The 110,926-nt window shown below is 35.6% G+C and overlaps 3 protein-coding genes and 1 long non-coding RNA gene across 5 annotated transcripts; 3 read left to right on the forward strand and 1 right to left on the reverse strand.

The window, feature by feature from the left end:
* The first annotated feature begins 3,903 nt into the window (after positions 1–3,903).
* Positions 3,904–13,570, forward strand: LOC109340884 (acetyl-coenzyme A synthetase, chloroplastic/glyoxysomal-like). 2 transcript variants are annotated; one of them, XM_019578648.1, is made up of 19 exons: positions 3,904–4,206; positions 4,237–4,399; positions 4,956–5,099; positions 5,222–5,377; positions 5,486–5,608; positions 5,738–5,906; positions 6,417–6,499; positions 6,824–6,925; positions 7,013–7,101; positions 7,263–7,353; positions 10,193–10,306; positions 10,662–10,738; positions 10,823–10,901; positions 11,166–11,234; positions 11,345–11,520; positions 12,116–12,172; positions 12,326–12,416; positions 12,553–12,651; positions 13,157–13,570. In XM_019578648.1, the coding sequence occupies exons 1-19, from the start codon at positions 4,085–4,087 to the stop codon at positions 13,340–13,342; spliced, it is 2,190 nt and encodes a 729-aa protein (XP_019434193.1). In that variant the 5' UTR covers positions 3,904–4,084; the 3' UTR covers positions 13,343–13,570. The 2 variants fall into 2 exon arrangements, with proteins under 2 accessions (XP_019434193.1, XP_019434192.1); XM_019578647.1 differs by having other exon boundaries at positions 3,904–4,399.
* A 2,708-nt stretch (positions 13,571–16,278) lies between these two features.
* Positions 16,279–19,686, forward strand: LOC109340881 (acetyl-coenzyme A synthetase, chloroplastic/glyoxysomal-like). Its single transcript, XM_019578644.1, has 9 exons — positions 16,279–16,422; positions 16,778–16,854; positions 16,939–17,017; positions 17,282–17,350; positions 17,461–17,636; positions 18,232–18,288; positions 18,442–18,532; positions 18,669–18,767; positions 19,273–19,686. Exons 1-9 carry the CDS (start codon positions 16,303–16,305, stop codon positions 19,456–19,458), a joined length of 954 nt encoding a protein of 317 aa, XP_019434189.1. The 5' UTR covers positions 16,279–16,302; the 3' UTR covers positions 19,459–19,686.
* A 7,014-nt stretch (positions 19,687–26,700) lies between these two features.
* LOC109340882 (transportin MOS14) lies at positions 26,701–59,708 on the reverse strand. Its single transcript, XM_019578646.1, has 24 exons — positions 59,283–59,708; positions 58,288–58,386; positions 57,943–58,167; positions 57,721–57,840; positions 57,265–57,348; positions 57,094–57,153; positions 55,102–55,230; positions 53,048–53,109; positions 52,396–52,452; positions 50,036–50,159; positions 48,545–48,679; positions 40,355–40,435; positions 39,153–39,266; positions 38,962–39,041; positions 38,592–38,727; positions 38,152–38,301; positions 36,561–36,646; positions 35,714–35,901; positions 35,539–35,631; positions 31,640–31,827; positions 31,419–31,530; positions 30,992–31,149; positions 27,652–27,768; positions 26,701–27,348 (listed from the first exon to the last, which is right to left on the reverse strand). The coding sequence occupies exons 1-24, from the start codon at positions 59,499–59,501 to the stop codon at positions 27,124–27,126; spliced, it is 3,042 nt and encodes a 1,013-aa protein (XP_019434191.1). The 5' UTR covers positions 59,502–59,708; the 3' UTR covers positions 26,701–27,123.
* On the forward strand, positions 27,965–29,774 carry LOC109340883. The gene is made up of 2 exons (XR_002106856.1): positions 27,965–29,034; positions 29,290–29,774. It is a non-coding gene; the product is annotated as an uncharacterized LOC109340883 (long non-coding RNA).
* Positions 59,709–110,926: the final 51,218 nt, after the last annotated feature.

Genomic DNA, 110,926 nt, shown 5'->3' on the forward strand with positions numbered 1-110,926 from the left:
TTGGATCTTGCTTCCTCATAGTGAGGAAAAATTCCATCTTATGTTGCCAATGTTTGAAATTTGTTCCGTCAAACCGAAATGGCTTGTTTAGGTCATATCTGTTCGGTCCAGTAATATTATCTACGAATGTTATTGCAGTCGAAACGTCTTAAAATTGTTGTTACTGTAGCTTGCACCAATTCTAAATGGCACGAAATAATACTTACTGGCTGAGTCACTACCAGGTCGCTCTCTTTAAGACGTTTCGTGGCACTACCCAAAATTTGCAAGCAGACTATCAACCACGCCGTCCCCAGGATAAAACAGCCCAAATCTTTGTTATCGAATTCTTACTGCACTGTAAGAACCTATCTCGAATACACCCACCACAATATGGCTACCCATACCAATTCTCTTCCCACAATACTGACTACTAGTGTCAGTTCTTGAAATCCCATAATATGGCTACTAGTAGGGGTGTTAAAACGGGCCGCCTGACCCGTTTAGCCCCTGCCCGCAAATGCCCGCAATAATTTAAGCGGGTCGGGCATGCCCGCAATTGTTTAACGGACAAAAAGTCATGCCCTGCCCGTTTTAAAACGGGCTAACGGGCGGCCCGCGGGCATTAGGCAGTACATTAGGCAATGGTGAATGCTAAGTTATCAAGTACATTAGGCAGTAAATCAATAGATTTTACATAACCACATTACATAATAATTAAAAGTCTCTATAATAATATTTCAAAACATGTCTCTCTAACCATATTAGATAATAATTCTCTCTAACAAGTCTACAATATTAATTACAAAATAACCAGGCAGTAATAAAGTCTTGGATTAAAATTTTAAAGTGTAGAATGTAATGCCCACGGGCAGCCCGTTTAAAATGCCCGCTAATAAAGCAGGCAAACGGGCCGGGCAATATGGGCTAACAGGCAAAAATATCATGCCCTGCCCGTATTTTTTTGCGGGCAATGCCCATATTGACATACCTACCCATAGGGGATAATGAGAACCCTATAAGTTAACGCATAAGGAAGGTTATGGTCCCCAACACACCAATTTCATTGTTTCTATGATGTTTCATTATTTCTATTCACTCTTTGAATCTTATAAATTCTTTAAGTAGATTTTGTCCTTATAGATTTAATGAATTTGAAAACTGGGTAGAGTATATATAGTATGGAAAAATATATTGTATTTTGCTTGTATTGTTGTTACATTTTAAGCCTAATTTTGGAAAGCAATATGGTGATGATACATTTGTGATAGAGTTTCACACTTTGTAATAAGAAACAAAATTTCTCAGATCATGTTGAAAATCCTAATAGTTCTCATAATGTTGCTTCAAAGAATTCTCGAATCTCTTTGAATGAAAACCACACATTGGAATTGCAATATCTAAGCAATTTGAACAAGTTCGTGATTTATACCAAAGGCGTTTAAGAGAATTGCTTAATTGCATTCATTTTCTATTGAAGCAAGGTCTACCTTTTTGTGGTAATGATGAATCAATTGATTATGATAATCTAGGTAGTTTACTTGAAATTCTTAAGTTTTTTGTGAACATAATGAAGAAATAAATTATGTTATCTTGGAAAATAATCCTCAAAATCATCAATTGTTTCTCCAATTATCCAAAAGGATATTGTTAATGTTGTTGCAATGGAAACCATTAGGGTTATTATAACTGATCTTAGAGATGAGACATTTTCTATTATGCTTGATGAAGTGCATGATATATCAATTAAGGAATAAATGGTTGTTGCTTTGCATTATGTTAACAAAAAATGAAGTAAGGTTGATCACTTTTTTGGTATTTCTTATTGTATCATGAATTTGTGGGTAGGGTTATGTGGTGCTAGCAACATGTAAGGGGGATTTTGTAGTCTCTAAAGTTTAATTTTAAGGAGAATCCATCTATTATTAATGTACATTGTTTCGCTCATCAATTATAGTTGACATTAGTTGATGTTGTTAAAAATTACATTAATGTTGCCTCTTTTTCTAGTTTATTATCCGCTTTATTAAATTTTGTCAGGGGATCTTGAAAATGACATGACATCTTTCGTGATAAAAAAGTCAATGTTAGCTGCATCGAAAAGAGGAGAAAATCTAAGTGGGCGAAGTTTGAATATATTCGATATTGTTGAAATTATTAAAGAAGATGGATTAACTATGAAAAAAGAGTCGAAACCAAATGTATTTTACACGTGCCATGAAATTTTTAATTTGTATTCGTTGCATTTGATGAAAAATATCTTGAGTGTTTTGAATGAATTGTCACAAGAATTGATAAAGAAAGATCAAGACATCAATAATGTTATGAACTTGGTTAAAATCACAAAGCAAATTAGAGAGTATGATGGATAATGGATTCAATTATGTATTTCTAAGATGTAATTTTATTTTGCAATATGCACGACATTGACATTCCTGATATGGATGCTGACCTTTTTCTAATGGTAAATGTCAACGTGGAGGCAGAGCACAAGCTATCACAATAGAACATCATTATCGTGTTGAATTATTTTGTACTATTGTGGATATGCAACGTAAGAAGCTTTATGATTTTTTCTCTGAGACAAATACTCAGTTGATTCTTTATATATCTTGTTTGAGTCCAACCAATTTGTTATATAGTTTTGATAAGACAAAATTGATTGAATTTACAAAGTTCTATCTATGTGATTTTTGTGTAAACTGATTTGATAATACTTGATAATCAATTTAAGACTTATATCATTGATATGTGTAACAATGTATAATTTTTTTTGATTACTTATATTTAAATTTTATGATTTTGATATTAATATTTTCACTTTTATATATGATTATATTTATTATTTTAATTTTTAACATATATTACAAGTTTTGCTCACAAGTCTTAGATCTACCACACTTGAAGATGTATTAAATACTTGTAAGATGGGGGAAATAATGAAAAAATATTATGAAAACGAAACTACAAGTAACTCTGATTGAATAAGATTGATTGGCTATAAAAAACTGATTTTTATTTATGATCTTTTACTTTTTTTCATTTAAAGTGAGGTTTTAAACTTGTTACGCCTTAATCTTACCGGTTAATCTTTGAAAATTAATTTTAAAAGCATGTTTAATTTATTATTCATTCTTGAAAAAATTATTAAAATATTAATTTTCGAAAATTTTAAGAACACAACTTTATCCGAATTATCTCCTTTTAAAGTTCCCGTGGCTTTGAAAATAAAAATTGACCCCTGTTAGATATATTTCTCCTTTTTTGTATTTCTTTTCCACCACTAACTAAACCACCGACTCTTATTTTCTCCGCCTGATTATATATCCACCATCATAAATTGATGATCACAGCTACCGTAAAATATGTCACTTTATATATGATTTTGTTTGATCAATTAGAAAAAATATATTTAAGTTAATAATATAATAATAAAATATATTTTTTTATCAATTAAAATAAGTAATATATGAAAATATATTTTGTGATAGAAGAGTGGTGCCCATAAATTCAGTACAGCTTCTCCTACTATTTGCTATTCTGATGCATACATAAATTGGAATTATAATTACTATTCTGATGCATACATAAATTGGAATTATAATTTTTTACCACCTTACTTATTGGGAGCACATCTTTTCCAATAAAATATGTAACTCTATGTGTCAATTTATGTAATTTGATTAATCAAAAAATATTTAATTAATCAAAAAATATTTAATCAAAATTTTTTTTAGCTTAAATATTATATATTTGTTCAATCAATTAGGTATGATAGAGCTAAATAAATAAGGTGGAGAATAAATAAGGTGCAGAATAAATAAGGTGCAGAATAAATAAGGTGCAGAAGTTTATTAGTTGGTTTCTGCATAAATTTGACTCAGCAACTAATCTTTATCCAAATAGGAAAATATTTGAAGTTTGCATTCTTAAAATTTGATATACATTTTCATTATAAGGTTGAGTCACACTCTCTATTAATTCAGTTTCAGCCTAACCCAACACTTCATAGTTCCAACATTGGATGAGATAAAGTTAATTCACTTTCTCTGTCTTTGTCTCTGTTCTTGTCTCTCTCCTCATTTATTTACACAATTCTATCAGAATGGTTATTTCTCATTATAACCCTGTCCCTATTCATCTGAGTCATAGTGGTGCGGGTGTTGCTGCTTCTGAATCTCTTTTCTCATTTCATTTGAATTCAAACTCTGCTATGACACCATCACTTAACTGTAACAACATCATCATGAATGGGAATAGGAATAACAGAAAGATAAGAAATCGGTCTAATGCTGCAAGTCACATTTCACACATAAATGCTGTCAAAGTTGATCAATCTCTTGTCTCTGAAGATGATGAAGATTTTGTTCTCCCAAGCAAGGAGTTTGTTGCACAAGCAAATATTCAATCCCAACAACAGGTTTATCACATTTGTTATTTATTTATCTCTTTTTATGTGAAAATTTGACATGCAGCTTCTTTATATTTTCTGGGTTTCCTTTGATTTTTGGAAAAAAATGTAATCTTTATGTTTGGGTTGCACTCTTTATTGATTATTTATAATTGAGAAGTGGTTGGATCGTGGGTTATGTGTATGAAAGTGTTTTAAATTGCAGTCGCAATAACGACCATTGCTATGTCGATTGCGGTCGTTATGGTATGAATTATTTTGTGAGTAAAAAAATATTTTTGATATCGATGTGGCCCGATGCGATTGCGTTGTGGCCTGATGCGGTACAAATGCGATCCAATACGATTGCGTTGTGGTCACATCATTGTGAGTCGGTGTTACACTGCAATTCGGCGGTCACCGCAACTGCAATATTGTGGCTACATCATGTGATGCGGTCCATAATTTGAAACACTGTGTGTATGGAAAAGGCTTCGTTGGTAGTGTCTCCATCTTAAAGCTGGGATTCACTTGTTGCATGCAAAAACTAAGAAGTTTTGTTTTTGCTTGATTTGTGATGTATCAGTATTTGGAGATGTATAAGAGATCCATTGAGGACCCTTCTGGATTCTGGTCTGATATTGCATCAGAGTTCTATTGGAAACAGAAATGGGGTGATAAAGTATATGATGAAAATTTAGATATCAGGAAAGGAAAGATAAAGATTGAGGTAATTCATTTGTTTACATTATCTCATTTGGATCTTGCTTCCATTTTTCTTCTGGTTGTGTTTGTTCATAGGCTAAGTGGTTTTATCCTCTGTTTCTTTGTTCATTTGTTCCATTGCTTCAGTGGTTCAAGGGTGGGATCACCAACATGTCTTATAATTGCTTGGATAGAAATATTGAAGCTGGACTTGGTGACAAAGTTGCCATCTATTGGGAAGGCAATGAGCCTGGTTTAGATGGCTCTTTAACATACTCTCAGCTTCGCGATAAAGTTTGCCAGGTAATTCCGACTTTCCACTCTGTCTGTCTTTGAAATTTCTCAAGTTCAGGGGCTTGCATATTGTTAAATTGGAATTTGGAAGAATGATCAAACATTTCTTTGTTCCAGGTTGCAAATTACCTGAAAGATAATGGTGTAAAGAAGGGAGACACTGTTATTATTTATATGCCTATGCTCATGGAGCTTCCCATCACGATGCTAGCCTGTGCCCGCATTGGTGCTATTCATTCAGTATATCCCTCTGAAACTTTTCTTTAGTCCTTGTCCACCATTTTCTTATTCACTCATTTTTTGAAAATTATCGGATTGCTTGATGTTTAACTTGCGTTGAGTTAATACTTTAGTTTTTTCTTTGTTTAGGTTGTATTTGCAGGTTTTTCTGCAGAAGCTCTTGCCCAGAGAATTGTTGATTGTAAACCAAAAGTTGTAATTTCTTGCAATGCTGTTAAAAGGGGATCTAAATCTATCAATCTGAAAAACATAGTTGATGCTGCTATCAATGATTCAGCCCAGAATGGGGTCTCTGTAGGTGGGGATATCATCAATTTGTTTATACTTTCAGGACTATTATCTCTTCAGTAAATATTATGTAGTTCTACTATGCTACTTGTTTTATAAACATAGTAGGATTCAAACATGTGTGCGCGTGCATATGCAAATATATCGGCTGGTTGAGACATAGAAGGGGCTGCTTTTAGGTGTGGGGTTTTCGTCTGCATTAATAAGTTTAATTGATAGTTTGCAACTTGTTTTACTATCACCATTCTAAACTGACCTATCTTAATGATTAGAGTGAGATGTTATAAACTTTCTTCCTTGGGTGGTTGTTGAATAACCCATTTGACTTGTTTTCGAATGTAAAAGCTATTGATAACTTCCATGTATCCCAGCTCAACTGAATAGTAGAATTACCTAAAATGTTTGTGAAAATTTACATGCTAAATGGCTACAACCAATTTCATCCCTAATAAATCAATTTTCCTTTACTATTTTCTTTAATTAATTTATTTCTTTATTATTTTTCCCTCCGTCTAAGCAGGTGTATCCTTAGTTTATGAAAACCCAGTGGCATTGAAGAGGGAAGATACCAAATGGAAGGAAGGGCAAGATATATGGTGGCAGGTTAGTATATGAATGTTTATTTTTCTTGTTTATAAACTCTCACTTGGTAACCTTGCATGCCTAAACCCTAGTGAATAGTGAGTCACACAATAGTTTCATTCTTTTTAAGTCTGTGCGGCTGTCCACCCTGTTGTCCACCAAACAATAATTGTAGTCTGGATTCTGTTAGTTGTTTCAAACAGATAAATTTGTTTCGGATGATAACGATAGCAATGAATCCATTATAAAGTTCTTTTTGGGTGCTAAATATATTCTGGATGGTCATGCTTAATGCTTCTTTAATTATGATTAAATTTCATTCCTTGATCCCTTTTCGGATTGTAGGATGTCATTCCTAGTTATTCAACTAATTGTCCGGTGGAGTGGGTTGATGCAGAGGATCCGCTTTTTATACTCTATACAAGTGGGAGTACAGGAAAACCTAAGGTATTTATGTTCAGTGTTGCTTCTGTTCTTAAGGAATTTTATATTTCCTTTACTTGAGTTGCTGTTTTCTGACACTTGTTCTTAAAGGGTGTCGTCCATACAACTGGTGGTTACATGGTTTACACGGCAACAACTTTCAAGTATGCATTTGACTACAAGCCGTCCGACATCTACTGGTATCCTAAAGAAAATTCTATCCTTTTTATCTTTATCATGCTCTCGCCGACCCCACCCAGTGGGATAAAAGCTTGGCCGTTGTTGTTGTTGCTGTTGTTGCATGCTTTAGATGAAAAATGGATCAGTACTCTTATTTAACATCTTCGTCCCTTGACGACAGGTGTACAGCTGATTGTGGTTGGATTACTGGGCACAGCTATATCACTTATGGACCCATGCTCAATGGTGCATCCGTTCTTGTGTATGAAGGGGTAATAAATTTCATCTCGAAATATAATGTAATAATTTGTGCATGCTGCAGCTAGAGAAAATGAATCCAAGAGACATGTTATCAATGCAACCAAAAAGAAAAAAAAGTAAACCCGATCGGGTAGGCATAGGATAGTAGAAAAGAGGTTTGTTGTTAGGAGTTGTTTGAATTAAATAAAGAGGGAATTCCTAGAAAACCCTTACTAGTTAGTTAGACTACTGTATTAGTTGTATAAATAGAGAAAGGAAAGCTGGTAAGAGGTAGTTTTTGGAGAAGTTGTAATTGGGAACTGATTTAGGAAATCAGTTAGGGAAGTTATTCTCTTGCCAAAGGAGTTCTTCATCATTGTATACACACTTTTTGCAATAATACAATTTACTGGTCAAGATATCTTATATCAATTCTTTCTTCTATTCTCTACCTACTGTTTCTGTTTGATACCAGTCTTATCACTGGTATCAGAGCACCGTTTCTGGTGCCCTGAGACTTTCAATTCCGCCGCTATTGATGAAGACGAGAAGCATGTTGAGATCGGCTGAAGATTGGGAACGAGAAAGAGAGGAAATGCGAACCAGGTTGGTATTTGTCGAAGCTCAAGCCAAGAAGCATAAAGAGCAAATCGCAGATTTGATGGCCAAGATAGGCCAGAATTGCAACTGCGAGAGTTCCTTCCGCGAATGCGAGGCAACCAGTGACGTTCGCGGCAGAGAGGAGTCAAATCGAAGGGAGAAATGGCGGAAATTGGAGATACCGATATTCGCCGGTGATGACGCTTTTGGTTGGACTCACCGATTGGAGAGGTACTTCCAATTGAAGGAATTAAATGAAGAGGAGAAGATGCAAGCGGCTATCATGGCTCTTGAGGGAAGGGCTTTGAGTTGGTATCATTGGTGAGAGAAATGCAACCTGATACCAAATTGGGAAGGATTCAAGATAGCAGTGGTAAGAAGGCTCCAACCATCCATGATTCAGAATCCTTTTGAGCAACTGTTGTGCCTCAAGCAAACAGGATTGGTGGAGGACTATGTGGAAGACTTTGAGAAATATGTAGGGGCTTTAAAAAGTATAGACCAAGAATTTGTCAAGGGAATAATTTTGAATGGCCTGCAGGAGGAGCTTCAAGCAGAGGTAAAGTTGTATGAATTACACACCTTGACTGAAATTATTCAAAAGGTCTTGTTAATTGAACATAAGAATTTACAGCTTACTAAGAGGAGTAGTAGTAACTTTCCAGCAAGGACTAATGTGAATGCAAGAAGCAATCCTTACACTAAAACCATAACAGTAGATTCAAAACCTGTGATAGATAGAAGGAATGAATACTCCAGTAGTAGTAATTCCTTGAGAAGCACTGAACATAGTCATAATGCAGAGGGAATAAGGAATAAGGAATAAGGAAGGGGAGTTTAAACACCTCAGTAATGCTGAATTGAGGGAAAAAAGAGGGAATGGATTGTGCTTTAGATGTGATGAGCCATACAATATAGAACATATATGCAAGAACAAACAGTTTAAGATGATTATCATGGATGATGATGATGAGGAATTGGAAGAAAATGAAGAGATGTTACACTCCTTTAAATCTTTGCATTTATCCCTCTGTTCCATGTCTGGTCTTACCACTACTAAGTCTTGGAAGGTTGAAGGCTTATTGAAGGGGAGGGCAGTAATCATTTTAATAGATTGTGGGGCTTCCCGCAATTTCATAGCCACTGACTTGGTGGAAAAATTGCAGCTAGAAATAACAGACACCCTTTCTTATTGGGTGGAGGTGGGTGATGGCCATAAGGTGAGGTGCAAAGGAAAGTGTGCTCAGCTCAAGTTCCAAATGCAACAACTTGAAGTGATACATGATTTTTATCTGTTTACTATCAAGGGGATTGATATGGTGTTGGGTTTGCACTGGTTGGCAGCTGATTTTGGGAAATTGGAACTCACTGTGAGACATGGCATGAAGTTGATTAGAATTCTGGGAAACCCAACACTGGCTAAAACAGAACTATCTTATGGGGCTTTGATGCAAGTGTTGCTAAAAGAAGGGGAACCGGCAACTGCTATACAGAATAAGCTCCTAGAATTTCCACTTGAGGACAAGTTAATGCTTTTAGGAGGGGGTATTGATACGGTAGGCATAGGGTAGTAGAAAAGAGGTTTGTTGTTAGGAGTTGTTTGAATTAAATAAAGAGGGAATTCCTAGAATACCCTTACTAGTTAGTTAGACTACTGTATTAGTTGTATAAATAGAGAAAGGAAAGCTGGTAAGAGGTAGTTTTTTTCTCTCAAATACCCTTTTAATTGGAGGTCTATCAGAAATGAATCTAATGACAAGGTTTTTAGCTCACACAATAGTTACTGAACATACAAAAGGAAAAAAAATAGTTACTGAATATTCATTGACTAGACAGAGACTTATCTCTAGTTGTAGGGTAGGGTGGGATTTTGGTAATGTCATAGGTTAAATCCTTTGTAATTTCCATAAAGAAAAAGGGAGTTCCAATGAGTAAATAAACTATTTTCCAGTGTAATTGAACCACTAAATGCCCTTTAAAGTGTTTTACTTTGTAATAATATCTTAGCAAGCAATTAACAATTTATGCCTGATAATTTGTTAACGAGGCTTTGATCACATAATATTATATCAGTTCCCACAAGCTGAGCTTATACACAATAATTGTTTTGGAAACATACATTAGAAATAAATATACTTACATGATTCATAAATAAAAGCCCAGTGCGTCTTTGTAATAATTTGGCATTGTTAGTTCACAGATTGAGAATTATTATAGTCAAGGAATTGCAAAGCATAACACACTTCTAATCTGGTAACAACTTGAATGCAGACTCCCAATTATCCTGATGCTGGGCGCTGTTGGGACATTGTTGACAAATATAAAGTGACAATATTTTACACTGCCCCTACATTGGTGCGGTCGCTCATGCGTGATGGTGATGAGGTAAGATAAGTCTATGTTTACAGGTGTACAGCATAACCATGTGACAAGTTATTTTTGACTACATGCTTCTGGACACACACACACACCAGCACATATCGTCTCTTTTAGCCTACCTCTGCCCATCTCACAAATTAGTGTCAACCTCCGATTGAAGGTCGGAGAAACTTACTATTGTCCGTTGTGAATAAAATGAATTCCTATAATATTTTCCATATATATTTGCAATCTTCTCTACTCAATTATCCTGATAAAAAATTCAAGGTCTTGTTGTAATGAAGCTCAGAAGCTTCCTCAACTAAAATCGATATATTTTTCTCTCTTATGGGAATACAACCTGTGCTTTATATTGATGCAGTATGTTACTCGCTACTCAAGGAAATCTTTACGAGTCCTGGGAAGTGTAGGGGAGCCCATAAATCCAAGTGCATGGAGGTTATTATCAATATTTTCCTAGCTAACTACAACTTAATTTCCTATATCAAAGAATATTCTAATGCATTTTTTTGTCTCTTCCAGGTGGTTTTACGACGTTGTGGGAGATTCAAAGTGCCCTATCTCTGATACTTGGTGGCAAACAGAATCTGGAGGCTTTATGGTATTTTAATTTCCAATGAATATGTAAAACTTGATTCTAGCAGTAGGCACTGATCATGTAACATAGGTTCATTCCATAAGTAGCAATAATTCAATTGGTTGCATACCACATGTGCACAGATCAAGTGGCAATCAATAGTTGGGTTGTTATGGACCATAGTCTTAGGTTCAATCTCAACACGAAAAAACTATACAGATAAATAGAAACTTATCATATGTGTACATTTCTCTCCCGGAGACTTAAATTAATCATGGTTGTTTGCAGATAACCCCACTACCAGGTTCTTGGCCCCAGAAGCCCGGTTCTGCGACTTTTCCTTTCTTTGGAGTTCAGGTATTTTATGCAGGTCCTATGTGTTAATTTTATAATATAATGAAATTGTTTAATCTCTTTTATTTTCTTATACTTTGCCTTTATCACTGAAAAATTTGTTGCAACTGTAGACTGCCATAGTGGATGAGAAAGGTGTTGAATTAGAAGGTGAGTGCAATGGTTATTTGTGTGTAAAGAGCTCATGGCCTGGGGCGTTCAGAACTCTGTATGGTGATCACGAAAGATACGAAACAACATATTTCAAGCCATTTGCCAACTACTATTTTAGTGGTGATGGCTGCAAAAGGTCAGTGATTTACTATCATTAGATGCTCATAAGCTCTGTTGCATGGATATGATACACAAATACATTGGTTTTTTTCAAATTTAAGATTTGGGCACGACAGTATATATTAAATAAATATTTAAAAGGGTTGTCTAGGTCACGAGGCTCCCACCTAGTAGGGTCCGGAAATGGTATAAAAACAAGCATAAATTGTTTCCAAGATTGACTTTTGACTGTCCAAATCACCGGGCAAGAAACCTTATGTTGTGTTGAGGTTCACCCGGCTCGCCCTCTATATTATAAGATATTTGTGTATGAAAATTAAATTAAAGTTATCTACCTGTGATCACCTCAGAATTAGATCTATTTATCTACCTGTGGTCATGTCAGAATTAGTTACCTCAGAATTAAAGTTATCTTCTATTTATTTAAACATCAAAACTCATATGTGAGTGTGAATTAAAATGTTCCAATTTCAAGGATATTTGCATACTTCAATTTGAGTCCACTAACTGTTATATTACTTCAAATACGAGGAGCATGCCAACATAGTTTTATTTTGTTCGATACATTACACTGTGTTTCAGGGATAATTTGATACATTGCACTGTTTCAGGGATAAAGATGGGTACCATTGGCTCACCGGAAGAGTTGATGATGTCATCAATGTCAGGTATTCTTTGACTTCCAAAAGCTCTTCAATGTTTCCTCAGTCTTGAAATTTCTTCTCGTATAGTTATAAGCACGTAAACATGAATATTGAATAGACAGAATTGAAGCATCCATGCAGTTCCATATAAGTGTTATATAATCATGTTATATGCAGTGGACATCGGATCGGCACAGCTGAAGTGGAATCAGCTTTAGTTTCACATCCTAAATGTGCAGAGGCTGCCGTGGTTGGTGTGGAGCATGAGGTATGGTTATGAATATAACAATATTGTGTGAGTCGTCAAGTTTGTGCTTGTATGCACGAATGAAAGTTTAGTTTCTGAATAGCTTTAACATGTGACTACTGCCTGTATCTAAATGAACCATATGTTATTACTGTAGGTCAAAGGACAAGGTATCTATGCATTTGTTACTCTTGTGGATGGTGTTCCTTACAGTCAAGAACTACGGAAGGAGCTCATACTCACCGTTCGGCAACAGGTCTGTACCTATACTTGATCCATTATATCTTCTCATGTAATAACAGTCTTGTTTTCACTGTTTCCTTCACAAAATCCTTGTAAACAGGAAACAAATTGAAAACATGTCATCTTGGTAATTAAAAATGAAAAGATATCCACCTCAAAGAAATGATATCAAATGAGAATGAAAACATTAAACGAGCCAAACATCGCCTTAATTTCTATTGTCGTTTCCTTCGTGAAAAATGTCTATCCTATGGTGCCATAGGCATTGTCTCAACTCTCAAGTGAAATAACATGTTTTTTCTTTACACTTTGACACTACCAATCATATGATTATTACAGATCCATATATGGAAAGACATTTTCCTTTACATCTAGTACAAATCCAATGAAACGGATGCTCCACATTCAATATGGAAGACTTGGAATGATCGATTGATCGATCGTATCATGTATTGAAGATCCATTTTTATGACTTCATTTATATCTTAAATTTCCCATTCTTTTGTTTAACATTTCAGATAGGAGCCTTTGCAGCACCTGATAAAATTCATTGGGCACCTAGCCTCCCAAAAACAAGGAGTGGAAAGATAATCAGAAGAGTTCTTAGAAAAATTGCTTCCAAGCAGGTAGATGAACTTGGAGATACAAGTACCCTTGCAGATCCAACTGTGATCAATCAACTTATAGAACTTGCTGATTCTTAAGGACCTACACTTTTTTGTAATAATAGTGGTGTGGTATATTACCATAGCTGAAAGCCAATAAGAGTAAGATTTTTTACCAAATTAGTCAAAGTGGGTAGTGATAGGACAATTCTTTTGCCTTATTCCTAGATTCATTGCAGATTGATCTAGCACTCACTAGATTCAAAAAAGGAACTGCCACTTTGTGTACCTTTACATCTCAACAATATGTTGTTCTAATGAACTTCACGCTATTTTTTACACAATAAATGTTATATTTTATGATTGTGGCTCATATGAATGGAAGGATAACTTACTAGTTTCTAGGAATTGGAACTCTGCATTCTTTATTATTTTTTTCATTTTCCATAAACACGTATTAGAAACTAAATAAGCCATTTTCAACTATTATTAGACTAGTGTTGGTAAATTAACTTTTTCAGGTGTGGAATTCAATTATGGTATTGTTCAATTTATATAGTCGATCTCATTTAATGGAATTAAGGATTGATTGTCCGTTAGGGTTGTAGGTGCAGAATTGAATTAGGAAATTAAGACACTTGCATCAACTGTGCTTGGGTCTGTCCTAACCCATTTGCTTAACAATTTATATTCGGTAGCAAGCGACATTGCCTTAGAAAAGCAATTAGGCAAGCAGCTTCAAAAATTGAAATATTTTCAGAGACAACATAGAAGGGTTGGCCTTTAGTCAGTACGCAATATCTATTTTCACTAAAAATCAACAGGGTGGAGTTATATTAATTTACGTGGGGGTAAAGGAGAGAGAATAATTACCATTAAAGGAGTGAAATATGACTTTCTTTTTTAAAACACAACAAATAAACTTAAAAATATAGTTGTACGAATATAAAATTTCTTGGAGAGTTACTATCTCTTTATATTTCTTTTGATAAGACTGAGTATATTACTTTAAAGTTCAAACATATTTAAGCAGTTAATTTTGACAATGATAATTTCCATCTATTATTCTTATTTGGTCAAGGAAAGAAAGTAAGAATAAAAAATGTATGAGAGATAATAAAAGGAAAGAAAAGGTGAGATAAAAAATAGTTACAGAGCATAATTGACACTGAGTAACCGATTAATTACTTGTATTAATCGATTACCATTTTCGACAACAAATTTTGACAATTGATTACACCCGTGGTAATCGATTACACATAGATGTTGCAACCAATTTTTCAAATGAAGAGTTTTCATTGAAAGTGAAAGGGTTTCAACTCTAATCATGTGCTAACTTTTGGAAGGGTACCATGACTAATTGGAATCTTATTTATAGACCTTGGAACATTCACACAACATACAACTTTCATATCATTAACACACTTGCTTCTTAAAACTCTTTTAAACAAATTTCTGCAGTCTGTCTTGCAACTTTGTTTCCAAACTTTTAGATTTTATGAAGCTGTTTCAAGTGCAAAGTTCTAAAGTTTTTCAAACATTTTAGAGCATTGTTTTAGTAAGTGTATTGAGATAAAAAAGGATTGCAAGTTATAACATTGTCAAACTTGTAAAGACTATCCTGGCATTGATATATTCATCATCTTGTTGTTAAATTTTCATCACAAGGGTGTGGTGAGAAGGGGAAAACGTTCACTTGGAAATGTTATTTTCCAATGGTAGATATTTGTGAGTGTGTAAGGTACAAGGGTCTCGGAGAGAGAATTTTTAATTGCAACTCAAAGTATCTAGTGGAAAATTCCTTGTGTGACAAGAGTACTGGATGTAACATTCGATGAACAAGAAGATGAACCAGTATAAAAATTCTCTGCGTACTCTTCTTCTATTCTATTCTTGTGGTTTCATTTTTGCTTTAATTTGGTTGAATTATGCATCAACATTCAGCTGTACAAACACTTTGATATAACAACATAAAAATCGACCATTTCTCCCAACAACTAATTCACCATACTCTTAGTTGTCATCTCATACTCTTAGCTCAAGTGATCAATGACTTGCAGAAACTTGATGTAAAGGTTGATGATGAGGACAAAGCAATAATATTACTGTGTTCTTTGCCAAATTCCTATGAACATTTGGTGACAATATTGACGTACAGGAAAGACTCAATCAAACTGGATGAGATCACATATGCACTTCTGTCCCATACTCAAAGAAGACAGAATGTAGGTGAAAGATCTCAGGGTGATGATCTGTATGTGAAAGGGAGTCAAGCGCGTGGGAGGAGACAAGGCAAAGGAGGTCCCGCAAAAGGGAAAAGACCAAATTCCAGGGGTAGAACAACAGTAGAGTGCTATAAGTACAAACAGACTGGGCATTACAAAAAGGATTGTCCCAATGAATGGAGTCCTAGCAAGCCGGTCGGAAAAGACGAAGTATCTACATCTACAAATGTTGCACATAAAGATGACTCTGGTTACAACAGTGAAGTTGATGTACTATCTGTATCATCAAATCATAGTACAGATGAGTGGATACTTGACACTGGTTGTTCCCACCACATGACGCCAAACAGAGAATGGTTCATCACATAGAGGGTATACAATTTTGGTTTCGTGTATCTCATAAATAATAAAGCATGTGAAATTAGTGGTATGGGAGAACTCAGAGTTGTGATGGATGATGGTGTACTGAAGACGTTATGCGAGGTTAGGCACATACCAGATTTGAAAAAGAATTTGGTTTCTTTGTGTATAGAGCTGATGGGGAGAGTGATATTCTTTGAGTATGCAAAGGTGCTCGAAGAACAGTTGATTGTGAGAACAATGATATTCTTTGATTGTGATGAAGTGTAAAATGACTGCAGGGAACACTTACAAGTTGTTAGGTAGAACAGTTGTAGGTGGAGTTGTTGGAGTGGTTGAAGAGATCTCAGTAGATTCAGACCATGGTGCTACAAAGTCTTTGTAATAATTTGGCATTGTTAGTTCACAGATTGAGAATTATTATAGTCAAGGAATTGCAAAGCATAACACACTTCTAATCTGGTAACAACTTGAATGCAGACTCCCAATTATCCTGATGCTGGGCGCTGTTGGGACATTGTTGACAAATATAAAGTGACAATATTTTACACTGCCCCTACATTGGTGCGGTCGCTCATGCGTGATGGTGATGAGGTAAGATAAGTCTATGTTTACAGGTGTACAGCATAACCATGTGACAAGTTATTTTTGACTACATGCTTCTGGACACACACACACACCAGCACATATCGTCTCTTTTAGCCTACCTCTGCCCATCTCACAAATTAGTGTCAACCTCCGATTGAAGGTCGGAGAAACTTACTATTGTCCGTTGTGAATAAAATGAATTCCTATAATATTTTCCATATATATTTGCAATCTTCTCTACTCAATTATCCTGATAAAAAATTCAAGGTCTTGTTGTAATGAAGCTCAGAAGCTTCCTCAACTAAAATCGATATATTTTTCTCTCTTATGGGAATACAACCTGTGCTTTATATTGATGCAGTATGTTACTCGCTACTCAAGGAAATCTTTACGAGTCCTGGGAAGTGTAGGGGAGCCCATAAATCCAAGTGCATGGAGGTTATTATCAATATTTTCCTAGCTAACTACAACTTAATTTCCTATATCAAAGAATATTCTAATGCATTTTTTTGTCTCTTCCAGGTGGTTTTACGACGTTGTGGGAGATTCAAAGTGCCCTATCTCTGATACTTGGTGGCAAACAGAATCTGGAGGCTTTATGGTATTTTAATTTCCAATGAATATGTAAAACTTGATTCTAGCAGTAGGCACTGATCATGTAACATAGGTTCATTCCATAAGTAGCAATAATTCAATTGGTTGCATACCACATGTGCACAGATCAAGTGGCAATCAATAGTTGGGTTGTTATGGACCATAGTCTTAGGTTCAATCTCAACACGAAAAAACTATACAGATAAATAGAAACTTATCATATGTGTACATTTCTCTCCCGGAGACTTAAATTAATCATGGTTGTTTGCAGATAACCCCACTACCAGGTTCTTGGCCCCAGAAGCCCGGTTCTGCGACTTTTCCTTTCTTTGGAGTTCAGGTATTTTATGCAGGTCCTATGTGTTAATTTTATAATATAATGAAATTGTTTAATCTCTTTTATTTTCTTATACTTTGCCTTTATCACTGAAAAATTTGTTGCAACTGTAGACTGCCATAGTGGATGAGAAAGGTGTTGAATTAGAAGGTGAGTGCAATGGTTATTTGTGTGTAAAGAGCTCATGGCCTGGGGCGTTCAGAACTCTGTATGGTGATCACGAAAGATACGAAACAACATATTTCAAGCCATTTGCCAACTACTATTTTAGTGGTGATGGCTGCAAAAGGTCAGTGATTTACTATCATTAGATGCTCATAAGCTCTGTTGCATGGATATGATACACAAATACATTGGTTTTTTTCAAATTTAAGATTTGGGCACGACAGTATATATTAAATAAATATTTAAAAGGGTTGTCTAGGTCACGAGGCTCCCACCTAGTAGGGTCCGGAAATGGTATAAAAACAAGCATAAATTGTTTCCAAGATTGACTTTTGACTGTCCAAATCACCGGGCAAGAAACCTTATGTTGTGTTGAGGTTCACCCGGCTCGCCCTCTATATTATAAGATATTTGTGTATGAAAATTAAATTAAAGTTATCTACCTGTGATCACCTCAGAATTAGATCTATTTATCTACCTGTGGTCATGTCAGAATTAGTTACCTCAGAATTAAAGTTATCTTCTATTTATTTAAACATCAAAACTCATATGTGAGTGTGAATTAAAATGTTCCAATTTCAAGGATATTTGCATACTTCAATTTGAGTCCACTAACTGTTATATTACTTCAAATACGAGGAGCATGCCAACATAGTTTTATTTTGTTCGATACATTACACTGTGTTTCAGGGATAATTTGATACATTGCACTGTTTCAGGGATAAAGATGGGTACCATTGGCTCACCGGAAGAGTTGATGATGTCATCAATGTCAGGTATTCTTTGACTTCCAAAAGCTCTTCAATGTTTCCTCAGTCTTGAAATTTCTTCTCGTATAGTTATAAGCACGTAAACATGAATATTGAATAGACAGAATTGAAGCATCCATGCAGTTCCATATAAGTGTTATATAATCATGTTATATGCAGTGGACATCGGATCGGCACAGCTGAAGTGGAATCAGCTTTAGTTTCACATCCTAAATGTGCAGAGGCTGCCGTGGTTGGTGTGGAGCATGAGGTATGGTTATGAATATAACAATATTGTGTGAGTCGTCAAGTTTGTGCTTGTATGCACGAATGAAAGTTTAGTTTCTGAATAGCTTTAACATGTGACTACTGCCTGTATCTAAATGAACCATATGTTATTACTGTAGGTCAAAGGACAAGGTATCTATGCATTTGTTACTCTTGTGGATGGTGTTCCTTACAGTCAAGAACTACGGAAGGAGCTCATACTCACCGTTCGGCAACAGGTCTGTACCTATACTTGATCCATTATATCTTCTCATGTAATAACAGTCTTGTTTTCACTGTTTCCTTCACAAAATCCTTGTAAACAGGAAACAAATTGAAAACATGTCATCTTGGTAATTAAAAATGAAAAGATATCCACCTCAAAGAAATGATATCAAATGAGAATGAAAACATTAAACGAGCCAAACATCGCCTTAATTTCTATTGTCGTTTCCTTCGTGAAAAATGTCTATCCTATGGTGCCATAGGCATTGTCTCAACTCTCAAGTGAAATAACATGTTTTTTCTTTACACTTTGACACTACCAATCATATGATTATTACAGATCCATATATGGAAAGACATTTTCCTTTACATCTAGTACAAATCCAATGAAACGGATGCTCCACATTCAATATGGAAGACTTGGAATGATCGATTGATCGATCGTATCATGTATTGAAGATCCATTTTTATGACTTCATTTATATCTTAAATTTCCCATTCTTTTGTTTAACATTTCAGATAGGAGCCTTTGCAGCACCTGATAAAATTCATTGGGCACCTAGCCTCCCAAAAACAAGGAGTGGAAAGATAATCAGAAGAGTTCTTAGAAAAATTGCTTCCAAGCAGGTAGATGAACTTGGAGATACAAGTACCCTTGCAGATCCAACTGTGATCAATCAACTTATAGAACTTGCTGATTCTTAAGGACCTACACTTTTTTGTAATAATAGTGGTGTGGTATATTACCATAGCTGAAAGCCAATAAGAGTAAGATTTTTTACCAAATTAGTCAAAGTGGGTAGTGATAGGACAATTCTTTTGCCTTATTCCTAGATTCATTGCAGATTGATCTAGCACTCACTAGATTCAAAAAAGGAACTGCCACTTTGTGTACCTTTACATCTCAACAATATGTTGTTCTAATGAACTTCACGCTATTTTTTACACAATAAATGTTATATTTTATGATTGTGGCTCATATGAATGGAAGGATAACTTACTAGTTTCTAGGAATTGGAACTCTGCATTCTTTATTATTTTTTTCATTTTCCATAAACACGTATTAGAAACTAAATAAGCCATTTTCAACTATTATTAGACTAGTGTTGGTAAATTAACTTTTTCAGGTGTGGAATTCAATTATGGTATTGTTCAATTTATATAGTCGATCTCATTTAATGGAATTAAGGATTGATTGTCCGTTAGGGTTGTAGGTGCAGAATTGAATTAGGAAATTAAGACACTTGCATCAACTGTGCTTGGGTCTGTCCTAACCCATTTGCTTAACAATTTATATTCGGTAGCAAGCGACATTGCCTTAGAAAAGCAATTAGGCAAGCAGCTTCAAAAATTGAAATATTTTCAGAGACAACATAGAAGGGTTGGCCTTTAGTCAGTACGCAATATCTATTTTCACTAAAAATCAACAGGGTGGAGTTATATTAATTTACGTGGGGGTAAAGGAGAGAGAATAATTACCATTAAAGGAGTGAAATATGACTTTCTTTTTTAAAACACAACAAATAAACTTAAAAATATAGTTGTACGAATATAAAATTTCTTGGAGAGTTACTATCTCTTTATATTTCTTTTGATAAGACTGAGTATATTACTTTAAAGTTCAAACATATTTAAGCAGTTAATTTTGACAATGATAATTTCCATCTATTATTCTTATTTGGTCAAGGAAAGAAAGTAAGAATAAAAAATGTATGAGAGATAATAAAAGGAAAGAAAAGGTGAGATAAAAAATAGTTACAGAGCATAATTGACACTGAGTAACCGATTAATTACTTGTATTAATCGATTACCATTTTCGACAACAAATTTTGACAATTGATTACACCCGTGGTAATCGATTACACATAGATGTTGCAACCAATTTTTCAAATGAAGAGTTTTCATTGAAAGTGAAAGGGTTTCAACTCTAATCATGTGCTAACTTTTGGAAGGGTACCATGACTAATTGGAATCTTATTTATAGACCTTGGAACATTCACACAACATACAACTTTCATATCATTAACACACTTGCTTCTTAAAACTCTTTTAAACAAATTTCTGCAGTCTGTCTTGCAACTTTGTTTCCAAACTTTTAGATTTTATGAAGCTGTTTCAAGTGCAAAGTTCTAAAGTTTTTCAAACATTTTAGAGCATTGTTTTAGTAAGTGTATTGAGATAAAAAAGGATTGCAAGTTATAACATTGTCAAACTTGTAAAGACTATCCTGGCATTGATATATTCATCATCTTGTTGTTAAATTTTCATCACAAGGGTGTGGTGAGAAGGGGAAAACGTTCACTTGGAAATGTTATTTTCCAATGGTAGATATTTGTGAGTGTGTAAGGTACAAGGGTCTCGGAGAGAGAATTTTTAATTGCAACTCAAAGTATCTAGTGGAAAATTCCTTGTGTGACAAGAGTACTGGATGTAACATTCGATGAACAAGAAGATGAACCAGTATAAAAATTCTCTGCGTACTCTTCTTCTATTCTATTCTTGTGGTTTCATTTTTGCTTTAATTTGGTTGAATTATGCATCAACATTCAGCTGTACAAACACTTTGATATAACAACATAAAAATCGACCATTTCTCCCAACAACTAATTCACCATACTCTTAGTTGTCATCTCATACTCTTAGCTCAAGTGATCAATGACTTGCAGAAACTTGATGTAAAGGTTGATGATGAGGACAAAGCAATAATATTACTGTGTTCTTTGCCAAATTCCTATGAACATTTGGTGACAATATTGACGTACAGGAAAGACTCAATCAAACTGGATGAGATCACATATGCACTTCTGTCCCATACTCAAAGAAGACAGAATGTAGGTGAAAGATCTCAGGGTGATGATCTGTATGTGAAAGGGAGTCAAGCGCGTGGGAGGAGACAAGGCAAAGGAGGTCCCGCAAAAGGGAAAAGACCAAATTCCAGGGGTAGAACAACAGTAGAGTGCTATAAGTACAAACAGACTGGGCATTACAAAAAGGATTGTCCCAATGAATGGAGTCCTAGCAAGCCGGTCGGAAAAGACGAAGTATCTACATCTACAAATGTTGCACATAAAGATGACTCTGGTTACAACAGTGAAGTTGATGTACTATCTGTATCATCAAATCATAGTACAGATGAGTGGATACTTGACACTAGTTGTCCAACCATATGACGCCAAACAGAGAACACATAGAGGGTATACAATTTTGGTTTCGTGTATCTCATAAATAATAAAGCATGTGAAATTAGTGGTATGGGAGAACTCAGAGTTGTGATGGATGATGGTGTACTGAAGACGTTATGCGAGGTTAGGCACATACCAGATTTGAAAAAGAATTTGGTTTCTTTGTGTATAGAGCTGATGGGGAGAGTGATATTCTTTGAGTATGCAAAGGTGCTCGAAGAACAGTTGATTGTGAGAACAATGATATTCTTTGATTGTGATGAAGTGTAAAATGACTGCAGGGAACACTTACAAGTTGTTAGGTAGAACAGTTGTAGGTGGAGTTGTTGGAGTGGTTGAAGAGATCTCAGTAGATTCAGACCATGGTGCTACAAATTATGGTACATGCGTTTGGGACATATGAGTGTGCGTGGCATGACAGAAATTTGCAAAAGATGACTGTTGAGGGAAGTCAGTAAATGCAAGCTAGATTTGTGCAAGTATTGTGTGCTTGGGAAACAGACATGAGTTAGTTTCAAGGCTGGCCAACACATGACTCAGGGTATTCTAGATTATGTCCATACTGATATATGGGGACCCACTCAGGAACCATCCCTAGGAGGTTCTAGGTATTTTGTTACATTCGTTGATGACTTTTCTCGCAAGGTCTGAGTATATTTTCTAAAGCATAAGTCAGAAGTCTTTGCCAAGTTCAAGGTTTGGAAGGCAGAGGTAGAGAACCAGACTAGTAGGAAAATCAAATACATGAGGTCAGATAATGGTACGGAGTACAAAAACTCACAGTTTAAGAAATTCTGCAAGGAATATGGCATTCATAGACACTTTTCAGTGAAGAAGACTCCTCAACAGAATGGTGTTGTAGAGAGGATGAATAGAACTTTTACGGAGAGGGCCAAATGTATGAGACTGAATGATGGACTTTTCAAATGATTTTGGACAGAGGCACTTAGTATGGCATGTTATGTCATTAATAGATCACCACAGGCTTCCTTGGATGGTAAAGTTGCAGAAGAAGTATGGACAAGTAACCCAGTCTATTATAATATGTTACGCATATTTGGTTGTCCTGCTGATGTACATGTACCCAGTGACGAATGATCTAAACTTGATCCTAAGTCAAAGGGGTGTATCTTCATTGGTTATACCAAAGGTGTGAAGGGGTTCAAGTTATGGGATCCAATTTCCAGAAAGTTGGTGTTGAGCAGAGATGTAGTGTTTGATGAAGATTTCATGATGAAACAATCAGTTTTGGCAGAGGTGCCCATGCCAAATGGAGAAATTTTGGGATCAAATATGATTCCAGTGAGCAATGAAATGGTTCAGGTGAATAAAGGCAAAGAACCATGCACTAGTTAAAGTCAAGAACATGATGATTCTCAGGCAAAGAGTTCAGGTGTGCAGGAGTATCTACTTGCTAGAGACAGGGATAGACGTCCTATCAAACCTCTTGAGAGATATGGCTTTGAGGATATGGCTTCAATTTCTCTCCATATCAGTTCAGGAGATCCATGTAGCTTTCAAGAGGCTATAAACAGCCAGGAGAAAGAACAATGGATGGGTGCCATGATGGAGGAGATGGAGTCTTTACAGAAAACCAAACTTGGGAGCTTGTTACATTGTCCCTAGAAAAGCGTGCAGTTGGGTGCAAATGGGTATATAAGAGGAAGCCAACAGTATCAGAAAAAGAAGGGGAAAAGTTCAAGGCTCGTCGTGTAGCAAAAGGGGATTCACAGCAGAAGGGGATCGACTACAATGAGATTTTCACCCCAGTGGTGAGACACACTTCTATGATGGTAGTGTTTGCCTTGGTAGCCAACCAGGATATGCACTTAGAACAGATGGATGTGAAGACTGCCTTTCTCCATGGTGAATTAGAGGAGAAAATTTACATGACACAATCAGAGGGGTTTAGTGCAGTTGGACAGAGTCACTTGGTTTGCAAGTTGAAGAAGTCTCTATATGGGTTGAAGCAGTCTCCCAAAAGCGATTTGACACTTATATGTTGAAGCTTGGTTATAAGCGTTGAGTGTATGATTGATGTGTTTATGTTAGAAGCCTTGACGATGGTTCGTTTATTTTTCTGTTACTTTATGTTGATGATATGTTGATTGCTGCTAATCATTTGAGTGATATCAATGAGCTGAAAATCATGTTAGGTAAGGAGTTTGACATGAAAGATTTAGGGGCTTCTAGAAAGATTCTTGGGATGAAGATTCAGAGGGATAAGGGAGTTAGAAAACTATGGCTCTCCCAACAAAGCTATGTTGAAAAGATCTTAGCCATATTTGATATGAGCAATGCTAAAGTAGTGAGCACTCCATTGGAAAATCACTTCAAGCTTTCCCTAGATCAGTGTCCAAAGACAGATAAAGAGAAGAAATACATGTCATAGATTCCATATGCCAGTGCAGTGGGTTGCTTGATGTATGCTATGGTTTGTACTAGATCGGACTTGGCACAAGCAGTTAGTCAAGTTTGCAAGTACATGTCGAAACCATGGAAACAACATTGAGAAGCAGTCAAATGGATTTTCAGATATTTGAAGGGGACTACAGGTCTAAGTATCATGTTTGGCAGCTAACAGAGTAAGTCTTCAGTTATTGGTTATGTTGATTCGGACTATGCATAAGACTTGGATGATAGAAGGTCCATAACGGGGTTTATCTTCACCCTTGCAGGTGGACCAATTATGTGGAGATCATCAATTCAGTCTGTTGTTGCTATGTCCACAACTGAAGCAGAGTACATGGCAGATGGTGAAACTTCTAAGGAATCCATGTGGCTTATGGGGTTGGTAAATGAGTTAGGCATTGAGCAAGGTGGAGTTCCGCTGCATTGTGACAGTCAGAGTGCTATCTTCTTGGCAAAGAGCCAGGTGTATCATGCTAGGACCAAACATATTGATATGAGATTTCACAAGATCAGAGAGTTGGTAGTTTGTGGGCAAACACTATTGCAGAAAGTTCACACTTTAGAAAATGCAACAAATATGTTAATCAAACCGGTTACCGTAGACAAGTTTAGGCATTGTCTGAGCTTGCTGAACATTCACTGATGTTGGGCTATGGAGCACCCCCAACCCAATGGCGGAAGATGAATATTGATGATATTCGCTAAGGTGGAGATTGTTGTGCAATGACTCATATCTCTAGATAACATCAATACAAGTTATGGGCTTGGGTTGATGTAAATGGTTGGGGTAGAGGACTAGATATATTTATGTTATAATAATATACAGTGGTAGCCGCTCAATGCTCCCGCTGATGTAGGCACAATTGACCGAACCTCGTTACCAAATCTTTTGTGTTATTCTCTTGTATCTATACTTTTACTATTTGATTGTTTGCTTGTTCCCAACAAAATCTAAACCTCATCTTGAGCGAAATCGCAACAACTTGATTTTGATGCCTTGTGTGTTAACATAGCTTCAAAAACACTACCAAGTTCTCCAGCTTCAATCAGTCTCAAAGTCCAATGAGCATCACTTCATCATCGTCAATTTCACGTTGAGGGTTCGTCGTCTCGCATTAATGGAAGCGTTGGTTATCGTGGTGATATTTTTGGTAGCTTTCAAAGTGGTAGAGATCACAATAGGGGTGACCGTTTTGTGCCACGGGAAGTCAATTATTTTTGTGAATTGTGCAATCGATTTGTTATGATCACTTAGTGATAGCTTGTTGTTCAAACTATCCAACCTAATCTAAACATGTTCATTTAAGGGTTGCTTAGTTTGTAGACTACGTATTGAATTAAGTCTGGTTATAATGCAACATTTCTTTGAGTTTTTATTCCAAATTGTCTTTACATAAGATTTGACCATGTATGGTCCAAAGCTATTAGCACTTTACTTTCATTAGCTTTGTTTAAGTTGGTACCAAATCTTTTCAGCGAAAAGGAGGAAAATCCGTAATCACAAGTCTTTTCTTCTCTTGTTATTGATTGCAAATTGTACAATAGATCTTAGTGTTACTCCCAATACTATCTCTCTCATATAAGCTTATACAAAGTACGTTTAAGATGTGGTTGACAGAATGTATGTGCATGTGTACTTGATTCGTTAATTTTACCTCATTGTAAATTAAATTTGGTTTTTAGGTCGGATGAAAAATGAAGTATTAAGCTTAGTGGATCATCTAAAGTGAGAAATATTGCGTATTTATTATATGCTGGTGGCCATTGGCCTTTGCCATTCTGGTCGTAAATATAATGAATATATGCTATGAAATGGCTTATTTTTATTCTAAGAACTAAAATTTATGATTTCTTCAACATAAAAATTTATATGTGGTTTATGGAGAAAAGTGGAGGTGTGGGTGAGGCAGAAATTAACTTGCGTATAAGGCTAAATGGAAACTTGCACAGAACATTTAATAAAAAATTGGTGAGTATTTTGCGATTTGAGTTCCGAAAAAGGAGTTGGGGTATGAAAATTAATATTGGGGTTGTTTAAATCACCATCCAAGGTTGAACTAATAATTCCCCACAAATTCACACTTTACTGATCGTTCATATCACCTCTCTATTATAGTATTATGGACATCTTTAATTAAAAAAGGGCCACTTAATGCACAAGGTATTTATAAACATTTTTAATTAAAAAATGGCGAGTTAGTGTACATGATATTTATGGACATCTTCAATACACAAGTAACCAAGAGTAAAATAATAAAAATGGGTGACTAAAGAGCATTTATTTAACCAAATGAACCTATTAGTCAAGCCAAATGTTCAACATATACATGGACCAATGAATTAAACATGGCACATTCAATGGAAATTTATTTTAAACATATAATAGATAATGGAATTTTCAAGTTATTTCATGTGATGAAACGAGAATGACTATAGCTGTCATAAACTTCCCTTTCCATCTCTCACACAATCTCTAAATTCCATCCTATACAACTTGGAAAGGGAAGGGGAATCTTTCCTAACCTGAATTTTTAGGGCCAAAATTGTGGACATAAAATGTACAATGGGGAAAATGATGAAAAATAGTATTGTAAAATGAGGAGATACTTTAAATGGTAGGGCACTGGATTTTACTAAACATGCCACTATACAAACCTCATCAATTTTACAAAATGGCACAGGCACAGGTACCATCAGCAAGAGATAAGGTGCTCATCAACTCTTTTGACACTGCATGCTGGAATGCATCTGTTAGTGTAATATGTTCATACAGCAATCAAGTTAGAGTTGGAATGTTCCGGTGAGCATCTGCGAATTCTCGAACAAGACGCTTTAAAACCCTGCCACCTTTGCCTTGCATGTGCCCGAAATTACTCTTTAATCCATCAGACTTCTTGCTCTCGATATAATCGGAGGCTGCATCAGCAAGGGCCTTGGACCAAAGTGGCACTAGGCTCTCTGCTTCCCCATGGTTTAAGTATTCAGCAGGAAGAGCTTGAACCTGAAAAATTAAATGGTCAATCAAATTGAACACAAAGGGGACAACAGTTGAAATAAAAACCAAAAATCCGAAGATAACAATGACAAAACAAACAGCAAAGTCCATAATAATTGAGCTAGACACCAAAATATCTACAGAGTTCGTCAATTTTTATGAAACGGCAACTACTGCCAGAAAAGGATCAGCAAGCCCAACCACAGTTTCTGATTTCAATATTAGGCATGCCAAACATAACAATGACAAATCATAAAAGGCAACATCATAATTACATATATAGGTGAAAGGCATGAGAGAGAGAGAGACCGCTGACTGTAGCCATCGACACAAAGTTTGCCATCCAAGTATAGCCTTCAATGCTGTTCCTTCGGATAAAGTGCATATTGCTGCCAATTGTTGCAAAATTGTTGCACACTTGTGAACCTGTCATGTAAAGGATAATTCATTATGTTTCAATCAAAATGAAAACAATACATGCAGGAAGCTAAAAGGCCAATTAATACTAAGAGAATATGAATAAAGCTCGAGAGAGGACAAATAAAAAAAGAAATGTGTCAGATACATAATAGAAGCAATTCATGATATTGGAGCCTCTAACGATCACATAATCTAGATTTCAACCCTTATTGCCCCCATTTTCCTCTAATGTCGCAAAAACCTGTAGTTTTGTAACCCGACAATTGTTAGGAAGCACACCTTCATTGTAGGAAGCTACTTTATGTGTTGTAGTGCATGGATTAGGGATGTCCATGGGTTAAAGCTTGAAGGCCCAATAAATTCCATTTTGAAGGCCCTATAAATTCCATTTGCATCAAGACATTTAAAGAACCATCATAAGCATCATCTCTACGGGACGAGAATTAGTTTATTCATATCTTTGTATATTAGTTGAGAGACAACGGAGAGAAAATACTGAGGTATTTGGATGTATTTTGTATCTGGGATTCAGTGAAGTCTAACAACCTTTTGTGTTCTTTTATATGGCAGTCATCTTTGAATGAGAACTAAGGCTCTAAGCTGAACACATTTATTCTTATGCTTCCACTTCATTTGCATCAATTTTATAACAAACTGGATGTCGATATTACAAGAGCAAGAGGCATTGAAAAGCACATTGATCAAAGAAAACAATGACGCTAGTTCAAGTAATACAGCAAGTGAAGCTAAAGGTGCTTAAATCTCACAGTATCAACTAGTTTAGTTGATGATGCTTGCTAGTTGACACTAGTTGCTCTTACCATGTGTCCAAACCGGGATTGGTATATGATAAGAACCTTGGACGAACCACACTACAAAAGCTAGCTATTGTAGTTGGAGAGGCCAAGGCATTGAAGAATAAATTGGATTCAAGCTATGAATGAGGAGATGAGAGCTCTAGAATGGAATGGAACATGGGAAATAGTTAAGAGACCGAAGGAAAAGAGGCCAGTGGGATGTAGATGGAAATATACAGTAAATTACAGCCTGATATGAGATAGATTACAAAGAGACGTTCGCTCATGTGGCAAAGATGTATACAATCAGAGTTCTTCTTTCACTTGCTGCACAGTTCGTTGGGAACTTCCTTCCCTTTCCATCCCCTACCTCCTATGCCTTCACCTTCATCATCAGTTTTCTCCTTTTCTGCCGTCTCATTTTGAATCTGGCATCCTTGCTCAGTTTCTCATTGTTGAAGATCAAATGAACTTTGTCGATAGACCCACTCAACGGCCAATTTAGATGGCCAATGAACCGCATCGTCACTACTGTTCTGGGAAGGAAAATAACGTGAGGAGAAAGGGTGTTGGTGGTGACTGGTTTCCGAAAACTATTGTCTAAGTGAGGGTGGGCACAACGACTGTTTTGGTGGCAAGATATGTGGTGGCTTAGACAATGGCAGTGACGGATGGTGCTAGGATGATGGCTGAGTTTAGCTTGGTGGCGTCAAGGGTCAATAGTGACAAGGTACCACCTCTATGGCTCCGATTTAGTTTGGGTTCCCCATTCCTGACCCAACCACTATATCTGGATCATATTAAGGCTGGAACAGCTTAAGCACAGCCTTCAGGCATGTTTTCCAAGTGTACTGAGGGTTGCCTAATCTCCACCAGATGAGAGCACAAACTCTCAAACCCTTCACTGTTGTGGTTAGCATCTCTGACTCAGGTGTTTCTACTGCATTGAAGTACCTTTAGATGTAATGACACACAATACCCTTCAACTATCTTCTGATGACCCAGAAATTATATCTCATACTTCACAGAAACTTCTCAAATTGTTCAACCATGCCCTCCATTCTTTTCTTAACTGTCCAGTGCTCCCAGAATTGGAAGTTTTTTATATCAATTTGTCACGAACAGAAAAAAGTACTGATAGTCATAAGCTAGAAAAAAATGGTGATCAGCTCAATATAAAAGAAGTATTCGTCTGGTAATTTTGGAAAACAGCACGCTGAAACAAGATAAACAGAAAAGTCGCTTTTTTTTTTTTTAATTTCGGAATGAAAAGATATTGAACCACCCAAGTTCAAAGCAAAGAAGATGGAGGAATTGTTGCAAAGATAATGACTCGTAGGATCGGAACGAGTTGCCACTTCTGTTACTGCTCAAGGATGGGTAAAAAATGGGCCTGGGACCCGACTCATTTCGGTTTAAACAGAGTTAAAAACTCCTTAACTCTTTCCCTCTCGAACAGCACTAGAATAGAAGCCTCTCTCTCCCCTGTTCTACCACGACCAGAATAGAAGCAGAAGCCCCCACCCCTGTTCAACCATGACCAGAAGCAGAAGCCCCCACCCCCCTGTTCAACCACGACCAAAAGCAGAAGCCCCCACCCCCTGTTCAACCACGACCAGAAGCAGAAGCCCCCCAGTTCAACCACAACCAGAACAGAAGCGTTCAAGGCTTCATCTTCAAGACTTCATAAAGTAAGTTATTTTCCCTCTTCATCTTCTGGAATTGTATCACCTCCTTCCATCAACTAGTCAGCAACAACACAACACTTTCATTTTCTATGTAAAAAACTTGTCTTCTAATATGCATGCATTTTTTACAACTCTTTCCTAAAGTAATGTTATTTATTATTCTCATCTCTGGTGACTCTAAAACTGAAATTAAAGTAAATGGCCCAAGTCCCAACAACAGGGTACTACTGAGATTAAAAAGAATTCTCAGGCTTGCTAATTGGAATAATTGGTTATTTCAATTGCTCTTAAAGCCTAATTAATTAGATATGGACTACAACCGATGTTCTACAAATGAATATGAATTTTTTTTACGTGTAATTAGATGAATTTATATTGTGATGATAAGATTTCATTGATATTGATATATCAATCTATGCATTGGTTGTTAAATGTAGATTTTAAAAAATCAATATTTGGTAGGATGATACGATTCATGTTACGATGACATGTTTTATGTTTTCATCTGCCCCTCCCGATCTTACTTAAGATCTCGATCTTGTTAACTATGGAACCATGACAAATTAACTATGAGGTGCTGACAGCTGTGTCGACATATCAAAAAGCTTACAAGCTAATATAATGCTATATACCATAGTTTACCAATTCCAATTGTTAGCTGCTTGTATTTCATCATATTAACTTACATTGATTAGCTCTTCAGATATAAAGCAATTCCTTGACAATGACAGCTGACATACTTACCCGTGACATTGCAGATACACCAAGTAATGCATACACCACATTAGATACAAGCCCCTCACCACTGAGAGATATGACATGAATGGCTGTGGTGTTGAATGACCCATCAATGATACAATTCATACATTCTAACAAAGAGACAAGGCCCACGTCTAAGAAACCTGAAGAGCCAACAAAACGAGAGTCTGTCAGCATATCACCTAATGTAATGAGTAAAAAAATGAGAGCTCATGTAGACTATTTTCATAAACTGTTGATATACTACATTTTCCAAGAAGAGTTAACTTTCAAAACTTGCAAATTACAATTGTGCATCTTAAAGATATCCAAATAAAAGTATAAAATCATACTTCAATTGAAGATTACTATTTATGCAAGAAATATCAAGAAGACAACAATGACAACAAAAAACGATATATTCTTTTCTTACAAGACAAATATGACATTGCAGCTAGAGCTGCTCCACGATGCATGGCTGTGCAACATATAGCTGCTTTTTGAATAGAAACTTCAAGAAGAGAACCACAAGCTGATAAGGCATCCTGGGACAAATCAGGTAACTGGTAAAGATATGCAGACTTGATTTTTTTCCACAACTAGTAAATCTGGGCCCCAGTCTCAAAAAAACAAATTGAAAGAATGGAAAACAACCTTGCTACAGGAACGAACAAATGTAGATGTAAAATTTACGTAGGCCTCCACTAAGTCAGGTTCTTGGTCACATACGTAGGAAGAAGTTAGAGCCATTACAGAAGCTGCTTGAGTAAATCTTTCAAACGTTGTAACAAATAAAGGTCCATATTCATCCCGGTGACCAAATTCTTCAATCACAATGGAAGCTGAAAAGTATAATTTGAATAAGGATTAAGGAAGCAGTCATGATTCATGACAACAACTCAAACAGTTCAATAACAACATTGGAACTAATTTTGTAATTCTGAGAACACAAATTCCTGAGCTTATTTGCCTTCACAAAATGCCAAATATATGATGATACTCTTAATTAGCCAAAAGAAAAAAAAAACCCATAGGCCCCTTCTCGCCCTAAAAACTGCAAAAGGAAAGGGTAGGATTCATCTATCCACTATTGATTAAGAAAAAGGAAAAGGCAAGCAATTACAAAATGCACAAAGGAACCTCAGCTTATAGGAGTTAGAACTGTTAGCATATATAAAAGTATATCAAAATATATTACATTTTCTTATAGAGAATATCTAAAAATGCTTAGATATAGAGATAATTCTCATATTATGACGATTGTATCTTAGATTTGTTTATAAGATTAAAAGAATATCTTAAATTATCTTATAGAGAATATCTAGAGATGCTTAGATATATTTTAACATGAACATTTAGAAATATCTCATAATATTTTATCATATCTTGAAGTTGATTAGAATTGTTTGTCATTACAGGTAATCATGGAAGAATAGAGTCAATAGACTATGTCATTATGGAATATCAATAATTATGCCAGGATTCTATTTGTCTTTTGTTAATGGCCTATAAATAGGACTCTTAAGGTTATGTTTTGCATTAACCCAACCATATCAGATTAATATCAATTTTATATTATTTTCATTCTCTATTGAGTCTATTCTCTCTTTTCCTGTTCCCTTGCCTAAAATCCTCCAAAATCAACAGAGGGTAAACTATTTTCAGTTCTAATTTAGGCATGAGAATGATTGAATAAACCTAAAGAAAATTACAAATTGATCATAAATAACTTGATGCAAAGGGTGAGCCACACGAAACAGTAAAGTTGTTGCTTAGTGATCAGTAGATTACAAGTACAGATCCTGGAAACAACCTCTCCACTTGCAGGAGTAAGGCTGTGAACATCTACTCTCTCCAGACCCCACTAGATGAGAGCCTCATACATTGGGGCATCGTTTTTATTATAAATAACTTCATGCAGAGTTAACATCACTTTTTAAAATGGATAACATCATATATTTATTTCTTGCATGGACAAATATGACTTCACCTTTAGGATATGGATAATAAGTAAAATCATTCTGGAACATACAAAAAAATTATTGATGAACTTTGTACATTATACAGTGAGTTTTTCTTTTCTGTCTGCTAAACTTCAAAAATCTATACCTAGTAGAACTGAGGCTTGATTATTCCTTGTTGTAAACTTTAAAAAAATGAGCATATTTAAACCTTTTTAAAAAATTAAAAAAAATTGAAATTTTTGCTTACAATTTTTATTTACTAAAAAGGGTGGCATAGTGAGCAAGGATCCAGACAGGTGGGATCTTGGACAGGTAAATGTACACAAGCATAACCCTTTAAGCAAAAAGTTGTTTCCAGGATTTAAACATTACTGTTACACTGAGGTTCACCCATTTTTTTAGTTACATTTCAAAATTGGAAACTAATTATGTAGTTCAAATAACTCCTTTTAAGTGGGTTAAAAACTATGATTAAGTGGCCAAATAAGTGCAACATCAGCTTAGTTACTAGCCACATTTGTGTACTATCAATAACATCATCAGCATTTAGAAGGATTGATCATGAAAAGTAAGGGACCTAATTATAAGGACCTCATCAGAGTCATAAGGACTATGTGTAAACCTGTGTATAATAAATTTTGAGAAAGATATATGCAGAAAAAAAGGAACAGGCCAGGCCAATCTCTTTCTTATGTATGACAAAGTAAAGGGAGGGCTTAAGTAGAGGTTGTAAGTTGGTCTAGACCAACCCGTGAATCCAATCAACCACAACCAAACGGATCAAACTCTTCAATGATGTTAACTTCACAGCTTGTCTTTCTGTGTTAGACTTGGAAAAAAATTGATAATTTGTTATGTTGTTTTTGTGTGCTAATCCTCATCTGGAGTTGGGATTAATAAAATTAAAATTATTATATATAACTATTTTGTGTTATGTTTTAACTTTAATGTCAATGTTTACTTAGAAGTCAATGTAAACATGATGTGTTTTTAATTTATAATTGAAATTTGTTGTTTTTTCTTTACAGTTATTTTATATTAATTGTGGAATTTCTATCTTTTTCTTGAGTTGGTCAGAACTTGGAAGTTTTATTAACATAACTACAAAAACTAAAGATCAGTGGGCAACTCGGTGACCTACCCAAACCAGCCCATTAGTGTTTAGGTTGGTCTGGTTCGGATTTGACACCTTAAAATTGACTAACCAGAAGCAACCAGAACCAAATCATTTAGGACATGTGTGGAGGAGACAACTAGAAGCCCCAATATTGGGAATAGATCAAATAAAGGTTGATCCAATTCATAGAAGCAGAGGGAGGCCAAGAAAAACTATAACCGAAATGATTAGGAAAGGTTTAGATATCAATGTTTTGTCAATGAATAAGATTTATGATAGAGTATTATGAAGTCGCTTGATTCATGTAGTCGACACACCTATAGGGACTAAGGTTTGGTTGATGATATTGAATGTTTTTCCTTCCTTAAACTTGCCCAACCCAAACCGACTAAACCCCTAGGCTTAACATCAAGTGGCATCTATTGTCAAGGATAAGAGGCATGAAGTCATGTTGCCAACATCTAAGCAAGTATACACATCAGAGTGGCAATTAAAATTCATAATTCAAGTTGTAAAATGTACAACTAGAAAGAAACTAAGCAGAAAGAAGAGAAATTGTAATTGTTATTTTTGTGTTGAAATGAAAATTACAAATTGCTACAAGTGTGACTGCACAAATATACACTTCAGAGAGGTAATTAAAATTCGAACTTCAAGTTGTAAAATGTACAACTAGAAAGAAACTAAGCTAGAGAGAGAAGATTTGTTAGTATTGAAATGAAAATTATGAATGATTACAAGTGTAACTCATCTATTTTCATATCTAAGCTATCAGTTAGTTAGCCTAACTAACTTACTAAAATTGACTAAGACAGATTAGCTTAAAGCAATCTTTTTCTATTTTTAATTCTTAGCCAACTAACTTATTCTAATTCTCCTAGGCGTGGTTTAAACACTAGTTCGGCTACTGCTCTCATTGCCAATTCGCTTTTAAGATGGAAACTTGACATGGTATCAGAGTCAAAGTTCAACTTCGCTTCGATTGTTATGAACAAAACAATGCCCTTTCATCATTGGGACAAAGGTAACCCTTCGCTTGGTCGGACAGGCTTATAAGGAGGGGCATGTTCATAAGTAAGTCTCACACCACCTAACCTTATTCTTCTAGGCATGGTTTAAATACTTGTTGGGCTACTCCTCTCATTGCCATTTGGTTTTGAGATAAAACCTCAACACAAAGCTTGTATTAAAGATTAGGGATATAAGCTGGAATGTCTTATAGTTCTACCAAAACATAGTGACTGAAAGACATGTCCAAAAGCATGGAATAAATCATTCTGTTATCAAATCATGCTTTCTTGATTTAGAATCACATGGAGAAAGTCTTTATGTAAATAATAACTGAAGTAACTACTTCTATTTTCCCAAATTATGGTGCATCCGTGCATGCATGTACAAGGACAGTTACAAGCAACTCTGAATGAGTAATTGGGCATTAAAAGAATAGGATATATACCAGAAGCAGACCCTACCAGTTCTTATATAGCACTCATGGCTTTGGAAGAGAATAAAATTTGTTGAAAGCCAATCCAGCACTTTGGGCAGCAATGTCACAAAATGCTGACCTGGACATTCAAAAATAAAATAAAATACTTCTCGTGAGAGTAATCCGTTAACTGAAAAAAGGTGTCCAAAGAGTGGGCAAACCTGAAGATTGAATAGCTAGTGACAGAGCACGGCAAGCTGCCATCGATAAACTACCACTCTCCATATGCTCAGAGCTGAAAATTTTCTCCAAGATGGGCCAGAAAACCCGTAGCAGTGAAAGTATAGAATCATCTGCAACAGGATCAGTCGCGACGGATATGGAAAGATGACTGAATACAGTTCCCATTCTGAATTTAATGGATTATGAATTATAAATGAGAGAAGGTAAGAAAAGCCATGAAAATTTTATACAGTTGAAACTCAATCCTATATGGAACAATACATTCGCCAAATGGAGATGTAAAGAGATACACTAAACTACAGAGAAGAGAGAGAACAGAGAGAAGAATGGAAACTGGAAATTAAACTATCCATTATGATTTCATTAAGTGATACAATTGTTATGGATCCCTATTTATAGAGATATAAGTCAGTTGTAGACAGCTGGCTTAATAACAAACTAACTAACCATACAAGAGAACCTAAGACTGTGAGAGTTCTAGATTCTTCTAGTCTACTACCACAATAGCAGAGCATGGGGAAGAATAAAAAAGGGTGAAGTCTGCAAACAACTGAAATAAAGACAAAAGTTGAAAAGGCTATATGGAGACAGGGAGAGAACTAGACAACTAGATATTTCATGATCAAATGTCTTAAAATGTAACAATTTCATATCACTAACATGCAAGTCCAGCTTATAAAAAAAACTAACAGACAAGTCCAAATCAGGTTTATCAAGAAATAATGTAACCAATAAAAGATCCTGACAATATGTTCATTAGTATAATGAACTTACTTGGCTGAATAGTAATCTTAAGGCATCCAAAACAGTGAATTTATGGCATACCTGTGCAATCCTCTGGAAGCAACACTCAAAACATGTGTATAGTATTCAGGGTCCTCTTTAAGAGAACGGCTGTTCTCTGAATCAACCTGAAAATATACAGGATGAGATTCAAAAGTTGAAAGTCATTACACAGAAAATGCTCCTGAACAAGTGCATTTAGAAATCTGTAATAGAAAAAGAATTCGCAATAGAACATAAACATTTGTCATGGACAATCTGAATGTTCCACTGAATTAGAAATACAACAAGTCATTTTGCCTTCACATATAGCTTAAGCTTTAGGAAGAGATGTGTTAGATAATGGGAGTAACAGAATTAATAAAATAAGAAATAGCAGTTTGTAACTGGGATGATTAACTTAGTTGTTAGTTAGTTATGAGGTGTGGGTCAGAAATAGGTCATATGGAGAGAGTGAGAGGTACTGTGGGTATTGGAAAGGAAAGGGAAGGGAGAGTTCTAGGTCTCTCGATTCCCTATAGAATGCAGTGTAATTAAGAGTGATTTCTATTGATAACAGAACATTCTTATCTCTATTTTGGATCAGTTTACAAACTGTTATTTCTTATTTTATCATTTCAATTGCTTCCAGTATATAACAAGATGGTTCAAGACATTGTATTAGAGCATTTATGACGTAGTGGTCTATAGTTCAATCGTTCTCCCCATTTGGGTAATACAAATTTGATTTGACCAGCACAAGGAATGTGGGCCTGTGCATCATCCATGGATTCAATGCTTTTAAGACCAAAGGGGACTTGTGTGAGGGAACATGTTAAAAATATAATACAAATCATTATCTGCCTTCACCTAATAGCTTAGGATTTCACATGATGTTTGGCCATGCCATGTGATCAATAAAGCTTCTTCCTAAATAAAATAATAATAACAATTAATTTTGAGGTGTTTGAGTAAACTAAAATTTTATGTGGCAGAAGAAGCAGAGACTCTGCTGCCGAAGAGAAACAAGAAACTGATGGTTCTCCTAAGAGAAAAAGTAGAAGCATAAAACAAGGTGAATTTTATTTGTTTCTGTCTAATAATGCTTCTTATAGAAGCACTTTGCAAGCAAGTTCTCAAAAAAGCAGATTTTTCACAGGAAGGCCAAAGGGTTACTCAGAAAATATGTGAAGCAATAGATGCTACTAAAGATGAAATTATAATTATCTACTAGAAGTTTAGACAGCAAAGACAGTCCAGATATTGGAACATGAAATTGATGGACCCATAATCATCAACTAATATCAAATTAACCAAGAAAGCAAGTCATGAATCATTATTTTCAGTGACTTTAATTTTATTTGGTACCTTGATCATTCAATATTTCAACTGAGAACATAATAAAATTCAGAGAACAGTATGATTAATAGCCAGTGATTTTTATCAGAACCAAACACAATTTATGTTTTCATCTTCACATAAAAAATTGGCATACAACAAATTCCGATTTCATTTCCAGGATTTGAAAGCAACAGGTGAATCAGTTACGCTGATAGAGTACAGTAGAAACAACCAGTTCACTTAAGCCAGTCAAAGCAGAGACCACACAATCAAAATCTGAAGTAGTGTACAAGATCGGCAAAAGAAGGCTCACCAGTTTCCCAACAGCTTCATAACTAGATGAAAGCAACCTAGCCAATAAGTTGATCTTTAGTTCTCTGTTGGGAACAGAACCGAGGACCAGACTTATTGCATTCATAACTTCTTCCTCATCTTCCAAAGATAAATGCCACTTCTCTAATCCCTACAAGAACAAGCATGACTTAAATGGCTAAAGGAGAAAAGTTAATTGAATCATATACTTGAGAAAACATCATATGCTAAACTGCAAAGGTAGAGAAAAACGTCCATTAACATTAAGAAGCTGAGTATTTTTGGCAATGTCTACAAAGCACCAAAAAAAACTCAAATTTATAGGCATCAAACATGTAGAGAAAAACTATGACAAACAGAAATTCATGCATGCAACATTACACCATACATGATGTTTACATTGAGATATTTATTCCAGTTTAAGCATCGAGAATAACTCACCTCTCCTACCCACAATAAAATTTCCAAATTTGAAGGTTCATAAATTACTACGGAAGCATCTTCGCAGACTTTACGCAGGGCACACGCACAAGCATTTGAAGAGAGAGGCTCTGAAATCCCTATAGCAAGAAATAATCTGAAAGTAGAAAGATTGTTGCAAAACATGAATGTGAATACTGAGAATAGTAAATCAGCACAAGTCCAGAATAGTTAATTAATTTTAATAAAATAAATCTTAAACCCTGATCAGATATACGCAATTATCCATCAAACATAAATGACCATAAGATAATTTATATATTGAAAAATATGAGATAAATTATTCCATTAATCATGAGCACACCAGGAAAATGGAGTTTTGAGTACGCACAGTAAGGGCCTAAAATTTTCCTTAAAAGCAGATATCCACTTGGAATAGGAACCAATAACATCTGCTAGAGATCTGTAGACCTAAAAGTAAAACACACTTTTAGGTGGATAAGAACATAACATAGATAAAATAATGCTTAGAAACAAATGCCAATGTAGGAGGAAATGAGAGAAAGTTGATATATAACCCACAAGGCAAATGAAACCCTTCAAGCCATCAGAAGGCTCAGTGGATAAGATGATCACCAACTGCATGACTACAGAGAAATCAAAACTTTGGCCATCCTGTATGATTACATCAGCAGCCTGGAATAGAGCATCTGTTACCATAAATAACATGGGTATAGCAAAGTGCACAACTAGCACATATCTAAATTTAAAAGGTGTAAAAAGTGAATTAGCTTCACAGTAAGCAATATTCTACAGTCATAGTGGACTAGCTACTATTTCTAAATATGAGTACAACATCAGGTAGTCACAGAAGATACAGTAGCAGAAAGGGAACAGCATCTTAGGAAATCAGGAACTAATGTATAATTGCAAGCATGCATAATATATAGACAAACATTATACAAAGTTTCCCACTGAAAAAAATGCAAATAAAAACAACAAAACCATACTTTCAAACCAAAAACTTCAAGCTTTTGCCTCCATCAATATATACAATGATACAAAAGACAGAATCCAATATTAGAAGCATGTGCACATCATAGATGTGGGAAAAAAACAATAGTTTGGCAGAGTAGGAAGCAAAGGAAACACACCATGGCACTTGCAGTGTTTCCATCTATTTTAGTGCAAGACGGTTTGATAAATTGCATTTTTTTATAAATTTACATTTGTATGAAAACTACCTAAAAAGTGGGTGGGGATATGGTGTAGTTTTGGTAGTGGTTACCTACTAAACATTTACTTTTTTAATTTTAATTAGAGCAAGAGACAATGAGGGTACTCTTCATCACCACTCATGGATGTTCATTAAACATTAACGGAAAAGGCAAGAGATAAGACCAAAGAAGCATCCAAGGAGCCTTACCAAACAGAACTAAATTAAGTATACCATTGCCATAATGGAACAGTTAACAGTTAATGGTTCTAAATCCCTCCCTACATTCTTCACACTGAACTATCCATATAAAACCCAACAATTCCCATTTGCTACTGCCTCAAGTATTCTTCAGCCCATTGTCCTACTGATTTGCCTGATCACTTCCTGCCCTATTTATGTTAAATCCTGAACTTTAAGGTTAGGTAATACACATTTCAATAGTTTCTTCAGTATTAAAGAAACCCAGATTCATTTATCAATTTGTTGCCTGCCAAATCAACATCTTGGATACAATAATCAACAGGCTAATAAAGCATCCCAAGTGACAACAGCAAGTGGTACTCACAGCATTTAGAGCAAACAGCTTGCTTTCCACTTCCTTCCAAGGGATTGGTAGATTTGGAGATGCCCACCCACCAATAAAGAGCTGCAAATACATCGATATCCAAATTAAGACCTCACTGATAAAATAATCTTGACATGATGCAATGAAGATAATGAGATAATAACAGTTTGCAAAACAAGAACAAGAGTGGTTGAAATATATGTGAAAACATAATCTTGATATTTAATTAACCCAAAATTGCTGGACAAGTGAATACCTTTCATTCAAAAAACTAATGAACAAACAACTTCCCAGTAAAATAATTTACAAAATTTTCCAAAGCACTGGTAATAAGATATTCAATACAACTAATAATGCTGCACAGTTATTCAAAAACGGAAGTCTGGTTTTGCTATATTTAACAGGTGGTTACAAAAAAAGGAAGGGGGATATAAGAGAAGAAAGAAGAAATATCTCATGAAAGTCACAACTGTAATTTGGTCAATTCATGCATCCTCAGACTCCATGAATTCAATAAATGAGCTAAGCTTTCAATGCTGTTAGCATACCAAAGCATAGTGCTTGTGTTTCCTTTTGATCAATTGATTTTGTTTGGGATAGGGTGACTTTTTTGGCCTCCCTTTGGTGCTCTGCAACTGGGTTTTCTAGAGCTGTTTCTTTGGTAGACATGCAGAGGGATAGGCTTGCTTTGTCGTATGGCCCTTTTAATTTGTTTTAGGTGTTTCTTTTTGTATTCATGAGGATATCTGATCCTCTCTGTAATCTTTCTATCTTCGCATCTAATATACTTTCTTTTTTGATCAAACAAAAGTACAGTGCTTGAGATGAGCTAAATATTACAACTTACAAAATAGTCTAGTTATTAACTGCTATAACAAATAATGGAACAACAACATTCATATCATTCCCAAACAACACCTAATATTCAGATAGCAGATAGCAAGATGGATGCTATACCGAAGATAGCAGATACAGTAAATATAATGTTTCATATACATACCAGTCATTAATACTCAAATTTATAATTTACAAACACAATTGCCAATAATGTGCAGCATAACGAATAACAAAACTATAACCAAACCAAGGTGGGTTTCCCAAAGAAGGCTGCTATAGAGCAAGAAGCTGCATGAAATAAGTTGGGCAGCTGGGAACATGCTAAAACAGAGTGCAGAGAGTGGGAAACAGGTTACAGGTTTAACCTGCTAGGATCTTATTGAAATGGGGATGGGTGCTGCTGGGGTAAAGCTGAAACAAAGATGGGACATTGCAGTTGTGACGAGCGAGGACAGAAGTTTTTGATCTTATGTTTCAGAGAAAGGAAGGCTGTTGTAAGCCTGCAAGAGATGTGAACTAAATTAGAAAAGAAACTAGAGAGCCAGAGAATGGAGAATTTATGATCAACTAACTGAAAAGAAGAGTACATTGGTCCTTACATAGAACAGAAGGCCAACTGTCACTAGCTGGCTTCCAACTCTCATTGGCTGGCTCACTAACAGAAACTCGCATCAGCTAATTACCTAAAACTTACAAAGAACTGATACATTCACTACTTCAGTTTCTCTAATATTCCCCCAGAAACCAAAGGATAGAAACTAAGTAGTTAAAATAAAAAACATGTAGTTGCTGCCTCGGAGTAGTGAATTGTGTAGTGGACAAGGGCTTAGTAAGAATATCAGCCATTTGAAATTCAATTGGAATGTGTTTGACCTAGAAAGGGTTGTTCTCCACTCTATCTTTGACAAAGTAGAGGTCAAACTCAATATGTTTAGTTCTTGGATGAAGAACAGGATTCTGACTTGTAAGCCATGGCAATAGTGGTTGTCACGGAGAATTGAAGGGACAATATGAGTAAATTGAAGTTCTGTAAGAAGAGAGTAAAACCACATGAACTCTTGAGCTATTGAAGCTAGACTCCTATATTCAGCCTCAGTGTTGACCTGGATAATGTTGTTTGTTTCTTGGACCACCTTATAATTAAGTTAGGTCCAAGAAACAAAAGAAGTTGACTTTCTGTCATCACAATTGAAGGCACAATCAGCATCACAAAACTCTTTTAGAGATAATGGCTCAGTGAGAAAAGCTTGTTGCAAGAGGGTGCCATGAGAGCTAGTACCATTGGGATGCCTTAAAATTCTTTTTATTACTGACCAATGCTATTCAAGATGGCTAGATAAGTACTGACAAATGTTATTCACAAGATAAGAGATACCAGGCTTAGTGAAAGTGACATATTGTAAAGCACCAACAATTGATCTATATGGAGATGATTAGGTCCCTCTTTAGTTAACTTGTAATCATGAGCAATGGGAGAGTTTATAGGTTTTACTGAGCTCATGTGTGCTTTCTCAAGAAGATCCTTGATGTATTTGGACTAAGAGCTGAAAATAAAACCCTTCTTCAGATTTTTGACTTCTACTCCCATAAGATAATCTAGCTGTCCAAATTGTTAAGGGCAAAGGTGGAACTGAGATTAGCAATTAAGTTCTTGACTTGTGCAGTTGAGGACCTAGTGATAATGATGTCATCAACATAAACTAGGATATACAGTCTGTAAGTAGAAGAGGAGTGAATAAATAAGGAATTAGCACACTTACAAATCTTAAACCCCAATTCTTTCTTTCAAACCATTGTCTAGGAGCATGTTTTAGACTATAAATAGCCTTGTGAAACTTACAAACTAAAAACTTAGAGTAAATTACACTGATACCCCCTGAGTTTTAGTGAAATTACATAAACCACCCCTAGTTTTTATACTTTCATTACACTGACCACCCCTGCATAAGAAATAAGTGTAATCTTTTAAACAAAAATGTGATAAATGTAATTAAGTTAAACAAAACATGATAAATTGTGTAGACAAGTCTAAATAATATACAAATCAATGTATCTTTATCATTTTTGGTTATAAAATGCATCAACAATTCTAAAGAAATATTGTTTAAATCGCTCTTATAATATAGTGTAACGAACCAAAAATAATAAAGAAATATTGACTCATATATTATTTGGACTTGTCTCCACAATATATCATGTTTTGTTTAACTTAATTGCATTTATCACATTTTTTGTCAAATATTACACTTATTTCTTATGCAGGGGTGGTCAGTGTAACGAAAGTATAAAAGTTAGGGGAGGTTTGTATAGGTGTAAAAAAGTGAGGGGTAGTTTGTGTAATTTCACTAAAACTCAGGGGGTATCAGTGTAATTTACTCAAAAACTTATCAAAATGTTGGAAGCCTTGTGGTTGTTACATACAAGGTTGTTAAAGTGTAGAGTCAACCTTAGAGCGGGAAGGGGGGTAGGATCGTAGAAAGAGTGGGCTGACATGGCTTGTTAGAAAACAGAGGGAAAAGATAGAAAAGAGTGGGTTGGAAAGGAGTAATGTTTTTAGGGGAAAAACAAAAAAAATTTGGGTGAAAAAGCACAGCCCTATTGTTGTTGTTGTGTGATTTGAGAAGAAAAGATGAATGAATGAATGAAAAAATAGTGCACATGATTTTTATAGAAATGGGTAAATGAATTTTTTTGATAAAATGCAAAGTTTTTACCATGTGGTAGCAACTGTGTAGAGAGATGAAAGGTATGAAAGGTTTATGAAATTGGTGGCTGAAGATGAAAGGGTTAGGTTTTTTTTTAAAAACAAGTTGGGCTTAAAATTAGGTCAAAAATAGGTTAAAATTAGGTTTGGGCCAGAACCGGGTGAAAACAAACCTGAAACTGCAGAAGGCATTTGAAATGGTTGTCTTCTTCCTCAACTCGAAAAAGCGCAGCGATTCTGCGATTCTACACTCCAGCACATCGCTCCGCCACGCTCTGCCTTTGGTTCGCTTTTCTGTCCGTTTCAACACGGTTTCCACCATGAAAAACGTTGAATCGTACGATTCAACGCTTTGGAGCGCGCTTTTGATAACCATGGTTACATGTATACCTCCTCTTGAAAAACTTAATTCAAAAAGCCAATTATTTTCATCTCTAGTGGTCACTTGTGAGTAACAGCTAATGTAATAAGTATCATGATAGTTATAGGTATGACAATTGGTGAGAAGGTTTCATTAAAATTTATGCCTTGTTCTTTATGAAAGCCTTTAGCAGCTAACCTTACTTTATACCTACTGATAGAACCATCAGCACGTTGTTCGATTCGAAAAACTGACTTACATTCTATAGCTCTTTATGAGGAGGTAAAGAGACAAAGTATCAAGTCCCATTAGTGCATTGTATTCCTCTTTTATAGCCTGCCTCCATATAGGATCAGCAAGAGCAGCCTTGGAATTAGGAGGTTCAACTTAAGCTAACAACACTCTAGGATATATGGTTTTGAAAATAGCAAACTTGAACCTGATTTGCATTGGATGAGAAGAAACTTGTGAAGGTTGGATGGAAGTAGAAAGAACTAGATTAGCATAATGAACATCACATAACTACTCCTACATGAATCATAACATATTCCTAACGGTCACTTTCACCCTTTATAGAAAACTATTTAACAGCTTTTGGGTCATGCTAATCAACAAGTAACATGAGGAAAGATGTGTGGCCATGGCAACAAGAAGGCCATAACCGATCCAAGTCAGCCAAGCATACCAGCCAGGGAGCCCAAAGAGAGGGAAAGCGAGCATAGGCAGGTCATTATTTTAGATTGATGGGAGTTATAGCGTAGCTAGTGAGTGAACAATGAGGCTATGCTTTCTAAAAGGCACTATAAGCTCATGGTCAATCCATTCATCGAACAAGATCCCTTCATCGGAAGGAAAGAGGAGTTGAATTGGGACGGGTGTAATCTTCACTTTAGGACTATAGCTTTCAGGCAAAGATGATATAGAATGAATAGGAACAATAGGCAAATTAATGGGTGAAGAGATAGGAGAAATAGCAGAAGAAGGAAAATAAAAAACATAAGAACTAGAGACACTATTAAGAAAATCAATAGATAAGAGAGAATATTGGGATGTTGAAGGATTAGTAAGGAAAGGAGTAGTAATCAATTTAGTGATAGAAGGAAAGGCATTTTCATTGAAAATGACATATTTTGAAATGATTATTTTGCCCTCATTAGTAAGACATATATAACCTTTGTTAGAGTTAGAATAGTCAAGAAAAGTACACTCAGAGGATTTAAACTCTATCTTATTTATGGAAACAGTCTCATCCTTTGTGAAGGTAAGGCTACATACATCTACCTTCCCTAGACCCTACTAGGTGAGAGTCTCATGAGTTTAGCCAAAGATGAGAAAAGCAAGCCCATCCAAAAAAATTTAGAGAGTGATAATCTGGAATATTCCCTATTAGTAAAATGTAAGATGATCTACTAGAGCAGGTTACAGATCGTCACAACCTGCTAGGATAGGATAAGCTGTTAGTTATAATTGATTCAGTGATAGTTATAACTGAGAGTGATCTTTCCCTCTTGTATTAAGTCACTACCTATAAATGGTGACTTGGGATTCTGTGTTGAATAAGAAAAGTGAACGCCAAATTTAGTTTAGGGCAAACACATACCTGATGGCTTTCTTGTACTGTATTAGTCTAAATATGTTAGGGATCTAATAGAGGGGGCTCCAATGTCTAGTGCTTATCAGTTTACCAGGTATGGTGGTTTTGTTTTTCAAAATCCTACTCTCTATAGATGCCTTCCTGGTGCTCTACAGTATGTAACAGTTACTAGGCCTAATATTGCCTTCGGTGTGTCAGTTCTTATGCCAGCCTCTTAAAGAACATTGGATTGTAGTTAAGAGAAGTATCTACAAGGAATTGCAACCTGTGGGCTTCATCTCGAGTCTGCCTTTGCATCCATTTCTTTGCATGTTACAGCATTTTGTTATGCAGATTGGGCTGCTGATTCAAATTATTGGAAAATTGTTTCAGGGGGTTGTCTATTCCTTGGGGCTAATCTCATTACTTCTGGTCAAAAAAGAAAAACGATATATCTAGATCCAACACCATTTCTAGGGCTAATGCCATTTCTAGGTCCAACGCCATTTCTAGGTCCAACATTGAGGCAGAATACAGAAGGTTGCCTCTAACTTCCCAGAGATTGTCATGGATTGAATCACTCCTCGTTGAACTTAAGTTTACCTACTGAACTCCTCTTATCCTAAGTGATATCTAAGCACTGTTGCAGTGGCTCATAATCATGTTCTTCATAATTGAATCAAACATATAGAACTTGCTCTGATCTTTTTCAAAGGTAGGAATCAACCAAAAATTGTACAAGTTCAACACATCTCTTCAAAGTTTCAAGCAACTGATGTTTTAACAAAGCCTCTATCTACAACCAAGCTTCTCTTATTCACAGAACATTTAAAAGTGCAGGAAGCACCTCAACTTCATAGGGGTATATTAGAGAACTAGGCTTGCTCACTATGTAAGAGGTAGAGTTAATCATAGTTGGTTAGAAGTGTAAGCTTAATTGTACACAGGAAAGCGTAGGTAGTTTTCCATGGGCAAATTCAGTCACATTAAGTTTTCCATGGCCATATTCAGTGACATTCCAAAACCATCACCACCAGATTTCAGAGTTTGTTAATTAAATTATCTTCATTGTCATATTCAGAGAAGACTCTGGTGGAATTTCTTTGGTTTTGCTTGACTCTATTGTTTCAAATTATGGGCTGCATCACGTGATGCGGCCACAATATTGCGATTGCATTGATCATAGTTGACAAGATCGAGATCTTACGTAAGATCGGAAGGGGTAGATGAAAATGTAAAACGTGTGATCGTAATACGGATCATAAGATCCTACCAAATATTGATTTTTTTTAAACATACATATACACTATTAAAAACTTCAGCTTTAAAACTTAAACTTCCAACATCAAAATATATGCATACAAAAGTGTTAACTCTCACATAATTGCAAAACTAACATATCAACACAATCAACTAAAGTGTTTGATAGCAAAAATCACCAACAAGTATAAAGGCCTAATATTATATTACATACATATTATATATATATATATATATATAATAATATGTATGTAGAAATATCATGCAGCTATACAGTGTTTTATGTAAGCTACAAGTATATTATAATAGTATGTATGTCGAAAGTGGAACAAAAGTCAATTTGAGTGCTGACCATGACACGTACAAAGCAAAATTTAACAAAAGCGTAACACAACAAAAGCACATAAAAAGAAGAGAGAACATAACAAAAGCAACACAATGAGCACCATTTTGCTCCTATTACACATTACAACATAAAAGAGGGAAAAAATATCACTTTAGAGAGAATAAGGAAAACAAATATGTTGAAGATGAAGATGATAATAAGAAAACTTGAAAATGAAGTTTTAGGTACTTTTGGTTCTGGTAGCTTCTACTTCTATTTTGGTTATGATATGTTTGTTATTTTACAATTTAGGGTTTTGAAGAATTTCGGGCAGGTCAAACGATTTTGGGCCATGGGTTTCTCTTACTATACAGGGTTACAAGATGAGAATTTTGCAATTTAGGGTTTTTGCCATAAAAACAGAAAATCACAATGAGACAATGATTTTACGATCCTACGATCTTCCCCAGCGATCTCACCAGCAGTGGTGAAATCGTGTTCAGAGTGGGCATGATCCTACGAGTTAAATCGCGATCTTAACTACTATGGCGGTGACCACTGCAACCGCATCACAGTGCAATTATGGTGTGACACCAAGTCACAATGATGTGGTTGTACCGGACCGCGTTTGGGTCACATCGAGTTGAAAAACTTTTTTTATCACAAAAAAATTTACACCGCAATGGCCACAATCCACATTGCAATGACCGCAATCGCGACCACAATTTAAAACAATGCTTGACTCTATTGATGCTTCTTTAGCCTTGCATTATTTTTCCTTTTCTTTGTTTTTTTTTTTTTTTGCTATTTCAGGATATCTTCTCCTTCTGCCTTACATATCTTCTTTTCTTCTAATGATGTCCTTTTATCCAATAAATAATGGAAAATAATATTTTTCTTCTAGTCAACAGATAGATATTGGGTCAGTTCCTAATTATAATTTATAAGCTGCACAAAAGAATATAAATTAAGTTAATTGCCCAACATAATCAAACAGATTTGAAGTTAGTAATAGGATAACTGATGTGATACCAAAGTAACCATACCATGATGAAAGGTGTAAAACATAAAACAAATTCCAGAATATTAAGTCAAAAATAAAGAAAAGAAAAGAAATTTTCAGAAAGCACCTTTTGTATAAATATAGAAGATCCTAACAGGTGACCAATATCCACCAAAATTTCTATCAGGTTCATCCTGAAATGGACAAGGCCATCAGGCAAATCAATCACTCTTCTCTCATCATTGTAGGTAGAATCATCCACCTGTCAAGTACTCAAACAAAAAAAATATGAACTTTAGTCAAAAGATTAAATCATTTTAAATCTATAAGGAATCTCAACAAAAGATTCTATCTATTAGAGAATAGAAATAGATTAGCCTAAGAGACCTAATTAACTTGTAGTTAGCTCTAATAACTAATTCTGTTATTGATTAGTGAACTGGCAGCTAAGCTGATAGCTTGAGCTAGTATATAAACCCAGCTCACACTTGTAATCATTCAACAAATAAGAAATACAATTTACTGTTTCAAGCTTTCTTCTCTTCTTTCCTCTCATTACGTTTCTACTCTTACATTATCACAAAATGAAAACCAAAGAATCACCAGTGAAACTGCATAAATAAAAGCTACGCTGTGCAAACAAGCAAAAATGAAATATACAGTAAACATTGGCTGTTTTATGAGTAATAAGTTGATGTTTTCAAAAGGACAAATATTTTATCAACATTCCAATTAACTTTCTGCATAATTTTAACTGTTCCCTATAAACTTCCTTAAATTGAAAAAATAAATCAGTTAAAAGATTATTTTGAAAGAAGATTTTCCATTAACACCAATTCATGTACAATTCTCCCATAGTGAAATAAAGGTTTGGTTGTTGTTGTTGTACCAATTCATGTACAATGGGAATAACACAATAGGTAAAATGGAAGAGCTAAGGTCTTCATAGTCAATAGATGTCATATGTGAGACTCAGTGTAGTCAAAGGTACCAAAGGCTACACCTAAGGCGTCCAGACGCAATAAGAAAGGGGATAGCGGCTCTGCAGGTAGAAATACTGTCTGATCACTGAGACACCTGACTTAAGGATGCACACAAAATAGTCAAATATTTTACTGTTTTCTTATTTTTCTAATAAGATGCATTTCTTCAATAGGTGAGAACTTTTTGGCCCATCTGCCCCCAGGCATTAGAACCCCCTAACGCCTTAAGGATGCTTTTTGCCTTTTACTACAATGGCTACAGTTCTACTCTTCATGTTCTAACTGCTTCCTAGTTCCTGTAAATGGATTTCCTCTAAAATGTTTGAGTTGTGAATCAGCAAAAGGACATTATATTTGTACAAGATCCACAGATTACAAATTCTACTTGTCACTCTCAGTATTCAGTATCATAATGCAGATAATAATATAGACATGTTACGTACTATGATATGTCATAATTCAGCTAAAAGTTACATCCAATGTAGCTTTCATGCACTCATAGCCTTTTCGACTTATAATGTCACCACCCACCCATCAAGGGAATCCAAAATTCATAAATGCAATATTAACTCACCCCCTATATTACATTAGCCCTGTGGGTATAGTGGAAATAGGCAAAAAGACTATGAATAAACCTGGGAACGAAATAACAGTGAATCAAGTAATGCTAAGAACACAGGTGAAAATATGGTTTCCATGTGTTTTCTACTTTTTGCACCATCCTCATCAATGCCAAGTATATAGCTTGCAAGAGTGGACCTGAAACAAGATTTATAGAGCTCATGATGACTCTGTACTGAGACATAGTTTAAATGAGAAAAAACAAATTAAAAGATAAGAAACTCAGGAGTACTTCAAGGCTTCCCAACCTCTCTGCATATCAGCATTCGTAACAACATAACCAAAACCTTTTGTCATTTCCACACATACATGATGCAATATCCAAAGAGTCCAACCTAGATTATGATGGCCTTGAAGGCATAAGTGGTCCTATGACTAGGGCACGGGTAAAAAGGCTCAAAATGTTCTTGGACAACTCATAGGATTGATCCATGATGGTGAGCCAAAGTTAGCCCAAGGGGTGTAAAGATGTTCAATAGCATCTTGGTCCATGGTTCTGACCAAGCCAAGGATGGATCAGGCCATGCGCATGAGACAGGTCAAGGGTCTGGCCAAGGCGCTTAATCTGACCCTGGCACGGGGCCAGGTGCATCAGGCACCAAGTCTGACCGAGACAATTCTGACCATGGCACAAGGCCAAGTGCATCAGGCACCAAGCCTGACCGAGGCATGCCTGACCGAGACGAGTATCTTGGCGCACCAAGTGCTAAGCCAAGCGCTAGGCCAATCTAGCCTGGCCAGGAAATCTGACTGAGGCGTATGCGCCTAGCATGCCGCATTAGGCGTTGGGCTTAGCCTGACCGAGTCAGGCCTAGCCAACATATTTGGCATGGAACATTTTTAATTCCATAATAATTGTGTAAACCAATTTTTGACCAACACTTAGTTTCATTTATTTTGGTGTTTGTTTAATAAATATGCCCATAAATAATGCTTAGTTTGAAAAATGGCTCGTGGGACTTAAACCAAACCTAAAAGTGTAACCGACACTTTAATGCTTGGACCAAATTTTATTTTCATGAACCAACGGTACTCTAACTTTGTGTTTGGCAGGTAAATAAAGGCTATTATGGTCGTTAGAAGATAAATGCTCGTGGAAGTAAAGGTGATTGTGGAAGGCTTAAATGGGGTATTAATGGTGCCTTAACACCTTGTTTGGACCATTGGAGCATAATCCACCTGGGCACAAATCATCCAGGAGTATCCTAAGTCATTTTCAGAGCTGTTGGAGCAAAGTTTCCCGAGGGAATTTACCATGTGCTCGTTGGAGACTTTAAGTGTGTTTTAATGGTGCTTAATGGTCATGTTCTAGCCATTGGAAGCTTGGCTTGTTGGGCAAACTTATACCACCAACATCCTAGGCCATTTAACTCACCAGCATTCATCATTCTGCCGAGGGAATTCTTTCCTTGAATAAAGAGGATCCTATGCCAAGATTAAGTGCAACCGAGGACCATTATGGAGTCAACAACTCCAACATTCTACCATGTGCTAAATTATGAGCCAAGCCTTCAAAGAATGCAAGAATCCTATGAAGCTCATCAAGTCTTACCATGGAGTATTATGAAGGCGGCTCAACCGTGGCAACAATGGCATCCTAGGCCAATGTCTTAATGTTTTTCTTTCAATGTAATAAAGCACGCAAATAATATGTGCTATGCTAATTGCCAACCGAATATAGCCTAGTTTAGGAGTAGATTCATCAGCCAAAAGGTATCCAATGTTGGGCTATCTTTACTAAGGCTTTTAAGATATGTTTTACTCTTGGTTTTTACGTGGGAGCCAAGTTTGGCTCGGCACTATATATGTATGCGTTCCACAATGAAATAAACAAGTTAAGTTAAGCATAATTCTTTGTGAATTGAGGATTGAATCCTTGTGAGAGTATTCTCCAAACCTTCTTTGGCTGAACCAAGATTGGAAGTTCTTATCAAAAACCAAGTTCTTGTAGCGAGCATCACTTTGGCTTATCAACACCTTAAAGTGTTGTGGCGCCTATCACCTCAAGTCTATTTCATCTTCTTTTATCTTACTTATATCATTCCGCTACTTATTCATAACCAAAAACTCAATCCAACCGTGAGCTTGGCCAAACACCAACCAAGATAGATTGTGCAAAGAGCCTTTATCAAAAGGGTTCACATCAAAACGGCAGCATGATTTAGCATGTAAACAATACCAGAGAAGAGATAATGCTATATCATAGCCCACTGATCAATTAGCATCATGAAAAATAACCAAATATTCTACATGAGAATAGATGGCTGCAAGTAACTCTGCCAAAACGAGGTAAAAAAAGAGAGAGCACAAGAGGGGGCAACAGGGATATCACTCATGCTAAAAACTTTGTGAAGCCTTACTAAAATCACATTACCAAAACTGCAGTGTTGAGTCCGCAATCTCCCAGTCTTCACATGGAAATGCCACGCAGCTGCCACCACATTCAACAGTATAATAAGATTCTTTGTGCATGTAAGGTGATTAGAAATATGTAAAATAGAGACGACAAGAGAAAGTGCCTTTTCAAACATAAGTTACCAAATTGCATATCTTCATTCCTTTATGTAGTTTGATTTTATGTGAGAGCATGTTAGATTATTAGAATAGTGTTAATAGTGTTTCTCTTGTTGTGAATGTAAATAATTAACTAACTAATATTGTTAGTTAGTTATCATTTAGTTAGAAAGTAATCTAGTTAGTTATTCTTTTACTTAGACTACTTTCTTACCCTATATAAGTAGCTAAGGCTACTCTTATTCATTAATAAAGAAAATATCAAGAAACTGATGTTAGTTTCTCTCTCTACTTTTCTCTGCCTTCTCTCTAACTTTCTCTTCTCTTCATAACTGCTCCAACCCTCTTCATCTTCACTCTTCTTCTCTCTTTACATAGATGCAAAAACCATATCATGGAGTTCTCACATTCCATAATTATGCTTAATGGAATAAAATCCCTGATTGGGCAACCAAAAGGAGCAGAAAAGAATGCAGAAATGATTTTTTTTAAATAAATCATTGAGATATCACCTCAAGAGAGCATCTGCCAGTGCAAGGGCTTCTGCACTTGCTTCTACAATTAGAGAAGGAGCCTAGCATACATTCAACAAGTGAATTAAATGAGACAAGCCGGGTTGCACACAAAAGGGATGAAAAAATTAAATAAATGATAGTAATTGTAAATAATTGAAGAATCTCATATCACTAATAACATGTAAAATTAAATAAATGATAGTGGCCATGGCCATGAGTTTACGTTAACAAAGCTATACATGCAACAAATAAAAAAGGTATCCACCATGAGGCTTTGGAAATTCAATTTGTTCATATTATAGGTTTAGATATGAAAGGAGAAAAAGAAATGCTCAAAATAGTAAGTTGTATTGATACAATTGGGAATGATGATGTAATTATAATGTCATTGTGTGATACAAAAGACATAATACTAAATGACATACTAATACTAGACTCCTAATTAAATAAGGAAACAAATCATAATAGATAAAATAAAGTAATCTCAATCCTAACAGATCTTCTAAGATACTCTAAACAAATCTAAGATAATTGTCATAATATGATATATTCTCTTGAGTAATGATATATCATCCTGCAAAATCATCCAACACCACAAGAAAGTGACATATGTCACTTGTAAACCAATCATAAATAAACAAAGTACCATTTTGTGACAAATGTTATTTCTCCTACAGTGTAAGAGAATTCGTAGGAGGATATATCATTTTTTATATTCTCTATATCTGAGTTTACTCTACATATTCTCTATAAGATAATGTAAGATATTCTAATATACTTTTATATATTCTAACACTTATCCTCAAGCTAAAACTTATTAAGCTCTAAGCTTTTTACATAAAAATAAAAAATTGTTTTTTCTTTTTAGCAGCACCTAAAATCTTTGAAACTGAAGTTAAGGTTGACATTTGTTTCTAGGATAGAAACGAGCCCAGTGCATATGGCACAAAGCAAGGCCAGTGCATCTGGGACAAAGTAGGGCCAGTGCATCTGGGACAAAGTAGGGCTAGCAGATATGGGACAAAGTAGGGCTAGCAGATATGGGACAAAGTGGGGCTAGTAGAAATAGAACAAAATCAGGGCCAGTGCATCTGGGAAAGTCGGGGTCAATGCATCTGGGACAGAATCATGCATCAGCAAGAACAGATTCAACACACTACATCTTGGACTTCAGAATATGACTGAGATGATGAAGAGGAGCAATTAATCAGATTCCAAGTTTTTGGGAACTCAGTGGTGGAATAATAAACATTCAGTAACTGGTTGCAATGGTTGATTGGGTGTTAATGTTTAAAAATGTGGGTCTCCAGTTCTAAACCCATTGAGGGACACACTAGATAAGATAGGATTAGAAATGAATGCATTAGGGAAAGGTTAGAGTAGCTCCTATTTTATAAAAGATGGTAGAATCGCGCCTTAGGTGGTTTGGACATGTGTGAAAGATACCAGTAAATCCCTCATAAGGAGAGTAGATCAAATGGAGCTTAGTCCAATTTCTAGAGAAAGAGGGAGGTAAGAAAAATCATAGGTGAAACGGTTAAGAAAGGCTTAGAGATCAATATTTTGTCAACGAATATGATTTATGATAGAGGATTATGGCATCATTCGATCCATATAGTTTACCCTACCTAACGGAATTAAGGCTTTGTTGTTATTATTGGTAGCAGAATGGTGACGGGATAGGATGATACACTAATACCATGTAGGATGTGGAAGGAGAAAAGGAAATGTTCAAAATAATAAAACTGTATTGATACGGTTGTGAATGATAATGAATGATAATGTGATTATGTGATACAAAATACATATTATTAACCCCTATTTGTATTATCAGTAGACTCCTATTTATACACGAAAACAAATCATAAATGATAAAATAAATTAATTTCAACACTAAGTGATCTTCTAATATACTCTTAATAAATCCAGGATTTAATCATCATAATATGAGATATTCCCTCTAAATCTAAGTATCCTCTAGATATTCTCTATAAGATAATTTAAAATATTTAGATATACTTTTATATATTCTAACACAATTCAATACTTACAGCCTGCCCAATTTCTGACAACAAGCATGCAAGGCCACCTATTACTTTCATGTCTCCCCTAGTGAGAGCCGGAAGAAGAAGTACTTCCTTCAAATAGTGTACTCTGCATAACAAAACTTGGGGCACTCCCTAAAGAAAGTGCAGATCAAAATCAATATATCACCATCCTCATATACGCTTTACATAGAAATTTACATTAAACAAAGTTAAAAACAAGTTTTACTTAGAAAATGATAGGAATTGGTATTTTAATATGGAAAGCATAAAGAAAAACTCACACAAGTAAAATAACAGAAACATCAAGGTACAGATGTAGTAGAAGACAAAGAAGGATGATATCAGAAAAGCTAAATTTAACTATGCTTCTAGCCTAAGCCACCCCATAACCACTCTGAAACTCAGTTCTGATCTCTTCACTCTCCATCTTCTCTTTATTCTATCTTCTAAGAGTTACCCTTTGCTTCCACACTCTTGCTATGTAGGCCATGTTTGTTATAGCCAAAGTCTCTCTTCCACCCCTTACTCATAATTAACAAGTGGTCTAGCATATGAATGCCTAATAAACTTCCAAAACTTCAACCCAAACCCAAGCATGCACCTAACCTGATAAAAGTTCAATTCTTCGACTGTTGGATTCAGTGTCGTCACCATGGCGGATTGCGGTAGCGATTTTCAGCATAACGTCATCCGCCATGTAAAATATGGTGCTAAATGGCGGCATCCACCATTTGGGGTTTTGGGGCGCCATGCCATTAGCAGTTCACACCATCTACTATTTTTTATGGCAAAATTTTGGCAAATGCCATGGGCCGCCATCAGCCAACAACACTGGTTGGATTTGAATATCATAGGCCAACCACAGACCCTACCCACAGTATGTAGATAGAATGAGAGCAAAATTTCTATTTAGATATTATTATGATTTGATTTCACTATTCATGTATCTTTAACTCTCCTAACTTCCTTTGTTAGTTGATCCTAATCCCTAAAGTTTAGGTGATTGATTGTACATTGCTTATTATGTTGGGTACGAAATTATACTGATTATGCTCTAGCTTGATGGGTGATATTATCCAATATTATCTTGGACATATTATATTGATCTATCTTCATCTTGGGGATGTTATTTTGATCTGCTTGTATCTTTTCCTTTCCTGGATTCCTTAGCTAGTAGGTCCTAATCCCTGTTCAGGGATTAATTCTGTTGTAATGTATATAAATATCTGTACAAACCATTCATGTAAATCAAGTAATTAATTATTAATTTTCAACTGTATTAAACATCAAAGATGTTGGTTAGAGGTGGCGAAATTACAACAATTCATCCAAGTCCAAGATAAATCAAACTCGTCCATTTAAGTTAATGGATTTAAAAGGATACAATGCAATGTATATTCACTTGTTTATCCATTCGAATGGGTTGGATTTCACTAAAATGATTGGATAAAGAGGATTGAAGCAACCAAAGAGTGCAAGAAGAAGAAACTAAAACCTTTATCTTTAAAAGTGGTTATTAAAAAATGGTTTTTGAAACAAGTGATTTTTTAAAAAGTGAATTTAAAAAATGCATTGTTGAAAAAAACACTTTTTTAAACGTGATTTTGGTTTCAATTTTTCAAAAAATTATAAATCAAATGGACTGGATATTAATCCACCCATTAAGTTAGGATATGGAAGGATGGGATAATTTTAAGTATGATTTGATGGATCTTATATGAATTGGTGATTAGTTTTCATCCATCCATTAGGATCCAAATCCAGCTTATGTCTTATCCATCATTTGCCACCCCTGACACTAGTATAATCACATTTAAGAATTTTAGGACGACCAACTCTAATAGATAACTTCAAGACATAAACTCTAAGAATGAGAAATTATATCAAGCACATAGTACAATGACATCTTTGAACATTTGCAGACACATTTAATTAAGCTGAACAGATTAAGCCTCACGAATATGAATGGCTTTTCATCAAAATGGGCACTCGTACCTCATGTTTACTCACAAGTTCAACAAGAACTTCAATGGCAACATCAAATGATAAAGGAACCTACACAGAGAATGAGAATATAGTTTTGGTTTCTTTTTCAATAAGAAAACTGTAGATATAAATTAATCTCAGTAGTCAAACTACTCTAACCTGCAATGAGAACTAGATTACCTGCAATGAGTTGAATACAAAATTTAGAAGTGGGTGAGCTGGCAATGTTCCCTGAGAAATCTCTGAGAAGCAACCTACTCTAACCTGCACCCAAGTAGGTCATACAACAATAGTCAAACCTTAGCCCCTAAGAAATCACCCATCGTACTAATCTCACTCAAGCAAGATTAACTACGAAGTTCTGATGGGATCCGATGCATTAGTGTTGGTGTGTAATATGCCATTCACGATACCCATCCAAGTAAGCCAAACTAGAATAAACTCAAAAGACAACAGAAAACTTCTAATAAACTCAGGATAGATGAATATTCATGTTAAATTAAAACATAAGACAACCAGAGCACAAAATGCCTTGTACAGCAAACAAAGCCAGGGACAACCATGCTTAAAAATGGTACAATCCTAAAAGTATGTGTCAAAGCAAAAGTCGAATGAATAATCAGTATAATTCCATACCCAACTTAATAAACACCGCAAAATTTTCTTGTTCCTTTCATGCTGTTGTAGAGAACCATCGAAATTTATTTCCGATTGTTGCAGCAAGAACTCAAGAACCATAGGTGCATGAGAGAGAAGCTGCACAACAGACATTTATGAGTGTATGGAAGTCGACCTGAGAGAGAGGTTGCACATAAAAACAGGACATAGACGAATGTATCAAAGCAAAAGTTCCTCAACCTCTTGTGTATAGTGGCTTTTGTGTAATGAACTAATTTTAGACTCAAAACGTTGGTTGTCAAAAACTTCCTCTGGCAGCACAGTGAGCATCTCCAAGACAGCAATGTTGCCATTATCCTGGCTCTGCAGACTCTGGAGACTGTAAAAAAGCTGCTCTATAGGGTTTCCATGGGCGACAACTTGAAGTACGAGAGAAGAGAGTGCAAGACAGATCTGTGTTAAAAGCTGTCATAAAATAACAAAGCATTAAAACCAAATTATAAGACAACTGAAAGTTTACATACCTTACTTGAAAAAAGTGTCAACAGACTAAACATAGTAATTAAAGAACGAAAAACAATTCACCTGGGGAGGACCAGTACTGAATCTTCTGACTCCAACAAGAAGAGCGTTTAACAAAGCATCCTTAGCTCCTAATTGCAGTAGATAACCTTCATTTTGTATCTGCAATTTGAAACATGTAGCAATAAACATGGGCTTATGTTGAAGCATCAGTCATAAATTTTTCGAAGATTCTTTTTTCTTCGTTTAGAGGGGATCCTTCATCAAACTAACAAAAAATAGAATATAAAACAGAAACATTAACAAAACTCAAAATTCAGCTTCACACATTCAGACATTCAACTTGCATGACAAAATTAGTAATAAGGATTCTCTCTAGTAACGAAGAGATAAGTGCTTCAAAAATAAAGGGAAATACAAATTGCTATGACACATTTATCCTTTTAATTACAATGACATAACACTTTTACCATTGGAAACAAAAAGAGAAACAAGAACTTCACTCTCCAGCACTGGAGATGATCCTTTTTCCACAATTAGACACAACTCTTGTATCTGCATACATACAGTACCTCTATACCACCTCTTGTAAAGTAGTACAACATACATCATTAACTTGTTATGCACAATTCCATTATTTGTAAACCTAGATTTAATACTCCAATTGGCACAATTCTTACAGAGGTCATTGTATGTCTCCTCCACCAAAGGAAACACAAAAAAGATACCACACCAAATCACGTTAAAGAATACGAATATGGTTAAGAGTGTCAATACAAATATGTGTCAAGAGACACTATTATGAAGTGTTCCTATTCGTGCTTCCTTGCCTCCACCTCTCTATACATAAGTTACCTCAATATATCTCATACACTGAGATTAATACATTATTTCTTTTTTTCCCTCTTTCTTATGTATTTTTCTAGTTTCTAGTAAATTCTCTGCACCTTCGATACATTTTTAATAAAATTTATTTTGCCGATCAAAACAAAAAATAAAGTATCTGTAGTAGCTGTGCAACCTAGTTATAGTATAAAGTGAAAGAGAGAGGTGTGAACCTTGCGTTTGAGAATTTGTGCGGCGAAGAACTCAACCTCAAAATCCGAGGCAAGGGGGAGGAGGCGGGGATCGGCGGTAAGGATGGCGGTGGCGACTTCCCAAGCGGCGGTGGTTTGTTGAAAGTGAACGAGCCACTGATTGGCTGCGACGCGGTTGCACGATTGAGTATCGTGGTTCAGCACGTGGACAGCTTCAGCTACTTTCATTGCCAATTCCATAACCTATTTGGAAAAAAGAAGAGACGAAGGAGAGTGATGATTGATGATGATGATGATGATGGAATTGGTGATGGGAGAGAGCGACAACTGGAACTGCGAATTCAATCTGTTAACCGTTGTTCTGTTCCCCTTTCATCCGACGGACATAGAGCATCAACAATGTTATGAGGGTTTGTTTGGCTTTGTTCCTATGTAACACATCCTACCATAAGTCTTTCTTACTCCTCCTATACAGAACATCTATTGTTGGAGCAGGACTGTGTTGCCACTTGTCATTATTGGTTGATGAAAAAAATATAATTAAGTTTAATTATATTCATGTATTTCTCAACCATTATAAATAGAGTAAATTACACTGACACTCCCTGAGTTTTAGTAAAATTATACAAATTATCCCTCACTTTTCTACATCTACACAAACCTCATCATTTTTATACTTTCATTACACTAACCACCCCTACATGAGAAATAAGTGTAATTTTGTGAAAAAAAAATATAATAAATGCAATTAAGTTAAACAAAACATGATATATTGTGGAGACAAGTCCAAATAATTACACTTATTTTGTTTAACTTAATTGCATTTATCACATTTTTTATTCAAAAGATTACACTTATTTCTCATGCAGGGGTGATCAGTGTAATGAAAGTATAAAAACTATGGGAGGTTTGTGTAGGTGTAGAAAAGTGAGGGGTGGTTTGTGTAATTTTACTAAAACTCAGGGGTATCAGTGTAATTAACTCTTATAAATAAGTGATACAATTTATGAGATAAAAGATGTATTCTTCTTTACAACTTCAATGACCTTCCTATTTTAAATTCCACATGAATCTTTTTATCATCTATTAAAATAACAAGTCTAAAATATTTTCAAAATTTTAATTTGCATAAAAAACTATTACCTCTATTTCAAGACTACAAGTACCAAATCCAGTATACATTCAAATGTATTTAATTTAACATTAATAATTTGGATCCACTAACATCAAAAATAAAGTTTAGAAGCCCATTTCATTAGGCTCAAAACACTATGTTGTATACTTATACAACATAGTGTTTTGAGCCTAATGAAATGGGCTTCTAAACTTTATTTTTGATGTTAGTATAAGTAGTGCATGTAAGAATCAATTTAATCAAAAATTGAATCGAATAGATTGATTTTTTAAAAATAGTCTAATATCATCCAAACAAAGTCATTTTTTTCAAATTTATTTGGATCGGTCTAATGTGAAAAATCTACTACATTCTACATAATTGATGTCAATGGTTAGGGTTACATTTAACTTAGTATAAACATCATTAATGTGAGGATTTTTGAACCAATGATCTTATACTGGTTCACGCCAAGAATAATACTATGTTGAGTCTCTTGATTGACGTGAGAATTAGATCATCTAAGACTTTCCTATCTTCCTTCACAAGTTTGGCCATGGTTGATTCTTCACAACCTCCCACCTATATGTATCACAAAATGATCATTATCCCTAGATAGAGGATTCCTACACTTTCTTGATTTAAAGGATATATCACCTATATTCATATCTCTTTTCTTGTAAACAGAAAATTAAAACAACTTTTTGTAACAAAAAGACATTGTCGTGCATATTACAATAATTATTAAACATAATGAAAAGCTTAAATATTTTCTTTAATCAATTTGTTAAAACTAAGATCAAATGAATTTCAAGACTAGAGAAGAAGAAAAAGAATGAATATGACGAGCTTGGTTTTTCCTGAAGATTCTCACAATCCTTTCTCTCTTTGAAAAAATGTAAAATGTATGTAGTTCTAACTAACCTTGTTTCTAGACTCTTTTTATACTTGTGAGATTAAGGAGACCTTTAGAAACTGTATTTATACACCACATAATCCATTAACATTTAGTTATAATCATTTATTAGTTTGTTACAACCTCTTAACCGAGTAAAGAAAAAAGGATAATCAATTAATTGCAATTCAAAAATATTTTCTTAAAATAGCACATGGTGCTTAATCGAATATCACATGTTAAACTCAGAATTCTAGCTCAGTCGTCATATATGTCATCACATATAATGATCATAGTTTAAATCAATGATATGAGATGCATGAACCTTAAGAAAATATTTCTAACATTATGTTTTAGACTTAATAAGCATTAAAAATAAATGTAAACTAAGATATAATTATATGAGAGTCTTGAGTTTCTTCTTGTCCTTGTATTTTGTAGTAAGTCGTCTTGTAGGTTGTTGTCTCCTTCAAAACAATGGTATGCACATACTTCAATCTTATATCCATTAAATTTTTCAATATCCAGTTTTTTATGATGACAAACCACTCTGTCAATTGTGTCAAGGCGTAAGGTTGTGATATGAGTTGTAGAATTCTTCAAGCATGCATTTGCGCAGTTGGTCCCTATCAAGAGAAACTCTTGATTTTGCTTGATGATTTTCGATATAATACAAAAGCTCCTTCACACCTAAAACCTAAAAATTATTAAGTGCCAAAATGTTAATGAAATGTATATGATTTAGAGGCACTTTGTGTGGATTTATGATGTAATTGCATACAATTTCCAATAATCTAGTAATTTTGTATTGTTTAGGAATTTAAGTAATTGTTGTTGTTTGTATGTGAAGATATGATGAATAAAGGAGAAAATGGAGAAGATTAAGGTTTTGAACAGCACAAGCCTCGCCCAAGCGAGGGAATGATCGCTCAAGCGACAATTCAGAGGAAAATCAACAGAAAACACTGACATCCCTCGCCCAAGCGAGGGACAGTCGCCCGGGCGCTATTCCAAGACCAAAATTAGCTAAACTCATTGTTTCTCTCTCGCCCAAGCAAGGGACACTCGCCCAAGCGAGAGAGCCTCACTCAGGCGAGGTGATCAAGCAGGAAAATGTTATCTTCTCTCGCCCGGGCGAGGTGGTCAGGCGTGGAAAGTCATCTTCTCTCGCTCAAGCGAAAATCCCTAGCTTGAGCGAGAGTGTAGCACTTGGGCCTGAAATAGGCAGTTCTGGAAAAGGAGGCGGTTATCAACACACTTCTGAAGAAAATCTTGGCCCGAAATATAGAGAGAATAGGATAGAAATCGTGGAAACGATTCTATTTCACATGATTCTTTGTATTAGTTCATGATTCGAGCGTTGTAATAGCGAGAAGGAGTGATTAGTTCTTGTGAGGGATTCAAAATGTAATCTTCTAACCTTTGTACTCCTGGATTCAATTTCATTGTAATAGTTATTTGATTTTGGGAAGTTCATCCCGTTATTAATGATGAATTTAATTTGCTACTAAGTTCTTGTTCTTAGGTTCAAGTTTGATTGGGAAATTAAACTTGATACCGAACCTGGATCATCTTCCTCCATACATCATTATTCTAGGAATGGAGAATGATGCATGAATTGCTTTTACATGAAACTTAATGCTAGTTAATTGGTCAAATGTTCAAGGAATTGACATTTGAACAATTATCTAAGAATTTTACACTCAAGGGATTGATGTGAATGATTTGAATGACATGTGCATCTGAATCAGTAACTTCATAATTCACTAGGAATTGAATCCATGGATGTCAATGGGAAAGAACGATGCATTTTGATCCCAATTTAATTTATTTACCTTTCGTTCAATTTACAAATTTCATAACTCAAAACAAACTTTATACAAAAATTTCATTGTGAATATTGCTTAACTAATTCTTGTAGGAATTAGTGTAAATCCACTCTGCTCCCTGAGGACGATATCCCGGTACTTTACCGAACTTTATTACTTGAATGATACGGTACGCTTGCCGTTCCACAAATATCTAACAAGTTTTTGGCGTCGTTGCTAGGGAGCAATGAGCGATTTACATTAGTTCTTTATAGACTTTATTGAGTGTGGTACATAGTTATTCTTTAATTCTTTTTAGTATAATTAACCCTTGTGCTAACTTTTGCTGTAGTCTTTTTATTTATGCTTTTGCGAGGTAAAGCCACTGAAGAGTAACTACAGTATAATCCAGAGATTGAGAAATCTTCTAAGAGCAACCGAAAGAAAGCAAAATAGAAGAGACAACAAGGTCCTCAGGAAGCACAATGTAGCTCTGAATCAGCTACAATCATTACAGTTTCAGAATCTCAACCTGATAAGATGGAAAATATAAACAATGCTTCTGATAATAACTCACGGCCTAATCCTCCAAGGAGAACATTAGGCGATTATGCCATGTATCAAGGTCCTCGACACTACTCCAGTATTGTGATTCCACACACCGCAAGGACAGTGGAAATCAAGCCTGTCTACCTGAATTTAGTCAGTGCTCATCAATTCACGGGCAAGGATTATGAAGATCCATATGCTCACTTGGATAATTTCTATGAGCTAGTGGCTACTATGGGATACTCAGACAGTGAGAGGGAAGCTGCTTATATGATGTTGTTTCTGTTTTCCCTCCTTGGGGAAGCTAGGGAATGGTTGATATCACATCTAACCTAAAGCTTGACCACTTGGAGCGACCTGGAAACTAAGTTTTTAACAAGGTTTTTCCCTCCAGCGAGATATGTGCATGCTAAGTTTGAAATCTCTACATTCAGACAAGGTGCTGAAGAGGCTTGTTATGAGGCATGGGAGCGTTTCCAGGTGTTACTGCGGAAATGTCCCAATCATGGATTCGAGGATGTTGATCAACTGGACATTTTTTGAAATGGGTTGAAGCCGGATACTAAGATGATATTGGATGATGCAGCTAGTGGCACTATGATGGCAGTTGATGTTGAGCAAGCTACTAGAATCATTACTGCACTATCTACTACAGATAGGCAAGCTCAACACAATAGAAGGACAATACAAAAAAGAGGAGTGTTGGGTTTGAATACTTCTGATGCTATTCTGGCTCAGAACAAGATCTTGACACAACATATTGAGGCCCTTACAAAGCAAATGTCAAAGTTGCCTCAACAATTGAATGTAGTGCAGATTCCTTCTATTCATCAACAAATGTTGCACTGTGAATATTGTGGGGTGATCATGTTAATGGTCAATGCTTAATGCCTACTAATACATAAGCTGAAGAGGTTCAGTACGTTAACAATCAACCCCGTCAGGCTAATTTGCCCGACAACCCTTCATTCAACAATCAGTTTTCACAGGGTTGGAGGGGAAACCAGAACCAAAATCAAAATTTTGGGTGGAGGCAGGATGTAAGACCATCTAACAGGCACCCACCATATCAGTCATCTTATCAGCAAGGGCCGCACCCACCATTACATGAGAGGCAAACGAAGTTGGAAGAGACATTGGAAAAGTTTATGCAAGTCTCTATCTTAAACCGGAAAAATACTGATGTTTCTATCAGAAATCTTGAGACTCAGGTGGGTCAGCTAGCTAAGCAAATGGCAGAACATAACTCAGATAGGCAACAATTCTTTGCCAACACTCAAACCAATCCAAAAGAACACTACAAATATATCACTACTAGAAGTGGTAAAGTTATTGGTAAGGATATTGGTGAGAACTTGGTTGTTGAAGAAGAAGTTCTGAGAGAGACTGAAGTTGGAGGAAGGGGTTGTCACTAATCATGATGATAGAAAGGAGAATAGTGATATGAGGAAGGGTGACTTACCTCAGTTGAAGGATCTCCCTTATCCAAAGAGACCTTCCAAAAAAGATAAGGAGCGACAATATGCTAGATTATTGGATTTATTCAAGAATCTCCCGATCAACATTCCATTCATGGAGGCTATGGAACAAATGCCAGTATATGCTAAATTCATGAAGGATTTGTTGACAAAGAAAAAAACGTTTTCAGAAGAAACAGTGACTTTAGAAGTTGGGTGTAGTGTTATTATTCAGAAGTCTTTGCCTGAGAAGATTAAAGATCCGGGAAGCTTCACTATTCAAGTCACTATTGGTGAAATATCTATAGGAAATGCACTGCTTGATTTGGGTGCTAGTATTAATTTGATGCCCCTTTCTATGCTGAAAAGAATTGGGGATTTGGACATCAAGCCTACCAGAATGACTTTGAAACTGGCTGATAGATCTGTTAAATATCCTTGTGGTGTTGCAGAGGACGTTTTGGTTAAGGTAGATGGGTTAGTCTTTCCTGTGGATTTTGTCATCATGGACATTGAAGAGGATAAGGAGGTTCCTCTTATTTTGGGCTGACCTTTCATGATGACTGCTCGAGTTATTATTGATGTTGATGATGGAAAATTAAAAGTAAGAGTTGAAGACCAAGAGGTGAACTTTAATGTTTTTGAGGCTATGCAGCATCCGAGAGACAAGCAACACTGCTTTCGGGTGGATGTCATTGAGGATTTATTCATGCTCGATGACATTCATTTGAGTAGGAGTAGTCCATTGGAGAAAGTTTTGAGGAGAGATCTAGAGGGAAACAGTATTGAGGAGGAGAAGATGATCAAGGCATGTGTGGCAGAGTTAGATGCACCCCACAAGGTTGCATCTAATCAGAATTTATTTCAAGAGTTGGGGAAAGAGAAGATAGCTGAAGCTCAAAAAGTGGATTTGAAAGTACTTCTGTCACATTTGAAGTATGTTTTTTTAGAAGACGGAGGGCAGAAACCGGTAATCATCAGTATTACCCTTACATGTGAGGAAGAACAGTTGCTAATTGGGGTGCTGAGGAAGAATGCAGGAGCAATAGGGTGGACACTGGCTGATTTGCATGGAATCAGTCCATCTTATTGTATTCATAAGATCCATATGGAGGAGGATTGCAAACCTATGGCACAACCTCAGAGGCGTCTTAATCTAACTATGAAGGAAGTGGTAAAGAAGGAAGTGATGAAACTATTAGATGCTGGGATGATTTATCCCATATCTGCTAGTAAGTGGGTTAGTCCCGTTCAGGTGGTTCCAAAGAAAGGAGGTAAGACTATGGTCAAGAATGATAAGGATGAACTTATCCCAACCAGAACAGTTACTGGTTGGCGAATGTGTATTGACTACTGGAAACTAAATCAGGCTACTCGCAAAGACCACTTTCCTCTGCTATTCGTGGACCAAATGTTAGAAAGATTGGCTGGACAAGAATTCTATTGTTTCCTAGATGGATATTCTGGGTATAATCAGATCACTGTGGATCCCAAGACCAGGAAAAAACAACTTTCACTTGTCCTTTTTGTGTCTTCGCATACAGGAAGATGCCATTTGGACTGTGTAATGCACTGGCAACATTTCAGAGGTGTATGTTAGCTATTTTTTTGATCTTGTGGAGCAGTACGTTGAGATTTTTATGGATGACTTCTCAGTCTTTGGGTCATCATTTGAGAGTTGTTTGACAAATTTGGACATCATTCTGCAACGATGTGTTGAGACAAACTTGGTACTGAATTGGGAAAAGTGTCACTTCATGGTGACTGAGGGAGTGGTCTTGGGATACAAGATCTCTTCCAGGGGTATCGAGGTTGACAAAGCAAAGATTAAGGTCATCAAGGACCTTCCACCACCCCTTAATCTCAAGGGAATTCGAAGTTTCCTTGGGCATGCATGTTTCTATAGAAGGTTTATTAAAGACTTTTCTAAAATAGCAAAGCCAATCAGCAATCTTTTAAACAAAGATACCATTTTTCAATTTGAATTTGATGCTGAGTGTGCCAAATCTTTTGAAATCTTAAAACAAAAACTGATTTTTGGTCCTGTTATAGTAGCGCCCGACTAACATCTTGATTATGAACTTATGTGTGATGCTAGTGATTATGCAGTTGACGCGGTACTAGGATAGTGAAAATCTAAAGTTTTCCATGCCCTACACTATGCTAGCAAGGTACTCAATGAGGCACAAGTTAATTATGCCACCACCGAAAAAGAATTACTAGCTATAGTGTATGCTTCGGAGAAATTTAGATCTTATCTGATTGGCTCCAAAGTTATAGTTTTCACTGATCATGCTACTATAAAATACTTGCTAACTAAATCGGACTCCAAACTGAGATTGTTGCGTTGGGTTTTGTTGTTGCAGGAATTCGATTTGGTGATCAAGTACAAAAAAGGAAGCGAGAATTGTGTAGCAGATCACCTGTCAAGACTCGTCAATCAAGAGGTCACAATAACAGAGTCAGAGGTGGTGGAGGAGTTTCCTGATGAGAAGCTTTTCATGGTTCATGAAAGACCATGGTTTGCTGACATAGCTAATTTCAAAGCTGCAGGGGTCATTCCTGAAGAGTTGTCATGGCATCAAAAGAGAAGATTCTTGCGAGATTCTCGTCACTATGTGTGGGACGACCCTCATTTGTTTAAGACTGGGTCGGATGGACTTTTGAGAAAGTGTGTATCCACTGAAGAAGCTAAGAGCATTCTATGGTACTGTCATAGTTCGCCATATGGAGGGCACTTCAATGGAGAGAGGACAACACCTAAAGTTCTCTAATCTGGCTTCTACTGGACTTATGTGTTCAAGGATGCACATCAGTATGCACAACAATGTGATAAGTGTCAGAGATCAGGCGGGATCTCCAAAAGGAACGTGATGCCATTGAATAACATTCAGGAAATTGAGGTGTTTGATTGCTGGGGGATTGATTTTATGGGACCATTTCCACCGTCGTGCTCACAAGTATACATACTGGTGGCGATGGATTATGTGTCCAAATGGGTAGAGGCTGTAGCTGCACAAAAGGATGAGGCTAAGACTATGATCAAGTTTTTGAAAAGGAATATATTCAGTCAGTTTGGCACACCTCGGGTACTTATTAGTGATGGAGGATCAGATTTCTGCAATGAACAATTGGAGAAGGTCTTACAACACTACGGTGTCCGACATAAGGTAGCATCACCATATCATCCGCAAACAAAAGGACAAGCGGAAGTGTCCAATCCAGAGATCAAAAGAATTCTGGAAAAAATAGTATCAACTACAAGGAAAGACTGATCTCTTCGACTGGATGATGCATTATGGGCCTACAGAACAGCATTCAAAGCACCCACAGGATTATCCCCATTTCAGCTGGTATATGGACAGTGGCCTTCCAGTACCAACCCTCTCGCTCATACGAGCCAGCCTCGCTTAAGCGCAACTCATTTGAGTTGCTCTCTGTCTATCCCTCGCCCAAGCGAGGGAGTCTCGCTCAAGCGAGAATGACATGCCTTTCAGTTCAGAGTGCCTCGCCCAAGTGAGAGGATCTCGCCCGGGCGAGGAGTTACATACTCTTCAGTTCTTATTCTCGCCCAAGCGAGAGTACCTCGGCCGGGCGAGTGGGCACGAGTTTTGTTTTTAAAAAAAAGGGTTGTGGGGTTCATTTCCTCACACCCCATTGCAAAGAAATCACACACAAACCCCCAAGCTCGTGCCCTCTCCAAGATTTAGACTCTTTCATCATCTATTGTACACATACTAGCAAGCATCATGAGCGGATTATAAGTACACTTTTCATTTCATCACATTCTCATTTGTGCATTGCGTTAAGATTCACTTATTTTAGGCACATTTAGGATGGATTAGTTGCTCTTGATGCTTTATTGTTGTATTGCGTATTATATTATGAAAACATGAGTATCGTTGTCAAAAGAAAAGGGGTTCTGAATAGGAAACCCCAATTTGGCTTATTACTATGATATTCATGTGTGAGTAAATTGTTCAATGTGCTTTATAGGAGAAAAAAATCTGTGGCTAACAAGAACCCCCTCCCAAGAAGTTGAGAGGAACTTCAACTTCACATGCATTTGAGTATTACCGGACTTTGTTTAAGAAAAAAGGGAAACATGAACGACATACCCTACTCCTCAATTGGCTTTTCGTTCTTGAGAGGAAGGTACAATTGGAAACGGATGAATATCCCGTTTTCACAGTACCTTTGATTGTGTTGAAATGTTGGGCAATGGCAACCCCGAATGACAAGTTTGACCCATATGTCATTTGTGAATTCTATACCAATGCCTACCCACTAGAGGGAGAAGAAGTCACATATAAATCCTGGGTCCGAGGGAAGACTATCTTGTTTGACAGAGACATTGTCAATGATTTGCTAAACAACCCTTTTGAAGCACGGGAGGGGGAATTGTGTCAGCTTTTTGCTTCTCAAGCTGATGGTATGTTCAGTCTTCGGGACACTGCTGTGCAACTGTGTGTACCTGGACTATCATTTTGCACCAATTCTGAGTGACTACCCCTCCGGATTTACCAGAAGCATATGACTGTCCTGGCCCAAGTCTGGATGATATTCTTGCTGCACAACGTGATTTCAAACAGTCATGTGTCCTCATTGCCCCTTTCTGATTGTTTCATCATTTATGCAATCATGAAGGGTATGATGATTGATGTAGCCAAGATAATCATCATGGAAATATACAAAGTAGTCGTCAAATGAGGTAAGAAGGGTTCTTTGGGGTTCCCGTCATTGATCACTGAACTCTATGCTCAACAAGGGGTTCAGGTGAACAGAACTAAGAAGATTAAACCCCCAATCACCATGCAGTACATCCATCAGAACTGCAAAGAAGAGGTTGGAGTACATCAGGGTGACAGTACTCACCATCCACAATCACCTCCACATCCATCATTCCCACTTCCATAGCCAGAAATGCCTCCCTCGGCACCTTATCAGGGAACCACTCAGGATTAGCTTCACCGGCTCACATTGCATAGGGATAATATAGAGCTCTAAAATGACATCCTAAGACAAGGACAAGTGTATCAGCAGCAAGGGCTCTATGCTACTTTCTAGCATTTGAGCCCAAGGAACCAATTCGGGGGTTCTGCAGACACTTTCACCCAACAGTTCCCTTGGCCTGGGGTCAGGCCTATCTTTCCGGAGGGGGCAAGACCTTCCGGAACCACTGGATATGGGACTACTGGAGATGGTCTAGCTACAAAGGGCGATAATAATGAAGATGATGATATGGAGTTCATACTCTGATGAGCCTTTGGGCTAAAACTGGTTCCTTTGTACTTGTTTTGTTATTTATGCTGTGTAATTTAGGATGTATCTTTAGGATGTAGAATGTATGTTTAGTATCAATGTTTACGATGTATGTTTGGAATTGATGTGTAGGATGTAAGTGTAAGATGCATGTTTAGGAGGTAGGTGTAATTTCATTATGTACTTTGTGTTTTGTTGTTTGCTGTTCAAGTTAAGTAACAAATATAGTCCATGAAAATGTGTCTGGTTTAAATGTGTTTACTGAGTTCAATTGTGTAGTTGTACTAGAGACATATGAAATGAAATATAATATAAGAATCTGTGATTGAGATTGATTAGGATTCTAAGTTTGACTGTTTTCGGGATGTGGATGTTGATTCAGACATAGATCGAATAGGTTGAATAATGAGCAGTTAGTCGAAGGACAAAAACTTATAGTCGGGTGAGTGAGTGCACCCCAAACACAGATGAGTGTCTTTGATAGCATGAAAATGACTAAGGCTTAGTTTAGGATAGTTGAACTACAGCCAGAAAGCCTACCCAGATAAATTATGAACCAGTTTTTGCTAGCCCCTTTGAGCTGAAATAAATTTTTGTGTGTGTAAATTATGCACCTAAGCCACATTGAAATGTATCAATCCCCATACCTTTGGAGAGAGATCATTAGTGCATATGAATCTTGATGGGCAATGAGAATTGAGTTTGTGAATATGAAGGTAGTGAAATCAAAAAGACTTCTTCTGGAACCATGTGTCTAAATGGTAAAGTATGAAGTAAAGAAAAAAAGATCAAAAATAAGTCATGCAAGAAAATAGTGACTCAAAAGAAAAGAGTCGGTTGAAGAAGGAGAAGTAGATGGTTGATGGAAAATAGCATGGTACAACAAAATGGAAAAAAAAGAACACGGGAAGAAAAGGTAAGTATGCACTAATGGTCTACCTCCCTTTTGAATCCTAGAAAAAACCAATAATTTTTGTAGCCATACCTCATTACAACCCTGATGAAGTCCTTAGGATTCATGATTGAACTTGTGTATATGGCTTGATTGAACTGAGAGACAAAGTCAAATTGTTCAGGTCCAGCAAAGAGATGAGTGAAACACATAACCTGTGAGATTGAGAGAATTCCTTTGACAGAACTGAGTAGTTATTCTTGCTATTCTGTTTGAACTGGAACTATATATGCATTATGTTATCAGTTGGAACTTAATCCACTATGATTGATCATGAAACAGGTCTTTGTGAACAAGTGAAATATAGCCGATGTCATGATTGGATGAATACTTGTTTTGAAAACCAGATGTATTGAATTGAATTATATTGTGTTACTTTGCTTGAGGACAAGCAAGATTCTAGGTTGAGGGATATTTGTTAAGTGCCAAAATGTTAATGAAATGTATATGATTTAGAGGCACTTTGTGTGGATTTATGATGTAATTGCATACAATTCCCAATAATCTAGTAATTTTGTATTGTTTAGGAATTTAAGTAATGGTTCTTGTTTGTAGGTGAAGATATGATGAATAAAGGAGAATAAAGAAGAGAAGATTAAGGTTTTGAACAACACAAGCCTCACCCAAGCGAGGGAATGATCGCTCAAGCGACAATTCAGAGAGAAATCAGCAGAAAACATTGACATCCCTCGCCCAAGCGAGTGTAAATCCACTCTACTCCCTGAGGACGATATCCCGATACTTTACCGAACTTTATTACTTGAACAATATTGTACGCTTGCCGTTCCACAAATATCTAACAAAAATAAAAATATCAAGAAGAAACAATGAAACACTAATGACAAAGGTAGAGAATATGAGCAATACACAATGAACTATAAGATATAATAACAAAAGAAATACCCATAAACATATCATAACAGTAGTTCAAACACGCTAAAAACATTATAAACATAGTCATAAAAAGAGTACAAACCATAATTGTCAAATATTACAAGTAGCCAAAGCACTAGAATCAATCATAAGAAATTAGAAAAAACAACCACGTATAATGGACTAAAATGAAATACAAGCAAACTGAACTAATCAATCGCTATGATTCCTAACCTATAGGAAGGAAATTGCCTTCAAGCCTTGAAAGAAGAGTGTGAGTGTCTTCAAATTCAGAATCTATAGTAGTGTCCATATTTTCCGGTCTAGCATTCAACCTATCTTCATGCTCCTTACATTTTTCCATCATGCTGTCGCTATGAATAGTGAGAAGCACTTGCATGCGATTCATCGTGGTATCTATGTCTAAGTTACTTTTGGAAGTACTCACCTCTTGAGTATTCATTCTCTCCAATTTAAATAAGATGTATCATATACATGATGCTTGACTCGCGGGTCACACTTTTAATATCATTTTACATCACCCTGATGCTCTATGTTCATCTTGTTTAGAGTTTGATATTCCAAATTCTATGTTTTATGAGATGTTGGGATACTAACTTGACCAACCACATTTATCCTAACATGGTCAATTATGTGGGATATGGTATCAGGTAACGTATCATTTATTCATTCCTTCTAGCCACCATAGGTTACAAAATTATTTGTGGCCACTGAATAAGAAATCCATTCTTGACTGCATAAATATATTTCAAGTCTGTAGTGTTTGGTTGGACATTGTTGAAGTCCTTGGAATCTAGGTGTATATAATAATATAGTGCATTAGTCTTTCATCAAATTTCCTATGACCAAACTTTAAGGTGGTTCCTTAACTATGAGAAAAATGGTTGGGCAAACAAGATTCGTAAACTTGTAAATGATCATAACTACACCAATTATCATTGTTGCAATTCATAATCCTATCGAAGGTTAATCCACCAACTATTTCCAAAATCTCTTGTGAAAGTATAATACGATGTCCCAACATAAGAGTAATACGAGAATTTCCTCTTTTAGATAGATTAGAGTAAAACTCTTTCACTAAATTAGGATATATATTGCCATTTAACTGACAAAATTGGGTAAGCCTTTGATTGGCAAGAGAGCTAGGGAACTCAAATCCCTTTTCTAGAAGCAATTGCATGTAGTAGTGATGAGAACCTCTTCAGGAGATCCTTCTTTTTTGAAACAATCTATCTTGTTTTGGTGTAATGAACCCACGGTTTTAGTGGTTGTTTTTGAAGATGTATTTTAGGCCTTAAGGAAATACTTTAGGTTAAAAGAAGATTGTAAGAAATGAAGATGATAAGGGCCACAACAATGATGTTGATAAGCCGGTGATATTCGCCACAAGAATGTGGTTCTTGATAAGAATTTCTAATCTTGGTTCAGCCAAGAAGTTAGGAGAAGATGACACTCTCACACAAAGGAAGAATCCTTAATTTTTACTCAAAATCAAAACTTGTTTATTTCTCCAACCGAAAGTGACACTTATAGGGAAAAAAACATGGTTGGTTACATTGTTCCAACCGAAATATCCAAGGTAAATTCCTTATGGGAACTCCAAAAAGATTCAAATTAAAAATAAATGAAAAACATTGAATTCTATGAAAAGCCTTAATTGGTTGCAAGGAACCAAGTCATTTAGCCTCAGTTTCACTACATTCTCTATGAAGAATTTGACCACCCTTGAAGTTGTGGTCCCCACGAGTTAATGGTACTCTTGAGTCCCATGCAAAGCTTTAACCAAGTGCAAGTAACAAAGCCTAGGATTCGGCCACCCTTAATTGTTTTGGTCTTCATGAATCAATGTGGGTTTGAATGCCTTGCACGAAAACATTTCTTGGATTAATCATGCTTGACTTGATTAATGGTCTTGCACGAAAACTTCAAAGAATAATCATACTTGAAATAATTTAATGGTCGGCACAAATAAACTTCATGACTTTAATCCTTTGCACGAAAACATTCAAGAATTAATCATGCTTGACTTGATGATGGACGACACAATTAAGTCTTGCATGAATTAATGGACAACACCAACAAATCTCCATACTTGACTTGATGATGGACGACACAATTAACCATCTTTCACTTGGCTTGAATGATTTGCACGAAATGCTCAAGTTGTCTTTAAGGGTCTTGATTTCATTTAACGCTCTTCAAAGACTTCATTTATTCTGAAATTCAAATAGCAAAAGACAAATTAAATGTTAGATGAAACATTTTTTGACACAATAAATGTGTCCTAGCCATGCTTAGAACATGGCCGTGCCCTACTAAAAGGGTTGGAAATTATTTTCCGCACTTCGCCCACATGTAAGGTGTTATAATAAAAGAGGTGAGAACTCCCTTGGATTGAACTTGGGGTAATTTCCTTGATGTCTTAAATGAGTAGGATAAGTGCATTGTGTACACGTTTAGCCCTTGCCCTTGTCATGGGCCAACCTATGCTTCTTAATTCCTCATTATCCTCCCTAGGCTTATTTGGGTTCACATTATCCTCTCCTTCTTGAAAGGATTTCGACCTCAAAATTAATTCTCCATCACCTGTATCAAAAAAAGGTTAAAATCAGAAACATTAAATGTGGCACTTATGTTACCGTACTCACTTGGAAGTTCAAGTTTGTAGGCATTGTCATTCACTTTGTGTAACACACGAAATGGTCCATCTCCTTTAGGAAGAAGTTTGGATTTCCTTTGTTCAGGAAACCTTTTCTTCCTCATATGTACCCAAACCCAATCTCCGAGTTCAAATAGCACTTGTTTGCGCCCTTTGTTGGCTTGCTTTGCATAGCTTGCATTCTTTTTCTTAATTTGAGCCTTGAATTGCTCATGTAGTTGTTGAACATACTCTACTTTAGCCCATCCATCCTTATGCTTCAAAATAGACTCATTAGGAATAGGTAACAAATCAAGAGGTGTTAGTGGATTGAATCCATATACAATTTCAAAAGGAGAAAATTCAGTAGTGCTATGAGTTGCCCTATTTTATGGAAACTCCACATGAGGTAAACATTCATCCCATGACCTTATATTCTTTTTTATTAAGGTCGTTAGGAGGGTGGAAAGAGTCCTATTGACAACCTCAATTTGCCCATCCGTTTGAGGATGGCAAGTAGTTGAATAGAGAAGCTTAGTGCCAAGCTTTCCCCATAGGGTCCTCCAAAAGTGACTAAGGAACTTGGTGTCCCTATCACTTACTATACTTTGTGCTAACTATGGAGTCTTACCACTTCCCTGAAAAACAAATCAACAACATGGTTAGAATCATCAATCTTTTTACATGGAATAAAGTGTGTCATTTTTGAAAATCGATCAACCACCACAAAGATTGAATCATTGCCTTGCTTTGTCTTAGATAGCCCCAAAATAAAGTCCATGGATATATCCATCCAAGGTGAATCTGGGACGGTTAATGGGGTGTAAAGGTCATGTGGCATGACCCTTGATTTGGACTTTTTACATGTTATACATCTTTCACAAAAGTTTTGCACGTCTTGTTTCATACGTGGCCAATAAAAGTGTTCTTTCAACATGTCTAAAGTCTTTTGTACACCAAAGTGCCCCATAAGACCCCCCTCATGGCCTTCATGGGATTCTTTTACCAACACATCCCTAATGGAGGTTTTAGGCACACACAATTATTTTTCTTTAAATAAAAAGTCATTGTGCCTAAAATACCCATTATGGGCGGAATGCATACAAGTAACATAGATTTGTGAAAAATCTTTGTCATGCTCATATTGTTCCTTGATGCATTCTAAACCAAATAGCTTAGTTTCCAAAGTGGAGAGCAACGTGTGCCTCCTAGAAAGAGCATCGGCCACCATATTGGCCTTACCTTTCTTGTGTTTTACCACATATGGGAATTATTCCAAGAAATCAACCAATCTTGTATGCCTTTTATTCAACTTACCTTGGCCCTTAAGATATTTAAGGGACTCATGATCACTATGAATCACAAATTCCTTGGAAAGTAGTTAGTGTTGCCAAGTTTGTAGTGCCCTTACCAAGGCATACAACTCCTTATCATAAGTAGAGTAATTAAGGGCTGCCCCACTTAATTTCTCACTAAAATAAGAGATTGGATGACCTTCCTGCATCAAAACAGCTCCAATTCTAATGTCAGAAGCATCACATTCTAACTCAAATGGTTTAGCAAAATTTGGAAGCATTAAAACAGTTGCACTAGTAATTTTGGCCTTAAGCTTGTTAAAGGCCTCTTCTTGTTTCTCACCCCAATGAAAAACAACATTCTTTTTCATAAGTTCATTAAGGGGTGAAGCCAAGGTGCTAAAATCTTTAACAAACCTCCTATAGAAGCTTGCTAACCCATGAAAACTCCTAACCTCGGTCACGGTTTTGGGAGTAGGCCACTCTTGAATGGCCTGGATCTTTTCTTGGTCCACATGGACCCCATTTGCATTTATCATAAAACCCAGAAAAATTACATGGTCAACACGAAAAGTACATTTCTCAACATTAGGATATAATTTTTCCTTTCTCAAGACAATTAAAACATCCCTTAGATGTTCATGATGCTCATCTAAGTTTTTAGAGTATATTAAGATATCATCAAAGTAAACCACAATAAATTTTCCCAAAAAGTTTCTTAAGACATGGTTCATTAAACGCATAAAAATGCTAGGGGCATTGGTTAACCCAAATGGCATGGCAAGTCATTCATATAAACCATAGGTGGTCTTAAAAGTAGTTTTCCACTCACCACCTTCTCGGATCTGAATTTGATGGTAGCCACTTTTTAAATCAATTTTTGAAAAGGTGGTGGCACCATATAATTCGTCCAAAATATCATCCAACCTTGGGATTGGATGTCTATACTTTACCGTTATATTATTCACGGCTCTACAATCTGTACACATCCTCCAAGTGCCATCCTTTTTGGGCACCAAAATGATTGGAACAACACAAGGACTTAGGCTCTCTTGAACCCATCCTTTTTGCATCAACTCCTCAATTTGGTTTTGAATCTCCTTTGTTTTGGTTGGGTTACACCTATAGGTTGACCTATTAAGTAGAGATGCACCCGATATGAGATCAACTTGATGCTCAATACCTCTCAATAGTGGTAACCCATGAGGTACCTCTTGAGGGAACACATCACCAAATTCCTGCAAAAGATTTTCCACAAAAATAGGCAATTCTCCTTTCTTAGAAGTGTTAGTGTTTAGACAAAACTCCCTACTAAAAAGTAGGTACAAAGGTTATTTTGAAATCAAAGTATATTTTATTCCCCTTTTGTTGCCATATACCCCTCTTTCACAATCTCACTCTTTTTGCTTTTGTTTGATTCTTTTTTTCCACTCATTTTTACTTTCTTTTCACTCTGATTTTCACATAATTTTTCTCTCTCCCTCTCTTTTCTCTTCATCTCAATCTTTTCTGTCAATTTCTTTTGATCCTCAGTAACTTGTTTAGGAGACAATAGGGATAGCACAACCTTGCGGTTTTGGTGCTCAAAAGAGAACTTATTAGTTCGTCCATCATGTGTGGTTTTCTTATCATATTGGCATGGACGGCCCAAAAGTAAATGGCTACCCTCCATATCAACCACATCACATACAACATAATCCACATATTTTCCAATTGAAAAGTTTATTTCAGCTTGCTTATTAACAATCATTTCCCCAACCTCACCTAATCATTGTAACCGGTAAGGAGTGGGATGTGACTTAGTCACAAGATTAAGTTTTGACACCAATCTTGCACTAACCACATTAGCACAACTTCCCCTATCAATAATTAATGAGCAAAGCATACCATCCATAAAACATCTTGTGTGAAAGATGTTTTCCCTTTGACTTGCATCCTCCTCTTTGATTTAGCTTCCTAAGAGCCTCCTCACCATAAATAAGTCTCATTCGGGAATGAAAACATTTTCCTCCTCGTGATCATCCTCTTCATCACTAGAATCCTCGGATTGAAACTCTACTTCCACATTTCTTATGATCATAGTCCTCCTTGTGGGACATTGAGAAGCAATATGTCCAAGGCCTAAGCACTTGAAACATTTTACTTCTCGGCTCCTTTGGTTGGACCCCATAGGTTGTTTTCCTTGGCTTGTGGCCACGGCTTCCTTAGTAGTTTGTGTACTACTTTTGAATGGTCCTCCCTCATTCTTGGATTTATCCATCCACTTTGAACTTTGAAACTTGGAACTAGAACTTGAGGAAAATTTTGACCTTTTCCTCCTTAGTTGTTGCTTCACTTTCATGGCTTGTTGAACCAAATCATCCAATTCAACATAATGTTGTAGTTCATCAACATTTGGATGTCTTGGTTTAAACCATGTAAAAACCTCGCCATAGTAGCCTCCCTATCCTCCTCAAAATTGGCCCTTAGCAAAGCTAACTCCATTTCTTTAAAGTACTCATCAACACTCTTAGACCCTTGAGTGAGTCTTTGGAGTTTATTGTGAATGTCTCTTTGGTATGAGCTAGGGACAAATCTTCTTCTCATTAATATTTTTATCTCCACCCAAGTACTAATGGCCTCGGCTCCAGCCCTCCTTCTCTCCTTATTAAGTTGATCCCACCAAATCAAGGCATATTCCTTGAACTCAAGTGCGACCACCTTAACTTTCTTACTCTCTTGGTAAGAATTACACTCAAATACTTGCTCCATCTTAAGCTCCTATTCTAAGTATGCCTCCGGGTCATTTTTCCCAATAAAGGTAGAAACCTTTTTTTGATCCCCTCAAGTTTCTCCTCCCTACGTGCCCATCTCCTTGCTCTCCTCCTTCTTCATCACTTGAATATTCGTTTGCATGATATCCAAACCTCCTATCATTCTCCACTCTCATTTGCTCCATCTCCCTTCTTAAGGTTTCAAATTGTGTTGTCATCCTAGCATAAAGTGTTGCTGTCCTTGGGGACATTATTGGACTCCCACTTTCACTAGACATTTTTCTCTCAACTCACTATGTGTTTCACTCAAATATTTAGTGGAAAATGTATCACTCAAACTCACTCAAATTTTGTGGAAAATGTAACTCTCAAAACTCACTTGTGTTTCACTCAACACTCACTCTCATCCATGGTTTCTTGATTGAACCAAGGTAGAATCACAAATTGTGAAAGAAAACACCCAACTTAGCAAGAAATGTGACACGGTTTTGTTTATGGAATTTTGACACTTGTGATTTTCGGTTTTGGACTTTTGACATTTTTGGTTTTTGTTTTTGGACTTTGACACTTTTGTTTTGACACTTTGTGGAATGTAAGAAAGAAAAAAATAGCTCATGGCCAACAAGAAGAAACTTTGACACTTTTTTGTTTTTGTTTTTGGAATGTAAGAAAAGAAAAATAACTCACGGCCAACAAGAAGAAATTTTGACACTTTGTTTTTGACACTTTTTGGTTTTTGTTTTTGGAATTTAAGAAAAGAAAAATAACTCATGGCCAACAAGAAGAAATTTTGAAACTTTGTTTTTGACACTTTTTGGTTTTTGTTTTTGGGATGTAAGAACACACGGCCAACAAGAAGAAATTTTGACACACCAAGCAAGAACCTTAGCTCTGAATACCACTTGATGAGAACCTCTTCAGGTGATCCTTTTTTTTTTGAAACAATCTATCTTGTTTAGTGTAATGAACCCACCATTTTAGTTGTTGTTTTTGAAGATGTATTTAGGCCGAACGGAAATACTTTAGGATAAAAGAAGATGGTAACAAATGAAGATGATAGGCGCCACAACAATGATGCTGATAAGTCGGGTGATATTCGCCATAAGAACGTGGTTCTAGATAAGAATTTTTAATCTTGGTTCAGCCAAGAAGTTAGGAGAAGATGACACTTCACACAAAGGAAGAATCCTTAATTTTTACTCAAAATCAAAACTTGTCTATTTCTCCAACCGAAAGTTACACTTATAGGAAAAAAACATGGTTGGTTACATTGTTCCAACCGAAATATCCAAGGTAAATTCCTTATGGGAACTCCTAAAAGATTCAAATTACAAATAAATGAAAACATTGAATTCTATGAAAAGCCTTAATTGGTTGCAAGGAACCAAGTCATTTAGCCTCAGTTTCACTACATTCTCTTGAAGAATTCGGCCACCCTTGAAGTTGTGGTCCACACGAGTTAATGGTACTCTTGAGTCCCATGCAAAGTTTTAACCAAGTGCAAGTAACAAAGCCTAGGATTCGGCTACCCTTAATTGTTTTGGTCTTCATGAATCAATGTGGGTTTGAATGCCTTGCACGAAAACATTTCTTGAATTAATCATGCTTGACTTGATTAATGGTCTTGCACAAAAACTTCAAAGAATAATCATACTTGAAATAATTTAATGGTCGACACAAATAAACTTCATGACTTTAATCCTTTGCACGAAAACATTCAAGAATTAATCATGCTTGACTTGATGATGGACGACACAATTAAGTCTTGCATTATACTTGACTCATAGTTAAGTCTTGCATGAATTATTCCGCACAATTAACCATCTTTGACTTGGCTTGAATGATTTGCACGAAATGCCCAAGTTGTCTTTAGTGGTCTTGACTTCATTTAATGCTCTTCAAAGACTTCATTTATTCTGAAATTCAAATAGAAAAAGACAAATTAAATGTTGGATGAAACATTTTATGAAACAATAAATGTGTCCTAGCCATGCTTAGAACATGGTCATGCCTACTAAAAGGGTTGGAAATTATTTTCCCCATTTCGCCCACATGTAAGGTGTTATGATAAAAGAGGTGAGAACTCCCTTGGTTTGAGCTTGGGGTAATTTCCTTGATATCTTTAATGAGTAGGATAAGTGCATTGTGTACACGTTTGGCCCTTGCCCTTGTCATGGGCCCACCTATGCTTCTTAATTCCTCATTATCCTCCTTAGGTTTATTTGGGTTCACATCAAGTAGAATCGATGCATTTCAAGGGCATAGTCATCAAATATAGCTATTTTCTCTATTTGGCTATCTATGGAGTTGAAGGTGTCACTAACATACATTGAAGGACCTTCTGAAGTGATTGATCAATATATTGTCTTCTTTCATGAGAATAGACGAACATCAGTTATGTGTTTGACCCTTTTATCTTGTATGTCACCCATAGTTAATTGAATATGAAGAAATGATATGAATATAGAGGGCTTTGGAATAGAGGAGAAGACACTTGATTTAATTTGAAATTGGACAACAAGTCTTCTTCTTAAGAGAGATAGAAGAATCAAACTTAGTTTGAGAATTTAGGTATCCAACTTGTCTTGGGTCCTTTTGGGTTAGCATTGAATATATCCCATACTATTCACATATAATTGCAATTTTGATCACCATATTTTTTAATACTACATGAGTAAGATATGTGTCCTTGAATGCCACAATAAACAAGTACATATTGAATTTTGATTATTATAAATATGCACTACTAATTTTATACCGGACACATTTTTCTTACTATGAATGTTGTATCCTAGACTGGATCTATTTCCAACACTCTTTTGCTTTCCAAGTAAGGTATTCAAGATTTGTTTTCCCATTGTGAAACATACTATTGATTTCTTCAAAAAATTATTTTCCTTTTGCAAATACTTGCATTTTTTCACAAATAAGGTCAACTACATTTATAGACACACAATTACATGTAGATTTTTCATATATAAGTTCAAAGGTTTCATTTGAAAAGTTAATTTATCAATTTCAACTTGAAATTCCTTTAATTTATTTTCATACATCAAAATAAAATATTTCATTTAATATTAATTCTAGCAAGTTTCTTTACCTCTTCATGGATTTCTACATTAGCATCAAAAAATTTATCATAAGAAGGACGATTATTGGAATTGTTGTCACTAACCTCGTCGTCACTTGATTTATAATCACATTGTATCATGAGACAAAGCTTATCACTTTCTTCTTCATTCAATTCACTTGAACAATTATATTTTCAGTCACCACATACAATGTAGGTTTTCTTACCCCTTCTTTCAATTTCCATTTTATGCCTCTTATCCACTTTATTTCATTGAGGTAATTGGTACAGATGAGAGAACCAAACCATCAAAACCTCCTCCCTCACAACCATCACAAACTTACGATCCTCAATCGTCAACTAGTAAACCCACCCACAAAATGATTATGAATGAAATGCTAAGTTTAGACTACATCACTACAATGATGGATGACCTTGAGACAAGAAATCAAAAGCTTATAGATGACATTATGATAATCTCAAATTTTCTAGACTACATGGACATAGTTGACAATGAGTCTGACTCATTTTAGAGATGGTTTGATGCCACTTATTAGTTTGCAAGGGCTCTAGATAGAATAATTGATTATCAACCTCCACTTCTAGTTCCTAAATTAATAGGAGCGAGACTCCTACTTTTTTTCATGACATCAGACAATTTTCATTGTATGTGGGATTTTCTTAGTGTTTTTATACCTCTTCAAACATATCCTTATTCAAATGAAATGTCTTTCCTAATACAATAATCCCCTATAGTCCACATCTTCGAGTAGGAGTAGCATAAAATTGTTTGACTAAGTGAGGGTAGACATTAATGTTTAATCGAAAAAGGTAGTATGGCTTTTAGGAGAAAGAAAGTGAAAGGATTCAAATCCCTTGTTGATAAGCTAATTCATGTCACATAATATCTTTAACATAAATTTGTATCAACAATATATCATAATTAGTTCTATGAATTAAGAGTATTGTATTAACCTTCCCTATTTGAAACTCTTTGTCCAAAAGAAATTCGCTTAGTAAAAAATAAAGCATATAAAGAATAAAATTCATTCGTTAAAAAACATGTGCAAAAGGGCACGATTGATATTCAAATTTTTATACTAACCGTCAATGGGTAGATATCTTTATCAAAAACCTATTCAAGGATAGATTTGTTTTTATAAGAAACATTTGAATATGTTGTGTGGACTGACCTAGTCGTCCAATGTACATTATACTTAAGCCTCCAATACTAACCTCGCCCAATATATATTGGTTATAACATCTAGTGTTTGTCTCATCTTGATTTATTGTTGTATAGAAATGAATTCATATGTTTTATTCCTCAATATTGCACTGTTTATATATACACAAACTATTTTTAAAATCAAAATTAATTTGTTTACATATCACCTTTAAATTTGATTTTAGAATAATAACAACCTAATAAACTAATCAAATTTGTTTACATCTCACCTTCAAATTTGATTTTAGGATAAAAACAACTTAATCAATCTAAAAAATCTGTTTACATAGATTTGGTTTGTTATTACCGCATTACCCCCTCCCCTCAAGTGGGAGCATGGAGATTCAGAAGGCCCAACTTACCTAGGAAAGATTCAAACTGTGGTTTACCCAAAGCTTTGGTAAAGATATCTGTATGTTGAGCAATAATAGAGACATAAATTGGAAGAATATTATGGTGGAGGACTTCATTACGAATAAAATGGCAATAAACTTCTATATACTTGGTGCGTTCATGAAATACCGGATTTTTACCGATGTGTAAGATCGCTTAACTATCACAGTGAAGAATCATAGGTTTGGTATGAGCTATGCCAAGATTGAAAAGAATATGTTTTAACCATTTGAGCTCGCATGTAGTAGTTGCCATGGACTGACACTCAACTTCAACCGACAATCGAGAAACGGTGAGTTATTTCTTTGTTTTCCAAGAGATAGGAGATTGACCAAATTGGACCAGCCAACCAGTAACAAAGTGGCGTGTAAGATAACAACTAGCCCAATTGAAGTCGCACCATCCATGAAGTTAGAGATCACAATTGCGAGAAAACAATATGCCTTGACTAGGATTTCCCTTGAGAAATCTAACCACTCTGAGGGCAACGTCTCAATGCTCAATTAATGGTTCCTACATAAACCGAGATAGTGTGTGATCACTGAATGAAAGCTCTTGATGTGTGAAACATAGATAACTCAATCGCCCAACCAATCAATGATAGCATTCAGGGTTTGCAAGAAGAGTTCCTATAGCGAGAGACAAACAATGATTTAATTCTAATGGGGTGCCTGCAGGTTTAGCACCAAGGAGGTCAACTTCAGAAATAATATCGAGTATGTACTTACGTTGACAAGGAAAAATACATGTAGGTGTACGAGCAACCTTAATACCTAGAAAATACTTCAATGTGCCAAGATATTTCATATAGAAGCATTCATTGAGGTAGGTTTTAAAGCATTTGATGGATGATGAATCATTACCAACAATGATTAGATCATTGACATTAACAAGAACAACAAGTTTAACCCCTTTTGATGCAAGTTGAACAAAGAATAATCAAGAGATGATTGCTTAAATCCATAAGATACAAGTGCATGAGACAATTTAGTGAACCAGCAACGTGGAGCTGGCTTTAAGCCGTACAATGATTTTCGAAGTTTACACACCATGTTTTTGTTGGAAATGGAAAACCCAGGAGTTAGACAAATGAACACTTCATCATGGAGATCGTCATGTAGAAATACATTGTGTACGTCCATTTGATTATGTTCCCAGGATTTGGTTGTTGACACTACAAGAATAGTTCACATTGTTACCATTTTCACGATAGAACAAATGTTTTAGTGTAGTTGATGTTTTTCCCTTGATAATTTCCGAGCATAACTAAACGTCCTTTAAATCACTCAATGGTGCCATTAGAATTGTACTTGATACAATACACTCACTTGCATCTGAGAGCTTTCTTCCCTAGAGGCAATGGTTGCATGCTCTATGTATCATTACATTCAAGTGCATCGATTTCAGCTTGCATGACATGTCTCCATTGTACATTCTTTACTGCCTCATGATAGTATCGTGACTCTTTTTCTATAATGATTGATGCAAGGAAGTATATGTGTAGCAAAGAAAAATTGTCACAGTTTACATAGTGAGCAATAGGATAGGGACTACCTGAAGGATGTGATGGAGATGATGAACTAGGGAAATGACTCAACTTCTACATTGTGTTTGTTACATATCCTTGAAGTCTCGTTGATGGCTATTTTACACGATGTTCACGTCCAAGTAATGGATTTTCATCAGGATTACTAAGCATTGTGGTGTCTAGGATCACAAAACTGACATCTAAGATGTCAGCCGTGGGACTGTTCGCAGGTGAATGTTCAAATCTTGATTTTCGGAAGCTTCACCTGTGGTTGCTGGAGTACATATACCCCCTATCGATGACAAGGTCAGTTGGTGTTTGTATATCATTAAGGTCAATGTCCACCATATCATCAATAGGCAAAGAATGAGAGGCTTCTTTCATATATTCGGAACACTCATGGTTTTCTAAGAACTGCACATATCGTGAAATAAAGAATTCATGAGTCTCTAGATCATAAACTCTCCAATCCCTTGCCTATAGGGGTATCTCACAAAGAAACATCTACGATGTTGACTTACAAATTTATTGTCATTGGTGTGTTGGTTATGAGCGAAGTATAGAGAACCAAACACACATAAGTGATTGTAGGAGGGTTCTTGTCCAAATAACACTTCATATGGTGTTTTACCTTTTAAAATAGCATGTTGTCAACACACACTCTCCCCAAAAATGAATAGGCAAATTACCTTGGAAACGTAAAGCTCGTGCAACATAGAGAATATGGCAATGTTTGTGTTCGACCCTCCCATTTTGTTGAGGTGTTCCTGTACATGAAGTTTGAAACACTAAACTATGATCTAGAAAAAGATAGAGTCCATTCCCTCATTCACCCGAACCAATCAGCATCTTCAAGGTTTGGTTCTCTATAGCACACATATCACTAGTAAACTGAATATTACAGTTTGAATCATCTAACACTTGTGATATAGAAATCAAGTTTCATTTGAACTGAGGTACATAAAGTAAATGTTCAAGATTTAATTTATTAGAAAGTTTTATTGATCCTTCCTTAGTTGAGATGGTAGTGTGTCTATTTGGAAGTCCAGCAGGACATCTAGACATGTCCCTCACGTTGCATAGGTGTAGCAAATCCCCTATCATGTGATTCGATGCCCCACTATCAAGTATCCAAGGTGAAGGCTTTTTCTTCTGATCATATTCGGTTCTTGAATATATCACAGAAGTTTCATCTTCAGTCATCATGTGTTCCATTTACATTTTCTCAAAAAGTTTTTTTTGGTTGACTCTGATACCATGTAAAGAAATGGATTCAGATGTTTTATTCCCCAAAACCGCATTATTTATATATACAAAAATTGTTCCTAAAATCTAAACAAATATGTTAACATATCACCTTCAAATTTGATTTTAAGATAATAACAACCTAATCAATCTAAACAAATTTTTTTTCATATCACCTTCAGATTTGATTTTAGGATAATAACAACCTAATAAATTTAAAAAAATTGTTTACATAGATTTGGTTTGTTATTACTACATTAAGATAATAACAACTTAATCAATCTAAACAAATTTGGTTACAAATCACATTCAAATTTGATTTTAGAATAATAACAACATAATCAATCCAAACAAATCTGTTTAGATACATTTGATTTCTTATTACTGCATTAATTGTGGACTCCTCCAATACAAATCTAATATGTTTTATTTATTTGGACTGATCTAAAGAACATTTAATATATTTATATTTACAATGGACTCATCAAATACATGCTTTATGTGCTACATTAGTCTGAGTTTGAATTATAATTATATATTATTTTATCTTTCTCTTGTGTTATGTTAGTGTTTTCACCAATACCATCAAATATCCTATCAAACCTCTAGTTTAATTTTTAAATTATTCTCTAATACTTCATAAATATTTTTACAAGTTTTTGTCCCCTCTCTCTTAGATAGGAATGGCAATGGATCTGGTTGTCTCCGGGTAGTGCATTTCTCGGATCCTCCCTATTGTTTCATTTTGGACCCAGACCGCCCCAGACTCATGCTGATACCTGTTGGGTCTGCTACCCATGGGTTCTTGGGTATACCCAACATATCAATGGGTACTCATAAATTAAAAAACATTAAAAATAATTTCCAATAATTTATGTAATTGTGTATTTGTTTACTGCAATCTTATATGTTATTTAGGTAATCAACAAGAGAAAATATTATAAAAAATAATTTAAAATTTTAAACATATTTTAAATTGACTATTTCAACATTATGATGTTAAATTAATTTAATAAGAACTATCCAATCAGCATAATATTAAATTAACATGTCAAATAGCAACATTATCACATCACTATTTAACAATGTAACATTACTGTTTAACAACATATCAATTATATTCACGAATTAACAATATTACATTATTGATTAACTATATATATATAGGGATCCACAAATTCCATATCTTAGTCATCAATTCTAGGGAAATATGATGGTATAGATCTACTCATTAATTCAAACCATTGGATTTCCCTAGAATTGATGGCTAAGATGTGAATTAAGTTGTTTAAACTTATTCTTGGAATAAGTGGATCCTCTTCTATATATATATATATGAAGGAATAGCGAGTCCGGATACTCATGGGTCTGGGTACCTCATTGCTCAGACCTATCCAATAACGAATCTTAAAATCTCTGGTCTCATTACATACGGGTCCAAAAACACGGACCAAGACCTGACCCGTCGTAGGATGTTTTTTGCCTGTACGCACAGATCCAGGTAGCCATTTCCATCCCTACTCATAGACCTCAAAACTCTCTTTGATTCTTCAAATTCTTTGAAAATCTCATTTTTGGTCTCCTAAAATCTAAACCTTAAAACTCAAAATTAATGACATCTTTATCTTCATATGATGTATGCAAGCTCAACACCGATATGTAGTACCCCTTCGAAATCGTTGAAATGAAGGAACACAACATTAATTTTAGCTAATACATCCCCATCGTTGGGTGAGATGGTCGATGAAAGTTTGATTTGTGTAATAGGATGGTAGTGATGTTGTGTTCATATCCTTTACTATATTTATTATTGATTCCTTTCAAGATTTATTTGTAATGTAATATAGGGTTATGTTATACTTACAGGGAATTGGAATAAAAAATATAAGATTCTTTAGTTCAAATTATAAGCAATGAAATTTCAATAGAAGTTGTTTTGTTGTTTGTTAACTACAAAGAATATAAAAAACAAACTAAAATAGCAAATATAATTCAAGAAAAGAATAATGTTGGAGTTAGAATTCTCTTCTTAATATTTCAATATCCAATTGATTCAAAATACAAATTATGTTTTATGCTTGATTTCATCACATTATTTCTTTAACCTTTTTACAGCCCCCTAACAAAAATGATGATTCAACTCACTCTCTAACCAACAATCCCTTGAGTAGTTATGAAAAGAAGTTGTATTAAACTTAGATGTTTGGTTGAAAAATGATATAAGTCTATCCCTAGAGCTTAACTTCATTACATGATAGAACCTTCATTCCAATTTGAAAGATTAGTTCCAACATAGTAAGTCAAATCTAAAGTCATGTTTTAGGTTATCAATCTAAAATAAGCATTAGAACAAGACTATGTCATAAAAATCAAAGCATAGAAATTTGCATAAATAAATCAAAAGAGATCAGATTGATCTTGTTGTGTGCTAGAGTCTCTGACTAGCTTGTGGGGCTCCCAACCTAGCTTCTTTCACTTGGGGGTTTCACTCATGTGAGGGTGTCCCATGCATTCATGCCCAGCCCCTTAAATTACGTTGAGCTTGATTTGGATAAGTTGGGTTGTTTACTTATTTTTGCAATTTAAATTTGGACTTTGGGATTTAATTCATTTTGATTGATGTTTTCTTGAATTCTTCAACCTAAACTCAAAGTGAAATTAGAATTATGTATTAAACATTTCTCTAATCCAATTATACATTCTAATTGAAAAGTGTAGAATAAGTTGGGTATTTCTCATTAATCATAAAGATAAGTAATGCAAATTATATTAAAAATTAAGGTCAATTTGACATTTATCAACTCCTCCAACTTAAAACTTTGTTTGCCCTCAAACAAAAGGTACTAAATATTTTTTTTTTAAAACAAGTCTTATTCAAAAAGTTGGACCCATAAAAATCAATAATGTTTTGCATGATTTCACTATTTTTAAAGAGATCGGACAAAATATGTGATGGCCACAATTGATGATTCTAACCGTGAAATGAATGCAAATCTCATGGATCCATTTAGCAATTTACACAAGCTAATGTTTTCAATCAAGGCAAATGCTCAATTAATCACACAAGCTCATTTTAGAACTAAACAGAGGCAAGTGTTTCACTTATGTTCAATCCTGGAATTACAATAGTTCAAACTTAGTACTTATCTCAATGATCACTAAGGACTTTTAAAGGATGTAATATGGTTGGGCTTTCAAGAAAACTTGGTTTTTATGAATATTCAAAACATTTTTCTTGTGAATAGAGCAAATAATTAAACTTTTTAAAACCACTTCTCTTGACTTTTCATACCAATTTCCTTTTTTCCCTTCCTTTAACTTGGGTTTGTCTAACTAAATTTTATAACTTTCTCTCCAACTTCTCAATCTCTTTCTTTTGCTCCATTTTTTTGGAGTTTTTTTCTTCCTCACAACCTTTTTTTTAGAGATTGTGATTTTGTCTATCAAACATTTTTAAAAGTTAAAAGCCACCATTCTCTCCAACTTAGTATGCTTGCATATAATTTCATTTAATGAATTCTCTCTTTTCTTAAAGAGTATGGGAGAAACGTTTGTTGATTAACAAGGACTCTATCTTCACCTAGATGAGGTGAATAGGTGGTACATATTACAAATGCACTCTATTCAAAATGCAAAAGATATTATCAAACATAACTGTTTTTAATTGATTAAATGAAAAGTTAATCAATTAGCATATAGCAAATTTAATCGATTAAAGACAAACTTAATCAATTAACAGAGTAAACTTAATCAATTACATGTAGACTTAATCGAGAAGTCAAGTTGTTTTATAGCAAATCTTTTGGTTCTTGATTCTTTCAATACAACAAGAAGTCAGAGATTAATCCAAACCTAATATGCTCTTAAATATGAATACAAAGTGCAATTAAAAAAGCAAGTTACTTATGCAATGATCACTTAAAGAATAATATTAAATGATGCAATAAAGCGATAATTGCGAGTAAGTAAAGAGTAGGGTAAAGAGAAGAAAACACAACCAATTTTATCTTGGTTTGTTTGCTTGTCCACGTACAAACTACATCCAAGTCTTATTTTCCGTCTTTGGATATTTGCTTCACTATAAGATATCAATTGTTTGGTACAAACACTTCTTCACCAAGACTTCTCTTGAACCTAGCTTCTAATGACTGTTTGTCACTTTTAACTAAGAATCCCAACAAGACCTCTCTTGGACCTAGACCGCAACTGAGGATTTCTCCCGATTCCTCTCTTTTCTCCTAGGAGATACCTCACACACACAAAGGGATAAATCAGCAAAAACGACTGGAAAGTATGTTAACAACTTTCCAATGCACCTTTAATGTGCTAAACAATACACTAACAATTCTGCACACAACTCTTTGATGAATCTCAGATACAGAGATGAAAATGAATGTATAAGATTGACAAAAGAAAATCTTTGAAGCTCTCAAGATATAAAAATGCTATATTTTCAAAGATAGTAAAAACTTCTATTTTTCACATGTAAAATGTTTCTCTTTTTCTCAATCAATCACTCTTGAATCAAGTATAAAAATTATTGCTTTCTGAGTTCTGAAAAATTGATATATATTGATTTGATACCTTTGCACATGAGAAAGATGGTAAAATACCATTTTGTTTTGAAACTGTTCTGTTGGGGATAATCGATTAAAATTCTCACATAATCGATTAACCTTTCTTTAAAATGTCCAAGATTCCACAACAAAAACTAACTTAATTGATTAACCATGTCCTTAATTGATTAACAGGTTTCTTATTAACAAAGACTTAATCGATTTGGTAACGTCTTAATCGATTAATGGTTTTCAAAAAGACTTTGTTGAAAATGCATGAATGTCTTACAATGATGATGTATGACTTTGAAAATGATATGATTATAAGTGTCCAAAATTATGTATCCATGCTAAAATATGTTTTAATTATGTTATTTATGAAATATATCTTTTATGCAATATGCTCATATTATGTGAGGTTTATTAAAGGTTCACTCTACCCATTCAAATCATCTTATAGACTGAAAAAGAAAATAATTACTCTTAGTCTTCATGATCCATGCTTGAATATGAGTCTTGTCATGTTGTTGTTGACGTGTCCATTTGTGTTCAAGCTTTAGTGTTTTATCTTCATCAAAATCATGATCTTGCATGCTTTTTTATTCACAATATTGTTTTTCTTTTTGGCTTAGAGATTATTCACCAAGATATTCCTATATAAAGTTAGGCTATTTGGCCAAGTGGCTCAAAAATCTAATAAATGGTCTTGATCATTTTTTATGGATCCCATGCAATCAATATAATTAGAAACTCATACAAGTTCAATTATGTAAAGTAAATGGTGAATCTCTCATACTTACATGTGTTCAAGGCTACATTCCCTCACTAGGTTCATGTATACATTCTCATGATGTCAAACACTTCAAATCTTATGTTAATGAATTTCATATGAATAGTGCAATCATACATGCCATGGCATAATAAGTGCTACTACAAAAATCTATCATGGATCTATTTTTGCAATTTTTAATCTTCAACAATCATGCATAACATTTAACCACAGGAACCATGCTTTATAAAATAAGCGAGTCAACAAATACAATTTAAGTATAAAAAAACACGGGTATAATTCAAAACAAATATTAATAACCTAAAAAATACTAAGATGCAACACAAAAAACTCAGCTGTGTGATTACTTCTCTCCCCCTCTTAGTCATGTGCCTTGTTGAAGCATTAGGAGAAACTCAAAAAAAATGTTTAAGGATAGAAGCAAAACATAAAATTAAAGTCATACTGTACAAAAGTAAAAGACATAAAATTATAAAATCTAACCAAACACTATGTTGCCTCACATGAAGGGCTCTTTTAACATTACTAGCTTGACGTCTGTTTCTTTTGAAAGAAAAGAGTTGTTGTCTAACCTATTTCCCACTAGATTTATTCCAATGTATTCATGTTTTATTCCAATGTTGACAAGGAACTTCAGTTAGTAACAAGTCTTTTGGTATCACCTTAATAACACACATATTTAAAGTGTTGTCATAAAACCTATAGTCATAGCTCCTCGTTTTCTTTATTAGTTTCTGGTTCAACATCTTTCTTCGGAGCATAAAGATTTTGTATGAATTTATCAATTTCTTTCTCTTGCCCCTCAATTTACTACGAATACATATCTACTAAGACCATCTCCAAGGAATCATAAACTTGAGTTTATTTTTCTGTTTGTGCTCAAAATTCTTTGGGTAAATCAATTTTTAATCATTGCTCCATGTCTTTTGAGTATTGTATGACCTCAAAATGTCAAACGGAATTTCATCGTCTAGGACTATGAACTTTAGTATTCATTTTTCCATTGTTCATATATAATATCATCCTTGTTGTTCTCATAAATGGTATCCCAAGGATGAGGGGTACCTCAGTATCATCTACAATACATGTAACAGCAAAATCAGTATGTATTAAAAATTTATTAACTCTTAACAATACATCCTCTACAACATCCATTGGGTATTTGATTAATCTATCATCAAATTGTAATGATATTCTGGTAGGTCTTAGTTTTATCCCTCCAACTTTATTCATCATCGATAGTGGCATTAGGCCCACACTTACGCTAATATCAATGAGCACTTTGCCTATTGAAACACTCTCAATGGTGATGGAATTGTAACATTGCCTGAATCTTTCAGTTTGTACGGAATGTTGGATTAGATGATTGCGCTACAATTAGCTCCAAGTTGAAAATTTTTCCTCCTCGTGATATCTCCTCTTTTGTTTTTCTTTGTTAACCTGTTTAGGAGCTGGAAGATATGAGATTATTTTTTGTACTTGTGGTCATTTTTCACTGCTAGTTTCATTTTTTTCTTTTTCATTTACAATATTTACATTATTTATTTTACATTCTATAATTTACTCACTGTTTTTATTCTCAACCACCTCGTCATCGTTAATGCTAATACACTCACCACTCAGAGACATGATTGCATTACATTGCTCCCTTGTGTTGATTTCAACATTTGCTGAAAATTCTCTTTTTTATTTTATTTTCAGCCATATGCTTAGCCAAGTGCTGATACCTAATTGCTAACACTTTTTATGGAACTTATCTTGTTTAAACATACTTAAAACCCAACTTATAGTCACTTTTAGATAAAATATATTTTGTATCTAACCATACCTTTTGTCCAAAGCCACTTGAATTTCAGGGACTAAAGTACTTACAATCATTGTAAGAATGAGACAAAGCCAAGTCACAAGTCAACAAGCACAAAATGACAAATGTTTGATCAAAACAAGGATAACTCGCTAGGCGTGGGGGTTCCATGCGCTTAGCTTGTTTTCTGACTATGATGTTTGAGCATGAAGGAAGCTTACCTTGCCTTGAAGAAACTCATGCTGGGAGCGTTCAAGCACAAATCAAGCTTAACTTATGAACCAAGGAAGGTCAGCCAAGCGTTACTTCATGCATGAAACAAGCATTCCAACCCAAGTAAGAAATGCCACCAGCAAAAGAAGCTAATTTCCTAAGCTAGGTGTGCAAGCTGCTTGGCTTAGCCCACAATAGGTAAAGCCTAGCCTGGACCAACCAGGATCAGGCTAAGCTGGTCCCTAGTTGGCTAGCAGCTTGGCCAAACGAGCCAAGCATCACCAAGTGGGCATAACAGGTGTTGAGCATGACTAGAAGGAGGCTTAGCGGGTTAGCTTAAATTCTTTATAAAGGACCCTTCCCCTTCATTCAAAGGATGCCAATTTCGTTCAATATTTTAGTAGCTTAAGTATTTTACCTTTCCCTTAGAAAATTTGGAGGGAATAGGAGTTTGAAAATGTGTGATCTTGGAGCCTGTTTCTGAATCAACACTTGGAGTTTAAAGCATCGTTGACGGAAGGCTAATCACTCACGATATTGGACTACAATGTAACATTTCTTACTCTTATTCATTCAGATTTCTTATGCAAGTTATATGTTTCTAAGCTATTATTTCATTTCATCTACTCCTAATGCTTATTTTTAATGAGCACCTAAAATATGTTTTCAAAGATCCAAAGTCTTTTATTGGATGTGTTAGATATCAGTGGACAGAACACACCTAGAAGGGGGGGGGGAGGGGTTGAATAGGTGTCGCGGTTACCAATTACCGCTTTTTGCACCGAAGCCCTATTACAGAAAAAGCCCAAGTTAATCGATTAACAATCTGTCTTAATCGATTAACTCAAAGAAAACAACAAGTTGCGAAGTGACTTATTGCTCAGCCACTCACCGATAATCAAATACAGATACAGAAAATATACTTGAACATAATTAAACTCGGTATGAGAAATTACAGTACCCAAAATTATCAGCTACAATTAGGCAATTATTACAACTTGAAATTAAAGAGATTAAGGATAGAAAGAGCATACAACAAGGAATTTTATCTTGGTTCATTTGCGGGTCCACTTGCAAACTATTTCCAGGATTCCCCTTATGATCTCGAGAGATTTTCTTCACTAATATTGAAAAGAATATATTTTTACATGCACACTTCTAATACACAAACTTAGATGCTCTCTTCTTGAATCCAAGAACCTAATTTATCGGTTTGACTCACCTAATTGCCTAAGAAAACCTTTCTTACGATCTAGCCCCTACCAAGAAACGTTCTAAACTCAAGACCTCTAAGCCTTGGTGAAGACTCACTGAGTCTCTTTGGTGGTACGACACCAAGAGACAATTTCCTTATTACAACTCTGAAAACAGTACAAAAAACAACGTATTATCAAGCACAATATAGCTCAAAATATCACAATTAAATCTCAGCTAAAAACCCTATACAAGTAAGCATGAATATGTATGATTTAATTGATGTGCGAAAGCAGAGAATTTCTATCCTAGAAGTCATCTAAAGAAATGCAAGAATCATGTAGAAGAAGATAGCAAATGTTAACATATTAATCACATGCAATTAGATCACAATTAAACCCTAAACATGATACTATCTCTCACTATCTCACTCTGCATTTCTCTCTGCCTAAAATGATACAAATGAACACGAAAAATATGCAACTTAGAAATTCTAAAATGAATGACATGATGTGTGGTGCAAGACCTAAAAACACAGTTTATATAGAAAAGCTTTCTGATACCTAGTTAATCGATTAAGTGTTTTAATCAATTAACGGGCTATTGAGAACGGTTGAGAATAACTGAATTCAGTTTTTCAGTTATCTGTTAAAACTGATTTCACGTTAATCGATTAACTCATTACTTAATCGATTAACTGACATATTTTTCAATTAAATGATAAAATGGTAAACTACCTATATGTTATGCTTATCACCTATACATGTTTTACCATTATATTATGCCTATGATGCACAAATAACTTGTATGATTTATGCATGAACATATGATAATCTAGATGACATGTCTCATGTAAATGATTTGATTATTTTTAAGACTTGTGAGAATTGCATCTAGGTTTACCTAACCTAGACTCAATATCTAAGACACATATCTATGACTCTAAAAATGACTCTTGTAAGACTTAGTCTAGATATGAGATCCTTGAGTCCATGGCATGTTGATTTATTGAGTAATCTTCAAGCTTTCCATGAATCCTCGTCTTCATCAAAACATATGCAAATTAATAGTGCAACACTTTGACACTTGCACTTTCAATCTCCCCCTTTTTGATGATGACAAACTCCACACCAAATCTTGTTTCGATGCATAGCTTGATGATGGTTATAGAATGAAGGCATGGTTGTTAATTTCAAAGTTAAAGCGCATAGCTGGACAAAGGAAGTTGTGCAAATCACATCAAACAACAAAGCAACCTTTCTCCCCCTTTTGACATTATCAAAAAGATAAACGAGTTAATTAAGTCAAAAGTAATGAAATCAAAGTTGTAATCAATCAATTAAATTTGGGGATTCAATTAATTAACCAGTTGAATGAAGTTTGAACAAGTGCACATATTTATAAGGATTTAATCGATTAAGGATATGCATTTAATCGATTAAAATGATAGAATACAGTAAATGAACAAGGTTAATGGCATGAAAGATTATACAACTACAAATTGAGCTTGGAATGATCAAGCAATATTATTATAACATGTTTACAGCAGGCTCAATCAAACATAAAAGATGCAGATAACCAGTCAAGTACCATTAAACAATATTCATACTATATATGACATAGATATGCATATGATATAGGTAATGTAATACAAAAATCAATAATGTGAAAGTGCAAAGTGTCAAGGATAACACTAACATGTCTTTGCCTATGTTTTGATGAAGATAATGGTTTAACAAAGCTTGAAGATGGCTCAACAATCAATAGGCCTTATGCTCATTTGATCATGTCTAGACTAGGATATAAATTGAGTCTATAATCTAAGTAGTCTGGGATGTGTGCCATAATAATTGAGTATAGGTTAGGTAAACTTAGATGCTAGTCTCTTAAGCCATCTTAATTGAACTATCATATTCATGAGATACATCATCTAGTTAATTGTATATTCATGCATCTATCATACATGTTATATATGCATATTAGGCATAATATAATTAGTAAAGCATGTATGTTTATTGTGCATAATATATGAGAAGTTTGCCATTTGAAACATATGCATAAATGTCCCAGTTAATCAATTAACGTGTAACTTAATCGATTAACTTAACTGATTTTCTGTTGAATATGTGTTTTCTGTTTTAACTGATTTCTGTGTCATTCTATTGGCCCGTTAATCAATTAAATGGAAGTCTTAATCGATTAACTAGTCTGTTATGTGATGTAACTGAAATCTGTTTTTGCTGTTGTAACTGCTTAACTGTTTAACTGTTTTTGAAACGTATGAAATCACTTATTCTCCATGCTATAAATACGAGGTTTCACTCAGAAACCCATAGCATGTCATTCTATTGTATAGGGTTGTTTAGAGAGCATTTTGCATACGTATTTTACTATTTTTCTACAAGTGAGTTGCATGTTTGAGAAGAGAGATTATGTTGTTTCTGCTATAACATGCTTTCTGTTTTTGCATAGTTTCATATCCATTCTTATATTGCTCACATGATCATGAATTTGATTTTGATAGAAAGAAATCATTTGTATACTGACATTGATTACCTCACTCTTATATTGATGGCTTAAGTGATTAGAATAAGGGTTAATCTTTGAGTCTTTATCTTGTAATATTTTAAGCATTTCCGTGCTTAGTATACCTTGCTGTTTAAACGTATTTTTTGTGTAGTCTGGATTTGTCTCTTGTGTGAGATCACCACAGAGATTGAATTTTTTCACCAAGGCAGGGAGGTCTTGATTTGAGGATAAGATTCTTGGCTGGGGCTAGTTCACGAGAAAGGTTTTCTCAAGAGGTGAAAGGCTAGACTCAAACCAGGTTTTAGAGATCCTAGATTTCAAGAAGGGAGCGTCCTATGCGCTTGTAATTGAATTGGTATTTGTATCCTTAATTCAATATTGTGAAGAAAGAAAATCTCCCTGATCCAGAAGGGGAGGCCTGTATGTAGTTTGCAGTGGACCATAAACAAACCAGGATAAATATTCTTTTTGCATTGTTATTTCTCTCTTTATCTTTCTTATGTTTCTTTCCATGATAAAATGAATCTGTAATTGAAAAGTTGGATATTTGTTTACTGCCATATACTTAATATTTGTCCATAAAAATATCTGAAGTATATTTGTTCAATTGTGTTTTAATCACTGTGCAATTTGCATGTTTAGTCATTTTTTTCTATACAATAATTAATCGATTAAACCCTGCTGTTAATCGATTAACTGGAATGTTTGTCCAACAGTTGGGCTTTTGATCAAGAAGCGGTAATTGTTAACTGCTAAATCTATTCAACCCCTCTTGTAGGTGTTCCTAGACCACTAATACCTAACAAGTGGTATCAGAGCTAGTACGACGTGCTAGCTCAACCGCATCCACGTGATCCGAAGGGAATTAAAATGGGTTCCACCAACCCCTTTGGCGGTTATGGTGCATCCATTAATCGCCCTCCCGTATTTAGTGGCGAGGGTTACGCTTATTGGAAAGTCCGAATGAAAATATTCATTGAGGCTATTGATTCGGATATATGGGAATCTGTAATCAGTGGCCCCTTCGCCCCACTTCACTTAGTGGATAGCGAACCGAAAGAAAAGCTAAAAAGTCTATAGACCGATGAGGAGTGAAAGAAGGTCCAGTTCAACCTTCGCGCCAAGAACATCATTACATCGGCCATATCCTACGATGAATTCTTTCGGGTTTCCCAATGTCAAAGTGCCACAAAAATGTGGGACACTTTACAAGTGACTCATGATGGCACTAGCAAAGTCAAGCGCGCCCGGTTAAATGCGCTAACTCACGAATACGAATTATTTCGTATGCTACCGAGTGAATCAATCGGTGATATGCAAAAATGATTCACTCACATCATCAACCATCTTATCGCTTTAGATAAGGTGTTCACCAAAGGAAAGCTTACTAATAAAGTCTTACGATGTCTTGACAGGAGATGACAACCTAAAGTAACAGCAATCATGGAGTTCAAGGTTCTAGACTCCATGCCTTTGGCAACACTTTTTGGAAAGCTTTAGGAGCATGAGATGGAGCTTGGGCGTCTGACACTACATGAGGAGTCCGATCGCAAAAAGAAGGGAATCTCTCTCAAAGCTTCAACATCACAACCCATTGAAGAGACAGATAATGAAGACTCCGATTCAGACATTGACGAGGAAACGCTAAACCTCCTAGTACGAAAATTTGGAAATTTCTTAAAGAGGAAAGGAGGACTTAGATGATTACAAAAGAAAGAAGCGCGAGAATGAACAAAGAAAGGCAAGACAAAAGAGCGCTTCACTTGCCATGAGCCGGGACACATGAAGTGTCAATGCCCTACTTATCTGAAAAGAGTTGATTCATAGAAGAGTAATCCCCGGGACTTCAAATCAAAGAAAGCCAACATCGTCTAGGATGTACCGGAGGAAGAAACAACATCAAGCACCTTAGATGAAGAGGAGACCGTGAAGCTATGCCTAATGACCATTGCAGATGAAGCTTGCAGATTAGGCAGCAAGGATACTTCAGATGAGGTATACTCTGACATATCCTATTCTTCTTCTGACTCTCCCTCATATGAAATATTATATAGTGCTTATGTTGAGATGCATGAAGAACTTAAAAAATTAGCAAAGATAAGTAACGAAAGAAAAAGAATAATTTTGCTAAACCAACACAAAATAAGTCAAATGCAGAAAGAATTAGATGAATTAAAACTAGAAAGAGAAACATTAGATCTAAGCGCTTCATGTGATTGCTCAAATAATAACTTATGTCAAAATGCTACTTGTGAGTCTTGCGAGGACTTGAAAAACGAAAATTTTAAATTGAATGAAAAACTCGCAAAACTCACAAATAGTAAAAACCAACTAGACACATTGCTCATCAAAACAAGAAATGTAGGTGACCATACAAGATTAGGATATGTCCACCCATCTTGTAAAAATAGACCATATAGGTGACCTATAACACGTCAGTATAGAAATTCAAATAAACCAAACAGAGTCCCAACGTGCCATTACTATGGCACCTATGATCATATCTCTCATTCCTGTTATATCAGGAAATATGGGACACCCAATGGTGTTTACGCTTGGGTAAGAAAGGGAGATAACTCCCTAGTCACTAACAAAAAAGGACCTAATATACTTTGGGTACCTAAGTCTAGGAGGTGATCTACATTGCATGTATGTTTTCAAAGACACAGACAAAATTAGTATCTTGATAGCGACTGTTCTAGACATATGACTGGGGACAAGTCAAAATTCCTAGACTTGTCATTGAAAGAAAAGGGATTCGTCACTTATGGAGACAACAACAAAGGAAAAATCTTGGGCACCGGGAAGATTGGCAACTCAACATACACAATCATCGAGAACGTTCTCTACATAAAAGAATTACCATACTAGGACATAGAAGAAATCCAACAAGAAGCAGAGCAAACAGAAACAGAGCAACATCAGGAAATGCCTATCGCTTGGAAAACTAAAAAGGATCATCCCCTCGATAAGGTACTAGGTGATATAACTACGGGAGTGGTAATCCATAGCTCCTTACGAAACTTTTGTAATTTTGTTGCATTCGTATCTTAAATAGAGCCTAAGAGCATTGATGAAGCCATCGAGGATGTACACTGGGGTATAGCTATGCAAGAAGAGCTAAACCAATTTGAGAGAAATAATGTGTGGGACTTGGTCCCCAAACCAAAAGATCATTCCGTTATTGGCACTAGATGGGTCTTTCGTAATAAGCTACATGAGTCTGGCTTAATAATTAGAAATACGGCTCGCCTAGTGGCCAAAGTCTACAACCAAGAGGAGGGCATCGATTATGATGAAACCTACGCTCTTGTAGCCAGACTCTAGGCCATTAGGATGCTCCTGTCATTTGCATCAATCATGAACTTTAAACTTTTTCAAATGGATGTTAAAAGTGCCTTTTTAAATGGATATATTCAAGAGGAAGTGTATGTAGACCAACCACCTGGGTTTGAAAACTTCAAATACCCGAACCATGTATATAAACTCAAGAAGGCCCTCTATGGCCTAAAACAGGCTCCCAAAGCCTAGTACGATAGATTGAGTTCGTTCCTTCTAGGAAAAGGGTTCGAAAGAGGGGTTCGTTCCTTCTAGAAAAAGGGTTCGAAAAAGGTTTGGTCGACACTATCCTATTCATCTGTAGATCTGATAATCATGTTTTATTCGTACAAATATATGTTGATGATATTATCTTTGGATCTACTAACGATATCCTTTGTAAGGAGTTTTCTGAGTTAATGTAGGGGGAGTTTGAAATGTCGATGATGGGTGAGCTGACCTTCTTTCTTGGACTTCAAATCAAACAAATGGAAAGTGGCATCTTCATCCATCATTCGAAGTATTGCAAGGAATTATTGAATAAGTTCGACATGGAGAAATGTAAGGACGCATCTACACCTATGGCATCTGCATGTTATCTGGACAGAGATGAAAAGGGAAAAGCGATTGAGGTAACCAAATATAGTGGGATAATCAGCTCATTATTATATTTAACTGCTAGCCGCCCCAATATTATGTTTAGTGTTTGCATGTGTGCTATATTTCAAGCTTTGCCTAAAGAATCACATTATATTGATGTGAAACACATCATGAGATATCTAAAAGGATCTATTCATATGGGATTATGTTATCCTAGGGATGCCTCACTATCCTTGGTAGGTTACTCCGAATCCGACTTTTTTGCGTGTAAGTTGGATCACAAAAGCACTAGTGGGACTTGTCACCTATTAGGCAGCTCCCTAGTTGCATGGCACATCAAAATGCAAGCGTGCGTTGCTTTGTCCACCGCTGAAGCGGAATACATTGCCCCTGGCGTATGCTGCGCTCAAATCCTTTGGATGAAGCAGCAACTTCAGGATTTTGGGCTTATCTTAGAAAAGATCCCTATTAAATGTGATAACACAAGTGCCATTAACCTCTCCAAGAATCCCGTTTTACATTCTAGAACTAAGCATATTGAAATAAGGCATCCTTTCTTGCGTGATCATGTCCAAAAAGGTGATTGTGTTTTAGAATTTGTTGAAACAACTAAACAACTAAACAACTAGCATATATTTTCACCAAGCCCATCTCACGAGATATGTTCTATGTTCTTCAAAGAGAACTAGGAATTCTTGATGAAAAATATCTCGATTAATTTTTTTTTGCCTTCCATGATCTCCTCTTTTAATGCTTTGTAAATGATGATTGAATGCTCATGATCCCATCTTATAAATCCATGATTTTGTGCTTAAATGCTCTAAATATGTGTGATATCTTATACATCAAATGATAAAATTAAGTTTGAGATCCTTGGATGATTTTAAAAACATCCAAAACGCTGAAACTAATGCATTTAATCGATTAAGTAACTCATTTAATCGATTACCTGGAGCAAAATTTTAAAACTGACACTTTCAGCTCAGGTTTAATCGGTTAAGAGATGTTGTTAATCGATTAACGATATCAGTATAACTGGAACAATAGCGTTTCTGGAATTATTTCAAAACACCATTCATCCCCTTTTCTCTCAAATCTCAGAGGAACAAGTTCAATATCATCCTAAGCTCAATCCTAGCCCTAAACTGAATCACCCATTGCTTTTTCCCCTCCATAAACTATTCCCATCACCTCCAAATTCCAAGCATTCGTTTTTCCCCCTAAATTCAGAACCTAACCCTAGGTTTATCCCTCAACCCTCCATTAAGCCTCCATCACGATTAAGTGTTCATTTACTATGGATAAAGGACGTGGAAAGAGAATCAAGACAACCTCAAAACGTCCTCCGCGTGCTCCAAAAGCAGTGCTTCCTCCACAACCAAGGCAGAACCGCAGGGACCGATATTATTCTCTAATTCTATAAGAAACCCGGTTGCAAAAGTTCCAGGGATTCTATTGCTATAAATACGAGGCTTCACTCAGAAACCCATAGCATTGCATTCTATTCTATAGGGTTGTTTAGAGAGAATTTTGCATACGTATTTTACTATTTTTCTACAAGAGAGTTGCATGTGTGAGAAGAGAGATTATGTTGTTTCTGCTATAACATGCTTTCTGTTTTTGCATAGTTTCATATCCATTCTTATATTGCTCACATGATCATGAATTTGATTTTGATAGAAAGAAATCATTTGTATACTGACATTGATTAACTCACTCTTATATTGATGGCTTAAGTGATTAGAATAAGGGTTAATCTTTGAGTCTTTATCTTGTAATATTTTAAGCATTTCCGTGCTTAGTATACCTTGCTGTTTAAACGTGTTTTTTGTGTAGTCTGGATTTGTCTCTTGTGTGAGATCACCACAGAGATTGAATTTTTTCACCAAGGTAGGGAGGTCTTGATTTGAGGATAAGATTCTTGGCTGGGGCTAGTTCACGAGAAAGGTTTTCTCAAGAAGGGAGCGTCGTATGTGCTTGTAATTGAATTGGTATTTGTATCCTTAATTCAATATTGTGAAGAAAGAAAATCTCCCTGATCCAGAAGGGGAGGCCTGGATGTAGTTTGCAGTGGACCACAAACGAACCAGGATAAAAATCCTTTTTGCACTATTCTTGCTCTCTTTATCTTTCTTATGTTTCTTTCCATGATAAATTGAATCTGTAATTGAAAAGTTGGATATTTGTTTACTGCCATATACTTAATATTTGTGCATAAAAATATCTGAAGTATATCTGTTCAATTATGTTTTAATCACTGTGCAATTTGGTTGTTTAATAATTCTGTTATGTACAATAATTAATCAATTAAACTCTGTTGTTAATCGATTAACTGGACTATTTTTCCAGCAGTTGGGCTTTTGATGAAGAAGCGGTAATTGTTAACCGCTACACCTATTCAACCCCCCCCAACCCCCCCCCCCCAATCTAGGTGTTCCTAGACCACTGATACCTAACACACTGATTAAAACACAATATGTTATCATGCATATCAAGTGATAAAAGTTTAGCAAAAGTAGATGGAAACTATTACAACCAAAACAAAAGCAAAGAAGTAAAATATCTCAAGAGTAAAACCCAACAAAATACATGAAAAATTAGCCAATAGAAGAACTAATCCAAAAGGAACCTAGGGTCTAAGGTCTTCTAATCCAAGGATGCGGAGGAAGGTCTCTATCATGAGGAATGGTCAAACTACTATCTCCCTGAATGAGGACTCACAACTTCTCAAATTTTGCACAAAACCTATCATTCTGTTCTTCAACAGTGTTTTGAACAAATCTCCTCGTAAGCTGATAGTGGTTATCAATGTAGGCGACCTGTCTTTCCTCAAATTGCTCCTAGTCTATATGATACGAGTCCTTCAAAGTTTGAAAATGTAGATCCATTCTATTATTTAGTTTTTGCTCCATTACATCCAACTGAGCTAATCCAAAGGGTTGTATCTGCGATGTTGTTCCAGACGACTCCCCCTGAGTTCCTGCACTAGGATGATATGTTCCTGCCTGATCCTCATCTCCAGATAAGTCCAAGTCCACATAGTGTTATAATCCTCTTGGTATTGCCAAGTTTTTCCATACTTGTAAATACCCATCTTGTGGATCAGACTTTCACCAATCAGGTGATGTTTATCAGAAGACTCCATGATGATGGTATCAGACACATCAATATGTAGATAATCGATGATCCTCGAAATGAAAATGCTATAGGGAAGTAACTTGGATTGTGATGTTGTCACACTATACACGACCTTCATAATCTCCTCAAGCCAATTAATCATGACATTTTCCTTAACATCATACATAAACCTTAAGACATTCATAGTTGGTTGTGCATGATTCATGTTTTGCTGAACTAAGATATACGCTATCAGATAGTGCAATAAGCTATTTTCCTTAGATAATGACCCAACTTTTTTTAATTCTCCTTGGATATACAGATGGGGACCTCTCAGACAAGACTTGTAAACCTCAGCAACATTGAAAGAATTCTTGACCTAGTCACAATTACCAATGCTTGTACAATTGGTGGATAAACTTCTCACATTCATGAAAATATCCTCACTCAGCTCAAATAACTTTCCAGAAACCATAAACTAATACTTGTCATCCTTGTATCTGAAGTTGGCATAAAATTTTCTAACTAAGGCAGGGTAAATATTTCCCTTCAATTCCAAGAAGGTGACAGCTCCTTGAGCTTGCATACCTTGCGGAAACTCAAAATTTTGTTCTGGCATCCAGGTTAAATCGACATTCCTGATGTAAGTTGGTTTCCTCCCCTGAAACTTTGACAACCGAGTCTCATGTAGTATGAGAGAGTAGTAGGGGTCTTCGCGATCCTTCCTCATATTCAAATTCGGTAGAGTAGGAATGGGAGTTCGTCATGGGCGTTGAGCAGTTGTCTTAATCCTTTTTTACTGTCCTCTTTCCATTATGAGTGCAAAACCGAGTTGAAGAAGAACTTTTGGGGAAACCTAACCTTAGGGTTTTGGAATTGGGAAGGTGGGGTTTTTGGATAATTTTGAGAGGAAATAGGATGAATTAAAGTGCAATGTGGGTGAAGGGTGAGGTTTATTCTTCTTTATGGCTAAGAAATCAGATTATGTTGTTGCCTTTGAGATTTTGAGAGAAAAGGGATAAAGAGGTTTTGAAAAAATGGCAAAAGCGCTTCTAGTTCTGTTATATCTACTGTCGTTAATCGATTAAAAGCAACATTTAATTGATTAATCATAGTTAAAATTTCATATTTTCAGAAAAATGAGCTCAGGTAATCGATTAACGTGGAACATTAATCGATTAAATTTCGTGAAAAATAAATGTTGGCCATTGGAATTCATTTTAATCAATTAAGACTAATGGCTAATCGATTAATATGCATCATATTTGGAGAAACAAGAAGGTTTGTGAGTTTTAGGAGCATGCAAAGATTTCTAACATATATTAAGCAATTTTACGCAAACACACATATATAAAGAGTATATTATAATATATCATGGATCATATTAGAAATAAGATGCATTCAACAAGTATTCATTTTGAAGCATATTAGACATTTAGCACGTGAGGCATATAATAAAGAGTTAGGCGATTTTAATCAAGATATTTTTCATCAAGGATTCCAAGTTCTCTTCAAAGAACATAGAAATTATCTCGTGAGAGGGGCTTGGTGAATATATCAGCTAATTGCTTAGTAGTTTCAACAAATTCAAGCACACAATTGCCTTTTTGAACATGACCACACAAGAAATGATGTCTAATTTCTATATGCTTGGTTCTCGAATGCAAAACGGGATTCTTGGATAGGTTTATGGCACTTGTATTATCATATTTAATGGGTATATTTTCTAGTTTAAGACCAAAGTCCTTAAGTTGATGCTTCATCCATAGGATTTGAGCGCAACACACACTAGCGACAATGTATTCTGCTTCAGCGGTGGACAAAGCAACACATGCTTGCTTTTTACTATGCCATGCAACTAAGGAACTGCCTAGTAAGTGATAGGTCCCACTAGTGCTCTTCTGATCCAGCTTACATCCCGCAAAGTCGGAATCGAAATACCCTACCAAGGATAATAAGGCATCTCTAGGATACCATAATCCTATATTTATTGTTCGTTTTAAATATCTCATGATATGTTTAACAGCACTATAGTGTGAATCTTTAGGGGATGCTTGAAATCTAGCACACATGCAAGCACTAAACATCATATCGGGGCGGTGTTTGTGAACACTCAATTTTGTCCGGCCTTTTTACAATAATATAAAATTTTCAAAACAACAAAAGAATAAAAAATTTGCATTTTATTGTCTCATAGTCAACTTTGTCTTCGAATCACAATCAAGGATCAATTAGTTATCACCTCGTTTGATTGGAATTTAACTTATCAATTTTGTTTAAATTGTAAAAATCAATTGGTGGTCAGAAAAATGAGGTGTTACAAACAAAAAATCAAATGCAACCTATGAGTGTAAATGACATCTCACGGTTTTAAACTATAGACATTCTCCATTAAAATCATCAATTATTACATGCTTTCACAAAAGAAACGAATGTCTAAGCTTTAACGTGCTTATGTGAAGTAATGATCATGAATCAAAAGAATTTGAACAAGTTACAATTTCTAGCCAATAAAAAAATCAAAACAGTGTACAAAAAGGAAATAGGTGAATACACTTCAAACCCCCATCATAGTAGGAACCACCTGGCTACATGAAGGACAATGAATATATCCTACATTATTACAAGTGTCAATTAGTCTCTCGCAGGAGCTCTCTTTAAACATATTTCGTTGGCATAATGAAACCTTAAATATTCGGACACACTTAAATTGGGTTTCTTCTATTTCCAAGATTGACCCTGGCAAATTTGATGAAGCCTCGGTTGTAGCAATAAAGATTGAGGAACTTGAGATGCAAGGAAGAATGGTTGTATGAATGAGGTGCTAGCCAAGGCGGGAGTTAGTGCAAATATCTAGTCAACACAAACACCCATATCAGAGTAGAAAAAGCTATCACAAACACATATATACCAAAGGGCAGAGCTGTTACAATCAGCCAAATGGAATCAGTAAAAGGCAAACCAGCAAATAGCCAATCTCACTTACGAACCAGTAGGGGACATCCGTAGGTTGTCAATCCAATCATAAACCAGCCATAAAGAACAAAGGCAGTTCATAAATCAATCAATTCATTTACAAACAACACATTACTATTTTCAGTATAAATTCTAGCAGGCAGAAATCAGAGAGTTCAGGTGAAAGGCAATGATTATACTGGCAGTTACAGCATCAATTAGCAATGAAGGCTAAAATAAATCAATGTAAAACAGTCCATTTATGGCTCACAATGGACAGCCTAGGAGTCAATCATCATGTGACAGTTTTGGCAATTCAAGAGGCTCATAAGGCTATATAAGCATACCTTCAAACAGTATAAAGGGGGGACATTACCATAGTGAGGGGACAATCGAAAACAGAGCAAAAAACTGGTCATATAGCAGTATAAGTACAAAGAAAAAGAGATATAAGAGATACACACAAAAGGAGAGAGAAACGAAAAGAGAGATATCACAAACATGCACCTACTAGTCACAGATACATCATCATAAAAATCAAGAGGGGGACTCCGTGAGAAAAGAGAACACAGAAATAGGAAAGATCAAGCAAATACACAACAGTCCAAATACACACAGAGGCGGGAACCAGAGAACAAAAGGCAGGAACCAGAGAACAAAAGGCAGGAACCAGAGAACAAAAGCAGGAACTCAACAGGAAGTCAGTAAAAGCAACGTGTAGATAAGAACACATTCAGGGACACACAACATATATAGGCATACATAACCACAAGAGAAATCAGCCAAGAGATATTGTAATAAGGCATCCAGAAACGTAAGAGCAGAAAGGAGATTGCAACAAAACATAGAACATCTTACATCATAGCAAAAAACAACACTCACGAGGAATAAAAGGAAGAAGCATAACTCAGGTAAGTCACTCCTTTTTTTTTTTCTTCTTTCTTTTTCTCAAATAATAACAAACAGAAACACATTTCAGGCAATATGTATCAAGAGAATGTACATCACACATTCAAATACTCATGTCATAAAATTAAGGGTTCAGTTCATATTCACAGCTAGAGTATAAAGAGTATAAATAAAACGATATGGTAATTACAGTATGAGAACGAATTCTACATCAACCTAGTACCAATAGATGACCATGCCAAATCCAGAATACACTTCGGTTTAATCGATGTGGCATATATCTTTGATACCCCCTAATCGGTTCGGATTCAGCCATTAACGGCTTTATACTTGCTGCACCGGAAATAAACCATGATGCACTATCTTTCTTACCCATCTCGAATCAGAGATGCTTCGGGTTGAGAACTCCATGAACCACCATCGGGATATAAGCCCCATTGCTGCGAAAATTGAATAAAAAGAGATAAGAGATAAAAAGGGTAACCGAAATAGAGGATGTAATTACCATTCCTGGTGCCATCTTGTTCGCCGCCACGAACCGCCGTATGAGCAAGAATCCGAATCTGAGCCACCATAGAGGTTAAGGTCTTCATCGATGAGTATCATCGCCAACCATTACAGTAACCCGTATTTCCCACCGTGACTCCAACTTCATCAACCCAACCACCCCATCACCATCGCGCCACCTCCTTGGCCACCGCGTGAGAAAGGAAGGTTTGTAGGGATTTCCCCAAATTGGCTTCGTGAATAATGGAAACCTGGGAATTATCCCTTCCTTATTTTTTTACACGTGAGCTTTGGCTTAGTTTTTAGTAGTTTGGGTATTTTATCTTCTTTTTTGTGTTTTAATAATTATGTTTTTATGTTGTGTAATATTATTGTTCGGGTTGTCCCTTTTAAAATTATCTTTGTCAAATATCCAGCAATCATGTTGTTATGTAATAATACACACTAATTTGCCTTTTTGTAGATTGTTTTAATTAATCTAGTTATAAAGATGTAAGTACTTAAAATATATTCTTTAGTAATAATGTGATTAAACTTCGGCTCTTCAGCTATATTATCGAATTAATTAGGAACTTTTATAGCAAGGTTATAGTTCGAGTCGTCTCTAATTTCTCTGAGAATGGACACTGTCTCTAAGCTATTAAATTTCTTATATAAAAGTGATTCATAACAGTTGTATCACTTAATTTCATATAGTGTCCCTAACTGTTTTATCACCAAATTAATCATGGAATTGTTATAGTAAGGTTATGGTTCGAGTCGTCTCTAACTTCTCCGAAAATGAGAAGAAGGTCTACGACCAACACTATCTCTAAACTATTAATTCCATATATATTAATAATTAATAAACTATTTTATCATTAAATTCTATACACGTTACGGTTCGAGTTGTCTCTAACTTCTCCGAAAACGAGAAGAAGGTCTACAACCAATGCTGTCTCTAAGCTATTAATCCTGTATATAGAAAATAATTCCCCAGCCTATTTTGCTACCTAATTCTAAAAATAACCCAATATTATTTTACCGAATAAATGGGGATTTTAATAGTGAGGTTATGGTTCGAGTCGTCTCTAACTCCCCGAAAATGAGGAGAAGGTCTACGACCAACACCGTTCCTGAACTGTTAGTCTCGTTGAACCAAAATAGTTATATATTAACCAACTCAATAAATTGATATTTCTAAACTTACCGATATTTTCTAAATCACTAGCAATTAACCAAAGTAACTAAACAATTTTCGAACTAGAACTACGTAAGCCTTGATCCCCTTAATAGGGGTACGTAGGACCAAAGTCAATATTGTCAGGCTCAATAATAAAAATAAATAATTTTAAATGAATAATTTCTAAGGGTATAAAAGTTCATGTTATTAGCGAGGGTACCGTTTTAATACGGACGGAAGGGGTGCTAATACCTTCCCCGATATGTAATCGACTCCCGAATTCAGAATCTCTGTTCAATGACCATTCTTATCCAAATTGGGCTTATTATAGTACGTTTTAACCGCAAAAAACGTAGTGGCGACTCCAAATCAATTGGGAGAGGTAGAAATCGAGTTCGCCTCCTCTCAAGTCGTAGAGCCGGTCTTCCAACCAAAAATCGGGTCGCGACAGTGTTGAAAGATTTTTCTAAGAGAAGATTAGGTTTTTCCCCCTCAACAAATTGTTCCTGGCAATGGTGCCGATTTGTTGAAAGCGAAAAATTTCTCTTCTTTGGTGTTTTCTTTATTTAGTTAAGTAAGTGAACTCGTTTTTATTCTTTGTTCGCCATATTCGCTTTGTTGAAATAAATTCCAACGCCGGTATAATGGTTTCAAGAATATTCCAGTTACAACTTACTTCAAATAATCATGTGAATAAGTTATTCCTTCTTTGCCTCATCTCGGCTTTGTTAGAATAAATTCTAACACCGATACAATGGTATCGAAGCAATGTCCTATTACATAATTATTAAGTATCTTTGAATATCATCTCAGTTTTGTGGAATAAATTCCAACACTGGTTTAATGGTATTCTAATGTAAAAAAGTGATAAATAGTTAGTTGTTAGAAACAAGTAAAGAAAAAAGAATAATAAAGTTAAGTGACCTTTATTTA

This window comes from Lupinus angustifolius, unplaced genomic scaffold (genome assembly GCF_001865875.1).
Source record: "Lupinus angustifolius cultivar Tanjil unplaced genomic scaffold, LupAngTanjil_v1.0 Scaffold_276_35, whole genome shotgun sequence".
NCBI classification, from domain to species: Eukaryota; Viridiplantae; Streptophyta; class Magnoliopsida; order Fabales; family Fabaceae; genus Lupinus; species Lupinus angustifolius.

Excerpts from the sequence above, each read along its gene's own strand:
- LOC109340884 (XM_019578647.1), top strand. The coding sequence starts at position 4,085 with ATGGTTATTTCTCATTATAACCCTGTCCCTATTCATCTGAGTCATAGT. Across the intron at positions 4,400-4,955 it reads ATATTCAATCCCAACAACAG|TATTTGGAGATGTATAAGAG; the intron begins GTTTATCACATT and ends GTGATGTATCAG. Across the intron at positions 6,500-6,823 it reads GGCAAGATATATGGTGGCAG|GATGTCATTCCTAGTTATTC; the intron begins GTTAGTATATGA and ends TTCGGATTGTAG.
- LOC109340881 (XM_019578644.1), top strand. The coding sequence starts at position 16,303 with ATGCAGACTCCCAATTATCCTGATGCTGGGCGCTGTTGGGACATTGTT. Across the intron at positions 16,423-16,777 it reads TCATGCGTGATGGTGATGAG|TATGTTACTCGCTACTCAAG; the intron begins GTAAGATAAGTC and ends ATATTGATGCAG. Across the intron at positions 17,018-17,281 it reads CAGAATCTGGAGGCTTTATG|ATAACCCCACTACCAGGTTC; the intron begins GTATTTTAATTT and ends GGTTGTTTGCAG.
- LOC109340882 (XM_019578646.1), bottom strand. The coding sequence starts at position 59,501 with ATGGAATTGGCAATGAAAGTAGCTGAAGCTGTCCACGTGCTGAACCAC. Across the intron at positions 35,902-36,560 it reads GCTTCCAGAGGATTGCACAG|AATGGGAACTGTATTCAGTC; the intron begins GTATGCCATAAA and ends CATTAAATTCAG. Across the intron at positions 27,769-30,991 it reads GTGTATCTGCAATGTCACGG|GTTCACAAGTGTGCAACAAT; the intron begins GTAAGTATGTCA and ends TTTACATGACAG.